Source organism: Silene latifolia, chromosome 10 (genome assembly GCF_048544455.1).
Source record: "Silene latifolia isolate original U9 population chromosome 10, ASM4854445v1, whole genome shotgun sequence".
NCBI lineage: Eukaryota > Viridiplantae > Streptophyta > Magnoliopsida > Caryophyllales > Caryophyllaceae > Silene > Silene latifolia.
In genome coordinates, this window is record NC_133535.1 from 160,981,904 (window position 1) to 161,087,392 (window position 105,489).

The 105,489-nt window shown below is 37.3% G+C and overlaps 10 protein-coding genes and 4 long non-coding RNA genes across 28 annotated transcripts; 2 read left to right on the forward strand and 12 right to left on the reverse strand.

Annotated features, from left to right (window-relative positions):
* Positions 1 to 10,870: 10,870 nt before the first annotated feature.
* On the reverse strand, positions 10,871 to 14,142 carry LOC141608793 (receptor-like protein EIX2). The gene is made up of 2 exons (XM_074428137.1): positions 12,564 to 14,142; positions 10,871 to 12,015 (listed from the first exon to the last, which is right to left on the reverse strand). Exons 1-2 carry the CDS (start codon positions 14,140 to 14,142, stop codon positions 10,871 to 10,873), a joined length of 2,724 nt encoding a protein of 907 aa, XP_074284238.1.
* A 9,177-nt stretch (positions 14,143 to 23,319) lies between these two features.
* LOC141609495 (receptor-like protein EIX2) lies at positions 23,320 to 26,864 on the reverse strand. The gene is made up of 2 exons (XM_074428544.1): positions 25,182 to 26,864; positions 23,320 to 24,710 (listed from the first exon to the last, which is right to left on the reverse strand). Exons 1-2 carry the CDS (start codon positions 26,854 to 26,856, stop codon positions 23,569 to 23,571), a joined length of 2,817 nt encoding a protein of 938 aa, XP_074284645.1. The 5' UTR covers positions 26,857 to 26,864; the 3' UTR covers positions 23,320 to 23,568.
* An 8,793-nt stretch (positions 26,865 to 35,657) lies between these two features.
* Positions 35,658 to 41,291, reverse strand: LOC141606738 (receptor-like protein EIX1). 3 transcript variants are annotated; one of them, XM_074426011.1, is made up of 2 exons: positions 37,969 to 40,217; positions 35,658 to 36,627 (listed from the first exon to the last, which is right to left on the reverse strand). In XM_074426011.1, the coding sequence occupies exons 1-2, from the start codon at positions 39,623 to 39,625 to the stop codon at positions 35,894 to 35,896; spliced, it is 2,391 nt and encodes a 796-aa protein (XP_074282112.1). In that variant the 5' UTR covers positions 39,626 to 40,217; the 3' UTR covers positions 35,658 to 35,893. The 3 variants fall into 3 exon arrangements, 2 of the variants coding, with proteins under 2 accessions (XP_074282112.1, XP_074282113.1); XM_074426012.1 differs by having other exon boundaries at positions 36,524 to 37,022; positions 37,969 to 41,291; XR_012526796.1 differs by lacking the exons at positions 35,658 to 36,627; positions 37,969 to 40,217 and adding exons at positions 36,935 to 37,022; positions 40,233 to 41,291.
* Positions 41,292 to 42,863: 1,572 nt separating this feature from the next.
* Positions 42,864 to 46,330, reverse strand: LOC141606739 (receptor-like protein EIX2). Its single transcript, XM_074426013.1, has 2 exons — positions 44,571 to 46,330; positions 42,864 to 44,190 (listed from the first exon to the last, which is right to left on the reverse strand). Exons 1-2 carry the CDS (start codon positions 46,234 to 46,236, stop codon positions 43,064 to 43,066), a joined length of 2,793 nt encoding a protein of 930 aa, XP_074282114.1. The 5' UTR covers positions 46,237 to 46,330; the 3' UTR covers positions 42,864 to 43,063.
* Positions 46,331 to 49,671: 3,341 nt separating this feature from the next.
* Positions 49,672 to 53,950, reverse strand: LOC141606740 (uncharacterized). Of its 10 annotated transcripts, none has more exons than XR_012526801.1 (5): positions 53,683 to 53,950; positions 52,662 to 52,730; positions 51,853 to 52,040; positions 50,838 to 51,775; positions 49,672 to 50,278 (listed from the first exon to the last, which is right to left on the reverse strand). It is a non-coding gene; the product is annotated as an uncharacterized LOC141606740 (long non-coding RNA). The 10 variants fall into 10 exon arrangements; XR_012526799.1 differs by having other exon boundaries at positions 50,838 to 51,460; positions 52,662 to 52,741; XR_012526800.1 differs by having other exon boundaries at positions 52,662 to 52,741.
* Positions 53,951 to 54,213: 263 nt separating this feature from the next.
* Positions 54,214 to 58,330, reverse strand: LOC141608794 (receptor-like protein EIX2). Its single transcript, XM_074428138.1, has 4 exons — positions 57,341 to 58,330; positions 56,393 to 56,848; positions 56,106 to 56,324; positions 54,214 to 55,378 (listed from the first exon to the last, which is right to left on the reverse strand). Exons 1-4 carry the CDS (start codon positions 58,044 to 58,046, stop codon positions 54,252 to 54,254), a joined length of 2,508 nt encoding a protein of 835 aa, XP_074284239.1. The 5' UTR covers positions 58,047 to 58,330; the 3' UTR covers positions 54,214 to 54,251.
* On the reverse strand, positions 58,071 to 61,419 carry LOC141608795 (receptor-like protein EIX2). The gene is made up of 3 exons (XM_074428139.1): positions 61,342 to 61,419; positions 58,672 to 60,271; positions 58,071 to 58,468 (listed from the first exon to the last, which is right to left on the reverse strand). Exons 1-3 carry the CDS (start codon positions 61,417 to 61,419, stop codon positions 58,071 to 58,073), a joined length of 2,076 nt encoding a protein of 691 aa, XP_074284240.1.
* Positions 61,420 to 62,374: 955 nt separating this feature from the next.
* Positions 62,375 to 62,686, reverse strand: LOC141608796 (uncharacterized). Its single transcript, XM_074428140.1, has one exon. The coding sequence runs from the start codon at positions 62,684 to 62,686 to the stop codon at positions 62,375 to 62,377; it is 312 nt and encodes a 103-aa protein (XP_074284241.1).
* A 2,662-nt stretch (positions 62,687 to 65,348) lies between these two features.
* Positions 65,349 to 71,797, reverse strand: LOC141606742 (uncharacterized). The gene is made up of 3 exons (XR_012526807.1): positions 71,327 to 71,797; positions 67,273 to 67,431; positions 65,349 to 65,651 (listed from the first exon to the last, which is right to left on the reverse strand). It is a non-coding gene; the product is annotated as an uncharacterized LOC141606742 (long non-coding RNA).
* Positions 67,491 to 70,980, reverse strand: LOC141606937 (receptor-like protein EIX2). Its single transcript, XM_074426321.1, has 2 exons — positions 69,306 to 70,980; positions 67,491 to 68,895 (listed from the first exon to the last, which is right to left on the reverse strand). The coding sequence occupies exons 1-2, from the start codon at positions 70,978 to 70,980 to the stop codon at positions 67,769 to 67,771; spliced, it is 2,802 nt and encodes a 933-aa protein (XP_074282422.1). The 3' UTR covers positions 67,491 to 67,768.
* Positions 71,798 to 72,324: 527 nt separating the features above from the next.
* LOC141606746 (uncharacterized) lies at positions 72,325 to 74,505 on the forward strand. Of its 2 annotated transcripts, XR_012526811.1 has the most exons (5): positions 72,325 to 73,239; positions 73,353 to 73,475; positions 73,554 to 73,598; positions 73,686 to 73,726; positions 74,231 to 74,505. It is a non-coding gene; the product is annotated as an uncharacterized LOC141606746 (long non-coding RNA). The 2 variants fall into 2 exon arrangements; XR_012526810.1 differs by having other exon boundaries at positions 72,325 to 73,475; positions 74,231 to 74,316.
* A 22-nt stretch (positions 74,506 to 74,527) lies between these two features.
* LOC141606745 (receptor-like protein EIX2) lies at positions 74,528 to 84,707 on the reverse strand. 3 transcript variants are annotated; one of them, XM_074426025.1, is made up of 4 exons: positions 84,588 to 84,707; positions 83,897 to 84,118; positions 76,059 to 79,490; positions 74,528 to 75,624 (listed from the first exon to the last, which is right to left on the reverse strand). In XM_074426025.1, the coding sequence occupies exons 3-4, from the start codon at positions 77,698 to 77,700 to the stop codon at positions 74,534 to 74,536; spliced, it is 2,733 nt and encodes a 910-aa protein (XP_074282126.1). In that variant the 5' UTR covers positions 77,701 to 79,490; positions 83,897 to 84,118; positions 84,588 to 84,707; the 3' UTR covers positions 74,528 to 74,533. The 3 variants fall into 3 exon arrangements, 1 of the variants encoding a protein (XP_074282126.1); XR_012526809.1 differs by having other exon boundaries at positions 75,549 to 75,624; positions 79,371 to 79,490; XR_012526808.1 differs by lacking the exons at positions 74,528 to 75,624; positions 76,059 to 79,490 and adding an exon at positions 80,051 to 81,147.
* A 10,321-nt stretch (positions 84,708 to 95,028) lies between these two features.
* On the forward strand, positions 95,029 to 96,203 carry LOC141609496 (uncharacterized). The gene is made up of 5 exons (XR_012527439.1): positions 95,029 to 95,228; positions 95,310 to 95,354; positions 95,449 to 95,491; positions 95,585 to 95,629; positions 95,748 to 96,203. It is a non-coding gene; the product is annotated as an uncharacterized LOC141609496 (long non-coding RNA).
* A 5,049-nt stretch (positions 96,204 to 101,252) lies between these two features.
* Positions 101,253 to 105,100, reverse strand: LOC141606743 (receptor-like protein EIX1). Its single transcript, XM_074426015.1, has 2 exons — positions 103,190 to 105,100; positions 101,253 to 102,772 (listed from the first exon to the last, which is right to left on the reverse strand). Exons 1-2 carry the CDS (start codon positions 104,874 to 104,876, stop codon positions 101,655 to 101,657), a joined length of 2,805 nt encoding a protein of 934 aa, XP_074282116.1. The 5' UTR covers positions 104,877 to 105,100; the 3' UTR covers positions 101,253 to 101,654.
* Between the last annotated feature and the right edge of the window lie 389 nt (positions 105,101 to 105,489).

Sequence of the window (105,489 nt, forward strand, 5' to 3'; positions counted from 1 at the left end):
CCGCGATTTCAGAGTGCAACGCGCTCTTTTAGAGCTTATGCGTTACCTTGGTACTGATAGGTGTGACCACAAGACTTCTCATAGTCTTAGGATCATTACACCTACGTAGGTGGCTCAAGTGCTTCTCATCAGCACTTCTCACACGAGCCATTAAGGACATAAGTCCAACCTAGAGTATAATTCATCAAGTGCGTCTCAAAAGCACCACCATAAAGGCTATGAATCATACTACGCCATAGGAATGGAAACTTTTGACCTAGTCAATCTCAACCTTGACTCATGGACCTAAGCCCCATTCCCCTCGACGTATTAACGACTAATCTCTTAGTCAATCCCTTAGTAAAGGGATCAAAGAAAGATTACTTTCGGACTTCACATAGTCCACAATAATCACTCCATTCTCAAGGAGTTGTTTAACTGCAGCGTGCCTTATTCGCATGTGTCTCTTTTTCGAATTGTAGACACTATTCTTTGCAACGCCAATTGCACTTTCGAGTCACACAAAGATGGAGACCGGTGTCGGCCCGTCCTCCCCATACTTGGTACATCACCAATAGGTTTTTCACCAATCGCTTCTTGTCCGCCAACTCAAGAGCTATGAACTCCGACTCCATGGTAGAGCGTGCAATACAAGTCTGTTTAGAAGACTTCCAGGATATCACACCTCCACCCATGGTGAAGACATAACCACTAGTAGAACAAATCTCATCGTTACCTCGCAACCCAATTTGCATCACAATATCCTTCTAACACAAAGAGAAATTTACCATAATGCAAACACAGATCAACTGTTCCTCTTAGGTATTTTAGCAAACGACGAAGAGCATTCCAATGTTCATTACCAGGGTTATGTGTATAACGACTCAGTCTACTAACCGCATATGCAATATCTGGTCGAGTACAGTTCATAAGAAACATCACACTCCCTAGGATTTTAGCATACTCTTCCTGGGAAACACTTTTTACCCAAGTTTTTACTCAAATGTACACTGGAATCATAGGGTGTTCTAGCAGTACACGATCAAAGCGATTAAACTTTTTCAACACCTTTTCAACATAATGAGATTGACTCAGAGAAATTCCATTGGAGTTTCGGATAACCTTAACCCCTAGGATAACATCAGCTTCTCCTAAGTCCTTCATCTCAAAGTGTGATGACAAAAATTCTTTGGTTTTAATTATCACATCTAAATTATTACCAAAAATAAGCATGTCATCCACATATAGGCATATAATGACACAATCAGATTCTATCACTTTGGAATAAACACATGAATCAGAATTGTTAATCATAAAGCCATTACTCATCAAAGTAGTGTTGAATTTCTCATACCACTGTTTAGGTGCTTGTTTCAGACCATAAAGTGACTTGTTCAGTTTACACACTTTATTCTCTTGACCCTTAATCACAAACCCTTCATGTTGCGACATATAGATCTCTTCCTTTAGCTCACCATTCAAGAAAGCAGTTTTAACATCCATCTGATGTATAATAAGGTTATGAATAGCAGCTAAAGCGACAAGAGTTCTTATAGTCGAAATTTTGGTCACAGGAGAATAGGTATCAAAGTAATCAATACCCTTCTTTTGTGTAAAGCCTCTAACTACAAGTCTAGCTTTGAACCTTTCTATTGTACCGTCAGGTCTCATTTTCTTTTTAAAGATCCATTTACTCGTAATGGGTTTACTACCTTTAGGTAAATCACTCAACTCCCAAGTCTGATTAGAAACAATAGAATCAAGTTCACTTTTAATAGCATCTTTCCAAAAATTAGCATCAATGGATTTCATTGCCTCACTATAGGTTTTTGGGTCATCCTCTATTAAAAAAGTCAAACAAACTCATCACTTGCACAAACAGAGTATCCATATTCAGATAAATGTGTTGTAACATAATCACTATAATCCTTTGGACATCTAGGTCTTTTACTCCTCCTAGGTTCAACAAAGATGATCAATAGGAGTGCTACTACAACTAACATGTGAAGACATATCAATAGATGCAACAGGTAATGAAGTAGATGAAACAACATTTTTCCGAAAAGGAAAAACATGCTCAAAAAATTCGGCATCTCCGGCCTCGGATATAGAACGGTCACTCAAAGACATAAATCTATAAGCAGAGCTATTTTGAGCATAACCTATAAAAACAAAATCATAGGTCTTAGGTCCAACGGTAGGTCTCCTAAAGTCAGGTAAACCCACTTTAGCCAAACACCCCCACACTCTAAGGTAACTCGGGTTAGGAGGATAGCCCTTCCAAATCTCGTAGGGTGTCTTGTCAATTTTCTTATGAGGTACACGGTTAAGAATGTGACAAGCGAGAAAGAATTGCTTCCCCCACATATCGGCGGAGATGGCCGAACTTAAAAGCATAGCATTCATCATCTCTTTTAAAGTTCTATTTTTACGTTCAGCTACACCATTGGATTGGGGTAAGTAAGGTGGACTAGTCTCATGTATTAAACCGTTTGCAGACAAAAGTCCGCTAAATAATCGGATTTATACTCACCACCTCTATCAGACCTTACCCTTTTAATCTTCCTGTCGAGTTGATTTTCGACCTCATTTTTAAAGTTTATAAACGATTGTTCTGCTTCATCTTTAGTCTTAAGCAAATAAACTCGGGTGTACCTCGAACAGTCGTCTATAAAAGTCACATAATAATTCTTGCCACCTCTACTTGCAACATTTTTGAAGTCAGCTAGGTCGGTGTGAATTAACTCAAGAAGACTCGTAGTCCTAGTTGTCACAAGTTTACTAGGTTTCTTTGTGAATTTAGCCTCAACACAGCTACCACATTTAGAGAATTCTTGACTCGACAAACTTGGAATTAAACTCATGGTTCTAAGTTTTTTAATGTAGTCGATATTCACATGACCTAATCTACCATGCCAAACATCAATAGACTCGGCGATATAAGCGTAAGAGATGCAATATTATTAAAAGCGAGAATCGGTGTTCAAGACAAAAAGACCCCCAGACAGATAACCCTTGCCCACAAATTCCCCATTGCGCGACATTACAACCTTGTCAGCCTCAAAAACAAGTTTTAAACCAGCTTTGTTCAATAAGGCACCAGACACGAGGTTTCGACGCAATGTGGGTACAAATAAAACATTATTGAGAGCAAGTGTTTTCCCCGAGGTGAGTTTGAGAAAGATCTTGCCTTTGCCCGTGATCTTTGCAAATGAAGAATTACCCATGTAGACGCATTCCCCATCGCTATCTTCTCGAACTCAAAGAAATAACCCCTTATCAAAGACAGAGGTATCCGGAAGCGCCGATTCAAGACCCATTCAAAGAAGATTACCCATCGATTAGCTTCAACAACCACAAAGAAGAATGACATCATCATCACAAAGATTGGCTTCACTTCAGCTTCTTATCGATTACCGGGTAGGCTTTGTGACCCGTTTTCCCACAAACATAGCAAACCAAAGGACCCTTAGGCTTCGAATCTTTGCAACCGGCTTGGTGTACTTCCCTGGATCGACTTCTTTCCTTTACCCTTACCCCGACCAACCTTGGCCTTACCCTTACCCTTGAACTTTTCAAAGAAATTTGACGGACCACCGGACTCAACCAAATTAGCTTTGACAAAGAAAGAATGATGCATTCACAGACCGGTAAACAAAAGTAGGGTTGTCTTTGAGGCGATTTGCCTCTTCGGTCCTCATATGACTGATAAGTTCCATAAGGGACATGTCTTTCTTTTTGTGTTTTAGCCGATTTCTATACTCGGACCGGGAGGGAGGGAATTTTTCCAACAAAGACATTAGCAACAAAAAGGTCGTCTAATTTCATGCCCTCACTAACAATATCAAGACACAAATTTTCATAGACATGGACCTGTTCCATAATAGATTTCCCATCCACCAACTTAAATTGCAGCCACTTACCCACAACATATTTCTTTTTCCCAGCGTCATCACCCCATATTTTTTCGAAGGACTCCCAAATGACTTTAGCCGATTTATTATCAGCAAATAAATCGAACAATGGGTTAACCATGTTATTAAGTATGTGACACCTAGCGCTTTTGTTGTCCTTAACAAATTTAGCAATAACCTCTTCATTGGACTTAACATCTTTAGAGGGAGGAGGGGTAGTCTCGGATCGAGATGGAACAATAGGTTTTGGCGGGTCATTAAACAAAACATAATCAATTTCCAACCGCTCAAAAAACATCAACGCTTTAGGGACCAACGCTTATAATTCGACCATCTAATTGCTCAATTTTCGAAATATCGTACAATTTTCGAAATCACGTACATGGCTACCGCACTTAAATAAATAGTTTTTAAATTGTTGTTCGTAAATTCTTAAACAAGAATAATTACGAAAGGAATCGAATGCGAACGAATAAATGCCGAGATCGGATATACCGACAGAGGAAAGGTAGTGACGCGGTGCGGAACCGCCGCCTTAAAAACTATTTCTCCTGGTGCGACCGTGGTGGCGATCGGGCCACGACCTGTAGTCCCCAAGGTTTACACTCATCGCGCCTTACAAACTCGCCCACTCAAGAATGTAAGACCCGGAACGACATCAATTAGCAATACCCGAAATTTATGAGAGAGCGAGAGAAGACGAGAGAAGAGAGTTTATGTTTCGTGTGTTTTGAGAGAGAAGTCGGGCTCTTATTTATAGCCAAGACAAAATGTAAGCGACAAATCGTGCTCCTAAGAAGTTGCGGTCAAGGCCAAAAACGAGGAGCATGTCGGTTGACCGACCGATTCAACTCAACAAAACAGCCCAAAACAAAACTCGGATGCGGCCCAAAAAGATAGGCACACCCGCAGCGATTGCCGAATCCGAATCCGGATCCGGGCGGCCCGGGGCGGGCACGCGCGCGTGCGATGTCGAAATGGATTAAGACCTCGCAAAGTCTCTACAAAAGACTCCCCATGACCACTAGTGATAAGGTAAGGGAAGGGGTGTTATATAAACCCATAAAACACCCACTTCCTCACCAATGTGGGACAAATGGAAACTAAGAAAAAAGGCTCTCAAAGCCTCTATTTCCAACACGGACCCACCCCCTTCTCCCACCCATTAACGCGCTGCCGACGTCTACAACCATTCATATAAAATTTACCTTGTGCTTGTTATTATATTAGCCAACTGCCAACCCATTTGATTAGTCGTTAGCATGAGTGCATGACATGCCATGAAACACTGTAAAGAACGGGCTGCATTGGCATTATTATACCCAATTGTAAAACAGAGTCACTTCCTAAGTTGAATGAAGATTTCATTCCGAAACCAATCGTTGAAGGTAAATTGAGGGTTTAAAATTATGAAGGTTTTGGTAAATGATTCTGGTAGTGAAGAATAAATTGTGATTTTGTGAACTTTTTTCTTCCTTATGATTTGGTTTTGTCTACTTCATCATGTAAGAATCGTAGTAACTCACCCCGTTCAGAATAATCCAACTAGATTCCTAAATTAAGCAGGAACCCAAATTGTACGTCTTGACAATATCCGATCCAATCTGAATGTTGACTGTCACATGTTAACTACTTTCCTTGAATAATTCAATAACAACACACCCGAAAATGTGTCTGCCCGAAATAACAGTAGTACCCCACTCTTCCTTAACATCAACTCAAACAGTAGACTACCATTGGCCTGGCACGACCGCATCTATGGACAGTGGATTAAAACACGTACATCAAATTCCACTGCATATCTATACAGACGGCATGTTGGATCAACTTCTTCAACCCCGGTGCTGGAAATAACGCACCAGGCAAGGCTACCAACTTCTTCCGTCGTGTTGGTCTGTGAACCAATGAATAAAGTGGATTCTGGGTTTTAACCGAATCCTTTGAATAGTGAAATACAATTATACAAACCTGATTAAATTAACACCATCATTAAACAAATTTAAGCAGGTTAAGAAGCTAGCATTTCCGCGTTGTTGCTAACAAACTAGAGTATGAATTTGCTTCTTAAACAGCCAAATGACACAAGTTCATATATTCCAGAAATAATTGCTTTTTTTTTTCATTTGAAATTGAAAATTTTACTAAAATGCATATTAAAACGGCAAGAAGTCCATATGGTACACAATACATAGAGTTCAAATCACATAATGCAATTAAAGGGCAAGGAATACATACAAATCGTTATTCATTAACGAGAACTATAAAATGCATCAGAGTTTTCATGTGTGTCGGATATCATACCATCTATTTTTAGGATGAATTCTCTGTAAACTTTGATATTGGCAAAGATAATATTATTGATAAAGGTTAAGGGTTTAAATACAAGAGTTAGGTGCTATAAACATGGTAACTAATAACAAGAAGATACGTACTACCTAATTCTAAGGAAAGGATTAAAACAAGATAATACAAAAGGGTAACAATATTATTTACTAAGATAACAATATTATTTACTAAGATAATATAATATCTTTATCTTCAATATGCTCCCGCAAGTCGGACTGTTCAGCTGAAAGACCGATCTTGGACAAAATAGGCACGAGGCGCGAGCGGGAGAGAGGCTTAGTGAGTGCATCAGCGAGTTGGTCATCTGCACTAATATGTTGTACCCGTAGTAGACCATTATTAACTTGTTGTCTGACAAAGTGAAAAGCAATGGCTACGTGTTTCATCCGAGAATGAAAGACGGGATTAGTAGAATATTGCGTTGCACCAAGATTATCACAATAAATTACAGGGGGTGCCAAGACGCGAAAATCGAGTTCAGCCAGTAGCGAACGTATCCACATAATTTCAGAAGTAGCGGTGGCAACGGCTCTAAACTCAGCTTCCGTAGTAGACAGAGCTAGAGTGTGTTGTTTGCGTGAAGACCAAGAGATGGGATTACGTCCTAAGTAAACAATAAAACCCGTTGTCGAAACGTAATCATCAGTATCACGGGCCCAATTTGCATCACAAAAGGAATGCAGCGAGAGGGGTGTATCACGATGTAATTGAATACCAGTATGAACAGACCCCTTTAAGTAACGTAACAAGCGTTTTAGTGCAAGCCAATGTGTATCACGAGGTGAATGTAAGAACTGTGCTATCTTATTGACGCTATAAGCAATATCGGGACGGGTGAGGGAAAGGTAAAGGAGACTACCAACAAGAGCACGATAGTCGGATGGGTTGGGGAGAGGTTGGCCTGACGCAAGGGTGAGGGGCGGATAGGAGCTCATGGAGGTGGTGGTAGGTTTGCAATCAAGCATGTTGGAGCGGGTAAGTAAGTCGTGGATGTACTTGGTTTGTGTAAGGCGAAGACCGTGAGAGTTTGGGGTGACCTCTATGCCAAGGAAGTAGGAGGGAAATCCGAGATCCTTTAAGGAGAACCGGGTCGCAAAGGAATTAAAGAAAGTGGTGAGGGAGGGGGTAGACGGACCAACGACTATAATGTCATCTACATAGACTAGAAGATAAATAAGGGTGGAGTTTTTGTTGTAAAGAAAAAGAGAGGGATCGGAGAGTGATTGTGTGAAGCCATAAGAGAGAAGATATGAGGTGAGTTCATTGTACCAAGCTCTAGGAGCTTGCTTAAGACCATATATTGCTTTTGATAATTTGCAAATGTGAGACGGGAATTGAGAATTTTTAAAACCAGGAGGTTGGGACATGTAGACAGTTTCAGTTAACGTACCTTGGAGGAAAGCATTGTTGACATCGAGTTGCTTGAGAGACCAGCCACGGGAAAGTGCTAATGAGAGGATGAGACGGACGGTCACCGGTTTGACAACAGGACTAAAGGTTTCGGAGTAGTCGACACCGGGTTGTTGATGGAAGCCTTTTGCTACAAGACGGGCTTTGTACTTGTTAATTGTATTGTCGGGATTATACTTAATACGGAAGACCCATTTGCAGCCTACGACATTGAATGAGGGATCGGGTGGAACAAGGGTCCAAGTTTTATTTTTTTGAAGAGCGGTGAATTCATCCTCCATGGCAGTGCGCCATTTGGGATGAGAAAGAGCAGTTTTGAGTGTGACAGGGGGTATAGTGGGAGAGGAAACAGAAGCCATGTGAGCAGTTTTGGAGGTTTTTGCGTATTTGGGATTTGGGCAGCGGATGTTGTTCTGCAGGCGGGTGGTTACACGGGGTGGAGGGGGGGAGGAGGGGGAGGAGGGGATGCAGAGGTGCTCGAAACAGAGGTAGGGAGGACAGGACTGGTTGTAGTCGTGGGTGTAGAGGTAGCAGCGGAAGTGTGAGGGTTGGATGTAGGGGAGTGGGGAGGGGCAGCAGCGGTGGTGTCCGTTGCTGGGGAGGGGGTCTCGGGTTGAGGTGAGACCGGGTCAGGGGAAACGGGTGGAGTTAAGATGGGTAGGACAAGGGGACACCAATCATCAGGGGACGGGAGAGATGGTGATGTCGAAGAGTTAGAGAGGTGTAAGTAAGGGAATTTGTTTTCGACAAATTGAACATGTCGGGATGTGTAGAGTCGTTGGGTGACGGGATTAAGACAATGGTAAGCACTTTGAGTGGAAGAGTATCCAACAAAGATGCAAGGGGTGGACTTAGGGTCGAGTTTGTGTTTATTGTAAGGTCGTAACCAAGGGTAGCAAAGGCACCCAAAGCTACGAAGCTTATTATAATTAGGGGAGACACCAAATAATTTCAGGTAAGGGGAAATATTTTGGAGTACGGGGGTGGGCATCCGGTTAATGAGATAAACAGCAGTAACGAATGCATAGGACCAATATGAAGGGGGAAGGGACGCATGAGTAAGGAGGGAGAGACCAGTTTCGACAATGTGACGATGACGTCGTTCAGCAATGCCATTATGTTCCGGGGTATGGGGAGGGGAAGTTAAATGAGTAATTCCATCCAAGGTAATAGAAGGAGTTAAAGTTAAATATTCTCCACCATTATCGGAGAAAAGTTGTTTTATGGGTCGGTTGAAATGTTTTTCAACTAAGGCACGAAACCGAGTAAAGACAGGAGCGGTATCAGATTTTTGTTTAAGGGGATAAATCCAAGTATAACGAGTAAAATGATCAACAAATACGACATAATACTTGTAGTTATCAATAGAATAAAGGGGAGAGGTCCAAACATCCGAAAAAATTAATTCAAGAGGATTGGAGGAACATAAAGAAGTGTCAGAAAAAACAAGCTTATGACTCTTATTGATCGAGCAAGAGTTACAATGAGAGTCTAAATTATTCCGAAAATCAAAACCACACAGCCTAGAGATAGAGTTTAAAATAGGGGGAGATGGGTGACCGAGTTTGTGATGCCACGACTCGTAGGAGGACCCGTGAACAAGGAGAACCGAGCCAGGGACCGATGGACGCCACTCATAAAGACCGGAGTTAAGATGACCCCGGATTAGCACTCTGCCCGTGAGCCGGTCCTGCAAAACACACGAGTTGGAAGAAAAGTGAGCAGTAGCATAATTATCGGTACAAAATTTGGAAATAGAGATAATATTTTTAGAAATTAATGGAGCATGTAAAACATCAAGAAATTGAATTAGAGTGGGAGAGGAAGGGATTGTGAATGAACCAATATTTGTAATCGAGAGAGGCGACCCGTCACCAATTAGGAGCTCATCATTTCCATCATACGGAGCATGAAGGGCCAAGTTTTGAAGGTCATGAGTAATGTGATGGGTAGCACCGCTATCAAGGACCCAATTCTCCGGCATAGTTGGAGTGAATGCCGCAGTGTGGGCACGAGGTTGGTGCGGTTTGTGTGAGGCAGCAGGGGGAGGACGAGGTGGGACAGAGATAGAGCCGTGTTTGGCTTGGAAATCTGGGCAAAGTTGGAGGTAATGCCCAGTGGTGTGGCACCACTGACATTTTCCTTTGAATGGGTTGTTTTGGGTAGGTGGGTTTGGGGGTGTGGGAAGGATTCCAGCAGTAGTACGGGTAGAGTGATTAGGGCGTGGGTAGTTGGGTTTGGTGTAGGCAGCGAGGGCAGTGGCAGGGAGGGAGGCAGAGGCCGGGGAAGGGTCATGTGTGAGCGAGAGGTCAAATTGCAGTAGCCTCTCGTAAAAGGCATCAAAGGAAATTAGGGTGTCCCGATGTTTTATGTTGTCAATAAGCGAGCGATAAGTGTTAACATCCAAACCGTGTAACACTTTGGCAATAATGTCTTCATCATCCATTGGCTTTCCCATGTGAGCCAATTCATCGACACAAGCACGAATAGATTGCATATATTCAGTGGCCGAAGAACCGCCTTTAGAGATAGATTGAAGGCGTTCCTTCACCTGAAGAATATGACCCCGAGACGTACTGGCATAGATCGATTTGAGAGTAGACCAAATTTCAGCAGATGTCTTTGCATTAAGAAGCAGGGGCGTGATACTCGAATGGATTGTACCACGGAGAGCACCACTTAGCAACCGGTCTTGACGAAGCCATGTTGCATAAGCAGGATTAGGCTTAGAAACCTTTGCAGCATCCTCAATAGTGGAGGAAGGACAAGGGTGAGAATCATCCAAATATTTGGCGAGATCAAACCCGAAGAGCAGATCTTCGATTTGGCGTGACCAAGCCCGATAAGTGGATGGGGTGAGTTGAGTAACGTTGGAGAGACTGATAGCAACAAAGGGTACAGCCGGCTCTCCAGCGTTGGGAATGATCGAGGCATTAGAAGCCATAGCAAGCCTTCGAAAAAAAAGGAAGAGATGATTTGTGATTAAATTTTGAGAGGCAGGAGAAACCAGAAACGTTGAATGCTCTTATACCATGTAAACTTTGATATTGGCAAAGATAATATTATTGATAAAGGTTAAAGGTTTAAATACAAGAGTTAGGTGCTATAAACATGGTAACTAATAACAAGAAGATACGTACTACCTAATTCTAAGGAAAGGATTAAAACAAGATAATACAAAAGGGTAACAATATTATTTACTAAGATAACAATATTATTTACTAAGATAATATAATATCTTTATCTTCAATATTCTCATGGAACCTCCTCTTGAACTTGTTCAGCCTGACTTTGATTGGCACATAAATTCTATCAGAAAGATCTTCAACATACCGAAAATAAGCTTGTCTCCAACTCCTCTTTATTACCAAAGTCCCGACCACGCCCCAGAACCCGGTAGCAACACCAGACATTACAACTAGGATGAACCACATTTTTTCATATTTATCTTTTTTCACATCATCTTTTTTGGCAGTAGGATTAACATTTGTCAAACTTGGTGGCGGATCAGGTTTAGTGCAATTGTTATGCAATGGAAATCCGCATAAACCAGAATTGTTTGCATAGATAGATGGATCGTCAAGAGTTTGGAGTTGACTACCTGTTGGAATAGGGCCATGGAGGTGGTTGTTGGACAAATTCAATTTGCTTAGCCATGATATGGAAGATAAGCTCTGCGGAATAGTCCCTGAAAGATGGTTGTTCGACAAGTCCAAAGATTCGACTGTCTTCAAATTGCCTATATTTTCAGGAATGCGTCCTGTAAGATGATTAAATGACAAGTTCAATGCAAACAATGTGGATAAGTTTGTGAGCTCCTCTGGTATTGTGCCGACTAGTAGATTGCTCGAGAGGTCAATTATGGACGCAGCATTATCTGTTCCGTTGGACACTTCAACTATTCCCTTGACAATTTCTTCAATCTCTAAAGTCGTATCAAACCTGTAATTTTTACCATTGTCAAATTCAATGGAGCCTAGACATGGAAGAATGTGCCCTGTTAAGTGATTATGTGCGAGTTCCAATACCATAAGCGACCTAAAGTCGCAGAGCTCTGAGCGTATGTGCCCACTAAAATGATTTCCTCTTAGACTGAGGACTTGTAAATCAGTACCCGGGGTTACCTTTCCAAAGTGTATCTCTCCCGACAACATGTTATCGCTTAGGTCAAGCACCCATGAAACTTCAAAAAGTGATGAAGCGTTATTTTCATCAAAGATCGCCCCTGATAGCATATTGGAGGACAAATCTATCACATCAGCATTTTGGCCCAGCCAATTAGGTATTGTACCAGTTAGCAAGTTGTTGTGAAGGTCCAACGACCCTATGTTACAGCTATCACAACCTTTATGTCGCGGTAAGGTTCCTATAAGATAGATAGCTTATCCGTTATTGTGAGAAAATTGTTAAAAGATCAAATCACAAGTTAGCATGGCAGTAAATCCCAATATTAAAGCGATCAAAGTAAATAATATAGGAAAATGAGATGGCAATACGGCTGGTACCAAATTTGAGTACAACCGAGAGCATGCTTGTAAATTCATTCCCACTTTTACTTTGCTCAAACTTTCAAATTTTAAATCGATAAACTTAAAAAGGGTATTATAAACTGTCTCAAGATAAGTTTTATGGTTAGCAATGTCCAGCATTAAAATGAGTATGATAAGAACTCTAAAGGTTGTAAATATAATTGACTTTATTAAAAAAAATGCAAGAAAAAAACACTCTAAATGAAATTTGGTGTTTATTGTTTATGTTTTATGCATGAAAATGGATTTCTTCCTATTTTTAAAAACACATGAAAAGGTCCCAAATTAGTTTCTCGCACGGGGCTTCAAAATTCTCAGATACAGCCTTATGCACACGACAAACATTAAATGTAACGATTATGAGAAGAAAAAAATTACATAGAACCTGAAAGTCGATTGCCAGAAAGATGTAATCGTTGAAGATAACTTGAGTTCCACAGCCATCCGGGCAATTCTCCTGAGATGCCGGTATTAGAAAGGTCCAAGTGTGCAATCTGAGTATGATTTCTGAACCATTGAGGAAACACCGTGTTTATCACACAAGAATGAACATTAACATACTGAAGTTGAAAAGGAGGTCGCGAGTTGAAACTCGAGTCAAGATTGAGATTAAGATAGTTGTAACTCATATCCAAATACGACAATTTCGAGAGGTTACCAATGTCGAAGACGGTACCTTGGAGAGAGTTCCATGAGATGTCTAAGTGCACTATTTGGGTTAAATTCCCTATAAAATTTGGAATCAGTCCACTCAACTGATTGTGTGATAAATCTAAATACTTCAAAGCTGACAATTTCACAAAAGATTCAGGAACTTGACCTTTGAACTCGTTCTTGGAAAGATCAAGGTAATTCAAGTCAAAAGCAACACACTCAGATAAACTCATAGAAGGCTCTAGGATATCTCCTTGGGTAATAATATTGACGGACAAATCCAAGTGTTTGAAGCTGCAAGGATTTCCCATAATCCCCATAATCCCACCTTCCACATAAGTAAAGCCATTACGACTCAAATCAACAACTTCGAGGTGGTTCATGGTTCTAAGCCATATTGGAATCGACCCATTAAATAGATTGTAACTTAAAGAGAGGGATCGAAGGGAAACCATATTTTTAAGAACGGGTGGAAATGGACCTTCAAATAAATTAAGTTGAAGATTAAGATGTTGAAGCGTGGGGAAAATTGTATTATAAGTATTTGAGATTAAGGCCTGAGATAAATGCGAGTTAGTTAACTGGCACTCAGATAGGCTAAGTGCTGAAAGTAAAGGAAGTTTCGTTAGCACTTGAAAAGTGTCGTGTGCTCGAGACAGGTCACAGCCGCTCATGTCTAGAAACTGCAATTTTAAAAGACCAGATGCCCATTTGATAGTTTCACTATGCAAGACATTTGGTTCAGTACATGGATGCGAAACAAGAAGATCAAGGTATACCAGATTTTGGAGGTCGCCAAGTTGATGGGGAATGGAGCCAGAAAAGTTAGTTGAAGAAAGATTTAGATACCTTAAGTGCCTCAAAGATCCTATGAATTCTGGAATTTGACTTCCAGAAAAGTCATTCCCGCTCAAGTCCAAGTGAGTTAGGTGCTTTAGTTCGAGCAAAGCCAAACTTACTCCAGAAGATACCATGGAAACTGCAACACTGGGTAGACAACCAACAATATCGTAACCCAAAACAGTATCAAAGAAGTGTTTTCGCTGACTTGGGAGATTCAACTTGACAACATTATGAGTGACATTGTCACAGGTCACCCCAAACCATTGACAACAATCTTCACCAACCCATGAAGAAAGGCGATTTATAGGATCTCGGGTAAAGCTTTGTTTGAACTTCAATAGTGCATCTAGTTCATGTTTTTTGCACCTAATGAAGCCTAAGGAATCAAGTTCATTGGCATGTACATATAGTGAGGATTGGAACATTTGCAAAAGAACAATGACAATGAGGAACGATATTCTTCCCATCATATATTAGGAAGTGAAAATCAATTTCAATTTTCTGTTTCAAAAATCTTAGTGCATTCTCATTTTGGGAAAAGAACATGGCAATTTAACTTGTAAGAAATGTTGAAAAGTCTTTGTCTTCCTAAAACCTTTTTCTCTTTGAGTCAATAATATCAAGCATACTTTTTAAACACATTTTTAAGTTTCAAGAGTCTAAATTAGATGCATTATTCCAAACCTCTATACTTTTTGAATGAACATCCATTCATATATACAAGGCCATGTGAAATAATGACTTTGTAGACCCTTTTGTTCCCACAACGACAAGAGAGAGTTCCACCTCATATGGACAAAAGAATTTTCGGTCTCAAGGTGCTAATAACGTCAAATTTAACCCATTGTTAGAGAATTGTACACGAACTGAAAAGACAATAATGAAAACCGCACCGAATCGCTATGCTTTCCTAATAGAACAATTCGACCCTTACTTTAGTGTCTGGGTTGTATCGAACTTTCTATTGAGATAAGACGGTTGCCCTCTGTATTTGGCACAGAATACAGAGATATACTCGTAATTAAGAAGTATTTTTGAGTAGTTTGTTAAACGTTCTTTTGATGCAGTAGAAGATTATTATTTTTCTGTAACTTTTTCTTCTCATCCCCTTGTCTATTTATAATGACAAAACAGGGTATAGGGAGATGTATTTCTGAAGAGTTACAACTCTTCAGAAATTCTGGATACAATTAATTAAAAATCCGAGTAGTGAGACCCCCTTCAAAGTTATTCGAACCGAAAACTATACCGTATTCCCGTAAATAATTAAGCGAGTGTACACTCCGTACTTCCCGAACTCGCATTACATTATTTAGAAATTACCCATCTATGAACCAATCTTAATTACGCCAAATGAACCGGTAATTACTCTTAAATCACCAACATTCCTCCCCCATTTAAGCGTAATACAAGATTAAACAGCTAACAAACATACCAATTTATGCATAAATGGAAATGTCACGAAGATTGAATTTTCACTTAGTGAAATTACACATTCCATATATTCGAGTATCGGGGTGTGACTAAGCATTGAACCCTTTCTACCCATTTTGAATACATGAAGATAACTCACACATAAACTAATTTACTTCTAAAATTACATAAACCGACACTTATTTACAAGCCTAGTGTCCCATATCTATTCATGAACATATCAGGAGTCAAACCCATACTCCCTTGAAGCGGCTGTACTTCATGTTCATATAGGTTGATTCTTTTCATCGTGTCCTTGCAAACACATTTTTTCAAAAGATCAACCTTACAACATGCAAGTCTAAGCACACACCTCGAGATATAAATTATTGTGTGCTACAATCTCTTAACAATAGGCCTTCCACATTGAATTCAGCCTCTAACATTGTATTAGAGGGGAATTGGGTATCCTATCGCCAAGGATCTTATACGAGTTTTAGTCTCATCCCGTCAACCGACTTTATAACCAAGTCCCTAATTGATCCTTTATGCAAAGTGATCAACTAAAAATTGAGATCTCACAAAACAACCAATATCAAATCCCATTTATGATAGTTCATAAACCGTGTTATAACAAACACCCCGGTGCGCACCGTTATTCACTATCAAAATTATATGAATGAAATTGGTCAAATACTTTAAGGAACATCGTAGATTATTTTCTTCAACTACTTAGCCTTTTAACCGGCTATATGCTAACACTACGCATACCAACTCCAATGTCAAATTCTTAAGGCAAATCGGCTTCTTGGAAACCATAAGCTAATGGTGCCTCACATAAGCAAAAACACTCTACCACTTGTAGAAATGACCATCTACATTGGTAATGGTCATTTCTACGACATTTTCCTCTATAACCGAAGGAAAAACGACATAGGACAAACCATAATTCATAGTTTACTTTATACATTTCACACTTGCCTAATCGCTCGTCAAATATGAGTACTAGCTAAACTAGTATACTTATTCAACTTATCAAACCGCAATAATTAAGCCCTTGTGAAAACCCGAGTAATAACTCCACTTTTATTATTGAATAAAATGCCTTACTCGCCCTTTGAGAGTATTAACCGGTATATAATAATCATACTCTCACCCTTGATCCTAATACCACTACAAGAAATTCAGTCTCGGGCGACCGAAATAGGCGACTGATTTTAGTCGCTAAACGTAAATTAGCGACCAAAAACGGTCGCCCAGATGTAGTCGCAAGGCCTAGTCGCCTAAATTATGCGGGCGACTGATTTTAGTCGCCAAAATGGCGACCGCTTTTTCAGTCGCCAAATTGGCGACCGTCGTCACCTCAGTCGCCAAAATTGCGACCAAACGCCGTCGCTAATTCTAAAATAAAAAAAATAAAAAAAAAAAGGAAACAGATCTGCAGATCTGCTCAAAAAATACTCTCGCCAATATAAATTTACACGACAAATTTGCTTATTTTCACAATTACTTGGGTCTAAAATATAAATTTACATTACAATCCTTTCTTATTTGAAACTAAATTTACTAAATTTACATTTACAATACTACAAAAGGCATATTCAAACCAAATAAAAAAAATAAAAAAGCATAAAAAACACCTAGAATCAAAATTTCAAATGTAAACTAAAAAGTTTAATATAAAACTGCCTAGAATAATCAAGCCCGGAAACAAACCCGATCCGTCTTCCTCAACTTTTCCAAAAGCCAAGATCCGTTTAGAAATATGCATCTTGTTTTAAGATTTATGTTGGAAGCTCTTTGAAATTTTGTGGTTTTACTAGGAAAAACAAAGAGGAAGATGAAATTAAAAGAGGGTTTTGTTTTTTTGGAAATTGTTGAAGAAAATTAAAGGGGTATACGAATAGTAGAGGGAGAGTGTTAAAGAGAGAGTTGTTTTTTTTTTTATGTGTGAAGGTGATAACTGAGGGAGGGAGTTTTATTTTTTGTAAAGTGTGGAGGTGGGGATTGAGGGAGGTGTTATCTGATATTTTTATTCTATTCAGACATTTAGCGACTGAAATAGGCGACAGATCAAGGGGCAGTCGCCAATTTGGCGACGAAAAGCGGTCGCCTGATTTAAAAAAGCGGTCGCCAATGTTAAAAAATGTACGGAATTTCTTCGTCGCCACTTTGGCGACTAATTTTAGTCGCCCGAATATTTTGTCAGTCGCCAATTTGGCGACTCTTCTTTTCAGTCGCGTATTTTGGTCGCCCGAGCACATATTTCTTGTAGTGTACCAAGGATCATATTACCTACCCCATGTCCTTCATAGAAGAACACGATGACAAAATCACCTTTTACAAAGTAAATCATCTTTGGTCTATACCAAAGATCAACTTGTCAAAAATCCTACAACAAATGACTACTCCATTATCGGACTCGTCAAAAAAACTGTACATTTAATATTACTGATGTACCTCTTACATGGTTAAACCACCATAACTACATAATCTCACCATGGTTATAGCAAACCATCATTCTCGAGATTATATGGTAAAATCAATTACATAATCAAACTTTAAAAAGCTTTACACAAGTTATTAACATGTTAAGCAATCATTACAAAACAGTTAGAACTCTAACAACATTATTAAATAACCGATCAAATATCCATTGATCAAAACATCACAATTCATAAATATTTCTTTACATGTTCATTTCTCATAAATAATCAATGTGAACTTAAACACAACGACTTCAATATTTATGTTCTATATATGGGTGAGTTTCATCTCCTCCTTGAAAATTAGGCTATTTAAGATACCATTTACAGGTTTTTAGTATTGCCTTATATTAATACACCATGCTATCAAGCCATATATGTATACCCATATGTTATCGCTCAATATCCACATTTCCGTATATTACATCCAAGAGAACTTATATAATACACTCATTCCCACTCTATAGGACTCATTTTCGTATTATACTACACCATATAATGACGAAACACAAAAGAATATAATCAATCACAATCATTATTTGTAACTCTTACTTATGATCAAACATATAAAAGAAAACAGTAATCATGTCAAAATATGCTTTGACAATATTTTTCATGATGGGCAAAACAAATCTTTGTTATTAACTACAACACGATAGAAAACATGATCTTTATCATTAAATCAATTAATAAAAATTTGACCAAAGTTTAATATTTATAAACATCTTATTAAATTTTGCTCTTATAAAATACAAGGATGAATAACTACGAGACGAAACTTGACATTAAATATGTCCTTTTTTTTTCATGGGTTAGTTTCCAACTCTTTATTTGATGAACCAAGGTGTCTCAGGACTCCACATTTCCTGATCTTTTTTACATCACCTCAAACCAATATACTATGCCATTCAACTGTATGATCAGCTGTATGATCCGTTCAACCGCACATTCCATATCAATAAGAGTATACTAATAATATGCACACTCATCTTATTTGAGTTAACAACTTTAGTTGTTACATTTTAATATGGTAATAAGATAAGATTCATGAATTATAATAAAATCCATTTTGTCAAATCATCACTGCCATGCTAAAACCAGATAGGTGTACAAACTTATTCTTTTATTACCATAACAAATGTCAAATCAGAAACCCTTTGATCACAAAGTTATGTAAGCATATACAAGTACTGCCAATATTTCGACTTTGAACACAAACTTGTGACATTATCTCAAAGTTGGCAGAATTTAATCCATGCATGATTACACCACCATATTATAAATGCAATTACTCCGTAATTATCAAGAGTATATTCCATGTATATTAATCGGAACCGTATCAATCATGGAAGGCAAATACCATTAATATACTATACATGCATGCATATTAGTACCAAATTGAACATCCAGTAGAAACTACATTAATTTTACAAAGATACAGTATCAACTAGTAAACCACCATGGTTAGATTCACATATTCATCTTTACAAAATCGGTAGAGATTAGTGATAGACTGATAGCAAAACAACACACTAAGCAAATCACCATTCGAGTGTTGAAATGATAAAGAGTAAATATCATATCACACAAATTGTGAACGGTGCACACACATGATCAACACATATAAACTATAAGTAATTATCATTGGTATCACTTGAGAGTTTACTTATCTCGTTTGATGTTTCAAGTATGTTTCGCCAACTGCTTTTTGTCTTATCCGTATTTTCGTGAACCGGGTATTTCATCAATATTACGAACCAAACTTGGAACGTTTCATTGGGAATAAACAAACCCATGATGATCACAAAACTGTCTTAATAAAACAGATTGTCGCCAATACTTGTGACAAGACGCTAAACCAAGTATCAAATTACACAAATAAATGAACATAATCTGACTTTATTCATAAACCAAGAGAGGCAAGAAGACTTGTTACACATACTAACCACCGTACAAGATCATGGTATTAACATCGTCATATCAAATGATCGATACAATTACGTCTATAAATGATACATTAATTCACAAGATTAAGTAATAACTTTTACGAACTTGGTGCAATGATAATGTTAAACGACTTTGATCAATTCATCTACTTCAATTGCCTTGGTAACAAAGATTTTACCATATCAGATAATGCAAACCAACACTTAACTTGACAAGATTATTATAACTTAATCAAACTATCACATGAATCAAAACCAATGTACGTATACTTATCTTTTCTCTTGATTGTGATACTTCCATATATATGGATCTTGCTGTTGTCTATGCGGCAATCTAGCAAATAAAAATCGCATAGTACCGCGCCGAATACCTTTGCGAACGACAAGTTCACATACTGATCAATCGTTGTCCAAAAACGTAAAAGCCCTCAAACTTCCCAAATAAACACCCCCAAATTTCTCCAATTTGTTAACCTTCATCGTCATTTCCATAACATTCGTTGATTACGAAAATTGTTTTATTAGATTGTTAGAGAATTGTACACGAACTGAAAAGACAATAATGAAAACCGCACCGAATCACTATGCTTTCCTAATAGAACAATTCGACCCTTACTTTAGTGCCTGGGTTGTATCGAACTTTGTATTGAGATAAGACGGTTGCCCTCTGTATTCGGCACAGAATACAGAGATATAATTAAGAAGTATTTTTGAGTAATTTGTTAAACGTTCTTTTGATGCAGTAGAAGATTATTATTTTTCTGTAACTTTTTCTTCTCATCCCTTTGTCTATTTATAATGACAAAACAGGGTATAGGGAGATGTATTTCTGAAGAGTTACAACTCTTCAGAAATTCCGGATACAATTAATTAAAAATCCGAGTAGTGAGACCCCCTTCAAAGTTATTCGAACCGAAAACTAAACCGTATTCCCGTAAATAATTAAGCGAGTGTACACTCCGTACTTCCCGAACTCGCATTACATTATTTAGAAATTACCCATCTATGAACCAATCTTAATTACGCCAAATGAACCGGTAATTACTCTTAAATCACCAACACCCATTGGGGACGAATGGATAATGGTATAAGGGAACACTTTCCTATTGCCTCAGCGTGTTACATTCGAAAGAGAATAACTTAGTCTCATATGATACGGTCTCACAAGTGCAAATTTGTCCAGAATTGGATATGTATCATTTTACGTGATGGCCAATACTGTTGCAACATCCATCAATCAAAACAGCCAAAGTGTTGGACAAGATACGTATCACTCCGACAAGCTTTCACAGGCTTCGCATGACCGCACCTGTGAGCAGTGGATTAAGTGGTATCCTCTGAATAGTGCCATAAAAAATCTATACTTGTCATTTGCTAAAAATTGGAATTTAAGTGGGTGATTAAGTAACGCTATCTTGGAAAAAAAATGGAGCAGGTTAAGAAGTGTCATATAACGTAATCCCGCATTGAAAAGATTTGATTTTCACATTAAATTGTGTTTGAACATAGGCATGAAATTGAAGGAATTTATCGTACACCTGTGATTTAAATTTTAGCGGGTACACCCAAACAAATTGGGAAAAATTGTCAATAAGAACCATATAATATTTGTGACCTTGTTTGCTTAAAATAGGCGATGTCCATAGATCACTGTGTATAATATCAAACGGAGCAAAAGTTTGAGTAAAAGAATCATGAAAGGGCAGTCTCCTTTGTTTACTTATTTGACAGGAAGAGCAAATACGAGTATTGTTTGGCTTATTACAACGAATACGACTCGAAGAATGTAAAACACTCAAAACAGAAATCCCGGGGTGACCCAACCGGGAGTGCCAAAGATCAGGTCCAGTAGCCAAAAAAGCCGTTGGACTGGTATTTGAGGGACGCGTGGAGGGTACAGCTGACACGGGGTAGAGCTCGCCATCACTGTCACTCCGCAAAATCATTTTCCCAGTCGGAATATCCTTCACAGAAAAGCCAAATGGATCAAATTCAACACTAACATTATTATCTTTGGTAAATTGACGGACGGATATTAGATTTTTAATTATGTGAGGGGTGTGAAGGACTTGGCGCAAATGAAGGGTACGGTCAGGGGTATGTAGAGTGGAGGTGCCCGAACCCATGACGGAAATGCTATGGCCGTTACCGACATAAATGGAGCGAATTTTACTCGTATTAAAAGGAGATGAAATCATACCTGGATCAGAGGTGAGGTGCGATGATGCTCCGGTATCCATGAACCACGGATCCATACCATTTTGAACCGATAAGGCTTGGAATGCTTGGCTTAAATCCGTAGGTTGAGGAGGTTCGTTGTCCATGACATATGCTTGTCCAGAAGTGCGAGACTGATTCCCGCGATTGAAACCCGACCCATGAGAACGAGCCTGTTGTGGGAACGGTGTCGGCCAGTGAGGGGCCCAGCCGGGGTATGTGGGGTATGGACAAGGAGGGGGGGTCCAAGGGGTGGGCCATCCAGGGGGTGGTCCCCACGGGTAAGCAGGTGTAGGGGTGGGTGTTTGCATTTGAGTACGATTCTGATTGTTGTTATTTGAAGCTTTTTGGTTCTGATTGTTACTATTATTATTATTGCGACGTTGGTAGCGATTATGGGTATTGTTATTGGACTGACGGGGGGGAGCCGTGTTGGTGGTCTTAGGAGGCGGCTCAGACCAGGGGTCAGTAGGAGGAACGGCGGGTGCAGCCAAGGCCGTAGCCGCTTCATCGCAACCAGATTTGCGATGCAATTCGAGCTCGAGCATGCTACGAGCAGTCTCAAAATTGGGAGAGGTTTGATTAATATACGATGCAACCGTGTCATACTCACCTGGAAGACCACGAACCAGTTGGATGACAAGACGTCGTTCGGTGACCGGAGCATCAACATCCTTTAGCATCCCAGCGAGTTCCCGGAGTCGTTGACAATAAGCCTCCAAAGAAGGCATATTGGCGAGTTTAAGGGCATTAAACTCGGACTCAAGAGCGGCGGCGCGAGCCCCCTTATTGTTGTTGAAGATGTTTTCCACCCGGAGCCAGGCCGCTCGAGCAGTCGATTCATCCTCAAGAATTCGAGGGAGAAGGTCGTCGCTAACCGTACCATAAATCCATTGAAGGACATGTGCATCTACTTTACACCAATCAGCGTAAGACGTATCATCTTTCGCCGGGGCAGGCGTGCCATCAATATGGGATAATACGTCATGACCACGGGCGTGAAGTTTGAATAGGCGAACCCAAGACGCATATGTGACTTTCGTGCCGTCGAGGACACGAACCTTATTTTGGATGTTTGTGACGGTAAAAACGGGATGAAGGTGGGATTTAGAGGTGGAAGACGTTGAATCGTTTGTCATGTTGAGATGAGAAACGAGAAGCAGTGAGTTATTTTTCAAGAAAAATAAACGCTCAAGAGGCACTCACAGGGACAAGGACCAAGAGGCTGATACCATGTCATATAACGTAATCCCTTGAGGGTTTCTGTATTATAGCTTGATTATATATACAAGAGTTACAACAGAGTTTAGCTAGATACCATCCTAAATATAAGGATACAATCTCGACATATCTAAGCTAATTCGGTTAGACTAATATTCACATGATATTATATACAAAATACAATTGTCAAATATTTAGATAATATTTGACTAACTAACAAGAAGCAATTTTGCAGTACTCGCTAACAAACTAGACTATGAATTTCCAGCTAAAAAATCAAATGACACAAGTTTGTAAATTCAAGTGACGATTATTTTGTAAATTCAATGTTAAACTACCTCTTGAAAAACAAAAACATCACAGCGGAGGGAATAGGGTTATGTTAATCAACCAACACCATGTTGATATTACTCGTTGTTCTAGTTGTCGTCGTTGCCTTTTCATCTGAAATAGTGAAATTGAAAACATTACTAAAACGTATATTACAAAGGCATGAAGTCCGTATGTTACACAGTACATAAAAAAACAGTACATAGAAAATATTTATTCATTAACGAGATCTATTATGCATCAGAGTACACATGTGTATCTGAATTCATACCGACTATTTTTAGGAATTTTCATTGAACCTCCTCTTGAACCTGTTCACTCTCACTTTGATTGACACATAAATTCTATCAGCAAGATCCTCAACATACCGAAAATAAGCTTGTCTCCAACCCCTCTTTATCACCAAAGTTCCGACCACGCCCCAAAATCCGGTAGCAACACCAGACATTACTGCTAGGATGAACCACATCTTGTCATATTTATCTTCTTTAACATCATCTTTTCCGGCGGTAGGATTACCATTTGTCGAACTTGGTGGCGCGTCAACTTCAGTGCAATTGTTCGACAAGGGAAACCCGCATAAACCCGAATTGCCCGCATAGATAGATGGGTCGTCAAGAGTTTGGAGTTGACTACCTGACGGAATTAGGCCATGTAGGTGGTTGTTGGATAAATTCAACTTGCTTAGCCATGATATGGAAGACAGGCTTTCTGGTATAGTCCCTGAAAGACGGTTATTTGACAGATCTAAAGATTCGAGCTCTTGGAGATTGCCTATTTTGTCAGGGATGTGTCCTGTTAGATGATTATAGGACAAATTCAATGCAAACAATATAGATATATTTGTGAGCTCCTCGGGTATTGTGCCGACTAAATGATTACTCGAGAGGTCGATAATGGACATACCCTCACTTCCCGTGGTCAGTTCAACTATTCCCTTGAAAAATTCTTGAATTTGTAGACTCACATCGTCATTTACAAAGCCACTATGAAATTGCATGGAGCCTAAACAGCGAGGAATGTGTCCAGTCAAACGATTATGTGCGAGTTCCAATACCATAAGCCGCCCAAAATTGCATAGTTGTGAGCGAATAGGTCCATTAAAATGATTTTTTCGAAGGCTGAGGAATTCCAAACCAGTACCCCCGAGTACCTTTCCAAACTGTATCTCTCCAGACAACAAGTTGTCACCGAGGTCAAGAACCCATAAGGAGTTACGATCATCTAAAAGTGATGAACCATTATTTCCTTCAAAGATTGCCCCTGATAGCTGATTTGAGGACAAATCAATCACTTGAATGTTTTCTAAATGGCCAAGCCAATTAGGTATTGTCCCAGTAAGCAAGTTGTTGTGAAGGTCCAGAACCTCTAAGTTACAGCTAAAGCAACGCCCGTCACTAGCTTTATGTTGCCGCAAGGATCCTATAATATAAGATAAGTAAATGTGAGAAAATTGTTGAATATAAAATCACGAGTTAGCATGGTATCAAATCCCAATATCTAACGTGATCAAAGTAACGATCATTAATCGAGATTGTCTTTTATCGCCGCTTGTCCAAAACCTTAAGGTGATGGTTGAGTCTCAACTATTATAATTATTTCTATTACGCTCCCTCACTCAAATACCCATTGGGCTTGAAGAGTGGTTAGTTGTGCACCGGCTCCCCCGTACCGTGTGCTGGGATTCCACTTCGAGTTTTTTGAGGGGTTTTTGAGGTTGCCAGGATTCGAACCCGTGAGTCCGTGACCTACGGTCACACTGGCTCTGATACCATGATAGATGAACCAACCCAACCAAAACCTTAAGGTGATGGTTGAGGCTCAACTATTATAATTATTTCTATTACGGCCGACCTTTTATTTAACAGTTTCAAGAGAAGTTTTAAATTGAACCTGTAAGTTGATTGCCAAAAAGATGTAATTCTCGAAGATAGCTTGAGTTCCACAACCACCCGGGTAATTCTCCTGAGATGCCAGTATAGGAAAGATCCAACTGTATGATCTGAGTTTGATTCTTTAACCATTGAGGAAACACCGTGTTTATCACACAAGAACGGACATTAAAAACTCGAAGTTGAAAGGGAGGTTTCCAGTTGACACTCGAGTTGAGATTGAGGCTAAGATTGTTGAAACCCATATCCAAATACGACAATTTCGGGAGGTTACCAATGTCGAAGACGGTACCCTGGAGGGAATTCGATGAGATGTCTAGATGCTCTATCTCGGTTAAATGTGGTATAAAATCAGGAATCAATCCGCTCAACTGGTTATCTGACAAATCCAAATACGTTAATGCTGCCAATTTAACGTAAGACGCAGGAATTTGACCTTTAAAATTATTTTCTGAAAGATCAAGATACTTCAAGTTCGTGAGTTGTCCTAACAAAGGCGGTAAACTACCATTTATCGCATTAAAATATAGATCAAGGTATTCTAACTCAAAAGCAGCACACACTGACGAACTCGTAAAATTTAGATCTAGGATATCTTCTTGGAGAATAAAATTGTAGGATAAATCCAAGTGTTTCAAATTGCAAGGATTTCCCATAATCCCCATAATTCCACCTTCAACATAATTAAAGCTATTTGAACTCAAATCAAGTACCTCAAGGCGCCTCATGGCTCTAAACCACAGCGGAACTGGTCCACTAAAATTATTGTGGCTGAGAGATAGGGATCTGAGGAAAACCATAGTTTTGAGAACAGAAGGAAGAGGACCTTCAAAGTCGTTGAAGCTAAGATCGAGATGCTGAAGAGTGGAAAAAAATGTATTGGAAGTATTTGATATTAATGGCTCAGATAAATGCGAGTTTTGTAACCAACAATTTGATAGGCTAAGCGATGAAAGAGAAGGAAGTGTCATGAGAACTTTAAAAGTGTCGTGTGCTCGGGATAGGTTGTGGCTGCTAATGTCAAGAGACTGCAATTTTAAAAGACCAGATGTCCATCTGAAAGCATCAATGTGCAAAGCATTGTGCAAAGCATTTTGTTCATAGCATCTATCCGAAACATAATCAACATGAAGGTCAAGGTGTACCAGATTTGTGAGGTTGCCAAGTTGAGGGGGAAGGGGGCCGGAAAAGCCAGCTGAAGAGAGATTTAGATACCTTAACTGGCTCATGGATCCTATGAATTCTGGAATGCGACTTCTAGAAAAATTATTTCCGCTCAAGTCCAAGTGAGTTAGGAGCTTAAGTTTGAGCAAAGCCGAACTTACTCCAAAAGATACCATGGAAACTTGAGGATCGGGCAGACAATCAGTAATGTCATATATGACTTCATAGTCATAGTGATGTCGTGGCAAACTCCGGAGATTCAACTTGATGACATTGTGAGTGACATTGTCACAAGTAACTCCGTGCCATTGACAACAATCTTGACCAACCCATGAAGAAAGGCGGTCCAAAGGATCTTTGGTGAAGCTTTGTTTGAACTTCAACAAGGCTTCTTGTTCATGCTTTTTGCACCTTATGTAGCCTAATGATTCAGGTTCTTCGCCATGTACACATAGTGATGTGAACACCCGCAAAAGAACAATGACTAAGAGAAAGCAGGATCTCCCCATCATAGTGAGAGGAAATCAGTACTTACGAATTTTTAGTGGAGTTAAATGATGTAGTTCATCTTATTTTGGGAAAAAAAACATGGTGCTTTAATATGTGAATTTTTTTGAAAAGTCTCGTTTTTCTGAACAAAACTTTACGTTGCAATGTAACATCCAAAAGTCCAAAAGTCCAATATCAACAAAACTTTCTACACCCTTTTTTACGTTTCAAAATTATAGACTTTAATACATTTCAAACATTCATATACGCCCCATTCACAAATACCCATAACGAAAATAAGAGAGATTCACTTCATCAAATCAAAATAATTTTCATCGTAAAACAGGGGTGTAGCCAGAACCGAAATTTAGGAGTAGCTAAATTTCTTCTTGTAGTTTAGTATCTTTGATAAGACTGCATTTTAAAATATTTTCGGGTAGCGAAATCAATAATTTAAATTGTTTTTTTTTTTTTTTTGGGATTTGCATTGTAGCTCCCCCGGTGTAAAACCAACTGATAGTGAGGTTGAATCGTTATCTTCACCAAGCCATGAAGAAAAGCGGTTCATAGGATCTTCTCTTCGGTGAAGCTTGCCTTGAACATTAACAAAGCTCCTTTTGTTTATGCTTTTTGCAACTTCTAAGGATTCAGGTTCTTTGCCAAAGAGCATACATATTCAGAGCAATGAAGCGTGCGTTTCATAACTCTTTATCTAATGCGGCATAGTTCGATTAATCCAGTCGTTCATCTCCCAGTCTTCCATTTATTTCTCGGCATTGTTTTTTCTTCTTAGTCAGACAAGAAAGATTTGTATGTGAACATGTCGCAGGGATGATTTCTTAGTCAGAGATTCCATTATAGCATTACATTAACATGTACAGTCAAGAAAGATTTCTCAATCATCCAATCATTTTTTTTTTTTGACAATCAACAACCTCAATCCCATCATTAATTCTACAAGTACTAAAACAAACCAATCATTAATTCTACAAGTACTAAAACAAACCAACAACCTCAATCCCATTGTGAACGCTCAACAAACCCATTGTGAACTACGACAGCTAGACCGCAACCTCAATCACCGATAGTGGCTGCATCAACGTTAAAAAAGAAAGGAGTATTACTAACACAAAGTCCTTATGGTATAACAGACAGAGTTCAAATCAAATAAGGAATAAAAACAAGTAGGTTATTCATTAACAAGATCTAGAGTTCTCTTTTGTATCGGTAAGACGGTAATCATAGCCCTATTTTTAGGAATTCTCATTGAACCTCCTCTTAAACATGTTCACCCTCACTTTTACCGGCACATAAATTCTATCACCAAGATCCTCAACATACCGAAAATAAGCTCGTCTCCAACTCCTCTTTATTACCAAAGATCCCACGACACCCCAAAATCCAGTAGCAACACCAAACATTACAGCTAGGATGAACCACATCTTATCATATGTATCTTCTTTCTCGACATCATCTTTCCCCGCGGTAGGTTTAGTGAAATCGTTTGGCAGGGGAAATCCGCATAAATCTGAGTTGCCCGCATAGATAGATGGGTCGTCAAGAGTTTGGAGTTGACTACCCGATGGAATAGGGCCATGTAGGTTGTTGTTGGATAAATTCAACTTGCTTAGCCATGATATGGAAGACAAACTCTGCGGTATAGTCCCTGAAAGATGGTTATTTGACAAGTCCAAAGATTCGACCCTTTTCAGATTGCCTATATTTCCCGGAATGTGTCCTGATAGATGATTGTATGACAAGTTCAACGCAAACAATGCGACTATATTTGTGAGCTCCTCAGGGATTGTGCCGACTAAATAATTGCTTGAGAGGTCGATTATGGACTGACCGCCTCTTGTTCTGGTGCTTACTTCAACAATTCCCTTGACAATTTCTATAACTTGTATGTCCGGAGCATTACTGATTTCCATAATATAGTCAAATGGCATGGAGCCTAAACATGGAGGAATGTGCCCTGTCAAATGATTTTGACTCAATTCCAATATTAAAAGAGACTTGAGTTCGCATAGCTGTGAGCGAATGGGCCCACTGAAACGATTACCTCGTAGACTGAGGATTTGCAACTCAATATCCGGCGGTATCTTTCCAAATTGTATCTCTCCGGACAACATGTTCTCACTGAGGTCAAGCATCCATAAGCCGTTTTCAATATTAAACAGTGATGAAACATTATTTCCATCAAAGATTGCCCCTGTTAGCAGATTTGAGGACAAATCTATCACTTCAATTCCTTTTAAATGACCAACCCATTTAGGTATTGTCCCGGTTAGCAAGTTGTTGTGAAGGTCCAGCCATAGCATGTAACAGCTATAATAAGGTTCATCACAATCTATATATTGTGGCAAGGATCCTATAAAAAAAGTTATTGTGAGAAAATTGTTTAAATAAATAAAATCATGAGTTAAAGTAACGATCACAAACCACAAATGTATACCATATAACTTATCTAGTGGGGCAAGCCCAATGCAACAGTTTATTGCGGCTTATTTTTTTTTTTACTGAATCCATTTCTTTCATTTCTATACCTTTACTTTATGCACAACTAGTTTTATGCCCGTGCAAAAATTGCACGGTCTACATCGATAAAATTTGTTGAATATATATTTTATTGTCAGAAAATCCACGGTTAGGCATTATATTATGACATTTCAATTTTTTGATTTAAGTCATATTTTTAATTTAACAGAATGTAAAAATTGGTAAACGAAATATGTTGCAGACTATTTTTAACCCGTATTCTAACTATAATTCGACTCCTATTCACTTTTACCCGTATTTTATCCTGACATGGTTAATCTGTTTAATGTAATCTAAATTAACCAGACTTGTATAATCCAAATGCAATCATAATGAATTGATTAAGCTCGTTTACAGGCGACTTGATGTGAATCAATATAAAAAAAAACAATATTAGAAATAACCACATAATAATAGACGTGGAATCCAAATTGTTCGATAGCCCGAGTATCGCCGTTTTAAGGTTACTGGGTCAAGTAATAAGAATAAGTCAAAGAAAAAAATTTAGATTTGTCTTATATGCTAAAATGAGATGGGTACTTACCCGTTTTAATGTTAAAGCGGGATACTTTTATTTTAAGGGAGTCTAACTGGAGACAAACCTAACACCATACATAAAATACAAATTGCATGAATATGGTTCAAATAGTAATTTTATATTACTTAGAATTGATTAAACCTGCAATCAATACATGACTTAGTCAACATTCCTAATATGGGTTAAACCTGCATTTTAGAATTGATTACTTAAAATTGATTAAAAGTAATGTTAATTAATAGTACATGGCTTAGTCAACATTCCTAATATGGGTTAAACCTCCATTTTATTTATCCAAAAGAATTATAAACCCAATTATTTGACCCATAACCTCCCAGTGAGGATCCTCTGTCCCATTTGGTGTCCCATTCTGTGTGCCACACCACTTAGCTTCCAACACCTCAACAAATTAATATATATATTGTAATATTTTATTTTGCCACAAGTGACATGTTGAAATGTAAGTGGTGTGGCACACAGAATGGGACACCAAAGTGGGACAGAGGATCCTCACTGATAACCTCCCATATTCATAAGTCATGTAACTCATAACCCTCCAATCTCCATGTACCCGCATTTTTCGTAAATTTTGTTGCCTCAAAGTGTAAAACATATAACCCTACCACTGCCAAAATCCTGCCGCCTTATATTTCACCTGCTTCTCATTACACTTCCGTTTCACCTCAACACTATCGCCTCTTCAAGATCGTTGGTGCTCCAGTTGACTCTTAATCTCGCAGTTTAATAATTTAATAGAAAATATGGCCAAAAAATTCGTTTGGCTAAAAATAGTTTAATAAAAAATATGGCCAAGCGTAGGTGAATTTTTTTGGCCATATTTTTCAGGTTCAATAATTTTTTATTTTTTTTACCAAAACAATTCTGATTTTTTTCTTATTTAACAAATTTTAACAATTAATTTTTTTCTTTCTAACCATTAATTTTAAATCTCGAAAATTTCTGGAAACTTACTTTATTTTCAAGTTTTCAATTTTTTTTTTTCAATTTCAGTAATTTTAACGAATAAATAATTTTTTTTAAAACTTTATTTCCTCATTTCTATCTCATTTAATTCACATTATTTCACTAAGGTTTGAATAAATGGTATTTAATGTTTTCTTATTATGTCTTACAAATTTGATTATAAAGAAAAATTAGGTTGTTTCCAAGTTGTATTTATTAATCTAGTTAATTAATGAGTTTATCTTAATAAGATCAAGTCTGAATTATATTTTTTTAATTTTTTTTCTCACTAATTTGTGTTCTTTAATATATTTTTTATTAAGTGACTTATAGTTTTTCGATTTTTCGAATTTTTTTCCTCAAAGTTTGATGAACTCAGTTGTGCACTCTTGAAAAAGAGAAAAAAAAATGCAAAACAAAATGAAGTATAGGAAAGAGAGTAATTAAATAATTACAATGATCATGGAGGTCCCTACCTAAAAAAGGTGTTTTTAATTTCATCAGCCAATGGGAAGCTAAGAAAAAACCTAGCTTTTATACTAGGTAGATGTTTTTTTAATGGTTCATGTTTAAGCAACCAATTTATAGTATCATGGTTCAAAGAAAAGCTTCCAATGAACCTGTAAGTTGATTGCCCGAAAGACGAATATTTTGAAGATAGCTCGAATTCCATAGCCATCCTGGCAATTCTCCCGAGATGCCAGTATAGGAAAGATCCAATTCTTCAATCTGTGTTTGATTCTTTAACCATGGAGGGAACAACGAGTTTATGACACAAGAATGAACATTAAAAACTAGAAGCTGAAAGGGAGGTCGCCAGTTGAAACACGAATCGAGATTGAGATTAAGATTGTTGTAATTCATATCCAAATACAACAATTTTGAGAGGTTACCAATGCCGAAGACGGTACCTTGCAGGGAGTTCGATGAGATGTGAAGGACCTCTATCTGGGTTAAATGTCCAATAAAATCCGGAATCAATCCACTCAGCCTATTGTATGACAAATCCAAATACTTCAAAGCTGACAAATTCACAAAAGATACTGGAATTTGACCTTTGAACTCATTGTATGAAAGATCGAGGTAATTTATGTTTGTGAGTTGACCCAAGAAAGACGGCAAACTACCATTCATCATATAATTACGTGAAAGATCAAGGTATTTCAAGTTTGTGAGTTGTCCCAACAAAGATGACAAACTACCATTCATCTTATTACCTGATAGATCAAGGTATTGTAAGTCAAAAGCATCACATCCAGATAAATTCATAGAAGACTCTAGGATATCTCCTTGGGAAATATAATTACGAGACAAATCCAAGTGTTTGAATCCGCAAGGATTTCCCATAATTCCCATAATCCCACCCTCCACATAACTAAACCTATTGAAACTCAAATCAAGAAATTCGAGGCACCTCATAGCCCTAAGCCAGAGCGGAACTGACCCATTAAAATTATTAAAACTGAGAGATAAGGATCGAAGAGAACCCATATTTTTAAATACAGATGGAAGAGGACCTTCAACATGGTTTAAGCTAAGATCAAGATGATGAAGAGTGGGAAAAAATGAATTAGAAGTATTCCCTGTTAATGTCTCATATTGATGCAAATTATGTAAAGCGCATTTAGATAGACCAAGTGCAGAAAGAGAAGGAAGTGTGTTGAGTACTTTAAATGTGTCGTGTGCCCGGGACAGGTTACAGCTGCTCATGTCTAGAGACTGCAGTTTTAAAAGACCAGATGCCCATCTGAGAGCATCACTATATATATTTTGTGAGCATGAAACAGGAAAACTAAGATCAAGGTGTACCAGGTTAGTGAGGTTGCCAAGTTGAGGGGGAATGGGGCCAGAAAAGCCAGCAGAAGAAAGATTTAGATACCTTAAATGCTTCAAAGATCCTATGAATTCTGGAATTTGACTTCCAGAAAAGTTATTCCCGCTTAAGTCCAAGTGAGTTAGGAGCTTTAGTTCGAGCAAAGCCGAACTTACTCCAGAAGATACCATGGAAACTCGAGGATCATCCTCGAGACAAATTGTTTCATCATACTTGACATTGTAATATTGATAGGAAGGCAGACTACGGAGATTCAACTTGACGACATGGAGAGTAACATTGTCGCAGGTGACTCCGTGCCATTGACAACAATATTCACCAACCCATGACGAAAGGCGGTTCATAGGATCTTCGATGAAGCTTTGTTTGAACTTTATCAAAGCTTCTACTTCACGCTTTTTGCACTTTATTAAGTCTAAAGATTCGGGGTCTTTGCCATGTACACATAGTGATGCATGGAGCATCTGCAAAATAACAGTGACAAAGAGAATGCAGGATCTTCCCATCATAGGAACAGAAAATCAATTCAAATTTTATGTTTTAGTGGTTGAGAAAAGAGAAAATATTAGCAGAGTTCACTGATAGTTCCATATGGTAATAAAAAAAGTTGAAAGTCTTCTGTCTTGCTTAAATAAAAATTTACACTCCCAATTTTACGGTGCAAGATTCTGGATCGAATGTGCATTGACAATCAAATGGGGCATAGTCAAGGTCTCCTCTTTGATAATAAAAAAAGTAGTTCATTAAAATAAAAGGTGTATAGTATAAAAATGAGTTATGAGTCAATTCAATTGTATATAATCATCCACCATTGCAGCAATGCAGCATACATATTCAGAGCAATGAAGCGTTCGATTCATACCTCTTTATCTATATCGGCATAGTTTGATTAATCCAGTAACTCATCTCCCAGTCTTCCACTTGTTTCTCGGCATTGTTTCTTCGTCTCGACTGTCTATGCATTCCAGCTTTGTCATAAGGAGGCGGCATGGCGCAGGGGCCTGTATAAGACAGTTAACATCATACTCCCAAGCCATTTTAAGTAAATTCATTCTAATTCTCAGTTTGTAACCAATATTTTTAACAGAAAACTAAGATGTAATCTCTCCGTCCCGGTCATTTATTTACCTATTTAATTTTAGGGTGTCTCATTCATTTGTTTACCTTTCTATATTAGATAGCCTTTTGTGAGTAATTTGATCATACACATCCATCATGTCCACAAACCACCACAAATGACTTCGTTTCTTTTCTTTGGTCTTTGTGTCAAAACCAAAGGTAAACAAATAACCGGGATGGAGGGAGTAACAAGAATACATCAAATCATTAACAATCATCCAATTAAAACAACTAATTGCATCATTAATTTTTCAAGGACTTTGCATAACAAACCAACAAATAATGAAAAACCCTAGAATCAATCGCAAAATCAAACCTTTTAGCCGTATCAGTAAGGCAATTAATCATTGTTTGAGCATCAGGATTCTGGGCATTGCTTAATTCCAACCAATTTCTTCCCAAGTTTTTCTCTCAACATTAAAACCCGTTTAAATTATGAAACAAAACACATAAAGAATCAAGATTAGCATTAAATTCAGATTGTTTTCCAGCTGAATCATAATATTCCAATGCAGATAAAAGGTTGATTCTTTAACTTCAATAAAATGTCAAATTACATCATCTAATTCAGAAAAACGATGAGTTCTTTGATGATTTAGTGGAAGTAGGCAATTGTGAAATTGCATGTTTTGTATGATTGATTATAAATAGGAGAATTTGGGGAAGTTCTCATCTTTATGATGATGAATTGATGATTGATGATTATGATTCTGGGAAGTGAAGAATAATCGTGAATTTTTGTCCGTCCTTCTGATTTCTTTCTGCCTCGACCTTCACTTCAATTCAGAATAACCCGATTAAATTCCGAAATTTAAGCTGGACTTGAATTTTCCTGACCAATCCAATCCGAATATTGAAACGATGGGTTCTGACTTCTGAGATGGATTTTAACTGTAGAGGTGGCAATTATTGACACGACCCGAAAACATGACACGAACCCGACACGAAATTAGCGGGCTAGGGTCAAGATGTTGTGACCCATTTAAGTAATTGGGTTAGCACGGACACGACACGAAACTTTAATGGGTCGGGTTAGGGTTGAGCTCTTTTGACACGAACCCGACACGAATAACCCGCTTATTTAAAAGTGTCAATAATCCACCCAAACAACTTAAAAATAAGTTGACAAGAACGCGAACACGACACGACCTTTTTAAAGTTGACACGAACACGAACCCAACACGAACCATATTAGTGAGAGATTCTGTAAATCTAGACTTTGATCAGTTTGATGTCTCCTTGAGCCTCAAGTTTGGAAGATCTTATTGAGGAAGATTGTTCACGAACCCCTTGTCCGTGGGTTTTAAATTTGCTAGAAGAAAACATTATTGTTAATCCTTCTTGTCATTTTTGTGGAGAGGATCATATTGTGATTCAATCTCTAGCTGAATTGTTTTGAGATTGTGGTTTAATCTCGAAAGTCTGGGCGGGTTCATACTTGGGTATCAACACCGTAAATGATTTAGGAGGTAATATTGATATGCGGATCGTAAGTTGGGTTGGTTATTTGGGGAAATTAGATGAAGGTGGAAGTAAATTCAGGGCTGAGTCGAATCTTGAGGCTCATGCCTTGGGTATCTGTGAGGTTCTTGAATGAGCCTTTATCATTGACCAAAATATACCGCAATGGCTTATTATTGATAATCACCAACATTCCAGCCTCCTCCCACGCCCCCTGTGTCATCACAGAAGAGTTCCTGAGCATCAACTTCGACCGCACCTGTGAACAGAGGATTAAAACATGTAGTACAACAATTTCCACTGTTTCCCTAGACTACACCGAGAGCTTCTTGTATCAACTTGAATATTACTAAAATATGCATATTACAAGCTTTAGCCATTGCATTTTCATCTTAAATTGAAAACATTACTAAAATGCATATTACAAGTTTACAACGGCATCAAGTCCGTATGTTACACACTACATAGAGTAGTTCAAATCACATAATGCAGTAAAAGGGAATGCATACATACATACATACATACAAATCCTTATTCACTAACAACATCTATTATGCATCACAGTACTCGTCTGTATCTCAATTCATACCAACTACCCCGTACTTCCTTACGAATTCTCGTTGAACCTCGTCTTAAACCTGTTTACTCTCACTTTGATTGGTACATAAATTCGATCAGCTAGATCCTCAACATACCGAAAATAAGCATGTCTCCAACTCCTCTTTATTACCAAAGTTCCAACCACGCCCCAAAATCCGGTAGCAACACCTGACATTACGGCTAGGATGAACCACATCTTATCATATTTATCTTCTTTCTCAACATTATCTTTTCCGGCAGTATGCCTCGATGGCGAGTCAAATTCAGTGCAATTGTTCAAGGGAAACCCGCATAAACCAGAATTGTTCGCATAGATAGATGGGTCATCAAGAGTTTGAAGTTGTGCACCTGTCGGAATTCGGCCATGTAGGTTGTTGTTGGACAAATTCAACTTGCTTAGCCATGATATGGAAGACAAGCTTTGTGGTATAGTCCCTGAAAGATGGTTATTGGACAAATCCAGAGATTCGACCGTCTTCAAGTTGCCTATATTTTCTGGAATGTGTCCCGTAAGATGATTATACGACAAGTTCAATGCAAACAATGCTGATATATTTGTGAGCTCTTCGGGTATTGTACCGACTAAATAATTGCTTGAGAGGTCAATTATGGATCCCCCTGTTGTTCCGGTGGACACTTCAACTATTCCCTTAACAATTTCTACAAGTTGTACGTCCTCAATACCAGCAGGTTGTAGAGTATAGTTAAATTCAATGGATCCTAAACAGCGAGAAATGTGCCCTGTCAAACGATTCTGACTCAGTTCCAATACAAAAAGCGATTTCAGTTCACAGATCTGCGAGCAATAGGCCCAATGAAATGATTTCCTCGCAGACTGAGTATTTCCAAATTATTATCCGGGTGAACATTTCCAAATTGTATCTCTCCGGATAACAGGTTGTCACTAAGATCAAGCACTGTTAAGAGATTTCCAATATGAAAATGTAATGAAGAATTATTTCCATCAAAGATTGGCCCTGATAGTAGATTGGACGACAAATCTATCACTTGAAGAGTTTCTAAATTGCCTAGCCATTTAGGTATTGTCCCTGTTAACAAGTTGTTGTGAAGATCTATCCATTTGAGGTTACATCTATTATGTCCATCATCACAAGCTATATGTTGCGGCAAGGAACCTATAAGAAAAGTTATTGTGAGATAATTGTTTAAATAAATAATATTGTCCCACAATGGCCAAATATTGATTACTTAGAGATTTTCTATGATCAAAGCGTCTTGCTTGTGATGGGTACATTTCGTCACAAGCTGAAAACGGGGTAAAATGTGACCCATTTAAGACGAAAATGTAACCATTTTACCTAAAAAGTTACCGGAACAATTTCCTAAGCTATAACAATTTGTCATTAAAATGGCGATATTTAGCCCGTCTTCAGCTTGTGACGAAAAGTGTCCGTCTTCAATGAGAATTGGTGTTCTATGATATACCCTCATATTTTTTAATTTTTTCCCATATATCCCTCATGTTTCTATCTTTCTACCATATACCCCTAAATCTTTTATATTTCTACCATATACCAATCATAATTAATCCTCCACATGGCAACATCCACACTCCTTACCACCGAAACACCGATCCCTTCACGGTGAAACTCCACCAAAACTCGTTTCCTACCCACTGTTCTGCCTTACGAAAGTTGTTTTGGGTGTGTTGGATACTTGGATATGAGGTGGAGGTGGTGGCTAGGGTGTGGTCTAGACCTACCGGTAGGGATATGTGTTGGCAGTTCCTGGTGGCATGATGGTGGTAGGGTGTTCTTCTCGGTTGTGTTGCAAGATGAGATGTTCACCTTTGAGCTCGTTTTATCCTCACTTAAGCCCAAAAGTACAAGGCATTGTTACTAAGTGGTGGGTGGAATTCTTTATAAACAAATCACAAGCTCCTTATTTTCCCAATGTGGGACAGATTTACTCTCAGTATCTTGGGGTGTTACATTCGTTTTGTGGCGGGTCTAGTGGCAATGAGGAGGTTGGCGGTAAGGATTTCAAGAAACATTGAAATCCAGCCTTCTAAGCACGTCAAACATTTAATGTAACAATTTCAAGAAAAAAGTAAACATTGACCTGTAAGTCGATTGCCAGAAAGTTGTATGTATTGAAGATAGCTGGAGTTCCACAGCCATCCGGGTAATTCTCCTGAAATACCAGTACCAGAAAGGTCCAAGTCTACAATCTGAGTTTGATTTCTTAACCATGGAGGAAACACCGTACTTATCACACAAGAATGAACATTAAAAGTTCGAAGTTGAAAAGGAGGTCGCCAGTTCAAACTCGTGTCGAGATTGAGGTTAAGATTGTTGGAATTCATATCCAAATACGTCAGTTTTGAGAGGTTACCAATGCCGAAGACGGTACCTTGGAGGGAGTTCGATGAGATGTCCATGTGCTCTATCTGGGTTAAATGTCCAATAAAATCTGGAATCAATCCATTCAACTGATTGTATGACAAATCCAAATACTTCAATGCTGACAAATTCACAAAAGATGCAGGAACTCGACCTTTAAACTCATTGTATGAAAGATCCAGGTAACTTAAGTTTGTGAGTTTTCCAAACGAAGTCGGCAAACTACCATTCATCGCCCCATTACCACCTAGGTTAAGGTACTCTAACTCAAAAGCACGACACCCAGATAAAGTCGTAAATGACTTTAAGATATCTTCTTGGGTAATACTATTTTCGGACAAATCCAAGTGTTTGAAGCTGCAAGGATTTCCCATTATTCCCATAATCCCACCCTCCACATAACTCAAGCCATTTTCACTCAAATCAAGAACTTCAAGGTGCGTCATGGCTCTAAACCAGAGCGGAATTGACCCAGTAAAATTGTTGTTCTTGAGATAGAGGGATCGAAGGGAAACCATAATTTTAAGAACGGGTGGAAGTGGACCGTCAAAGCTATTCCACCCAAGATCAAGATGTTGAAGAGTGGGGAAATATGTATTTGAAGTATTAAATATTAATTCCTTGGATAAATGCGAGTTATCTAACAAGCAATGAGATAGGCTAAGCCCTGAAAGAGAAGGAAGTGTGCTGAGCACTTTAAATGTGTCGTGTGCTCGGGACAGGTTATAGTTGCTCATGTCAAGAAACTGCAATTTTAAAAGACCAGATGCCCATATGAAACCTTCAGCATATAAACCACGTGCTGTAGAGCATACATAATAAACATAAAGATCAAGGTGTACAAGATTTGTGAGGTTGCCAAGTTGAGGGGGAAGGGGGCCAGAGAAGCCAGCTGAAGAGAGATTTAGATACCTTAAATGCCTCAAAGATCCGATGAATTCCGGAATTTGACTATCAGAAAAGTTATTCCCGCTTAAGTCCAAGTGATTTAGGCGCTTAAGTTCGAGCAAAGCCAAACTTACTCCAGGAGATACCATGGAAACTTGACGATCGGGCAGACAACGAATAACGTCGTCCATGACATCATCATTATAGTAATGTGGTAGCTCAGTACGGAGATTCAACCTGATGACATTGTGAGTGACCTTGTCACAGGTAACTCCGTGCCATTGACAACAATCTTCACCAACCCATGAGGAAAGGCGGTTCATAGGATCTTGGGTAAAGCTCTGTTTGAACTTCAATAGAGCATCTAGTTCATGTTTTTTACACCTTATAAAGCCTAAGGATTCAAGTTCTTTGGCATGTACACATAGTGAGGATTGCAACATTTGCAAAAGAACAATGACAACAAGAAACGAGATTCTTCCCATCATAGGAAGAGGAAATCAATTTCAAAAACTTAGTGGAGTTTAGAGTTAGTTCATCTTATTTTGGGTAGTTTAACCTGTAAGAAAAGACAAGTCTTTTGTCTTCGTAAGACCTTTCTTACTTAATTAGTGTCAATATCAAACAAACTTTCTAAACCCATTTTTATGTTTGAAGAGTCAAAACTAGATGCATTCCAAACATCCATATCACGTATGTATAGCCATTCATATATACGAGACCACGTCACAAAGTAATGACTTTCTAGACCCTTTGCCACCCCCCAAAATGACGAGAGAGACTTCCACTTCATACGGACAAAGGACCTTACCTATCGTAATAAGCACTGGCTTATGATGATATAGTAAGTTTTCTCATGTCTAACAACCATCGGTGTGGGACACCAACATGTGATTTTTATGAGTTTATTCAATTTGAAACTACATTGCAATCTAACAGCCACATGAAATTATGCACGAAAATTTTTTGTAATAATGTCGAATGTTGTAAAAATCAATGATGTCGTTAGAAGATTTCCAGTAAATAAAGTCTGAAGCAATCATGAGATAAATTGAAATTTGTAAACATGAGAATACAGGAAGTGGGATGTTTTACCTGTATAAAGATTGGAGAGCACCACAGTAAGCAAAAGATGCATCCCCGTCGGTGCAACAAAGGGATTTCCATTACAGTAAGCATAAGGCTCTCTTTACACAAATTTGATCATCTTATTCCCTTCTTTAATTTCCTCTGAAACCAGCACATTTCCCAAGTGAATCCCTAACCTTATGGAGCCAAATTGTGGGCATTGAATTCATCAAATTCCCTCTGAACTTATAATAAAACTTGCAATTTCTCATTAGGATCGTTATTTTCCAAGCAGCGTAAACAATGACAGCGTAGCTGAAAAAAAAGCGCACATTTTAAGGAAGGTAGGAGACCTCATCGTCGAACATTAATCCTTGTCAATTTTCCCCAATGACCTAAATTCACTGTTAATACTCTTTCATCCTCAATCATTCAATCAAATCATAACAAACCAACAAAACTCTTGAATCAATCCCAAAATCAAACCTTTAACCAGTATCAATAACACAATTAATCATAGTTATAGCTTCAGGCCGCCATCAGGGCATTACTTAATTCCAACCGATTTCCTCAAAATCAAACACATAATGAATCAACATTAGCATTCAACCCAGATTCATAATATTCCGATGCAGATAAAGGTTGATTCTTTAACATCAATAACATGCCAATTACATCATCTAATTCAGAACAAAGTTCAGTTCTTTGATGATTTCTGTGAAGTGGGTAATTGGGAAATTGCATCTTTTGTATGATGAAAAGTGTAGATTGGATATAAATAGGAGATTGTAAATTGGTGTTTTGGTAAATCAAGGGTTTTGTGTGTTGAATAAAATCGTAGTGAAGAAGAATTATACTTACAGATTTTTGGGAAGGTTTTCATCTTGATGATGATGATGATGATGATGATGAAGAATTGATGATGATTCTGGCCAGTGAAGAAGAATTGTGAATTTGTTTTTGTCTCCTTTACTTCCGTCATGTAAGAATTGTATTAACTCGCCCGTTGAGAATAACCCGACTAGCATCCGAAATTAAGCCGAAACCGGATCGTTCTGACCATATCCGATCTAATCTGAATGTTAATTGTTGCATATAGAGCTATAAACTACTTTGAGTACTTTTCCTAAATAATTTGATAATAACAACACATCTGAAAACGCACCAGCCTAAAATGACTCGATTTTTATCTAAATACTTGTAAACCTGAATTGACTTAACATGTTTTACCCATTTTTAAGGTCTAATTGTAAGTGTTGAATTAAGTTAAGACAATATTAATCAATAATTCAATACAATGTGAATGTGAATGTTGAGTTTGTTATGGTTTCCGGTAGGGGTGTTCAGAATAAATCGAATTGGACAATAACCGAACCGAAAAACCGTGCATATTTTAGGTTCGGTTAACCGAACTATTTCAATAAAGCGGTTCGGCGAACCGAACTGTTAACTTTATTATGGAAACGGTGCGGTTTAGGTTCGGAGTTTTGCCAAACCAAACCGTGTGCGAACCGGATTAAATTAGCGGCCCGAACCGTGAATGAACACTCCTAGCCGCGCAGCTCATATAATTGTTATACTCTCTCCGTCAAAATTATTTGTTTACACTTTTATTTCATCAGAGAAGTATTTTAATTAAGTGTGGAGATGAAAGTGGGTACGCGGATAACTCCTATTTGTTTACTCTTTTTTTTTGTAGGATTTGGATTGTTAATAATGACACGTCTATGGTAATTTGTGTAGTTCTAATCCTCCACTCTGCTGGTTTTACTTCCCAAAGTCCCAAGTTTCCATTGTGACCACAGCCTCTATCACCGTATCGCTGGTTTTGTGTTCAAACGACAAAAATGCTTTCCCGACTGTCCCGAACTAACGCAAAGGCATTCTAGTAGGCAGTAGCTAGCAGTACCTACCTTGATTCAAACCCAATTCCTCAATGATATGATACAAACTATTTATTTCATTTCAGCAGTTTTAGCCTGAACAACAAATAAAAAGCAACATTCTGTCTAAAGAAGCATAATCCAGTTGTGATACAGTAGCGGAGCCAGGATTTGAACCCAGCGGAGGCGAAATATTTCAGCGGGGGCGAACAGGTTGTAATATAAGGGGAATTTGAAATTTTTTTCGAAAATTTCAACTAAAACTTTTGCGATTTCATCCGTCAGCGGGGCGAGCGCCCCTACTAGCCCCCTAACTCCACCAGTGGTTGTGAAGCAGCATGGCGATAAAATCACCGTAAGGACGTCTTATACGAGAATTTGTGCCAGTTTTACATTCGTCGATGTAGTGACAAAGGGGACGTGGTAGGAGGCCATAAAATTGGTGGTGATCAAGGTAGGTACTCTTGGACAATTTGAAGTCATTAATAGAAGTCATCGAGTGGTAGTATATATAACTTGATTTACAAGTTTACAACCCCGTCATCATTAATATTGTCCTCAACTCCTCGTACCCTTCCCTACACACGAAATAAAAGACCAGCAGTAGAGAAGAGAATATGCCATAATTGGATGTGTGACCGGGAGTAAAAGTCGACAGATAATAATGACCGAAAAGGAGAAATTATTTCTCAGTAAAGAGGAGATTTGAACACAAGAACTGTAAATTTGAATACTTTTCTTGTAGTGTCAAACCAAAACTCCATTCTAACAAGAACACCCTACTCACCTGAAATTGAAAACAATACTAAAATGCATATTACAACAGCATCAAGTCCGTATATTACATAGTAAACAGAGTTCAAGTCACATAATGCAGTATAAGAGAAGGAATTTATACAAATAGTTATTCATTAACAAGATCAAATATATATGCATCAGAGTTCTCTTGTGTATCTCAATTCATACCAACTACTTTTAGGAATTCTCGTCAAACCTCCTCTTGAACCTGTTAACTCTCACTTTGATTGGTACATAAATTCTATCAGCAAGGTTCTCGACATACCGAAAGTAAGATTCTCTCCAACTCCTCTTTATCACCAAAGTTCCAACCACGCCCCAAAATCCGGTAGCAACACCAGACATTACGGCTAGGATGAACCACATCTTATCATATTTATCTTCTTTCTCAACATTATCTTTTCCGGCAGCATGCCTTGATGGCGAGTCAAATTCAGTGCAATTGTTCAAGGGAAACCCGCATAAACCAGAATTGTTCGCATAGATAGATGGATCATCAAGAGTTTGGAGTTGACTACCTGATGGAATAGGGCCATGTAGGTTGTTGTTGGACAAATTCAACTTGCTTAGCCATGATATGGAAGATAAGCTATCTGGTATAGTTCCTGAAAGATGGTTATTCGACAAGTCCAAAGATTCGACCGTCATCAGGTTGCCTATATTTTCTGGAATGTGTCCTGTAAGATGATTATACGACAAGTTCAACGCAAACAAGGCGGATATGTTTGTGAGCTCCTCGGGTATTGAACCGGCTAAATAATTGTTGGAGAGGTCGATGATAGAACCCCCTTGTGTTCCGGTGGACACTTCAACTATTCCTTTGACAATTTCTTCAATTTGTAGGCCTGTATCACTAAAATCATTTTCACTATTGTTAAAACCAATGGAGCCTAAACATCGAGGTATGTGCCCTGTCAAACCATTCTGAGCAAGTTCCAATACTAGAAGAGACCCACAATTGCACAGTTGTGAAGGAATGGACCCATTAAAAAGATTACGTCGTAGACTGAGGATTTCCAAATGAGTATCCGGTAGAACCTTTCCAAATTGTATCTCTCCGGACAACATGTTGTCACTGAGGTCAAGCACCTCTAAAAAAGATCCAATATAAAAAAGTGATGAAGCATTATTTCCATCAAAAATTGCCCCTGTTAGCTGATTGGAAGATAAATCAATCACTGCAACATCTTCTAAATTGCCCAGCCATTTAGGTATTGTCCCCGTAAGAAGGTTGTTGTGAAGGTCCAACCACTTGAAGCTACAACCATAAAGCCCATCACAAGCTACATGTTGCGGCAAGGATCCTATAAGATAAGTTAGTATGAGAAATTTGTTGAAAAATCCTCCTAGGTTTCAAGGATAGTACTCCCTCCGCACATTTGTTTTCATCCTATTTCTCTAATATATGCGAAGATAAATGGAGTGAAAATCAATAGTAGCATCGGTCACGAATAGCATTTCATTTTTTTTATATTGATCTAGTTTTGGGCTTTGGCTTTATTGTTCTTGTATCAGCTATGTATCTAGCAATTATAGACCATATCGGTTATATAAGACAATTTTTATATATCAAAAATCATCGGCGCGGAAATTGAAAAATCTTTTAGGCATTTACATAATGGTCGTTGTTTTGCATAAATACCGATTTTAATATCATGGATTAAAGAAAAACTTGACATTAAACCTGTTAGTTGATTGCCAGAAAGATGTAATTCATGAATAGAGCTCAAGTTCCATAGCCATCCGGGCAATTCTCCAGAGATGTTGGTATAGGAAAGATCCAAGTCTACAATTTGAGTTTGATTCCTTAACCATTGAGGAAACACCGTGTTTATCACACATGAATGAACATTAAAAGTTTGAAGTTGGAAGGGAGGTTGCCAATTGAAACTCGAGCCAAGATTGAGATTAAGATGGTTGTAATTCATATCCAAATACGATAATTTAGAGAGGTTACCAATGCCGAAAACGGTACCTTGGAGGGAGTTTGATGAGATATCTATATGCTCTATCTCGTTTAATTGTCCAATAAAATCATATGGAATCATTCCACTCAATTGATTGTTTGACAAATCCAAATATTTCAATGCTGACAAATTGACAAAAGATGCTGGAACTTGACCTTTGAACGGATTGTTTGAAAGATCAAGGTGACTCAAGTTTGTGAGTTGACCCAACAAAGACGGCAAACTACCATTCATATTATTATTTGATAGAGCAAGGTATTGCAAGTCAAAAGCATTGCACCCTGATAAACTCATAGAAGGCTCTAGGATATCTCCTTGTGTGATAAAATTGGAGGACAAATCCAAGTGTTTGAAGTTGCAAGGATTTCCCATAATCTTCATTATCCCACCTTCCACATAATTAAACTCGCTTCTACGCAAATCAAGAACTTCGAGATGCCTCATGGTTCTAAGCCAGAGTGGAACTGATCCATTAAAAGAATTGCCACCAAGAGAGAGGGATCGAAGAGAAACCATATTTTTAAAAACAGGTGGAAATGGACCTTCAAAGTAATTCGACCCAAGATCAAGATGTTGAAGAGTGGGGAAAAATGAATTAGATGTATTATTCCCTTTTAATGCCTTAGATAAATGCGAGTTATCTAATTCGCAACCAGATAGGCCAAGTGCTAAAAGAGAAGGAAGTGTATTGAGCACTTTAAATGTGTCGTGTGCTCGGGACAGGTCATACCCGCTCATGTCAAGAGACTCCAATTTTAAAAGACCAGATGCCCATCTGAAACCTTCAGCATATAAACCACGTGTTGTAGTTGTGCAAACATAATCAACATGAAGATCAAGGTGTACCAGATTTGTGAGGTTGCCAAGTTGTGGGGGAAGGGGGCCAGAAAAGTCAGCTGAAGAGAGATTTAGATACCTTAAGTGCCTCAAAGATCCTATGAATTTTGGAACTCGACTTCCAGAAAAGTCATTCCCGCTTAAGTCCAAATGAGTTAGGAGATTGAGTTCGAGCAAAGAAGAACTTACTCCAGAAGATACCATGGAAACTCCATATTCAGGCATACAATGATGTATACCATCGTCCCTGATATCATCGTCAGAGTAATAAGCCGGCTCACTGCGGAGATTCAACTTGACGACATTGCGAGTGACATTGTCACAGGTCACTCCGTCCCATTGACAACAATCTTCACCAACCCATGACGAAAGGCGGTTTATAGGATCTTGGGTGAAGCTTTGTTTGAACTTTAACAAAGCTTCTAGTTCATTCTTTTTGCACATTATGAAGCCTAAAGATTCAAGTTCAGTTGCATGTACAAATATTGAGGATTGGAACATTTGCGAAAGAACAATGACAAAAAGAAAGAAGATTCTTCCCATCATAGTAATAGAAAATCAGATTGAATTTTCTGTTTTAGTGGAGTTTAGTGTTAGTTCTTCTTATTTTTTTGGGGAAAGAAGGGGAAAGAAGATGGTACTTAAAGTTGAAAAGTCTGTCTTATTTAGACTTTGTAAACCCAATTTTACGTTTGAAGAGTCGAAATTAGGTGCATTCCAAACATCCATTCAAGTTTGTATAGCCATTCATATATACGAGGCTACGTCTCATACAAGTTTTTTGCGCCTGTTAATACATGATATGGTGCATATAGTCATGTAGCACTTTAGTGGGATGATATTTGACTCATTTTAATGTTAAGACAGATACCTTCGTGTTAAGGGAGACTAACTGGTCCAACATGGAGTATGTATTTAGTATGTGCGGAAAGCAGAAAAGTCTTTTGTCTTTCCCAACGTCGTTGCTTTGCAAATGTAACATCATTAACATCCATATCAACCAAAGTTTCTAAACCCACTTTTACGTTGCAAGGTCCATATCAAATGTCAAATGTGTATTGACATATTCATATGGATCCAAGTCAAGGTCGTCTTCTGTTTCCCTATACCCTTTCCCTATACTTATATCAAATTTTGTAATTTTACATGTTAGACATAAGAGAAAATTATACATCAATTTCGAGTGTTGTAAATATGGATGCTAAGTATTAGTAATTCTCTCCGATTTGCGTATATATTCTCGTAACAGTATCAGATTGTTTTTGCTACTTGAATAATCATGTGTTTGATTGCTAAGCTCGAAAGAATTAAGTACTGAAGTACGATGCGATTATGCAGTAGACTAAATTTTCTTTTAAATAACTTAGCATACTCGGTTGCCTAGGCATCAGGTCTCAATTAATCAAAAAACCGAAAGTGACCTTATTCGTAGAAAATCCGGTCTCATTGACACTATTGAACTAGCTCAGTGCACTCCTAAATGAGCCGATACACAATAACAAGACAATACAATCACTACAATAACAAGACTAGAAAAGCGACAAGACATGAAAGATGAGCTTATTCTGCTGGAATGCTAGTCACTCAGTTGGATACAATCACAACATTAACTAACACATGAATCTTAAATTGACCATAATTTCTAGGGGTTTTTTTTCCCGCAGAATCTTAAATTGACCATAATTTCGATCTTAAATTTCTGAACGACAATTTTTGGCTATATAAATTATAGATCTCGAAAAGATAATCAATTCTTTTTAAAAAAGAAAAAAAATTGGTCAATTTCGATATCTAGTCTACGATTTATACTCTAGTGAAAATTTTAAAAACGATAAAAAAAGCCGGCACGTCCTACATAAAAATCAATGTTTAAGGGCACCATATTCACAAATTTAAAAAGTTGAATATGTGGGCTTCAGTAGTTCAGTGAGCAGATGTAACATGTAGTCATATACATAATCCAACCCATGGACCTACCAACCAGCACACCCACTACGGACTCACCCACTACTGCACGCGCTGCCGATAACGAACCCCACCCCCTTCTTCCACGCACTAACAAGTCAAGGTCTTCTGTTTTCCTATACACGGCACCTTTATAAAGCAAACCCACTAGGCATTATAGGTCGCCTGTTTTCCTTGGTAAGTGAAGTAGGGAAACATGTTTTGAGGCCGACAATATCATTCTATATCCTCTAATATTTTCATTAGTCTAGTGCAGACGAGTGGATTCATATTTTATTCACAGTATCGTATAATATGATATTATCCAAAAGTTAATCGTTAGTTGGGAGAAGGGGCAATAAAAATGGAATGAAGGGAGTTGTATGCAAGAATATTGAGCAAATTAGCTGTCAAGAAGCAGGGAAAAAGATGGTACGTAGGGAGTCGTATGCATACAAATGGTACGTAGGGAGTCGTATCCAAAGTGATGATAATATTACCCAAATTGGTTTGTGTGTTGAATAAGATCGTAGTGAAGAAGAATTATACTTACAGATTTTTGGGAAAGTTTTCATCTTTATGATTATGATGATGATGATGATGATGATGATGATGATGATGATAGTGAAGAAGAATCGTGAATTTGTTTTTGTCTCCTTTACTTCGTCATGTAAGAATTGTATTAACTCGCCTGTTAAGAATAACCCGACTAGATTCCGAAATTAAGCCGAAACCGAATCGTCCTGGCCATATCCGATCTAATCTAAATGTTAGAGGTGATTATGGGCCGGGCCGGGCCGGGTTTGGGCCGGGTCCAAGTATTAAATTAAGTCCAAGTGTGCGGGTCGGGTCGGGCCGGGCTACAAGTGCGGGCCTATTTAATCGGCCCAAACCCGGCCCATGCGGGCTTCGGGCCGATTCGGACTAAATATTGGTAAACAATTTATCGGCACTAGTGTGATACAAAATCATTAGCTGATTTTTTAGAATATAAATACTGGTAAAAGAAAATACTAAGCCTTATGAAATTAATACATGTAAACAAGTGACTACGGCTTATTTACAATACAACAATTGATTGGTTAATTATTTTACTAACTGCTTATTAACATTCTTAAATTGTACATATTCGTAAATTTTGCATACGTTCGGGCCGGGCCGTAAAGGCGGCCCAAACCCGGCCCTATTTTATTGAATCGGGCCGTGGGCTTTTCGGGCCTAAAATCGAGGCCCAAGCCCGGGGAAAAATCGGGCTGGGCCGTAAAGGCGGCCCAAACCCGACCCTATTTTATTGAATCGGGCCATGGGCTTTTCGGGCCTAAAATCGAGGCCCAAGCCCGGGGAAAAATCGGGCTGGGCCAGGTCGGGCTAGCGGGCCTAGGCGATATAATCAGCTCTACTAAATGTTAATTGTTGCATATAGAGTTATATACTACTTTTCCTAAATAATTCGATAATAACACCATATGTGAAAATGCATCACCCCAAAATGACTCGATTTTTATCTAAATTCTTGTAAAACTGCATTGACCTAACATGTTTACCCATTTGTTATGTCTAATTGCAAGTGTTGTCTTAACTTAAGCCAATATTAATCAATAGAAAGTGAATGTTGAGTTTGTTATGGTACCCGGGCAACTCATATTATTGTTATATACTCCCTCCGTCATAATTATTTGTTTACTCTTTTATTTTATGAGACCAGTATTTTAATTAAGTGTAGCGTTCAAAGTAAGTATGCGGATAACTCCAGTTATAGTTCGAGGACAAGTGGACAACTCCTGTTATAGTTAACAACGTTGTAATTGGTAAGTGTGATGTAATACTAACCAATTTTGAGAAAGTTCTCATCTTTATGATGGGATGATTCCGGTTAGTGTAAAGTGAATTTAGCATCTATCGTTTTTGGCCGAGAAGTAAAAATATTTGTCTAAATGGTGTCTACGTAAAACCGGATTTATAAAAACACAGAGAAGACACACCGTTAATAATGACATGTCTATAGAAATTTAAGAAGACGTAAAAAAACCGAACTTATTTTAAACACACTACTCCTCATGGCCTCTTTGCATTACAATATTTTTTTTTTAATCAAGTGGAAATTGAATTACTCAAAGGACATATTACAATACCCAATTGAGATGGTAATGAAGCGGGTTCGGTTTGGGCGACACATGTGAGATTTATTCATCCGTCATCCATTTCACCTGTTATACATACATACCTGTCTGGTTTTCATCCGTCTTTTAGGATCGGGTGAATTTAGATTTAAAGGGTTGTGAAGACATTTCTAAACTTCTAATCCCCCACTCTACTGGTTTTTCTTCCCCTATTGCAACCTGCCAAAGTCCCAAGTTTCCCTCGCTGAATTCGTGTGCCCATTGGGATCTCAAACTATAACACCAAGACCACAACATCACCAATTTTCCACATCCCAATAGGCATTCTAGTACGCAGTAGCGAGCAGCACCATCCAGCAGTACCTACCTTGATTCAAACCCAATTCCGAAATGATATGATACACACTACTATTTCTTTCATTTCAGCAGGCGCATATATAGGATCATCACCAATTTTACGGCCTCCTCCATCGTCACTACATCGTAAAGCCAAAACTCCATTCTAACAAGAGCACCCCACCCATCTGAAATTGAAAACAACACTAAAATGCATATTACAACAACACCATCAAGTCCGTATATTAAATAGTAAAAAGAGTTCAAGTCACATAATGCAATATAAGAGAAGGAATTTATACAAACACTACTACAGAAATGGCTTTTGGCTATGGTTAAAAACGACTTTTGGCTACGGTTCCTCAACCGTAGTAAATCGGGGCGTTGCCTTAGATCAAGTACTTATGGCTACGGTCAGGAACCGTAGCCTAAAGTGACTTATGGCTACGGTTATTAATAGGAACCGTAGCCTAAAGTGACTTATGGCTACGGTTATTAAGATTATACCGTAGCCCTAAGCTGATAAAAGGCTACGGTTTCTTTTAACAACCGTAGCCGTTTCTCAGTTAAATTTTAAAAAAAAAATTAATTCCATTAAATATGTTTTTGATAAATGTAAATTTTTTTATTAAGATAATAATTAATTTTAAAACCAATGTTCAACCTAGAATTGTCATTACAAATCAACATTAATACTCCGAGCTAAGCAAAATAAGTGTAACACAGTTAAGGAGAAAAAAATTGTACCAAGTTCTAAAATTCTGATATATATGTAAACCTGCATCTATGTACAAACAACGTGCCGCAGCATACCCCCATCAAACAGATCCAACGTGCAGCATCAGCAAGAGGCTCACTCTGGCGTGTTTCACCAGTAGCACACGCATCTTCCACGACAAACAACTTTGCTAGCACCCCCAGCTTGTTCATAACCTTGCTCATATCCCATATCAAACTTTTTTACAATGGCTTCACACCTTTTACCAATAAAAGAAACCTAGCCAAGAAAGAAAAAGGCAAACAACCAGTAAGAAGGAGAGAAGAGAAGCACTTGGCCTCACGCCTTTTATTAACAAAAGAAATAAGTTATATAACTCTTATACAGTATTATTATTCTGTTTTGGCTGAAATTATGTAACTGAGAAATGTGAATACCTCTTCTTCAATTTAGGAGCTCAACTTTTCTAAATTCAGCATCAAGTCTGACAGACTGACACCATTATATTAGTTTTATTACATGATTCTTTCTTCCAGTTCAGCTAGAATTGTTTAAAAACATACCTTCCCTTGGGGTTTATTCCTTTGCGGAATAAGTGCAGAATGGTATCTTTCGCAAGCACATCCTGATTCATAAAGCGACCTCACTATTTCTGAAAACAAAAACATAGTTAAATAATAAGTAATGTTAACTACACATTAGATTGAACCAAAAAAAACACACATTAGTAAGATTATGGGTAACACAAATTCTTGTAGATAAAGTTGGACAGCCATTTTGATGCTGCAAATAAAATCAAAGCAGTGGGAAAAAGAGCAAATCTCTGGACAGTGGTAAGGGCTCTCTGCCTGACTACTCCAACAATCCCAATAATACCGACAGACAATATTTGAAGCACGGTCTATGTTATCTTGAGCCCCTTATATCCAGCACTACAGTGTTGCACTTCACCACATGACTCAAGTACCTGAAATAGTTTAACGACGGGAGTCCAATAGCAACCAAAGGAAAGGCATATTTATGAACTATGAGTCTATGAGTCACCTGTCCATTAACACTTCTCGTGGTGGCATTGGAGGGAGGGTTCCGTCATATTTCTTACTCCAATCAACTTCCCCTCCAGAGTTCTTTTTGAGCCATTTTCTGAAGCCAACTACTAGTGCATCTGATTTTGTTGGTACAAAACATGCTTTGTTCCAATTGCTCGGCCCTATCTCCTTAATTTTGTGTTCCTGTAGGAATCCTATTAATTATGAAATATAGCAAGCTAAAACAACCGCATAAACAACATCACTTGTGCAAAGTATGCAAAGAAGGCTTTCAAACTTATGTTTAAAAACGTCTTAAGTTAAGATCTCTCACAAGCCTCCTCTTAGTATTGCTTATTTAATTCGGTAATGAGAATCATCTTAACTTAGGATGGTCTTAACTAAGTATTTGTGATCTTCTTTTGTAAAGTTTCTGGAATTGAATTAGATTATTGATAATAGTGTAAGAGATTTGCTAACAGGATCTGCTAACAAGTGATTCTTTACGAGATTTATGGCCTGGTTTTGGTAAAAGACTTGATAGCCATGACAGTCTGCTTAGAAACTGACATTTCATTTGAGTTACAAAACTCCCTCAACCTTGAAATCTTATGCTTTAGGCATCATAAACAAAACTGAGAGTAAGGAGTCCAGTGTTATAAGGAGAATCTAAAGGAATGTAAGATTAAATGGTAACAATTGACAACACTTATATATGGTATATTGCAGAGAAAATACAACTGACGACTCTTAATTTAGTTAAATATTTACATTAAGATACGATTTAAATTACATACAACAAGTGATAAAGTTAGATGAAAGCACCTGCCGGATGAGCCATTGGCAGCATTAATGTGTGCATCATCAAGACACTCAAGAAACGTCTTCATATTCCTGAAACCAGTCTGAAGTTAGAGAAAAAGTATCAATAGCTTGGAAGTCTCAGAACACCAACTGTACCAATTCTGGTCATGTCGTCTCTTAGGCCACTGTATAGGATATAAGAGGTTTGAGAGAGCAAAGTTGGCATATAAGTGAACTGAATTATAAACGAAAACATTTCAAAAAAAGCCAATACTAGAGCTGAATATAAGACAGCCAGAGTAGGACCATAGCCCATAGGTAGAGGCATCTAGAACAATAAAGAATCATTGAAGTCGGTATATCTATTACAATCAAGCGAATTTCAATCCCAAATCTCTGTACGGAATATTTTATGAACAGTGATGAGGTATACCGAATTTTAAACCGAGTAACATAGAAAAACTCTTTAGCTTGATAGAGCTAGAAAAAAGGTTTTGAACAACATGAGGTGGTTAGTTACATGAATTGAAAACAGGTCGTCCCTTATTTTACTCAAATAAACATCATCTTGTTAATCAAAACACTCAGACTTGGTGTTATCTCATTTATGCAGGAAAACTAATCATAATGAAACAATATCTTCTAAAAAACCAAATTCTATTCTTGAGCAAAAGCCTAAGAAACAATATCATAATTGCATGTATTCCTAGTAAAGTCTTAGTTGTAACCCAAATATAAGAACTATGAATGTTGGAGAAGCAGTTATAAACGAAATTAAATCCTAACCCTAAAACTTAATTGTTCCCTAACATGAGTAGAAAATGAAGTATCTCCTAATTGACTGAAATTTAATTGAAAGCCCTGGCCTAACCCTAAAACTTAATTGTATCCTAACATGATAATAATAATAAAATAATTGAATCCCTAAGGCCTAAACCCAAACTGATAAAAAACCAAAATTCAGTGATAAACGAAATCAAATCGTCGAAGAACAGATGAATTTCGATGACTTTTAAGAAAAAAATGAAAGAAAAAATCATACCTAATTGCGAACTGGAAGTTAACAAAGTGCGATGAAGTAATTGTGTGTCACGAGATGAATGCCGATAGGTGACGACCAGGCAACTGTGATTTGAAGCGGCCGACGGTTGTGAGCGTCGTTGAAGCTTACGGTTTGTCGTTGAAGATAAGCCTTTTGTTTTGAGAGTAAAGTGGCGAGAATTGTAGCAAGTGTTTGTTTAATTGAATTAATGGAGTTGCAAAGTAAAGAGGTGATAAGGTCTCATTTTTTAAAGAAGAAAATAGATACGAGTAATTTTGTGGGCTTTATGTTATTATAAATGGCTACGGTTGATAAAGAACCGTAGCCTTTAAAATAGTTTTGGCTACGGTTTTAGAGGTGAACCGTAGCCTTTTGTTTTTATCTATATATATGGCTACGGTTACCTTCCAACGACCGTTGCCTTTTGTAATAGGCTACGGTCTTTTTCAGCGACCGTAGCCTTTTCTACTTGCCTAATGTCATTTTTCTATTAGTGAAATCACTTTTCATTAACAAGATCAATTATGCATCAGACTTCTCTTGTGTATCTGAATTCCTACCAACTATTTTTAGGAATTCTCGTCAAACCTCCTCTTGAACTTGTTAACTCTCACTTTGATTGGTACATAAATTCTATCAGCAAGGTCCTCGATATATCGAAAATAAGATTCTCTCCAACTCCTCTTTATCACCAAAGTTCCAACCACGCCCCAAAATCCGGTAGCAACACCGGACATTACGGCTAGGATGAACCACATCTTATCATATTTATCTTCTTTCTCAACATTATCTTTTCCGGCAGCATGCCTTGTTGGCGAGTCAACTTCAGTGCAATTGTTCAAGGGAAACCCGCATAAACCAGAATTGTTCGCATAGATAGATGGGTCGTCAAGAGTTTGGAGTTGTGTACCTGTCGGAATTCGGCCATGTAGGTTGTTGTTGGACAAATTCAACTTACCTAGCCATTCTATGGAAGACAAGCTCTGTGGTATAGTCCCTGAAAGATGGTTATTCGACAAGTCCAAAGATTCGACCGTCTTCAGGTTGCCTATATTTTCTGGAATGTGTCCTGTAAGATGATTATACGACAAGTTCAACGCAAACAAGGCGGATATGTTTGTGAGCTCCTCGGGTATTGAACCGACTAAATAATTGCTGGAAAGGTCGATGATAGAACCCCCTCTTGCTCCAGTGGACACTTCAACTATTCCTTTGACAATTTCTTCAATTTGTAGCCTTGTATCACTAAAATCAGTTTTACTATTGTTAAAACCAATGGAGCCTAAACATCGAGGTATGTGTCCTGTCAAACCATTCTGAGGAAGTTCCAATACCAGAAGAGACCCACAATTGCAGAGTTGTGAGGGAATGGGCCCATTAAAATGATTACGTCGTAGACTGAGGATTATCAAATTAATATCCGGTTGAACCATTCCAAATTGTATCTCTCTGGACAACATGTTGTCACTGAGGTCAAGCACCTCTAAGAAAGATCCAATATTAAAAAGTGATGAAGCATTATTTCCATCAAAAATTGCCCTTGATAACTGATTGGAAGACAAATCAATCACTTCAGCAATTTGTAAATTGCCCACCCATTTAGGTATTGTCCCCGTAAGAAAGTTGGTGTGAAGGTCCAGCCAGTTGAAACTACAACCATAAAGCCCATCACAAGCTACATGTTGCGGCAAGGATCCTATAAGATAAGTTACTGTGAAAAATTTGTTGAAAAATCCTACTAGGTTTCAAGGATAGTACTCCCTCCGCACATTTGTTTTTATCTCATTTCTCTAATATATGTGAGGAGTATTTTATTGAAATTGGATAAAAATAACTGTGTTGGGGGGAGCAATAAATAGTGGCATCGGTCACGAATAGCATTTCGTTTTTTTATATTGATCTAGTTTTGGGCTTTGGCGTAATTGTTCTTGTATCAGCTAAGTATCTAGCAATTATAGACCATATCGGTTATACTCCCTCCCAGTCGTCATAATGTTCCCCTTTGATAATGGCACGATACTTAAGGAAAAGTATTAAAATAGGAGTAAAAAAGTTGTGTGGGGTTGGTGATAGGAGAGAGGGATGAATTATTAGTAGTTAAATAAAGAATTGTGGGGCCAAAACATAAAGGAAAGTAATAAAATAAGAGTAAAAGAGTTGTGTGGGGTTTGGTGATAAGAGAGAGAAATGAATAAAATAAGAGTAAAAGTTTCTAAAAATAGAAAGTGGAACATTACTTGAATAATCCGTTTTGGGAAAGAGGGAACATTATAGTGACTGGGAGGGAGTATAAGACAATTTTTATATATCAGAACTTATTGGCGCGGAAATTGAAAATTTTTTTAGGCATTTACATAATGGTCGTTACTTTGCATAAATACCAATTTTAATATCATGGATTAAAGAAAAACTTGACATTGAACCTGTTAGTTGATTGCCAGAAAGATGTAATTCTTGAATAGAGCTCAAGTTCCATAGCCATCCGGGCAATTCTCCAGAGATGTTGGTATAGGAAAGATCCAAGTCTACAATTTGAGTTTGATTCCGTAACCATTGAGGAAACACCGTGTTTATCACACATGAATGAACATTAAAAGTTTGAAGTTGAAAGGGAGGTCGCCAGTTGAAACTCGAGTCATGAGATTAAGATGGTTGTAATTCATATCCAAATACGATAATTTAGAGAGGTTACCTATGCCGAAAACGGTACCTTGGAAGGAGTTTGATGAAATATCTATATGCGCTATCTCGTTTAATTGTCCAATAAAATTATCCGGAATCATTCCACTCAACTGATTGTTTGACAAATCCAAATACTTCAAAGCTGTCAAATTCACAAAAGATGCTGGAACTTGACCTTTAAACTCATTCCCCGAAAGATCAAGGTAATTCAAATTAGTGAGTTGTCCCAACAAAGATGGCAAACTACCATTCATCTTATTTTTTGATAGATCAAGGTGATACAAGTTTGTGAGTTTTCCCAATGAAGTCGGCAAACTAATATTCATATCATTATTAAATGATAGAGCAAGGTATTCTAAGTCAAAAGCATCACAACCAGATAAACTCATAGAAGGCTCTATGATATCTCCTTGGTTAATATTATTGACGGACAAATCCAAGTGTTTGAAGCTACAAGGATTTCCCATAATCCCCATAATCCCACCTTCCACATAATTAAAGACATTGTATCCCGAGTATTTCACACGTATTCGCTTGTACATAATATGTCGAATTGCAATTAACTTATGTTTGGCGCCATGAGTTTGTTTTGCTGCGGTGATCTTAAGGATAACCAAGCAATGATTTTTGTATCCCGAGTAGCTTGTGGAGGTCAAAATTCTCGTTTTGAAACCGCTTGTCGCTCTTATTAATATTGTGACTGTCAAGATCATATTTAGAAACGTTGCTGAGTTTTGTGAAATGATTTCAGGAGAAGTTGGTATTCATGGTTGAAGCAGCAGCTAAAAGGCCAAACAAAGAATAGTTTTGTACAAAGTATTACTAAAATACATATTACAATATATATAAAGTCCATACGGTACACATTACATAGCGTTCAAATCACATAATGCAGTTAAAGGGAAGAAATACATACAAAACATTATTCATTAACGAGATCTATTATATATGCATCAGAGTTTTCTTGTGAATCAGAATTCATTAAACCTCCTCTTGAACCTGTTCACCCTCACTTTCACCGGAACATAAATTCTGTCAGCAAGATCCTCAACATACCGAAAATATGCGTGTCTCCAACTCCTCTTTATTACCAAAGTTACCACCACGCCCCAAAATCCGGTAGCAACACCAGACATTACGGCTAGGATGAACCACATCTTATCATATTTATCTTCTTTCTCAACATTATCTTTTCTGGCAGCATGCCTTTGTGGCGAGTCATATTCAGTGCAATTGTTCAAGGGAAACCCGCATAAACCAGAATTGTTGGCATAGATAGATGGGTCGTCAAGAGTTTGAAGTTGTCTACCTGTCGGAATTCGGCCATGTAGGTAGTTGTTGGACAAATTTAACTTGCCTAGCCATTCTATGGAAGACAAGCTATCTGGTATAGTCCCTGAAAGATGGTTATTCGACAAGTCTAAAGATTCCAGCTGTTTCAGGTTGCCTATCTTTTCAGGAATGTGTCCCGTTAGATGATTATACGACAAATTCAATGCAAGCAATGCGGATATATTTGTGAGTTCCTCGGGTATTGAGCCGATTGAATAATTGCTCGAGAGGTCAATTATGGACTGACGCCCTGTTGTTCCGCTATACACTTCAACTACTCCCTTGACAATCACTTCAATTTGTAGATTGTTATTGCCAAATGTACCTTCATTATTACCACCAAATGGCATGGAGCCAAAACAACGAGGAATGTGTCATGTCAAATGATTCCAAGCAAGATCCAATACAAAAAGTGACCCAAAATCACAGAGTTGTGAGTGAATAGGCCCATTAAAATGATTTCCTCGTAGACTAAGAATTTCCAATATAGGAGCGTGGTTATCAAGTCGTATATCTCCGGACTGCATTCCAAATTGTATCTCTCCAGACAACATGTTGTCACTGAGGTCAAGCATGAATAAGTAGAATCCAATATTAAAAAGTGATGAAGCATTATTTCCATCAAAGATTGCTCCTGTTAGCATATTCGAAGACAAATCTATAATTTCAGCATTTTTTGAATTGTGTAGCCAATAAGGTATTGTCCCGTTAAGCAAGTTGTCATGAAGGTTCAGCGTCTCCAAATCACAAGCTTTATATTGCGGCAAGGAACCTATAAGATAAATAACTGTGAAAATTTGTCCGTGTATTGGAGAAGTATCTATCAAATGTCGGCCGACGTCGGTTAGATATCGTCCCACATGGCAAAATATTGACTACTTTTAACAACCTTTTGTCCTTTTATTTACAGAGTATTACGGAGTACAAAAACACTTACGACCGGCATTTTATGTAACAGTTTGAAGAGAATTGAACCTGTATGTCCATTGCCAGAAAGACTCAAGTCTAAAAGAGAGCTCAAGTTCCACAACCACCTGGGCAATTCTTCTGAGATGCCAGTATAGGAAAGATCCAATTCTTCAATCCGAGTTTGATTCTTTAACCACTGAGGAAACACTGTGTTTATCACACAAGAATGAGCTCGAAATACTCTAAGTTGAAAGGAAGGTCGCCAGTTGAAACTCGAGTCGAGACTGAGATTAAGAGTGTTGAAATTCATATCCAGATAAGACAATTTCGAGAGGTTACCAATGCCAAAGACGGTACCTTGGAGGGAGTTCAATGATATGTCTAGGTGCTCTATGTGAATTAAATGTCCAATAAAATCTGGAATCAATCCACTCAATTGATTGTATGACAAATCCAAATATTTTAAATAAGACAATTTCACAAAAGATGATGGAATTTGACCTTTAAACTCATTGTAAGAAAGATCAAGGTTATTCAAGTTTGTGAATTGTCCCAACAAAGACGGCAAACTACCATTCATCTTATTACCTGATAAATCAAGGTATTTTAACTCAAAAGCACCACACCACATAACTAAAGACTCTATGATATCTCCTTGGGAAATAATATTGTTTGACAAATCCAAGTGTTTGAAGTTGCAAGGATTTCCCATTATTCCCATTATCCCACCTTCCACATAACTAAATTCATTGCTACTCAAATCAAGAACTTCGAGCCGCTTCATGGCTCTAAGCCAGAGTGGAACTGATCCATTAAAGTTATTGTAAAAGAGAAAGAGGGATCGAAGAGAAACCATATTTTCAAAAACAGATGGAACAGGGCCTTCAAAGGCATTTGACGAAAGATCAAGATGTTGAAGAGTGGGGAAAAATGAATAAGAAGTATTCCCTCTTAATGACTCAGATAGATGCGAGTTATCTAATTCACATTCAGATAGACTAAGTGCTGAAAGAGAAGGGAGTGTATTGAGCACTTTAAAAGTGTCGTGTGCTCGGGACAGGTTATAGTAGCTCAAGTCAAGAGACTGCAATTTCAAAAGACTAGATGTCCATCCTAAACCTTTAGCATATCGACTTGGGTCATCACAGATATTGACATTAAGATCAAGGTGTACGAGATTTGTGAGGTTGCCAAGTTGAGGGGGAAGGAGGCCAGAAAAGTTAGCTGAAGAGAGATTTAGATACCTTAAATGCCTCAAGGAACCTATGAATTCTGGAATCCGACTTCCAAAAAAGTTATTCCCGCTTAAATCCAAGTGAGTTAGGAGCTCAAGTTCGATCAAAGCCGAGCTTAGTCTAGGAGATACCATGGATACTTGAGGATCAAACCACCCACAAGTCAAGTCATCACCCATGTCATCATTGTCATAGTTATATGGCATCTGACTCCGGAGATTCAACTTGACGACATGGTGAGTGACATTGTCACAAGTAACTCCGTCCCATTGACAACAATCTTGACCAACCCATGAAGAAAGGCGGTTCATAGGATCGTTGGTGAAGCTTTGTTTGAACTTTTGCAAAGCTTCGTGTTCATGTTTTTTGCACCTTATGAAGCCTAAGGATTTAAGTTGTTTGCCATGTACACATAGTGACGCATGGAACACCTGCAAAAGAACAATGACAAAGAGAAAGAAGAGTCTTTTCATCATAGGAAGTGAAAATCAATTTTAATATTCTGTTTTATTAGTTGGTTGAGATCTTGTTCATGTTCTTATTTTGGGAAAGAACATGGTACTTTAATCTCTAAGAAAAGTTGAAAAGTAATTTTGTCTTCCTAAGACATTTCTTAGTTAGTGTCATACTTTCAATATCAAACAAACTTTCTAAACCCAATTTTACGTTTGAAGAGTCTAAATTAGATGCATTGCAAACATCCGTATCAAGTGTGTATAGCCATTCATATATACGAGGCCACGTCACGAAGTAATGACTTTCTAGACCCTTTGCCACCCCCACAACGACGAGAGAGAGAGAGAGAGATCAGAGAGACTTCCACTTCATACAGACAAAGAAGTTTTCGTTGTAGAACCTAACCTATCGTAATAAGCACGTACTGGTTGCTGATAATGTAGCAAGTTCTATAATGTCAAAAAACCATCAGTGCATTTTCTATATTCTGAAACAATCATGAGATAAATAAGGGAAGATGAGTAAAATTGAAATTTACATAATGTTTAATTATTAAGCTAAAAAGCATTTACAGAAAGGTTGAATTCTCGGTTAATTGTAAAAACTGAATGATAAGTACAGTACAATGAAGCAACAAAACAACATTACCCCAACGCCTTAAACACACGCACCCAAAAATAGCCTAACTAAAATTTTGATGCTTAAAAAATAGGGTTATTTCATGGGAATAATCCATCCTATATCCCATCTTCTCATATTAATCTATCCTCGTAATTAACTGAGAATAATCTCATCTTTGACGTCATTTAACTTTTAGTACACCGATGGAAGGGTTACCTAGACAACCGGTTACCCTTTATATAAAACTAATTAACCTATCTAATTAACTTATCTCCCAACACTTCAATTCCCCAAAGTTCTCTCCAACTCCACCACCAGCCACCACACTCCCACCACCGACTGCACCCACCACCCACAACACCCACCACCGACAACAGTTGTAAACCGCACACTCCCTCTACCCGACAACACCGCTGCCGTCTACCTCCTCACCACCAGCCCACACACCCGCCGTCACATACGCGACCTTCTTTTCCATTTCTCCTACTGTTTCTTCTGTCATCCTTCACTTCTTCTTCTTCTTCTTCTTCTTCTTCTTCTTCTTCTTCTTCTTCTTCTTCTTCTTCTTCTTCTTCTTCTTCTTCTTCTTCTTCTTCTTCTTCTTCTTCTTCTTCTTCCTTCTTTTTCTCTATATATAATTTATTCCTTCCTCATTTCGTTTTTTCTTCAATTTCATTAAAGGTAAGGTATATACAATACAAAACCCAGAAAAATCAAAATCACAAACCCTAATTCCCCTGAAATCCCCATTCCTTTTTAAAAAAATTATGTGATTCAAATTAAAAATTGGATTTCGTTTGAATATATGGGCTTAATTTGGATTAAAAAAAAGTTGATCTCAAGACCACTGGCTAATTTTGGTGCCGAGATGGATGGTGTTTTTGAGGATAAGGATCGATTCCAGACTATATTTTTTGGCCAATTGATTGCGTCTCCGAAGGTGAGGGTCGATTCCGATAGGTAAATTCCGTTGGTGGAAGATCATTTTTGGGGACGAAAGCCAATTTTACGGCGAGTTGGAGTGGTCGGATGTGGGTTGTCGGGCGATGGGTGGTGGATGGTGTGGTGGTAGATAGTGGGTGCCGGTGCCGGGTGTTGGTTGTGAGGTGTTGTCTGTGTTGTACTGTTTGTTGGTAAGAAGAAGAAATAAAGAATTGAAGTAATGAAGAAGTTCAAAGGGGTCACTTGTTTACAAACCGGTAATCCTAGGTCAAAAATGGGGTTGGTCTACTAAAAGTTAAATGACGTCAAAGACGAGATTATTCTCGGTTAAACACGAGGATAGATTAATATGAGAAGAGAGGACATAGGATGGATTATTCCTATGAAATAACCCTAAAAAATATATAAAAAAAAATGAACATAAAGCTGTTGATCGAATTACATCAAATAACACAATCTAACATCTTCTGCATACCTATTCGGAGCAATGAATCCAGTTACTCGTACCTCTCTGTCTATTGTGGCATAGTTCGATTAATCCAATAATTGTTCTCCCAATTGTCCACTTGTTTTTCGGCATTGTTTTTTCTCCGTAACTGTCTCAGCAACCCAGTTTGGTCATAAGGAGGCGGCATGACACAGCGAGCTGTATTCGAAGGATTCTTAATAAGAGATTCCATCATAAACTTGTTTTGATTATCTGATGCCCTGCATGCCATGGCTTCTGAACATAGCTCCACAGTATTCTTCGTTACCGTTGGCTTAAATTTTAATAACTTGGCATATTCAGTAAGCAGATGTAACATGTAGTCATATACATAATCCATTTTTACATCTTCCTGTATAAAGTCGCTTACTGCCTTTCCTATCTCCGCAGCCTGTTAATGCAATGGTCTCACATGCATGTCAAACCGTCTCATACAAGTTTTTTGTGGATTTGGATTCCGTATCAACCAGGAACTAATTAGCTATTTTTGCTGGCTTAATAATGTCTTGAAATTGGTAACTGACAGAATGATAAGATAACTTTTAGGATTCATAGCGTAATTTAGTTGTATTTCTTTAGGATGTTATGGTATTTAGAGCAAATACAATGCCCTTTCTTACATTCGGAAGCGATCTTGAGATTAATACATGATATGGTGCATATAGTCATGTAGGACTTTAGTGAGATTATATTTACTCTATTTTATTGTTAAGATGGATACATTTGTGTTAAGGGAGACTAACTGGATCAACACATATATGTATTTAGTATGTGCCGAAAGTTGAAAAGTCTTTTGTCTTCCCTAAACTTGTTGCTTTGCAAATGTAACATCATTTACAATCATATCAACCAAAGTTTCTACACCCACTTTTACGTTGCAAGGTCCATATCTATTTAATGTGTATTGACATTCATATGGAGCCAAGTCAAGGTCGTCTTCTGTTTCCCTATACCCTTTTGCACGGTTCTAAATTCGCTAAAAAGGATTAGATGATTTGCACTTTGTTCCACAAAAAAGAGTTTTCCCTTCGTAAGATAACGTTACAACTGATTTATAGATTGATAAAATATTAATCGAGAAGATTAGCTCACTAATATCGAAAGTGTCACTTTCTTGGATTGTTCATCATAGCGTAGTATAATACTTGTATCAAATTTTGTAATTTTACATGTTAGACATAAGAGAAAATTATACATCAATTTCCAGTATCGTAGATATCGATGCTAAGTATTAGTAATTCTCTCTGATGTGCGTATATATTCTCGTAACAGTATCAGATTGTTTTTGCTACTTGACAATAATCATGTGTTTGATTGCTAAGCTCAAAAGCATGAAGTACTGAAGTACGATGCGATTATGCAGTTGATACATCTTTATCTATTGAGGCCACATACCTATTCGGAGCAAGCCACGTCCCTGGCGCCTCTAGTCAACAAATCATATTAATTCGGCTCACCAAGAAGGCAGAATAAGAGTAATATATGTTTCAAATATTCCTGATAGTACAATCCACCAACCCGTTTGAAATCTGTTAACCGAATTATATCAGTCCTAAAATCTATTAATGTCGACTCATATAATCATATCCGACCTAAATCCATATTTAATTGATAAAATCGCCTCGACAAGATGTTAATAAGAAGGCCTTAAGATTTTCCACCTTACATGGCTACATCTTTCATTTAGGCCCAAACAAAGTCTTAATGACAAATTAGTATAGCGTAAGAAATTATTCTGGTAACTTTTTAGGTAAAATGGTTACATTTTCGTCTTAAATGGGTCACATTTTACCCTGTCTTCAGCTTGTGATGAAATGTACCCGTCACAAGCAAGACGCTTTGTATCTTGAATACGCTAAAAAGGGTTAAGAATTAGATTCACGAGGAGGAGAGAGTTTTTACTTCATAAGATCAAAAGAGTTTTCAGAGTAAAACCAACTGATAATAGAAAGAGTAGCTCAATGATTTTAAGATTGCGATAAAGTATTAAGCGAGAAGATTGATGAGGTATGTAGGAACTCTGTGTGTGTGCGCGGGGAAGAGTAGTAATACTCTCTCAACTAAAGAAGATTTGCTAGTGGTGACTGGTGACAAAGGGTGGTTATACGATTTCCAGTTAATATATAAATGCTTCAAATGCAAAAAAAAATGAACACAAAGTAGTTGATACATGTCTATCCATTGCAGCAATACAGCCAGGGGCGGATCCAAGTAGTGGGCTATACGGGCTGTAGCCCAACCAAGTTTTGAAGATGAAATGAAATACGTTACTATGCAATTGGTAAAAGTAAACTGATTGAAAGTAGTAGGCAGTAATGTCAACGTAGGTTCGAACCACACCCTTGCAAACCTGCCTTTTTTTTTTTTCTAGAAAAACCTTGTGTATTTACATTTTACTCTACCTTTTTGTTTTTTCCAAAGCTACTAACACAATTTCGTTTCTTAAAAAGCTCTGTGTATTTAATAAATTAGTTGATGCATTAATTGTTCATTACATTTCCAATTGTTAGTTGTTCCTTAATTTTAATACGGAGTAAGTAGTTATGTGAGACGGTGTTACACTATGAGACGGTCTTATTGTATACAAGAAAAATCATTTATTAGCATTAAATAAATATTAGTTTTCTTACAAACTTGGATCGTCTCACAGCCTGAGACCGTTTTACTCTATAATTTTTGTATTAAATTTGTTCATTTGTGAATTTTAAATTGCTAGGCAATGAGGATAATTCGTATAATTTAGTCTTTGTAACAAAAGTTAATGATAAATACTTGTATTGTTAAGTTAATTTCCAAAGAAATTTAGATTATCCGTCATTTACTAATTTAAAAAAATACAATAAAAGAAGAGATTGTAGGTCAAGATGATTGTTAATTTAATTACCAAATATTTATTAATAAAAATATACATTTGAAAATTTTTTTTATAAAACTACTGTTTTGTAATATTTACTCAAAAAAATTTTCAAGATAATCTAAATTTTGTATCATTCTAAAAAAAATGGCCTCGTCATTGGTAAACGCCGCAAGGCCGCAACATTACAGTACACATGCAAAATCATACAACTTCGCATGACTATTTGACCTAGCCCTACATACTTTTGATTTCTGGATCCGCCCTGAATACAGCATACATATTCAGAGGAATGGAGCGTGTGAATCATACCTCTTTATCTATTGCGGTATAGTTTGATTAATCCAGTAACTCATATCCCAGTCTTCCACTTGTTTCTCGGCATTGTTTTTTCTTCTCGACTGTCTATGCATTCCGGCTTTGTCATAAGAAGGCGGCATGGCGCAGGGGCCTGTATAAGACAGTTAACATCATACTCCCAAGCCATTTTAAGTAAATTCATTCTAATTCTCAGTTTGTAACCAATATTTTTAACACAAAACTAAGATGTAATCTCTCCGTCCCGGTCATTTGTTTACCTATTTAATTTTAGGGTGCCTCATTCTTTTGTTTACTTTTCTATATTAGATAGGCTTTTTGTGAGTAATTTGATCATACACATCCATTATGTCCACGAACCACCACAAATGACTTCCTTTCCTTTCCTTGGTCTTCGTTGAAAACAAAGGTAAACAAATGACCGAAACGGAGGGAGTAACAAGAATACATCAAATCATTATCAATCATCCAATTAAAACAACTAATTGCATCATTAATTTTCCAATAACAAACCAACAAATAATTATTACAAGTTACAATATTCTCCCCTTTCCTTTGTTTTCTTCCTATTTCAATTTTTAACATTTATTAAGGAATATATTACTAGAGCGGGCAAGTCTGACCCGACCCGAATGACTAGACCCGAACCCGAGCAAACCCGACCCAAACCGGCCCGAGAATATTGCAACCCGAAACCGACCCGACCCGACCCGATGATGACCCGTAACCCAACATGACCCGATGACTAGTGACCCGAAATCGACCTGACACGATGACGACCCGTAACCCGACTTGACCCGATGATCAGTGACCCGAACCCGACCCAGACCCGACCCGATACTGACCCGATTAAATTGATGAACCGACAATTATTAAGCTTAATATTGATCAAAATGAAAGTGATTTTGTAATTAGATGGTTATGTTTGACTAAATAATGAAGTAATTAAACCAAATAATGCTTAAAAACTAAATTTAATGGTAAAAAATTGAAGTAATGTGATAAAGTAACCGGACCCGATAATGACCCGACCCAAACCCGGCTCGATACATAATTTGACCCGAAATGACACGACCCGGCAACAACCCGACCCGAAAGGAGCGACTGACCCGATATGACCCGAATCCGACATGATCCAACCCGACATGACCCGACCCAAACCCGACCCGACTGACCAGATTGCCACTCTACATATTACACATCTCTAATAAACTACACACCTATTAATAAAACTCTAAAGTGGAGGGAGTATTTATCGTTTTTGGCAAAGATGTAAAATATTGTCTAAATGGTATCATTGTAAGATCAGATTTATAATTCATGAGGAAGACACACCATTAGTAATGACATATTTATAGTCATTTAAGAAGACATAAAAACACGAACTTATTTACACACGCTATTCCTTATTATATGTTTGCATTACAATTATTTTTTCGTAATAGTTTTGTAATAGAAACCTGTAACTTGTAAGTTATAATATGACCCTAGAAATGAGAGAGTATAACAACTAATATAAATTCTCATTGAAGACGGATATTTTTTGTTACTTAAGAAGACCACCTCTCACTAATTGTAAATGGGAGAGCAAGTGGAAGAGAGGTTGTGAGATATCTTTTTAAAAAGACGGTCACATGTAAGACTTATTGTACCACTAAAAAGATAAGTTTTATGGAAATATTAACTTATGGATTTTAGTCACCAAAAAAAAAAACCCAAAATATATGACTTTAGTAACTGGTAAGTTGACTGACTTTAGTAACCTGTAAGTTGACTGACTTTCCATCATAAAAGCAAATATCACTCTGTTTTGTGTAACTGTATAAGACAGTCAACATCATACTTCCCAGCCATAACAGAATAGTTCCTCAGCATCAACTGCGTCCATCTCCTACAGGTTCCGCCGACCGCACCTGTGAACAGAGGATTAAAACATGTACAACAATTTCCACTGTTTCCCTACACCGAGAGCTTGTTGTATCAACTTCAATATTACTAAATGCATATTACAAGCTTTCACCATTGCATTTTCATCTTAAATTGAAAACATTACTAAAATGCATATTACAAGTTTTCAACGGCATCAAGTCCGTATGTTACATACTACATAGAGTAGTTCAAATCACATAATGCAGTAAAAGGGAAGGAATACATACATACATACATACAAATCCTTATTCACTAACAACATCTATTATGCATCAGAGTACTCGTCTGTATCTCAATTCATACCAACTACCCCGTACTTCCTTACGAATTCTCATTGAACCTCCTCTTAAACCTGTTTACTCTCACTTTGATTGGTACATACATTCGATCACCAAGATCCTCGACATACCGAAAATAAGCTTGTCTCCAACTCCTCTTTATTACCAAAGTTCCCACCACTCCCCAAAATCCGGTAGCAACACCAGACATTACGGCTAGGATGAACCACATCTTATCATATTTATCTTCTTTCTCAACATTATCTTTTCTGGCAGCATGCCTTGTTGGCGAGTCAACTTCAGTGCAATTGTTCAAGGGAAACCCGCATAAACCAAAATTGTTCGCATAGATAGATGGGTCGTCAAGAGTTTGGAGTTGATTACCTGTTGGAATAGGGCCATGTAGGTGGTTGTTGGACAAATTCAACTTGCTTAGCCATGATATGGAAGACAAGCTCTGGGGTATAGTCCCTGAAAGATGGTTATTCGACAAGTCCAAAGATTCGATCGTCATTAGGTTGCCTATATTTTCTGGAATGTGTCCTGTAAGATGATTATACGACAAGTTCAACGCAAACAAGGCGGATATGTTTGTGAGCTCCTCGGGTATTGAACCGACTAAATAATTGCTGGAAAGGTCGATGATAGAACCCCCTTTTGTTCCAGTGGACACTTCAACTATTCCTTTGACAATTTCTTCAATTTGTAGGTTTGTATAACCAATATCATGTTCACTATTATTAAAACCAACGGAGCCTAAACATCGAGGTATCTGCCCTGTCAAACCATTCTGAGTAAGTTCCAATACTAGAAGCCACCTAAAATTGCAGAGTTGAGAGGGAATGGGCCCATTAAAATGATTACGTCGTAGACTGAGGATTACCAAAGGAGAAAACAGTTGAACCTTTCCAAATTGTATCTCTCCGGACAACATGTTGTCACTGAGGTCAAGAACGAATAAGTCGTCTCCAATAGTAAAAAGTGATGAAGCATTATTTCCATCAAAAATTGCCCCTGATAGCTGATTGGAAGACAAATCAATCACTTCAACATTTTGTAAATTGCCCAGCCATTTAGGTATTGTCCCCGTAAGAAAGTTGTTGTGAAGGTCCAGCCACTCGAAACTACAACCATAAAGCCCATCACAAGCTACATGTTGGGGCAAGGATCCTATAAGATAAGTTACTGTGAGAAATTTGTTGAAAAATCCTCCTAGGTTTCAAGGATAGTACTCCCTCCGCACATTTGTTTTCATCCCATTTCTCTAATATGTGTGAAAGGTATTTTATTGAAATGGGGTGAAAATAAGTATGTGGAGGGAGTAATAAATAGTGGCATCGGTCACGAATATCATTTTGTTTTTTTTATATTGATCTAGTTTTAGGCTTTGCCGTAATTGTTCTTGTATCAGCTAAGTATCTAGCAATTATAGACCATATCGGTTATATAAGAGAATTTTTATATATCAGAATTCATTGGCGCGGAAATTGAAAAATCTGTTAGGCATTTACATAATGGTCGTTACTTTGCGTAAATACCGATTTTAATATCATGGATTAAAGAAAAACTTGATATTGAACCTGTTAGTTGATTGCCAGAAAGACTTAATTGTTGAAAAGAGCTCAAGTTCCATAGCCATCCAGGCAATTCTCCAGAGATGTTGGTATAGGAAAGATCCAAGTATAAAATTTGAGTTTGATTCCTTAACCATTGAGGAAACACCGTGTTTATCCCACAAGAATGGACATTAAAAAGTTGAAGTTGAAAGGGAGGTCGCCAGTTGAAACTCGAGTCAAGATTGAGATTAAGATTGTTGTAATTCATATCCAAATACGACAATTTAGAGAGGTTACCAATTCCGAAAACGGTACCTCGGAGGGAGTTTGATGAGATATCCATATGCTCTATCTCGTTTAATTGTCCAATAAAATCATCCGGAATCAATCCAGTCAACTGATTATTTGACAAATCTAAATATTTCAATGCTGTCAAATTCACAAAAGATGCTGGAACTTGACCTTTGAGGTCATTGTTTGAAAGATCGAGGTAATATAAGTTTGTGAGTTGTCCCAATGAAGACGGCAAACTAATATTCATATCATTACGATAAGGTGGATTAATGTATTCCAAGTCATATGATAGAGCAAGGTATTCTAAGTCAAAAGCACCACACCCAGATAAACTCATAGAAGGCTCTAGGATATCTCCTTGGGTAATAATATTGTGGGAGAAATCCAAGTGTTTAAAGCTGCAAGGATTTCCCATAATTCCCATAACCCCACCTTCCACATAATTAAACCTATTGTAACTCAAATCAAGAACTTCTAGATGCCTCAAGGTTCTAAGCCAGAGTGGAACCGATCCATTTAAAAAAATGCTTCTAAGAGAGAGGGATTGAAGAGAAGCCATATTTTTAAAAACAGGTGGAAGTGAACCTTCAAAGTTATTGAACCCAAGATTAAGATGTTGAAGAGTGGGGAAAAATGAATTAGAAGTATTCGAGATTAAAGCCTCTGATAAGTGTGAGTTATGCAAGTCACAATTAGATAGGCCAAGTGCAGAAAGTGAAGGAAGCGTCATGAGCACTCTAAAAGTGTCATGTGCCCGGGACAAGATATAGTTGCTCATGTCAAGAGACTGTAATTTTAAAAGACCAAATGCCCATCCGAAAGCATCACTATATAAAGCATTTGATTCAAGGCATTCATGAAGATCAAGGTGTTCCAAATTAGTGAGATTGCCAAGTTGAGGGGGAATGGGGCCGAAAAAGCCAGCTGAAGATAGATTTAGATACCTTAAATGTCTCAATGATCCGATGAACTCCGGAATCCGACTCCACGAAAAGTCATTCCCGCTCAAGTCCAAGTGAGTTAGGAGCTTGAGTTCGAGCAAAGCCGAACTTAAACCAGAAGATAACATGGAAACTTTAGGATCGGGCAGACAACCAGTAAAATAGTAACCGAGAACAATGTCATAGAATGGTTGTGGCTGACTACGGAGATTCAACTTGACAACATTATGAGTAACATTGTCACAGGTGACTCCGTGCCATTGACAACAATCTTCACCAACCCATGAAGAAAGGAGCTTCTTAGGATCTTGGGTGAAACTTTGTTTGAACTTTAACAATGCATCAAGTTCATGTTTTTTACACCTAATGAAGCCTAATGATTCAAGTTCATTGGCATGTACACATACTGAGAATTGGAACATTTGCAAAAGAAGAATGACAATGAGAAACGAGATTCTTCCCATTATATTAAGTGGAAATCAGATTGAGTTTTCTGTTTTAGTGGAGTTTAGTGTTTAGTTCATCTTATTTTGGGGAAAGATGATGGTACTTATGCATGTAAGAAAAGTTGAAAACTCTTTTGTCTTCCTAAGACCTTTCTTACTTAGGGTCATACTCTCAATATCAAACAAACTTTGTAAACCCAATTTTACGTTTGAAGAGTCAAAATTAGATGCATTCCAAACATCCATATCAAGTATGTATAGCCATTCATATTGATATTTTTGTAATAACAGGTAGAAGTAGTAGAATAGCAGAATCATTGAATTTGTAAACAAACATGAGAATACCGGAAGTGGGATGTTTTACCTGTATAAAGATACGAGAGCACACCAGTCCTGCTTGTCAGAGACATTAATTTGATCATCTTATTCCCTTTTTTAATTTCCTTTGAAACCAGCACATTTCCCTTTAATCAATCGCAAAATCAGAAGAAAGATGAGTTATTTGATGATTATTGAAGTGGGTAATTGGGAAATTATAAAAAGGAGATTGTAAAATGGAGGGTTTACAGAAATTGGTTTGTTTTTGAATGATTATTTGTAATTGGGAAGTTATAAAAAGGAGATTGTTAAGGGAGAACTTGCAAATTTTGGGAAACTTCTCATCTTGATGACGATATTGATTCTGAATAAGTTATGATTCTGGGTTGTCAGGAACAAGAGAAAAAGGAGCATACATTGTACTACCTCACATTTTATTTGTTTTTGAGTATAGCTGTATTTTTTCTGAGCTTATTACCTTAAATATTATTTGTTTTTGAGCATATGTGTATTTTTTTCTGAGCTTATTAAAGTTTATAAGTTAAATTTTAATTTTTTTTTCGTCAAACTCAAATTTAAAATTTTGTATGTAATATTTTTGAGTTTTATTGTAAATTTTTTGAGATTAATGTTTTAGTGAATGAACTCAGAAACTTTATTCTTAAAACAAAACTCAAAAACTTTATTATGATGCTCAGAAACTATAAAACTGGTGGTAGTACATCGGCATTGTTTGATTAAACCAGTAACTGTTCTCCCAGTTGTCCACTTGTTTTTCGGCATTGTTTTTTCTTCTTAGCTGTCTCAGCAACCCGGCTTGTTCATAAGGAGGTGGCATGGTGCAGGGCGCTGTATCCGAAGGATTCTTAATAAGAGATTCCATCATAAACTTCTTTTGATTATCTGATGCCCTGCATCCCATGGCTTCTAAACATAGCTCAACAGTATTCTTCGTTACCGTTGGCTTAAATTTTAATAACTTGGCATATTCAGTCAGCAAATGTAACATGTAGTCATATACATAATCCATTTTTACATCTTCCTGTATAAAGTCGCTTACTGCCTTTCCTATCTCCGCAGCCTGTTAATGCAATGGTCTCACATGTCAAACCGTCTCATACAAGTTTTTTGTGGATTTGGATTCCGTATCAACCAGGAACTAATTACCTATTTTTGCTGGCTTAACAATGTCTTGAAATTGGTAACTGACAGAATGATAAGATAAGTTTTAGGATTCATAGCGTAATTTAGTTGTATTTCTTCAGGGTGTAATGGTATTTAGAGCAAATACAATGCCTTTTCTTACATTCGGAAGCGATCTTGAGATTAATACATGATATGGTGCATATAGTCATGTAACACTTTAGTGAGATGATATTTGACCCATTTTAATGTTAAGACGGATACCTTCGTGTTAAGGGAGACTAACTGGTTCAACACATATATGTAATTTAGTATGTGCGGAAAGTTGAAAAGTCTTTTTGTCTTTCTTAAACTCGTAACATCATTAACATCCATATCAACCAAAGTTTCTACACCAAGTTTTACGTTGCAAGGTCCATGTCAAATGTGTATTGACATTGATATGGACCCAAGTCAAGGTCATCTTCTGTTTCCTTATACCCTTTTGCACGGTTCTAAATTCGCTAAAAAGGGTCTCTTTCTTGGACTGTTCATCATAGCTCAATTTCCACTGTTTTCCTACACTGACACTGACAGCATGTTGTCTCAACTTGTTCAACCTGGTGTTGGAGATTGGCTCCACTCGGGAGGGTCACTGTACACACTCACCAGGCGAGGCTAATAAACTCGTCATTCACCAAGACTGAAATTTAAGTGGTTGATCCATAAATTAAGTTATCATCATCATTCAAAATATTTAAGCGGATTAAGATGCATTTTTGCAGTAGTTCATAAACTCGAGTATGAATTTGAAGCTTAAACAATCAGACGATACTAGTATGTAAATTCTAGTAACAATTATCTCGTAAATTCAATGTTTCTTATCTCGTATCATGTACTCCGTATACATTATACAACTCGCTAAGAGCTTTGCTTTTTGTTGCTTGAAGAGAGGAAGTAAAAGGTTTCAAGATTTCTGGTAGCAGCGAGATTTCTGATAACAGTAACTCGAGTAAGGGAAAGGAGGGACAAAGCGAACCAGCTCCAATGAAGAAAACTGATGTAATTGAGGGGTAGGTTATATTTTCGTAGAAACAATCAGTAATGATTGTCTTCATACCGAGTTTTCACCATGGTGTTAATTCTGTCAGGAACGAGTCCAGCAAACTTCGTATCCATGGCTTCTACATTTTATTGTATGTAACCCGACTTAATGCTATAGGAGAGTTTTCTCTGTTTTGGGAGTAACATTTAATGTATAGCTTCTTATTCTAATCTTGCAGGGAGCAAATTAGGAGGCAAAGACCGAGCTTGAAATACCATGGTTAATAATTTTACCTATAATTATCAAATCCGCCATATTTATTCTTGTTTCCTGCATTCGTCAATGTTTTTTTTTTCACTGTTAATCAGGCAAAGAAGCGTACATCAACCACATGGAGGAAACTTTCAGAAAATGCATGTTTTTTTTTTTTTTTTTTTTTTTTTTTTTTTATGCTGTACGCCTGTACTATGTATCATGTTATTCATGTACACAAGCGCGTGTAAGGCGCTCACACACAGTCGATCAGTAGATTCAGTTTAGAGCTATGAGGTCTGTTTTTTGAGGGCACTTGCGTAATTTGTGCTTGTTTAGAGGATTAAGAGTGCTGTAAAGGGGTGAAGTTATGCAGGTATCTGTCTTAACTCGATCCCTCTTTCACGACTGAGCGAGGTGCTTAAGTATTGCCTCTAGCGTTTTAAATGATCGAGCTTTTGGCAACAGCGATTATTATGATTGTCAAGATCATGTTAAAAAATGTTGCTGAGTTTTGTGAAATGGTTTCAGGAGAAGATGGTATTCATGGATGAAGCAGCTCAAAGGCTAAACAAAGACTAGTGCCATACAAAGCTATTCTCATCAGTTGCGGCTTAAATAATGGAATGACAGTATGACACAAGTCTGTTAATTCTAGTAACACTTCTTGCGTAAGTTAAATGTTAAAACTTCCATAATCAAGAACATCACAGCAGTAAAATCACATAATGAATTTAAAAGGGAAGGAATACATACAAATCGTTATTCATTAACAAGTAACAAGATCGATTTTGCATCTCAGTTCGCGTGTATTGGAATTCATACAATCTATTTTTAGGAGTTCTTATTGAATCTCCTCTTAAACCTGTTCACTCTCACTTTCACCGGCACATAAATTCTATCTGCAAGATCCTCAACAAACCGAAAATAAGCGTGTCTCCAAGTTCTCTTTATTACCAGAGTTCCGACCACGCCCCAAAATCCGGTAGCAACACCATACATGACGGCTAGGATAAACCATGTCTTTTTATATTTGTTGGTCAAACTTGATGCCGAGTGAAGTTCAGTGCAATCGTTTGGCAAAGGAAATCCGCATAAACCCGAATTGCCCGCATAAATAGATGGGTCAACAAAAGTTTGGAGTTGGCTACCTGTTGGAATTGGACCATGTAGGTTGTTGTTGGACAAATTCAACTTGCCTAGCCATGATATGGAAGACAAGCTCTCCGGTATAGTCCCTGAAAGATGGTTATTCGAGAGGTCTAATGATTCGAGCTGTTTGAGGTTGCCTATATTTTCTGGAATGTCTCCTGTAAGACGATTAAATGACAAGTTCAATGCAAACAATGTTGACATATTTGTGAGCTCCTCGGGTATTGTGCCGACTAAATAATTGCTCGAAAGGTCGATGACAGGCCCTTTAGTTCCGGCGAACACTTCAACTATTATTCCCTTGACATTTTCACTAATTTGTACAGTGGTATCACTAATGGGTCCTCCACTATTGTCAAATCCAATAGAGCCTAAACAACGAGGTATGTCTCCTGTAAACCGATTCTGTGCGAGTTCCAATATTAAAAGCCACCCAAGGTCGCATAGTTGTGAGGGAATGGGCCCATTAAAATGATTTCCTCGCAGACTAAAGATTTCCAAAAAAGAAGTCTCTTGTACCTTACCAAATCGTATCTCTCCGGATAGCATGTTGTCACTGAGGTCAAGCACCTCTACGGCGCTTATACCAGTTAAAAAGAATGAAGCATTATTTCCATCAGAGATTTCCCCAGTCAGAAGATTGGAAGACAAATCTATCACTTGAATATCTGATAAACCCAGCCATTTAGGTATTGTCCCGGAAAGCAAGTTGTTGTGAAGGTCCAGCCTCCACAAGTTAGGGTTATAATAATCAACTTCTTGCGGCAAAGATCCTATAAAAAAAGTGATTGTGAGAAAAACGTAGAAACTTAAAGTCATGACTCATGAGTAGGTCTCCTGACAAACGGTCTCTCAATAAGTTTATTGAGAGACTATTTTATAATTTTAAGAAAAAGTGGTACTAAAGATAATAATATAGTACAAATCATGATTAAAGATAAAATAGGTACATTTATTATGTAAATAGGTACAAAATTACTATGTCACGATCAACAACAAAAGGGGCACGAAATACAAATAAAAGGGTACGAAAAAATAGTCTCTCAAGAACTTATTGAAAGACCGTCTCTCCCAAGTTTTATTGATCGGGCAAGTTAATTTTTTGGCAATCATTTATATCTGTGAGAAAAGTTGAAAATGGTTTTATGTATGGCAAGTTGGCAAACATAATGTAACAGTTTAAAGAAAAAGCTGGGCATTATTGAACCTGTAAGTCGATTGCCAGAAAGACGTAATTCCCCAAAAGAGCTGGAGTTCCACAGCCATGCTGGCAATTCTCCTGAGATGCCAGTATAGGAAAGATCCAACCGCATGAGCTGAGTTTGATTCCTTAACCATTGAGGAAACATAATGTTTATCACACAAGAATGAACATTAAAAACATGAAGTTGAAAGGGAGGTCGCCAGTTGAAACTCGAGTCGAGATTGAGATTAAGATTATTGAAATTCATATCCAAATACGACAACTTTGAGAGGTTACCAATGCCGATGACAGTACCGTGAATAGAGTTTGATGAGATGTCTAGGTGCTCTATCACGGCTAAATTTCTTATAAAATCTGGAATCATTCCGCTCAACTTATTTTTCGAGAGATCCAAATACTTCAAAGCTGACAATTTCACAAAAGATGCAGGAACCCGACCTTTGAACCCATTGTAGGAAAGATCAAGGTAATTCAAGTTTGTGAGTTGTCTTAAAAAAGACGGCAGACTGCCATTCATCTTATTATGATGTAGATCAAGGTATTCTAAGTCAAAAGCACCACACACGGATGAACTCATAGAAGGCTCTAGGATATCTCCTTGGGAAATATTATTGTTGGACAAATCCAAATGCTTGAAGTTGCAAGGATTTCCCATTATTCCCATAGTCCCACCTTCCACATAACTAAAGCCATTTTTCCTCAAATCGAGAACTTCGAGCCGTCTCATGGCTCTAAGCCAGAGGGGAACCGACCCATTAAAATTATTTGCAGCCAGATTTAGGGACCGAAGCGAAACCATATTTTTAAGAAGAGATGGAAGTGGACCTTCAAAGGCATTCGACGACAGATCAAGATGTTGAAGAGTGGAAAAATGTGCATTAGAAGTATTCGAGGATAAAGCCTCAGATAAGTGTGAGTTATATAAATCACAATTAGACAGGCTAAGTGCTGAAAGAGAAGGAAGCGCCATGAGTACTTTAAGAGTATCATGTGCTCGGGATAGGTTACATCTACTCATGTCAAGAGACTGCATTTTTAAAAGACTAGATGCCCATCCTAAACTTTCACCATATAAGCCGCTCATCTTCATGCCTATTTGACCAGAAACATGAAGATCAAGGTGAACTAAATTTGTGAGGTTGCCAAGTTGAGGGGGAAGGGGGCCAGAAAAGCCAGCAAAAGAGAGATTTAGATACCTTAAATGCCTGTAAGATCCTATAAATTCTGGAATGTGACTCCTAGAAAAGTCATTCCCGCTTAAGTCCATGTGAGTTAGGAGCTTTAGTTCGAGCAAAGACGAACTTACTTCAGAAGATACCATGGAAACTTGAGGATCAGGCAGAGAAATAAAATCATGGTAATAGTAATTTGGAGACGGACTCCGGAGATTCAACTTGACGACATTGTGAGTGACATTGTCACAGATAACTCCATGCCATTGACAACAATCTTCACCAACCCATGAAGAAAGGCGGTTCATAGGATCTTGGGTAAAGCTTTGTTTGAACTTTAATAAAGCATCTAGTTCATGTTTTTTGCACCTTATGAAGCTCAAGGATTCAAGCTCTTCGCCATGTTCACATAGTGATAAATGGAACACCTGCAAAAGAACAATGACAAAGAGAAAGAAGGATCTTCCCATCATAGTAAGAGCAAATCAATTTGAATTTTTGTTTTGTTTTTGTAACTTAGTTCTTCAAAATTCTAGTGGAGTTTAGTGCTTTATAATGTGAGAAAAGATGACGAGTCTTTTGTCTTTCCTAAACCCCTTCTTACGTTGCAATGTAACAAGGCCAAATATAAAATGCATTTCAACACAAATGTTCAACAATTTCGGGTATCCACGTGGTGATGGACACTTACGAGGGTTACAAACTATAATCCATAAATTTAACGATATTCATATCCTATCTAAAAATTTAAATAGACAATTAACAATTACTCCCTTTTAGATATCAATATTCTAAAATAAAACCCTTTTTATAATTTTTTTTTAAAAAAATTAATCTTTCAAAATGCACTTTTATCAAAAATTGCTAAAAACTCCAACTAAGTCACTTATGCCTTTGGTTTTATGAACTTATTACGTTTGTGGCTTAACCAATTTATACTTTGAAAGATATAAATGGATAATAATTTCAAAAACAGACGAAATAAGTCACTTAAATTCGAGTTTTTAAGCAATTTTTGATAAAAGTGCATTTTAAGGGAGTAATTTAAACTTTTTTTTTTTATAAAAGACAGTTATTTTAGAAAACTGATATGTAAAAGGGGGTAATTGTTAACTTTTTAAACTACTCGACTAAAAGTAAAACCATCATCAATTCCTCTTCCTTTATAATTTTTTCTCCATTTTTCATTTCCTGGAAATATACCAAGGCATATAAAATAAGTAAAGAACTCCCCACTAAAACTCCCTTTCCCCTTCTTTCTCTTTACCTACCACCCATGGACCCACCAAACACCACAGCCACTATGGACCCACCCCCTTCTTCCACCCATTCACGCGCTGCCGACGTCGAGGACCATCCATATAAAATAAGTACTAACAAGTCAAGGTCTTGTGTTTTCCTATACACCTTTGTAAAGGCACTCACAAGAGTCGGGGAAAATTTCACAAAGGGAAAAGAGTTCTCCTCGTAAAACCAATTGATTATTTACCTGAAGAAATTTGAACCGTACATGTGCATCGCATGTAACATCAAGTTTGAAGTGCAGATAATTGATTTATAACATTATGCATCAATTTCAAGTGTTATAAAAATCGATGCTGAGTAATACTGTCTTAAAATGATTTGCTAGTGATAAGAGGATCTCCAACAAATACGATGCATTGCAATTTCTGTATTATTCCGCATGAAGCAAAATTGCTGAACGGGAAATAAGCCAAGTTTCAAATTATTTATCACCAACTATGGTTAATGGGATGGTCTGACATGTAAAATCATCTTCTATAAAGTTTTGTAGAATTGGATATGTATCAAACAGTAACATTATTTATGCATCGCTATTTATAGCTAAATATGAGCTGTTGTTGCTCGTTTGTTTAATGTCTTGAGATTAATAACTAAATGGAAGAGTAGTAACTGCTTTAAAAAATTCAACTCATACGAATTGAATTTATGATTCACGCTAAATTGGTTTATAATGTTAAAAACATTATCCTCTAATATTTCATTAGTCCAGTGGAGACGAGTGGATTCATAATTATTCTACGAAACTCGTACAATATGATATTATCCAAAAGTTTATCGTTAGAAGGGAGCAATAAAAATGGAACGGGGGAGTCGTATGCATGAATATTGAGCAAATTACCTGTGATGAAGCAGGGAAAAAGCGTACATTATAGGGAAGCTGCAGCCTTCATTGTCGAAAATTAGTTGCTTCCAGCAAACAGCTTAGCAAATGCAACCAAAAGTCCAGAAGTAACTTCATCTGAAGAGAGACCACTCACAAGCATTTCGTCATACAATCCGCAAGACCACTTTCAGTTGACTTGTAACAAGCATACATCAAAATCATTCTCAATCATCCAATTAAAACAACTAATTGCAATATTAATTCTACGAGCATTCGCATAACAAACCAACAAATAATTAAAAACCTTTTACCAGTATCAATAACACAATTAATCATAGTTATAGCATCAGGCCGACATCAGGGCATTACATAAAGAATCAACATTAGCATTCAACCCAGATTGTTTTTCAGCTGATTCATAATATTTCAATGCAGATAAAGTTGATTCTTTAACTTCAATAAAATGCCAATTACATCATCTAATTCAAAACAAAGTTCATTTCTTTGATGATTTCAGTGAAGTGGGTAATTGGGAAATTGCATCTTTTGTATGATGAAAAGTGTAGATTGATTATAAACAGGAGATTGTAAAATGGGGTTTTGGTAAATCAAGGGTTTTGTCATTTGTGTGTTGAATAAGATCATCACCTTTGTCACTACATCGTCTCAAACCAATACTAAAATGCAGTATAATATATAACAAGAAGTCCGTATATTACATAGTAAAATTGAAAACAATACTAAAATACATATTACAACAGCATGAAGTCCGTATATTACATAGTAAACAGAGTTCAAGTCACATAATGCAGTATATATAAGAGAAGGAATATAATACAAATCACTATTCATTAACAAGATCAATTATGCATCAGAGTTCCCTTGTGTATCTCAATTCATACCAACTATTTTTAGGAATTCTCGTCAAACCTCCTCTTGAACCTGTTAACTCTCACTTTGATTGGTACATAAATTCTATCAGCAAGGTTCTCGACATACCAAAAGTAAGATTCTCTCCAACTCCTCTTTATCACCAAAGTTCCAACCACGCCCCAAAATCCGGTAGCAACACCAGACATTACGGCTTGGATGAACCACATCTTATCATATTTATCTTCTTTCTCAACATTATCTTTTCCGGCAGCATGCCTCGATGGCGAGTCAAATTCAGTGCAATTGTTCAAGGGAAACCCGCATAAACCAGAATTGTTCGCATAGATAGATGGGTCGTCAAGAGTTTGGAGTTGTGTACCTGTCGGAATTCGGCCATGTAGGTGGTTGTTGGACAAATTCAACTTGCTTAGCCACAATATGGAAGACAAGCTATCTGGTATAGTCCCAGAAAGATGATTATTCGACAAGTCCAAAGATTCGACCGTCTTCAGGTTGCCTATATTTTCAGGAATGTGTCCTGTTAGATGATTATACGACAAGTTCAACGCAAACAAGGCGGACATGTTTGTGAGCTCCTCGGGTATTGAACCAACTAAATAATTGCTGGAAAGGTCGATGATGGAACCCCCTTCTGTTCCAGTGGACACTTCAACTATTCCTTTGACAATTTCTTCAATTTGTATGCTTGGAAAACTAAAATCACGTTCCCTACTGTGAAAACCAACGGAGCCTAAACATCGAGGTATGTGCCCTGTCAAACCATTCTGAGCAAGTTCCAATACTAGAAGCCGCCTAAAATCGCAGAGTTGTGAGGGAATGGGCCCATTAAAATGATTACGTCGTAGACTGAGGATTGCCAAATTAGTATCCGGTTGAACCTTTCCAAATTGTATCTCTCCTGACAACATGTTGTCACTAAGGTCAAGCACGTATAACTTGTTTCCAATATTAAAAAGTGATGAAACATTATTTCCATCAAAAATTGCCCCTGATAATTGATTGGAAGACAAATCTATCAAAAAAGCATTTTGTAAATGGCCCATCCATTTAGGTATTGTCCCGGTAAGCAAGTTGTTGTGAAGGTCCAGCCAGTGCAAGTTAGAATAATTATGTTGCGGCAAGGATCCTATAAGAAAGATTATTGTGAGAAATTTGTTGAAAAATTGTAATAGGTTTCAAGGATAGTACTCCCTCTGCACATTTATTTTCATCCTCCCATATCTCTAATATATGTGAGGAGTATTTTATTGAAATGAGGGTGAAAATAAGTGTGTGGAGGGAGTAATAAATAGTGGCACGGTCACAAATAGCATTTCGTTTTTTTTATATTGTTCTAGTTTTGGGCTTTGGCTCTATTGTTCTTGTATCAGCATAAGTATCTAGCAATTATAGACCATATTGGTTATATAAGACAATTTTTATGTATCAAAACTTATTGGCACGGAAATTGAAAAATCTTTTAGGCATTTACATAATGGCCGTTACTTTGCGTAAATACCGATTTTTAATATCATGGATTAATGAAAAGCTTGAGATTGAACCTGTTAGTTGATTGCCAGAAAGCTGTAATTCTTGAGAATTGCTCAAGTTCCACAGCCATCCGGGAATTTCTCCTGAGATGCCGGTATAGGAAAGATCCAAGTATGTGATCTGAGTTTGATTCCTTAACCATTGAGGAAACACCGTGTTTAACACACAATAAGGAACGCTAAAAACTCGAAGTTGAAAGGGAGGTTGCCAATTGAAACTCGAGTCAAGATTGAGATTAAGAGAGTTGTAACTCATATCCAAATACGACAATGTTGAGAGGTTACCAATGCCGAAAACGGTACCTTGGAGGGAGTTTGATGAAATATCTATATGCTCTATCTCGTTTAATTGTCCAATAAAATCATCCGGAATCAATCCACTCAACTGATTGTTTGACAAATCCAAATATTTCAATGCTGACAAATTTACAAAAGATGCTGGAACTTGACCTTTAAACTCATTACGTGAAAGATCGAGGTAATTTAAGTTTGTGAGTTGTCCCAATGAAGACGGCAAACTAATATTCATATCATTAGGATGAGGTGGATCAATGAATTCCAACGAATAATCATATGATAGAGCAAGGTATTCTAAGTCAAAAGCGCCACAACCACATAAACTCATAGAAGGCTCTATGATATCTCCTTGGGTAATAATATTGTTGGACAAATCCAAGTATTTGAAGTTGCAAGGATTTCCCATAATCCCCATAATCCCACCTTCCACATAATTAAACTGATTCTTACCCAAATCAAGAACTTCGAGATGCCTCATGGCTCTAAGCCAGAGTGGAACTGATCCATTAAAGTTATTGTATCTGAGAGACAGGGATCGAAGAGAAACCATATTCTTAAGAACAGGTGGAAGTGGACCTTTAAAGTAATTCCACCCAAGATCAAGATGTTGAAGAGTGGGGAAAAATGAATTAGAAGTATTATTCCCTATTAATGCCTTAGATAAATGCGAATTATGTAATAGGCAATTAGATAAGTGAAGTGTTGAGAGAGAAGGAAGTGTCATAAGGACTTTAAAAGTGTCGTGTGCTCGAGACAGGTGACAACTGCTCATGTCAAGAGACTGCAATTTTAAAAGACTAGACGCCCATCCTAAACCTTCACCATATAAAAGATTTTGTTTAGAGCAGTCAAGATCAACAGAAAGATCAAGGTGATCAACAGAAAGATCAAGGTGTATGAGATTTGTAAGATTGCCAAGTTGAGGGGGAAGGGGGCCAAAAAAGCCAGTGGAAGAGAGATTTAGATACCTTAAGCGCCTCAAAGATCCTATGAATTCTGGAACTCGACTTCCAGAAAAGTTATTCCCACTTAAGTCCAAGTGAGTCAGGAGATTGAGTTCAAGCAAAGCTGTACTTACTCCAGAAGATACCATGGAAACTTTAGGATCCGGCATACAACCACTAACATAGTTATCGACACCAACGTCATAGAAGTGTCGTGGCTGACTACGGAGATTCAACTTGACAACATTATGAGTAACATTGTCGCAGGTGACTCCGTGCCATTGACAACACTCTTCACCAACCCATGAAGAAAGGAGGTTCTTAGGATCTTGGGTGAAACTTTGTTTGAACTTTAACAGTGCATCAAGTTCATGCTTTTTGCACCTTATGAAGCCGAATGATTCAAGTTCATTGGCATGTACACATATTAAGGATTGGAACATTTGCAAAAGAAGAATGACAAAGAGAAACGAGATTCTTCCCATAATACTAAGTGGAAATCAGATTTATTGAATTTTCTGTTTTAGTGGAGTTTAGTGTAAGAAGATGGTAATTTAAGCAGTAAGAAAGGTTGAAAAGTCTTTTTGTCTTCCTAATTAGACCTTTCTTAGTTAGTGTCATACTCTGAATATCAAACAAACTTTGTAAACCCAATTTTTACGTTTGAAGAGTCTAAATTAGATGCATTCCAAACATCCATATCAAATATGTATAGCCATTCATATATATGAGGCTACGTCAGGGAGTAATGACTTTGCCACTCCCACAACAACGAGAGAGACTTCCACTTCATACGGACAAAGTAAACTATTGTAATAAGCAGAGGTAGAACAGCAGAATCATTGAATTTGTAAACATGAGAACTGGGATGTTTTACCTGTCTAAAGATTCGAGAGCACCCCAGTAAGCAAAAGATGCATCCCTGTCGGTGCAACAAAGGGATTTCCATTCCAGTAAGCATAAGGCTCTCTTTACACAAGTTTGATCATCTTATTCCCTTCTTTAATTAGGATGGTCATTTTCTTCCAAGCAGCGAAGATTAGTCGCCCTTGTCAATTTTCCCCACAAGTTTGATCATCTTATTCCCTTCTTTAACCATCTGGTGATAAAGCACATAACCCTTGTCAATTTTCCCCAATGAGCAACACCCATCAATCAAAACATCGAAAATGTTCTTATTGGGCGAACTGTAATTAACAGCAATGCCTCATTGACATTGTTGAAATAGCTTAAAACACTCTCTAAATTCATTCTAACAGAGAATTAACAAGTAACAAGCATACATCAAACTCATCCGCAATCATGCAATCAAATCATTAAATCTACAACCGCTAGCATAACAAACCAACAAATACTGAATACCCTTTAATCAATCGCAAAATCAACCCTCACTATCAATTAGACAGTTAATCATTGTTATAAAATCAAAGGTTGATTCTTTAATTTCAATAACATGTCAATTATATCATCTAATTCAGAAGAAAGATTGCTTTATTTGATGATTATTTGAAGTGGATGGGTATTTGGGAAATTATAAAAAGGAGATTGGTTTGTAGAAACATACTTACCAATTTTGGGAAACTTCTCATCTTGATGACGATGATGATCCTGAATCTGTGATTTTTTGTTTTTGTCATCAAAGAATCGTAGTAACTCACCCCGGTCCGACTAACCCGACTAGATTCCGAAAGTAAGCTAGACCCGAATTTTTACACCATATCCGATCTAATCTAAATATTGATGGTCGAATATTGACCATTCTCCCTAAATAATTCTCAACTAGGTTAACCCTCGTGTATTAAATAAAAGAAAAAAGATTGTACCCGATGTACTACATCATACTTAATGATTTTTTGAGTTTTTGTATATTTTTTTCGAGTACTATAGAGTTTATAAATTACATTTTAGTTTTATGATGTCAAAAATCAAATTTTTTTTGAGCTTATATGTAATTTTTCTAAGTTATAATGTAACTTTTTGAGATTAAAGTTTAAGTAAATAAACTCAAAAACTTTAGAATAAAACTCAAAAATTTGTATAATCCTCTTACTGAATAAATAATGCACGTAAGTTTTTTTTATTTCTACTAAATTAGATTAGATTTATAATAGTGGTATCTCATAAGTTGTTCATTTTTCTCACATTTTGTTTCGGGAAATAAAAAGTTGAAACTGAGAATTGAGTCGTATGTTGAAATGTATTTTTGTAAATAATATTTTTTTATACGACAAAGCTATTCTATTTTCTCAATTTTTTTTTTATCTCGAAAGTAATTAAAATGGTTTATAATTTTGTTTTATGGAGTACATAGTATGGGTCAATTTATTATCAAATAATAGAATCAGTAAAATATTTAGTAAATCATGGTTTGATATAATTTTTTTATTAAAATATTTTAATTAAAAGAATATAACTTGATGAAAAGATTAATTTTACTGAAAAGATAATAAGTTAATGAAATAAATTATTATAATTATTAGTTACCTTACTAGTTAATGTATACATAATCCCCTAATACTAAGAGAATATAAACCTCTCTAAAGTTTTCCCTCTAAAATAATTTATCTTTTTTTTTTTTTTGAGAAAAGATCATTATCATTAATAAAAAGTCATACGACATCTACAACATATGCCAAGCTCAATCGGATACAAATCGATTACAACCATAGGAAATAAATTCTTGTTCAAAGAATGAAACACTGCAACAGAGTCTCTATCATCGATTCGCCGTAAAAGGCTTTCATCAATAAGAGGGTCTCCGAATTGACGAGTATCCATTTCTTCTGACGTGATTGATTGTAGCCATGAATCGGGTAAAATATGTAAAACCATATAACGATCTATAATAACGCTGATCTTCTGCTGACTTATTAGAAAACTGCAAACGAACCAGAAAACGAAAGCTCTCAAACTGAAAGAAGGACACCACCAATAGACGGGGACAGAGCCCTCAGAAAGAGAGACGAAACAAAAACGAAAGCGGAAATTAAACAAAAACATAAAGGAAACAAAGCGGAACGCAGGAGAAAAAAACGGAAGCCACCGCCTCCCTACCAACCCACAACACCGCCAGATCCAAGCACCACCGTGCCACACCACCTCAACAAACTCGTCCGATAAGACCCGAACAGCCCACATACACCACGCAGACCGAGAAAAACGGGCTGACCCGTACGATCCAGAATCAGGTGTGGGTAAGAAAGGGGAGGAGGGTTAATCGGAAGAGAGGAGACGGGTCGCCGGAGAAAGGTCTTGAGAGACCCCATCCCCGGCGGCATGGTAGGGGGTTGATGGGTGGCGGTGGGAGGAAGGAGGAGAACGGCGGCAGCAAAGGGGGAGGATTTAGGGTTTTGTTTTAGAGAGAGAAAAACAACTTCACACTTATTTTTTGTAGCCAAAGTGGATTAAAATAATTTATCTTTTGAACAACCAATCTAATCTGCAGCCGATCTTAACATAGTAATTTTGTAACTCTTTACACAATATATGTACCCATTTTATCTTTTGTATCTATTTTATTATCTTTAGTACCATTTTTTCTTAAAATTATACAATAATCTACCAATAAACTTATTAGGGACTGTCTCTCAAGAGACAAAATCTTATATATTTTTTTATTTTAAATAAAAAACCATTTTTTTTAAAAACAGACGGACACTATCCGTCTATACGTATAGACGGATATCATTTTCCTTCACAAAATATCCATTTGCCATAAAGTGGGAAGCACATTGGGGTGCCCTACCTTGTCCCCCCTACCCATTTTATTAGAGGTCTTTACCCGTCTGTTCGCCTCACCCGTCTATACCAAGACCTATTGATAGTTATAAAGGTGGAACAAATAAAGTCGTGGCCCATTTGATAATTTTTTTTTTTTTGTAATTTGTAGATTTCTCTGAGGGGGCGTTTGGTTCACATGAAGGTATCGATATGGAATCAGGAATCAAAACAGGGCGGTATGGGTTTGAAACTCCATTCCTGATACCTTGTGTTTGGTTCAACTCCGGAATGAGGAATGCACTTTTTTTTTGTATGTCTATATTATTGATTGTACCATTTACTTATGTATTTTTCTCCTTTAGATTTTCAGATATTAATTAGTTAAAAACTTGAATATAGTTTTTTTTTTACATATTTTAATTTTTTTTTAATATCTTATTATTTCTATTCTTAAATATTATTAAAAATGTTCAAGAAAAATCATCGTTTGTATTTTTCACGGAAAAGAAATAATTCGGGAAAAAATAATTATGTATATATTTAGTTTTGTGAGGAAAAAATAATTTTTTTTTAATGCTAATTTTTTTCCAATCTTTGATATGATACCCAAGGTATCATTCTCATGCCCACCTCCCCCCTTGGGTATGAGAAACTCATACCTCATGGCAGTCATGGGTTTGAGGTATGCGTATCAAATTACAAAAACAGTGAACCAAACACAAGGTATGGGTGTTCCGGGTATAATTCCAGAGCAGATATTTGTTACCACTCGTAGCTAGTAGAATGATGTCCTTGCTTGAATCCTTCCTGCGGTCTCCTGAAACGATGAACAAACTGAGGGCTCGGCTTTGGCCGAGCGTACTCACTCCGACGCTCAAGTCAGTAAACTTAGAGAGAAGTTGTCGTAACTTGGCTAAGGGTATATTGTAGAGAGATAGGGAGAATATTACCAGATGAATAGTGGTTATTAGGTTAATTTGTGGATCCTTTCCTCAATGAGGGTTGAGGAGTATTTATAGACTTTTACCTTTTGTCACGTAGTGGCCAAGTGGCCAAGTGGCTAGCAGGTGAAAAGGCCGTTCTACCCTCGGCCGATGGACCTATGGCAGGCCGACCGAGGGGTCTTGGATATGAGTACGCGGGTATGTGCCCCGGCTTAGTCGTTTGTTGGTCGGCCGAGGCCAGGTGACAGTAGATGGGATGCATCGGCTAGGCTGTCTAAGTTGTTGACTTTGCTGTGGATACCTTTGACCTTGCTCAATATGTTGACTTGGTCAGCGGTGCAGAATATGCCCCATCAATGGGTTTAGCTCATTCCAAACCCATACCTTATACCTACCATGCTAGAACCAAACACCCCCTGAGTTACGCAAAATTTGTACTCCAGTAATCTCTACGGCTCTACCTCAAAAGAAATCGATTATTACAGTTCCAAACTTTCAATATATTCCAAGGTTTTACTATTTTCGTCTCAGTAATTTGTTTACCTTGGGACTGAGCAATACTCCCTCTCATCCAAACCAAAGGTAACACTTGCTTTTTGACACTATTTATGGTCGTAGGGAATCTTTGATATTATTCTTAATCTATAAGACAAAATATAGTCATGTGAGATCGTGTTTGATTTATCGTCATGAATGCTATACAAATATCAAATTTTTATAATTTTTAATAATGTGTAACTAAAGATATCCACATTGCAAAATGTGTCTCGGCAAGTGTGATAAAGCAACTGTTACCTTTGGTTTAGATGGGAGGGAGTATATGGCAAGACACAGGTATTTGATCACAACATTCATGGTTGTATTTTTGTAGTTTATTTGAATTCATTATTGGCGTATCAGTAAGTTATTGATTTTCTAAGGTTTTCACATCAATGAACCTTGTGTAAAACTGTTTTATTACGGTAAAAGTGTTAATTGAATTCATGTATATTCGTTACATCAATCATCGTAAGTCATATAATTTCTGCACTTTATTTTACTTGTTTGGGTGCCTCATTCATTATTTACGCTACCGTTTGAGAATTTATTTAACAATGCTAAAGTATGAACCCTAGAGTACTGCTGAAATATTCGTCCCTTTTTATGTGCAATTTATTCCATTTCTTTTAAAATGAGCAGGAGGACTGCGAGAGAGAGTGTCTGGGGAATTTGGGAGGCCGGCCGCAATGATCCTTTTTGGATAGAGGCTCAACGTATTGTTAACGAAATGGCGGAGGATACACATAAACATAAGATGGTACGAGTATAAATCTTAATGTTCGTCCTTATAACAATATTCCGTTCCAATTGGATTCTTTACGTCTTTCAAAATAACTTATACCTTGCATCCTGTTTTTGGTTTAACAGGATAGTCCTCCTGTGGGGCCAGTACTGGTCGTGAAATTGGGTGTTCAAGGTGTTGGAGGGGCACTCTACTTTATAACTTTTCGAGCAATTGGTGAGAATGGATTGAGTACGGACTACTTTACTGAAGTGTGGCGTAAACCTGGTTCTATGGGCATTGAAATCCGCTCCATTGCCAAAGTGGCTTGAAGAAAGGGAAGTAAAAGGTTTCAAGACTGGTATCAGCAAGATTTCTGATAACGGTAACTCGAGTAAGGAAAAGGAGGGACTAAACACTGATGTAATGCTGAGGTAGGTTATATTTTCGTGGAAGCGTTCAGTAATGACTGTCTTCATCCGAGTACTCACCATGTTGTTTACTGTTTCAGGAGGGAGTCCAGCAAACTTCGTATCCATGGCTTCTACATTTTATTGTACGTGACACGATTTAATAGATGTTCTATAGAGAGTTTTTGCTGTTTTTGTGGAGTTACATTTAATGTAAACCTGCAGGGAGCAAATAAGGAGACAGAGGCCTAGCTTGAAATATGCCATGGTTAGTTACGTTACCTTGATTATCAAATCCGCAAAATTTTTTCTTGTTTCTTGTAATCGTTAATGTTTTTTCACATTTAATCAGGCGAAGAAATGTGCGTCAACCAAATGGAAAAAACTTTCAGAAAATGTAAGGGTTTTTTTTTTCTCATTTGCTTGTATATGTCGATTTGAGACTGACTTATGTTTGGCAGCATAAGTTTGTTTTGATGTGATGATCTTAATGTCCTATTAAGCAATGATTTTAGTTGTCGGAGTAGCTCGTTGAGGTCAAAATTCTCGTAGTGAAACCGTATGCCGTTCTTTTTTGTTAAGATTGTTTTGAAGCAAGGCGGCAACCGGGGATTATGTTTATTAAAAATGTAGATGAGTTTTGTGAAATGGTTTCACGAAAAGATGGTATTCATGGCTGAAGCAGCTAAAAGGCTAAACAAAGACTAGTTATTACTTACTCCGTATTATATTACTCGTATTATGTTTCATTTCCCATTAGTTCAGTTCAGCCATTTTAGGATCGAATATCAAGCATGACTCTGAACTCAAATTGGAGACGTCTATGAACAATGTATTCGATTTGGCATAGTTTTGGTATGTTGGTTTTTAGACTTTTATCTGGGTTTGTAAACGAGCCGATCTGAGCTCGAGCTTGGGTGGGCTCGGGCTCGGCTAGAAGCTTGTCGAACCTAAAAAATTGAGCTCTAGCCCGGCTCCAGCTCCAGCTCGTTTTGTCATTATATATTTTCACTTTTTCACCTAAATTAGAAAATACTAAAAAATATTATATCATAATATACTTATATAAACGTATAAATAACATATAATTAGTTTAGATCACGTGCAATATATGCACGATATTTATAAATTTTTACTTTTTAGTGTACTCCGTATTATTTATGGATTTTAAATTGATAATTCACTTATTTTTTATGTTTCTCATCACTTTATTTAATTTGAGCAATAAAAAATAAAATTGTAAAAAGTCATGAAATGAATATTTTAAAGAAAGTTTAATTTTTACTGAGAAATTAATGATGTTATTTTTAAAATATTTTTACTATTAACATTTTTTGTGCAACTTCTTATCATTAAAAGTAAATGAATTTCTATGTACAATTATTTTTAAAAAAAAAAGTATAAAGTTTTTTTTTTCATATAATAATGGAGATAAATTTATGTATAATGTGAAATAATATAAAATGGTTTAAACATTAAATTTATTGAAAGATTGTGCCATTAAAAGATTGTGTTATAATGTATGGTAAAAATACTACACTTTATTTTAGGAAATATTATTTAGGAGGGAAAAATAAGAGTTTCGCCTATTCATTTAGTAAATAGGGGATTTGAAATAAAAATAACACTACAATATAAAGATTATACAAAAAAAAAAAATTATAAACGAGCCTAAACGAGCTTTTGTGTAACACCCCGACCCAAACCTAAGGTCGAAAGCGGTCACTCATGATAGCTCACCAGGCTGTGTACATGGCCCACAGATCGACACTGATCCTTTATAGCGCATTTTGTCCTCACTCATGCGCATCTCGGAAACCTTCCCAGGAGGTCACCCATCCTAAGACTACTCCCAGTCAAGTACGCTTAACTTTGGAGTTCTTTCGCATGGATGACCATAAAAGAAAGTGCACTTTGTTGATATGAGTAGTACTTCCAATCCCTTTAAGCACTAGTCATTTAAGCTTATCACTGGACCTCTTCAATTACCGTGGGGTGTTACATTTTGAGTCGAGCCTTGTTGAGCCCGGGCTCAGCCCATATTAAGCCAAGCTTGGCTTGAGCTCGTTTTGACCGAGCACAAGCCAAGCTTTGGCCGAGTCGATTCCGAAGGCTCAACAAGCCGGCTCATATCATTGACAACCCTACTTTTACCCATGAAGGTCATAACTCATAAGAAATATTTTGAGTCACGTACAGATAAATAATAAATGGTACAAAATTTAACATAAAGGGGTACAACATTATGTCACGGGACGACTTCTCTCAACAGCCGCAAGCAAGCCACACTCCTTACGCCACTCGTCGACAAATCATATTAACTCGGCTCACCAAGAAGGCAAATAAGACGAATATGTTTCAAAAATTCCTAATAGTACGTACGATCCACCAATCCGTTTTAAAGCCGTTAACCCGAATGGTATCAGTCTTAAAATCTGTTCATGTCGAATCATACAACCATATCCGACCTAAATCCACATTTAATTGATTAAAATCACCTCGATAAGATGTTAATAAAAAGGCCTTAAAGATTTTCCACCTTACATGGCTACATCTTATTTGGGCCCAAACAAAGTCGGGGCCCATTTGATAAAATTGCAATTTGTAGATGTTTTGTGAGTTACGGCAAAATCTATATATATTAGTCTCTACTCGCTGTACCCAAAAGAAAACGATAACGGTTTCAAACGTCCAATATATATATTCCAAAACTTCTATTATTTTCGTCTCACTCATTTGTTTACCTTGGGACGGAGCCTGTATCGCACAATATATGGCAAGAATTAGGTATTGATCACAACAATGCATAGTTGTATTTTAAGTAGGGTTTTTGAATTCATTATTGGCGGTTCAGTAAGTTATCGATTTTATTAAGGTTTTTATATTAGTCAATCTGGTGTAAAACAGTTTTACTGCAAGTGTAAATCTAATTAGTGTATATTCGTTGCATTAATCATGGTTGTTAATTAACTTGCATAAATCAACATAAGCCATGTAATTTCTGTACGTTTTTTTTACTTATTTGGGTGCATCATTCATTCATTTGTTTACTCGACCGTGTGAGATCTTATTCAACATTGCTAAATTATAAACCCTAGACTGATGAAGTATTGTTAACGATACGTGTTTTTTAAATGAGCAGGGTGAATCCGAGACAGAGCTGCGGGCGAATAATTAAGGCAAGCCGCAATAGTTGGTACTGGATCGAGGCTCAACGTATTGTTAACGATATGGCCTAGGATTCACATGAAGACAAGATGGTACAATATTCGTTACATTATTCGTCTTCTTGCTCGTCCTTAATCTTATAAGTTATAACAATATTCCTTAACCTTGGATTCTTTAGGCGATTTGAGAAGTGTAAAGAATCGAGTGAATGGAGAAAGCAGAAATTGTCTGAACTTATTATACTTTGCATCTTGTTTTTGGTTTAACAGGATAGTCCTCCTGTGGGACCTGTATCGGTTGTGAAATTGAGTGTTCAAGGTGTTGCAGGGTTACTCTACTTTATAACTTTTCGAGTAATTGGTGAGAACGGATTGAGCACGGATTACACTACTGATGTGTGGCGTAAACCTGGTTCTGCGGGCATAAAAATCCGCTCCTTTGCCAAAGTGGACGGCTCAGGTTAGATTGGCATACGAGCCGTTTTCTATTGAATTCTTACCTTAAGCATTAATTTTTTGAGAAAGTCCTCAACTTCAATAATGAGATGTGATTTAACTAGATTTTTGTCTTAGTAGTGAAGGCTATAAATCGAGTAGTCTTTTGCGTGTGTGTATTATTATATGTTTTCTTCCGAGTGAAGGCTATAAATCTGGTAGTCTTTTGTGTGTGTGCGTGTGTATGTGTTAAGTTTTCTTATCTCGTATTCTGTATATATCAGGGGCGGCCCATAGGTAGAGCCATTCAGCTCACCGCACCGGGGCCCATAAAACAAAGGGCCTCAAATTTCTGAATTCAGCCCTTTAGCATGTAGATAGAATATTGAGGCCCAAAAGAATACATTGACAATAAAAAAATAAGAATTTTTTACTTAAATGGCGTTCTAAACCAAAATATTTACAAAAATGTGGCTCATTCCAAACTATTTACACGAAATGGGTCCACATCAGCACCTTATTTTTTTTTACAGATTTCTTAACTTCTCGACATATGATTTAGCGGGAAGTATTTTTTTTTTCATAGACTTCTCTCCAGTTCAATCAGCGAGAAGTTTGTATTGTATGTTGTTGCTCCTTGACATGCTTCTTCTTCATCTTCGTTCTCCTTGCTCCCTCTACCAAACCTCAAACTACCACCACCATTCTCTTTCTCTCACTTCTCTTGTCATATAAACATCTTGTTTTGAATGCTATCCTCGTAGTTTGAAAAGTAAAAAGCCCGCCATATTGCCGTACATAACTATTTTTGCGATTTCGGTAACTTGGTCTTTACTTGAGATTGATTTCCGCAATTTATTGACTCCCATTCCCGCTGTATTTTTCCTTGTGGTAATCAAACTAAATCGACAATGAGCCAAGCATACAAATGAAAGAGAGGGGTGAGTTATTAGCATAACATATTCATTCATGAAACCGAAATCGCAGAAATAGCTGTGAGCGGCAATATTGCGGGCTTTTTTCTTTGGAAAGTACGACAATAATCATTCGTAAAAAAGATGTGTATGTGACAAGGGAAGTGAGAGGAAGAAAATGGTGGTGGTACTTTGTGGTTTGGTAGTCGGAGCAAGGAGAACTGAGATGAAGAAGGAAGCATGTCAAGAAGCAACAACATACACAAACTTCTCGCTGAATCAACTGGCGAGAAGTCTATGAAATAAAATAAAAAAATACTTCCCGCTAAATCATATGTCGAGAAGTTGAGAAATCTGTAAAAAAAGTAAGGTGCTGACGTGGACCCATTCCGTGTAAATAGTTTGAAATGAGCCCTATTTTTGTAAATATTTTGGTTTAGAACACCATTTAAGTAAAAAATTCCTAATAACCACTTCAAATATTGAAGCCCAAAACAATATTTCTTTATTCCGCGAATATCCTGCATCAAAGACTATTGACTTTTCCTTATTGTTTATTTCTTTTGTTTTACTCTCACATCTTCCACCTTTAACAACTCTTCTTTTCTCCGTACAAGAATAATTATAGTCCCCCTTCCCGTTATTTATTTACCTATTTTATTAAAGAGTATCTTATTTATTTGGTTACTTTTAAACTTGAGTATATTTTTGAAGAGTAATTTGATTATCTATATAACCTATTATTCATTTATATTTATGTCAAAACCAAAGGTAAATAAATGATTGGGACAGAAAATGAGTATAAACTTATTCTAATTTTATTTCTTTTGTTTTTAGTTTTACGGTATTATTTTTTTCGTTAATTTTTATATTTTGATTTCTTTGTTGTTTCTTTATTTGTTAGGGTATGCATAATTTCATTGTTTTCTCTCCCGGTTTTTTGATTAATATAGTTGATAAATTTTCTCTAATTGACTTAGTCTAAGGGTGCTATTTCAAATCTAACAATTTTATGTTTTAGAACTCGATATCTTTTCTCGAATTTAATTGCGTTTTAATTCATATAAATGAAGAGGGGTCAATAGCATCTAACGCGCGGAGGGATTAATATTTTAGTGATTGTAATTTAGGGCCTCCGCTGAATACTTTGAACAGGGCCTCTATAATTTATTGGCCGCCCCTGGTATATATTATACAATTTGCTAAGAGATTCGATATTTGTTGATTGAAGAGAGGGAAGTAAAAGGTTGCAACGAGATATTTGAAGAAAAGAAGTCGAGTAAGGGAAAGAAGGGACTTGATCTTTTCAAGGGACTAAGCACACCAGTTCCGACCAGTAACACTGATGTAATTCAGGAGTAGGTTATATTTTGTGGTTACGATCAGTAATGCTTGTCGTCATACTGATTACATACTCACCACGGTGTTAATTTTGTCAGGAATGAGTCCAGCAAACTTCGTATCCATGGCTTCCACATTTTATTGTACGTGACACGAGTTAAGAGACGTGCTATAGGAGAGTTTTCTCTGTTTTGTATTGTAACATTTAATGTTTAGCTTCTTATTCGATACTTGCAGGGATCAAATCAGGAGGCAGAGACCTAGCTTGAAATATGCCACGGTTAGTAAATAGTAATGTTACCTTGACGATAAAAATCTGCCATGTTTTATTCTTGTTTGTTGTATTCGATAATTTGTTTTCACATTAAATCAGGCGAGGAAGTGGGCCTCAACCTCTTGGAAAAAACTTTCAGAAAATGTAAGTTTTTTTTTCCGTATGTTGTAATCTGCTTGTTTTGAAGGAAGGCGATTATGAGTTATGACTGTTAAGCTCATGTTTATTAAAAATGTTGATGAGTTTTGTGAAATGGTTTCAGGAGAAGATGATATTCATGGGTGAAGCAGCAGCTAAAAGGCTAATCAAAGACTAGTTCAAGAAATTGGCTAAGCATTTCGAATGTAATCGGTTTAAGCCATTTGGTTCAAAACCAATTCCTCGATGATAAAAATGCTATTATTTCAACCTGGTTTTGTGTTCAAATGACAAAAATGCTTTGGACTCACCCGACTGTCCGAGCTAAGGCAAAGGCATTCCAACCAATTCCTCGATGACACCCGCTATTTCTTTCATTCAGCTCGCTCAATAACAACATACAATTGAAATTGAAATTTAAGAGAGTTCAAATCACAGGACACAATACATAGAGTTCAAATCATATAATGCAGAAAATGGGAAGGAATACATAGAAATTGTTATTCATTAACAAGATATATAATGCAGATAAGGGAATGAATACATAGAAATCATACCATCTATTTCTTTACGAATTTTCACTGAATCTCCTCTTGAACATGTTCACCTTCACTTTGATTGGCACATAAATTCTATCAGCAAGGTCCTCAACATACCGAAAATATGCGTGTCTCCAACTCCTCTTTATTACCAAAGTTCCCACCACTCCCCAAAATCCAGTAGCAACACCAGACATTACGGCTAGGATGAACCACAATTTTTCATATTTATCTTTTTTTTCGACATCATCTTTTCCGGCACCAAGATTAACATTTGTTAAACTTGGTGGCAGGTGAGGTTCAGTGCAATCTGGCAAGGGAAATCCGCATAAACCAGAATTGTTCGCATAGATAGATGGGTCGTCTAGAGTTTGGAGTTGTCTGCCTGTTGGAATATGGCCATGTAGGTGGTTGTTGGACAAATTCAATTTGCCTAGCCATGATATGGAAGACAAGCTTTGTGGTATAGTCCCTGAAAGATGGTTATTGGACAAGTCCAAAGATTCGACCGTCTTCATGTTGCCTATATTTTCTGGAATGTTTCCTGTAAGATGATTATACGATAAGTTCAATGCAAACAAGGTGGACATGTTTGTGAGCTCCTCGGGTATTGAACCAACTAAATAATTGCTGGAAAGGTCGATGATGGAACCCCGTCTTGTTCCATTGGACACTTCAACTATTCCTTTGACAATTTCTTCAATTTGTACGCTTGTATCACTAAAATCAACATCCTTAAATCCAACGGAGCCTAAACATCGAGGAATGTTTCCGGTCAAACCATTTTGAGCGAGTTCCAATACTAGAAGAGACCCAAAATCGCAGATCTGTGAGGGTATGGGCCCATTAAAATGATTACGCCTTAGACTGAGGATTTCCAATTGAGTATACAGAGGTACCTTTCCGAATTGTATCTTTCCGGACAACATGTTGTCACTGAGGTCAAGCACGTATAAGGAGTTTCTAATATTAAAAAGTGATGAAGCATTATTTCCATCAAAGATTGCACCTGACAGCAGATTGGAAGACAAATCAATCACTCCAACATTTTGTAAATTGCCCAGCCATTTAGGTATTGTCCCGGTAAGAAAGTTGTTGTGAAGGTCCAGCCACACCAAGTTATGGGCAAGTTGTTGCGGCAAAGACCCTACAAGAAAATTAATTGTGAGAAAATCGTGAGTTTGCAAGAGATTAGGTCCCAATATTGGGCGTAAATGCGTAATCAGGGTAATTATCGTGAACACCAGTTGTCTACTATATAGGCAAGTCCTATGCCACAGTTTATTGTGGATTCCTAGAAACCGTATCGTTCTGGCTTAATATAGGCTTTATTGTAGTATCTACCAAATATCGGTCGTCTAGGTTAAATTTCGGCAAACATCATGCCTAAATATCGTTAATCTTTGACAATCTTGTTTTCATAAAATTTATCACTGCAGAAAGTTTAAAGACCTTTACGTACGTCTGACAATTAATGTAATGGTCTCAACAGAAGCTAGATATTGAACCTGTAAGTCGATTGCCAGAAAGATCTATTCTTTGAAGATTGCTCAAGTTCCATAGCCATCCTGGCAATTCTCCTGAGATGTCAGTATAGGAAAGATCCAAGTATTCGATCTTAGTTTGATTCCTTAACCATTGGGGAAACACCGTGTTTATCACACAAAAACGAAAATTAAAATATTGAAGTTGAAAGCGAGATCGCCGGTTGAAACTCGAGTCTAGATTGAGAATAAGATTGTTGTAACTCATATCCAAATACGACAATTCCGAGAGGTTACCAATGTCGGATATGGTACCTTGAAAGGAGTTCGATGAGATGTCTAGGAACTTTATCTGGGTTAAATGGCCTATAAAATCTGGAATCATACCACTCAAGTGATTATCTGACAAATCCAAATCCGTCAAAGCCGACAAATTCACAAAAGATGCAGGAACTCGGCCTTTGAACTCATTCTCCGAAAGATCAAGGTAGTTCAAGTTTGTGAGTTGTCCCAGCGAAGACGGGAAACTACCATTTAGTGCATTACCACCTAGATCAAGGTATTGTAACTCAAAAGCACCACAACCAGATAAGCTCATAGAAGGCTCTATGATATCTCCTTGGGTAATTAAATTGTTGGACAACTTCAAGTGTTTGAAGCTACAAGGATTTCCCATAATCCCCATAATCCCACCTTCCACATAATTAAAGCCATTATTGTAACTCAAATCAAGAACTTCGAGATACCTCATGGTTCTAAGCCAGAGTGGAACTGATCCATTAAAATTATTGCCAATTAGAGAGAGGGATTGAAGAGAAACCATATTTTTAAAAACAGGTGGAAGTGGACCTTTAAATGTATTCCATCCAAGATCAAGATGTTGAAGAGTGGGGAAAAATGAATTAGAAGTATTATTCCCTATTAATGCCCCTGATAAATGCGAGTTATCCAATACGCAACCAGATAGGCCAAGCGCTGAAAGAGAAGGAAGTGTATTGAGTTCTTTAAATGTGTCATGTGCTTGGGACAGGTTATAGCCGCTCATGTCTAAAGACTGCAATTTTAAAAGACGAGATACCCACCCTAAATCTTCACCATATAAAATACTTTGTTCATCACAGTCATAGTCAACATAAAGATCAAGGTGTACCAGATTCGTGAGGTTGCCAAATTGAGGGGGAATGGTGCCAGAAAAGCCAGCGGAAGAGAGATTTAGGTACCTTAAATGCCTCAAAGATCCTATGAATTCTGGAACTCGACTTCCAGAAAAGTTATTCCCGCTTAAGTCCAAGTGAGTTAGGAGATCTAGTTCGAGCAAAGCCGAACTTACTCCAGAAGATACCATGGAAACCGCATCATCTGGCAGACAACCATTATCATAGTAACCATAATAGTTATAAAAGTGTTGTGGCTGACTACGGAGATTCAACTTGACAACATTATTAGTAACATTGTCGCATGTAACTCCGTGCCATTGACAACAATCTTCACCAACCCATGAAGAAAGGAGTTTCTTAGGATCATGGGTAAAGCTCTGTTTGAACTTGAAAAGAGCATCTAGTTCATGTTTTTTACACCTTATGAAGTCTAATGATTCAAGTTCAGTTGCATGTACACATATTGAAGATTGGAACATTTGCAAAAGAAAAATGACAAAGAGAAACGAGATTCTTCCCATAATACTAAGTGGAAATCAAATTGAATTTTATGTTTTAGTGGAGTTTACTGTCAGTTCAACTTATTTTGGGATTGGAACATGGTACTTTAAGCAGTAGGAAAACTTGGGTCATACTCTCAATATCAAACAAACTTTGTAAACCCAATTTTACGTTTGAAGAGTCTAAATTAGATGCATTCCAAACATCCATATCAAATATGTATAGCCATTCATATATACGAGACCACGACACGAAGTAATGACTTTCTAGACCCTTTGCCACTCCCACAACGACGAGAGAGACTTCCACTTTATACAGACAAAAGAGTTTTCGTTGTAAAACCTAACCTATCGTAATAAGCACTGGTTGTTGTCTTGCTGATAATATAGGTAGTTTTCTCATATCCAATAATTGTTCTCCCAGTTGTCCACTTGTTTTTCGGCATTGTTTTTTCTCTGTAACTGTCTCAGCAACCTGGTTTGGTCATAAGGAGGTGGCATGGCGCAGGAAGCTGTATCTTGAGATTAATACTCCCTCCGTTCCGGTCAATTGTTGTCCTTTCGTTTTGACACAAAGACCAAAAAATGAGGAAAAGACCAATAACTAAATGACAAGTGGAACAAATTGAATGGGAATGATCAAATTACTCATCAAGTTCATTCTTAAAATAGAAAGGACAACAAATGACTGAGACACCCAAAAATGGAAAAGGACAACAAATGATCGGGACAGAGGGAGTACATGATATGACCCATTTTAATATTAAGACGGATACTTTCATTTTAACGGAGACTAACTGGTCCAACACATGCATGTATTTAGTATGTGCGGAAAGCTGAAAAGTCTTTTGTCTTTCCTAAACTTGTTGCTTTGCAAATGTAACATCATTAACATCCATATCAACCAAAGTTTCTACACCCACTTTTACGTTGCAAGGTCCATATCTAATTAATGTGTATTGACATTCATATGGACCCAAGTCAAGGTCGTCTTCTGTTTCCCTACCACCCTTTTGCACGGTTCTAAATTCGCTAAAAAGAGTCTTTTTCTTGGGCTGTTCATCATAGCTCAATTTCCACTGTTTTCCTTACACTGGCAGGCGGCAGCATGTTGCGTCAACTTGTTCAACCTGGTGTTGGAGATTGGCTCCACCGGGGACACCAGGCGAGGCTAATAAACTCGTCATTCACCAACACTGAAATTTAATTGGTTGATCCATAAGTTAAGTTATCATCATCATCATTCAAAATATTTAAGCGGGTTAAGATGCATTTTGCAGTAGTTAATAAACTCGAGTATGAATTTGCAGCTTAAACCATCAGACGATACTAATATGTAAATTCTAGTAACAATTATCTCGTAAATTGAATGTTGAGAAACAAAAACATCATAGCGCAGGGAATTGAAAAGGCATGCGTTAATCAACCAAAACCATGTTGCGATTATTCATCGTGCAAACTGTCGCCTTTGCATTTTCATCTTAAATTGAAAAAATTACAGCAATACAGCATACATATGTTACAGAGTACATAGAGAAACATAAGTTAACGCCATTGTTAAACAAATCCGTATGTTATTCTTTAACGAGATCTATTATGCATCAGGGTTCTGTTGTGCATTAGAATTCACACTGATTTTAAGATTGCGATAAAGTATTAAGCGAGAAGATTGATGAGGTAGGAACTGTGTGTGAGCGGGAAAGAGTAGTAATACTCTCTCAACTAAAGAAGATTGCGATAAAGTATTATACAAAAATATAAATGCTTCAAATGCAAAAACATGAACACAAAGCAGTTGATACAGCATACATATTCAGAGCAATACAGCATACATATTCAGAGCAATGAAGCGTGTGATTCTCAACCATCCAATTAAAACAACTAATTGCATCATTAATTCTACTAGCACTTGCATAACAAACCAAAAAGTAATGAAAAACCCTTGAATGGATCACAAAATCAAATCTTTTAGCAATAACCTCATTTGTGAGAATTCAGTTGAAAAAAATATTCCGCAATGGCTTCTGATCGAGTATACAACTTGGTTTCAGCAAGCTTATTATTTATCATCACCAACATTCCAGCCTCCTTCCACGCCCCGTGTGTCATAACAGAAGAGTTTCGCCATTGCATTTTCATCTTAAATTGAAAACATTACTAAAATGCATATTACAAGTTTACAACGGCATCAAGTCCGTATGTTACACACTACATAGAGTAGTTCAAATCACATAATGCAGTAAAAAGAAAGGAATACATACATACATACAAATCCTTATTCACTAACAACATCTATTATGCATCACAGTACTCGTGTGTATCTGAATTCATACCAACTACCCCGTACTTCCTTACGAATTCTCATTGAACCTCCTCTTAAATCTGTTTACTCTCACTTTGATTGGTACATAAATTCTATCAGCAAGATCCTCAACATACCGAAAATAAGCATGTCTCCAACTCTTCTTTATTACCAAAGTTCCCACCACTCCCCAAAATCCAGTAGCAACACCAGACATTACGGCTAGAATGAACCACATCTTATCATATTTATCTTCTTTCTCAACATTATCTTTTCCGGCAGCATGCCTTGATGGCGAGTCAACTTCAGTGCAATTGTTCAAGGGAAACCCGCATAAACCAGAATTGTTCGCATAGATAGATGGGTCGTCAAGAGTTTGGAGTTGTGTACCTGTCGGAATTCGGCCATGTAGGTTGTTGTTGGACAAATTCAACTTGCTTAGCCATGGTATGGAAGACAAGCTATCTGGTATAGTCCCTGAAAGATGGTTATTCGACAAGTCCAAAGATTCAACCGTCTTCAAGTTGCCTATATTTTCTGGAATATGTCCTCTTAGATGATTATACGACAAGTTCAATGCAAACAATGCTGATATATTTGTGAGCTCTTCGGGTATTGTACCAACTAAATAATTGCTTGAGAGGTCAATTATGGATCCCAATGTTGTTCCGGTGGACCCTTCAACTATTCCCTTAACAATTTCCACAATTTGTAGGCTTGTACCACTTTCAAAATTGTAAAATTCAACGGAGCCTAAACATCGAGGTATGTGCCCTGTCAAACCATTCTGATCAAGTTCCAATACTAGAAGCAACGAACAATTGCAAAGTTGTGAGGGAATGGGCCCATTAAAATGATTACGTCGTAGACTGAGGATTTTCAAAGAAGTATCCTGGTCAACATTTCCAAATTGTATCTCTCCGGACAACATGTTGTCACTTAGGTCAAGCACCCTTAAGTCGTTTCCAATATTAAAAAGTGATGAACCATTATTTCCATTAAAAATTGTCCCCGATAACTGATTGGAAGACAAATCTATCATTTCAGCATTTAGTAAATTGCCCACCCATTTAGGTATTGTCCCCGTAAGAAAGTTGTTGTGAAGGTCCAGCAAGACGAAGCTACAACCATAAAGCCCATCACAAGCTACATGTTGCGGTAAAGATCCTATAAGATAAGTTACAGTGAGAAATTTGTTGAAAAATCCTCCTAGGTTTCAAGGATATTACTCCCTCCGCACATTTGTTTTCATCCCATTTCTCTAATATATGTGAGATTGTGAGAAGTATTTTATTGAAATGGGGTAAAAATAACTGTGTGGACGGAGTAATAAATAGTGGCATCAGTCACGAATAGCATTTCGTTTTTTTATATTGATCTAGTTTTAGGCTTTGGCTTTATTGTTCTTGTATAAGCTAAGTATCTAGCAATTATAGACCATATTGGTTATATAAGACAATTTTTATATATCAGAAATCATTGGCGCGGAAATTGAAAAATATTTTAGGCATTTACATAATGGCCGTTACTTTGCGTAAATACCGATTTTAATATCATGGATTAAAGAAGAACTTGATATTGAACCTGTTAGTTGATTGCCAGAAAGACTTAATTCTTGAAAAGAGCTCAAGTTCCATAGCCATCCAGGCAATTCTCCAGAGATGTTGGTATAGGAAAGATCCAAGTATACAATTTGAGTTTGATTCCTTAACCATTGAGGAAACACCGTGTTTATCACACATGAATGAACATTAAAAGTTTGAAGTTGAAAGGGAGGTCGCCAGTTGAAACTCGAGTCAAGATTGAGATTAAGATGGTTGTAATTCATATCTAAATACGACAATTTGGAGAGGTTACCAATGCCGAAAACGGTACCTTTGAGGGAGTTTGATGAAATATCTATATGCTGTATCTCGGTTAATTGTCCAATAAAATCCGGGATCAATCCACTCAATTGATTGTGCGACAAATCCAAATACTTCAAAGCTGTCAAATTCACAAAAGAGGCTGGAACTTGACCTTTTAACTCATTATTTAAAAGATCGAGGTAATATAAGTTTTTGAGTTGACCCAATGAAGACGGCAAACTAATATTCATATCATTACGATGAGGTGGATCAGTGAATGCCAACAAATACTCATATGATAGAGCAAGGTATTCTAAGTCAAAAGCACCACAGCCAGATAAACTCATAGAAGGCTCTAGGATATCTCCTTGGGTAATAATATTCTCGGACAAATCCAAGTGTTTGAAGTTGCAAGGATTTCCCATAATTCCCATAACCCCACCTTCCACATAATTAAACTGATTTCTACTCAAATCAAGAACTTCGAGATGCCTCATAGTTCTAAGCCAGAGTGGAACTGATCCATTTAAGTAATTGTCAGAGAGAGAGAGGGATCGAAGAGAAACCATATTTTTAAGAACAGGTGGAAGTGGACCTTCAAAGACATTGAACCCAAGATTAAGATGTTGAAGAGTGTGGAAAAATGAATTAGAAGTATTATTCCCTATTAATGCCTCTAATAAATGCGAGATATCTAATTGACAAAAAGATAGGCCAAGTGCTGAAAGAGAAGGAAGTGTATTGAGCACTTTAAATGTGTCGTGTGCTCGAGACAGGTCACAGTTGCTCATGTCAAGAGACTCCAATTTTACAAGACCAGATGCCCATCTGAAACCTTCAGCATATAAACCACGTGCTGTAGAGCATACATAATAAACATAAAGATCAAGGTGTACTAGATTTGTGAGGTTGCCAAGTTGAGGGGGAAGGGGGCCAGAAAAGCTAGCTGAAGAGAGATTTAGATACCTTAAATGCCTCAAAGATCCTATGAATTCTGGAATTCGACTTTCGGAAAAGTTATTTCCGCTCAAGTCCAAGTGAGTTAGGAGCTTAAGTTCGAGCAAAGCCGAACTTACTCCAGAAGATACCATGGAAATTTTAGGATCAGGCAGACAACCACTAACATAGTCACCATAATCGTCATAGAATTGTTGTGGCTGACTACGGAGATTCAACTTGACAACATTATGAGTAACATTGTGGCAGGTGACTCCATGCCATTGACAACAATCTTCACCAACCCATGAAGAAAGGCGCTTCTTAGGATCTTGGGTGAAACTTTGTTTGAACTTTAACAATGCATCAAGTTCATGTTTTTTGCACCTTATGAAGCCTAATGATTCAAGTTCATTGGCATGTACACATACTGAGGATTGGAATATTTGCAAAAGAAGAATGACAATGAGAAACGAGATTCTTCCCATTATATTAAGTGGAAATCAGATTGAATTTTCTGTTTTAGTGGAGTTTAGTGTTAGTTCATCTTATTTTGGAAAAGAAGATGGTACTTTAAGCAGTAAGAAGAGTTGAAAAGTCTTTTTGTCTTCCTGAGACCTTTCTTAGTTAGTGTCATACTCTCAATATCAAACAAACTTTGTAAACCCAATTTTACGTTTGAAGAGTCTAAATTAAATGCATTCCAAACATCCATATCAAGTATGTATAGCCAATCATATATACGAGGCCCTGTCACAAAATAATGACTTTCTAGACCATTTGCCACTCCCAAAACGACGAGACTTCCACTTCATACGGACAAATGAGTTTTCGCTGCAGTGCATTTTCTATATTCTGAAACAATCATGAGATAAATAAGGGAAGATGAGTAAAATTGAAATTTATTCACCACGAATTTTCCTACATAATGTTTAATTATGTTATGCGCGGAAGCGTGTTGAGACGATGCAATAACAATAGCAAAATAAAGAACACAAGAATTTACGTGGTTCACTATCAATATGATAGCTACGTCCACAAGGGCCAGGGAAATATTTCACTATGTATGGAGAGAATTACAGATTACAAAAGACGAGCCCT

Bases quoted from the DNA above. Each gene is read 5' to 3' on its own strand.
- LOC141606738 (XM_074426011.1), bottom strand. From the start codon at position 39,625: ATGATGGGAAGAATCTCGTTTCTTGTTGTCATTGTTCTTTTGCAAATG. The intron at 36,628-37,968 runs GTCAATGTTTAC...ATCGTTTGACAG, and splicing joins TTCTGGCAATCGACTTACAG to GGCACATTTCTCGCTGTTTA.
- LOC141608796 (XM_074428140.1), bottom strand. From the start codon at position 62,686: ATGGATTATGTATATGACTACATGTTACATCTGCTTACTGAATATGCC.
- LOC141606937 (XM_074426321.1), bottom strand. From the start codon at position 70,980: ATGGGAAGAATCTCGTTTCTCATTGTCATTCTTCTTTTGCAAATGTTC. The intron at 68,896-69,305 runs GTTCAATATCAA...CTTATCTTATAG, and splicing joins TTCTGGCAATCAACTAACAG to GATCCTTGCCCCAACATGTA.
- LOC141606745 (XM_074426025.1), bottom strand. From the start codon at position 77,700: ATGATGGGAAGATCCTTCTTTCTCTTTGTCATTGTTCTTTTGCAGGTG. The intron at 75,625-76,058 runs GTTCAATAATGC...CTTTTTTTATAG, and splicing joins TTCTGGCAATCGACTTACAG to GATCTTTGCCGCAAGAAGTT.
- LOC141608793 (XM_074428137.1), bottom strand. From the start codon at position 14,142: ATGGGAAGAATATCGTTCCTCATTGTCATTGTTCTTTTGCAAATGTTC. The intron at 12,016-12,563 runs GTTCTATGTAAT...TCTATCTTATAG, and splicing joins TTCTGGCAATCGACTTTCAG to GAACCTTACCGCGACATAAA.
- LOC141608795 (XM_074428139.1), bottom strand. From the start codon at position 61,419: ATGACAGAAGAAACAGTAGGAGAAATGGAAAAGAAGGTCGCGTATGTG. The intron at 60,272-61,341 runs GTAGACGGCAGC...GTTCTTTTGCAG, and splicing joins TGTGGGCTGGTGGTGAGGAG to GTGTTCCATGCGTCACTATG. The intron at 58,469-58,671 runs GTTCAATTCTCT...TTTATCTTATAG, and splicing joins TTCTGGCAATGGACATACAG to GTTCCTTGCCGCAATATAAA.
- LOC141609495 (XM_074428544.1), bottom strand. From the start codon at position 26,856: ATGATGGGGAGATCCTGCTTTCTCTTAGTCATTGTTCTTTTGCGGGTG. The intron at 24,711-25,181 runs GTTCAATTTAAA...CTTATATTATAG, and splicing joins TTTTGGCAATCAACTTACAG to GATCCTTGCGGCAACATAAA.
- LOC141606739 (XM_074426013.1), bottom strand. From the start codon at position 46,236: ATGATGGGAAGAATCTTCTTTCTTTTTGTCATTGTTCTTTCGCAAATG. The intron at 44,191-44,570 runs GTTTAATGTCAA...CTTATCTTATAG, and splicing joins TTCTGGCAATCAACTAACAG to GATCCTTGCCGCAACATGTA.
- LOC141606743 (XM_074426015.1), bottom strand. From the start codon at position 104,876: ATGGGAAGAATCTCGTTTCTCATTGTCATTCTTCTTTTGCAAATATTC. The intron at 102,773-103,189 runs GTTCAATATCAA...CTTATCTTATAG, and splicing joins TTCTGGCAATCAACTAACAG to GATCTTTACCGCAACATGTA.
- LOC141608794 (XM_074428138.1), bottom strand. From the start codon at position 58,046: ATGCCATTTGGTGGTAATAATGAAGGTACATTTGGCAATAACAATCTA. The intron at 56,325-56,392 runs GTACCGTTTTCG...AACCATCTTAAT, and splicing joins TTCATCAAACTCCTTCCAAG to CTCATGACTCGAGTTTCAAC. The intron at 55,379-56,105 runs GTTCAATGTCAA...CTTATCTTATAG, and splicing joins TTCTGGCAATCAACTAACAG to GATCCTTGCCGCAACATGTA.